The sequence below is a fragment of the Cupressus sempervirens genome, chromosome 3, assembly GCF_028749045.1.
Source record: "Cupressus sempervirens isolate cs-2001-9-10 chromosome 3, ASM2874904v1, whole genome shotgun sequence".
In the NCBI taxonomy this organism is placed as follows: domain Eukaryota; kingdom Viridiplantae; phylum Streptophyta; class Pinopsida; order Cupressales; family Cupressaceae; genus Cupressus; species Cupressus sempervirens.
Window position 1 is genome coordinate 312340255 of NC_143120.1, and position 127252 is coordinate 312467506.

Consider the following 127252-nt stretch of genomic DNA (forward strand, 5'->3'; position numbering starts at 1 on the left):
GCCATCAACCTTTTGTTATTACAGGGGTAAATTGATTTGACTTGTCAAATCAGCACCTATGAGTCTCCTTTGACTTGTTGAATCACCACTTGGGAGTCTCTTGTTACTTGTCTAATCACCACTTGGGAGTCTCCTTTGACTATGAGATCTTTGACGCTCTTTTCCAATGCGAAAAGGAGTCCATGTATCAAGGCCTCATATTTTGTCATATTGTTAATACATATAAATTGTAAATGATATGCAACATAGAAAGGCTTACCTTTGGGATTAACAAGCTCAGTTCTAGCTCTGACTCCTAGTTTACATTTGGAACCATCAAACATGAGTGTCCAAATTGGTTCTTCTTATAGTTTCTTTGACTAGTGCTTATTTGCCCAAATATTTTCCTTTGTTTGGTCTTTGAAAGATCATTTCTTGGGGACCCATTTCATATTTCCCCATATTGGTCTCGATGAGCCACTGGTAGTTGCATTTTACATGAGAAATGCTTGTTCTTTTTGTTTATCCTTGATCTCTTCAATCAAATCCATGATTTTGGAAGTTTGAGGTTTAGGATGGATGATAATCGAGGCCCAACCTTGACCTTTCACCAAACGTCTCCTTCTATGAAATTTGATAATTCCTTTAGGAAATGATAATAAAGCTACCCCATTTGAGGATGTATTACTATAAAAAGTGTTTAGATATTATTTAGTTTCCTCCCTAAAGACATCGTTCATGACTTTAGACTCACCTAAGTGAACATAATTATCTTTGGATATGTTACTTGAAACTTTGTTAGTTGTCACTTGCAACTTTGTTGGTTGTCACTTGCAACTTTGTTGGTTGTAGACTCCATTATCAGAGTCAAAACTTGGGAAATCACATATTAACAATTTAAGCATTCGAACTCTGAATAACTTGTAAGGTGCAACCTACAAAACCTTGGAAGGAGTAAGATATTTGGATCTATGTCTTCTCCTAAACATTGCAAGTTTTTGAACCATATCGTCTATGAATTGAGTAATGATTTCTTCCCATGGGGAGGGCTCTTGTGATCCTATAGTAGCCTTTTCATTAGATTTTTCAATCTGGGGTATATCAAATTCCATTAATCTATAGGATCCTAGGTATGATTGAAGAAATTACACTTCATTGGGAGTATTGTATTCCATGATCATTTTCTTTCATTTTGGCTCAATGTCTATTTTGATTTTCTTGTTCAATTCTTTCCAAGGTAGCCATAATTGAGTGAAATCCGTTGAGAACCATCCTCTTAAACACTTGGTCCATTCTCCACTTAGAATCAAGTCATATGTTTCTGGGATGTCCACCACAAGAATGTCGATGATATTCTAGATCTTGGGATCTATAGTCGGAATTGATGATGCAATTATGAAAATTTTTCCCAAAAATTCTGAGACTTAGCAAAAGAGGGAATACCTCTGCTTTGTCTTTGTATATGGTGGGTATAGCCTAAGATATGTTAATCTATGGAGTAACTATCTTCTGAGTGCTAGTGTTGATTGTTGATTTTGTATGATCTAGCATTTTAAATAATGCTCCCCTTTGGCTAGGAAAACTCTATGGAATATCATACATTGAGATATTGGCCTTAGTTCTTTTTAATTCTTCAATTGTACTATAGTTCTATGTTGACCAAGCAAGATTCTTTAGTATATGATGAGGGCACAACCCAAGAAAAAATGAACACAGTAGTAAAAGGGGAATATTATTATCAGAATTGATATGTTATTACATTCAGTACAATGAAAATAGACTAAAATACTTGCCCTACTGGCTTACAATGTGGTCTGATTCTAGAGAAAATTATCCTCATAGTACCTTCTCCCAGACTCCACCAAAAATTGCCTTACAATGCCAAAAATGTCCTAAAGTACTCGAATTAGTTTTAGGGTTAGGAATACATTTGAAAATAAGCCATTTGGCATCCACCGCCAAAACAAAAGGTTCTAGAAAACATGTCAAAAGTTGGTGTAAAATTAGAAGAATCTAGAAATGATCTCCAAGCACTCTATAGCCCTATGGACCAGCTTTTCTTGTCCTCCATTTTTCAGGCCTGTATGAGACCGTTTAGTTACTCAAATCTGACTTTGAAGCACTCTTAAGAGGTCCCTAGGCAACTTAAAACTACCACAACTTTCAAACCATGAAACCCTTTGAGTTGATTTTTTTTGGAGTGATTTAAATTACAATTATGATCATCCCTCCAACTTATACCCTATAACTCATCATAATTATGGCTTAATTACAAAATTACCTATTTTCTACATTGGTACATATCCCAAGGTGCTCAAAAACTCTAACCTAGAAAACCAATATTGGAACTATGAGAGTTGGAATATTTATTTGACCCAAACGGGTATCTAGAAATGAAAAAACTTTAAATAGAAACTAAAACTAAGCATATTTTTGGGTGATACAAGATTGCCCTTACACCACTAGATGCTCTTGCATCAATATAGTGGGAATGTTCCCTTATGTCTGAGTACTTGAGAAGAGTGCTCTTGCAAGTGTCGGAGTATTACTCATCCTTAGATCGGGTGGTGTTGGCTATAATCCTAGAGGAATTTCATCAATCATGGGTTCCCTTTGGTTACATAGGTTGTAAGTGTTCAGATTATCATTCCAAAAAGTGAACATCTTGGTTGGCTCAGGATCTAACTCTTGGTTGAATGAGAACATGAATTTTGTGTTGGTTGGGTCTCCCATTTTGGTATTCTGTAGAGAATAAGATTCCAACAACATGGTGTTGAAATGAATAGGGAACTTGTTGTTGGCATTGTGTGAATTTTGGTTCATCCCTTGATTTCTCTCAAAGAATATGTCTCCATCATTTGGTACACTCTGGTTTGTATCGCGTTGATTGATATCGATAAATTGGGTGTTATTATTAATGTCTACGGGTTTACTTCCATTGTTCATATGAGCATTCCATTGTCGATTTTGCCTTTGAAAACTATTGTTTTGAATTGGCGTGTTGAAATTATTTCCTACAACATTGTTTCCATTGAAATTCTTGTTGTAATTTTGACCATAGACATTGTTGTTGAAGGTTGCATTAGCTCTTTGGAAATTGTTATTTTGCCCTTGTGATAGCCAAAGATGGGATATCTCATTGGTTATATGATATATGGTTTTTCTTATTTGGTCAAGCTCGGTTGTAACATTGCTCTCCACCTCAACGAATGGTGTAACCTTTTTATTGAAGAAAACAACTTTTGGAGGTTCATACCCTAGGTAGGCTATAGTTGGAGTTGACGTAGCATGTGCCTATTGTATTGAGGTCATATTTAATGGAATGAATTTATTAGGCATCACTTGTGCTCCTGCAAGGTATGGTGGTACCATTGACTTGACATTAGCCTAATCATCATGCCTCCTCCATTAGGGTTATCATGTTTGGTGAAGGTGGTTGCTTCTTCGAAAAACTTTTCTAGAGTATTAATGTCTATAGCAAGTAGTCTCCTTAAGAAGATAGCAGCGAGGTGATCCATAAAGTTCAAATAGATTTGAATTGTAGCCCCCATCGATACAGTGTAAGGAGTTTCTAACTTGTGGTATGCCACGTGAAAATGATGATTAAATTGTGAGATATGATATGTTGAACCCCTCTTGATGGATATGAACTAGTGATGTAAAATAGACACATTGATGAACATTTTTATTTGATCTAAGAACAACTTCTCTAAATTACTTCTTAACTAAATTGATATCAAAGTAACATAGATAAAGCAAATAAATATAGAATAGACTAACTTTTACTTATCTCAAATAACTATATAAAAGAAAGCTTTAAGCTAAATACAAAAAAACACATTTTAAATGTTTGGAGGGGAGATGAAAAAGTAATGTGACCCACCTTCCTTTAATTTACATGCATACCATATGAGGTACGCAAGTAAGAGTTTGTAATTCCCAAATTTTTATATATTTATTTATTTTGAATTTTTAATATTTTTAATACACACACACACACACACACACACACACACACACACACACACACACACACACACACACACACACACACGCGCGCGCGCGCGTATAATTTGTTTCTTTAATTTTCTGATGGATTTTTTACCAAGTTGTTTTCTATACATGTGTGTGTGTGCACGTGCGCACGTGTGTGTGTGTGTGTGCGTGCACGCGCATGTGTGTGTGTGTGCATGTGTACATGTGCATGCGCGTGCGCATGTGCGTGTGTGTGTGCGTGTACGTGCGTGCGGGCGCGCGCGCGTGTGACTTTTAGTAATATGTATATTATATTTACATATATGAATCTAATTTTTACTTCATTATTTTAAATATATATGTAGAAATATCAATTATTCTTCTTTTTTCCATCAATCTGGTGGATCAAATCCATATAGTTTTTCAATTCCTTCAATCAAGATATGGAGAATTCATTTTTTACGCACAGATCCAAACTAGTAAAATAAAGATTATTTCATTTTCATAGATCCAAATTTCTTAAATAAAATGGCAATCAATTTCCAAACACCCAAAAGACACAAAGAATACAGATCTTTTGAAATGAAATATACTATTATGGGTTTCAAACCATACCTTAATATGATGCTAATAACTTGGGCATTTGGTGAAACCGTTGCGAATTAGAACCCTCAAATCTTTTCAATAATCCTTTGTTTCAATTCCAAAAATTTGGTCCCCAAAATCTTGTGTGAAATAATGAACTGAAATCCTCTACTATAGAACCCTAACTTCTCTTTAGGGCTTATGTTCTATAAAAGCTCTAAAATATAATTATTTAATTTAATTATTTTTTCATGCACATTTAAATTAAATATTTTAAATTAGCCATATATTCAAATAATTCCAACGAATTAAATATCATCTTATTTTTATATATTTTTTAATTTTAATTAAATAACATTTAAAATTCAAATATCAATGACTATTCCAAAGATCATAAATAGGCATTCTACCAAGCAACCCACATGAAATGTATAAGGTAAATCAACCAAAGTGAAAATCGAATCATATACGCACAAAAAGACTCACAGGTTTAAGAAGGATATACAGTCATTTATGAGTCCTCCTTGAAGGACAAGTATTTAGGATATGGTTGTGGTTGGACCTGCTCATTATCTTCTCATTCTTACCATTGAGTTATTGTGATAAGGCATGCTCATCCTAGCAATTCAAGGAAGTCAATGCTCAATACCTGCATCCTGCATAAAAGACAAGCATGTACATATGCATATATATCTAAACTAAACAGGCAATGGCAGGGAGTGGTACATCGTGTAGATACCGACTAGCAAGTGACTACAAATCCCTCCCTTAACCACATTAGATATTTCAAATAGAAAAGTAAAACAAACACATACACACCATACGCATGCAAGTATGAGGTAAGTACCATAATAAATCACAAGTCAAATCATCAAATGCTTAGATGTAACATTGCATTACTATGAATATAAAATAATAATCATTTGAAGACCAATCATAAGACATCATCATGAGAGCAATCACATTTACTAACTTGTAATCATTAAAGCATCATAAATATGCAAGTGATGATAATCATCAAATAACATTGAAATATAATCAACTACGCAATCCATCACATATTTGCAATCCAAGTTATGAAGAAATATCATATATTGTAAATCATATATCTCTAAAACTAACAAATACATGAGATAGGCCTAAAAGAGTTTGGTGATCAACACAGAAAAGAAAGCTATAGTTGGGTATTACAACTTCAAAGTGTATCCCTTGTATAATTGGGTTGACCACTAAGTAGATATAATACGACATGATTCCTTCTTCCTTTCATCTCTCTATGGTTTTGTTATTATTTCATTATGACACATTATTGTTGGCATCAGATACTTTGTTTCATGCAAGATCTTAATGTGTCTCTATTTAATAATCCTTTTCATGTCTCAAAATGCATATATTATCTAATAATAATTTGTATCATTATTTTCTTAATTTCCTTTATGGCTTGCTCACTATATACATGGTGTATTTTTTTAGCACAATATGTCTTTGTAACATTATGAGTTCTCTCTATGTTATGACTTATTATTTTTGGAATTGTGTATATATTATGGACCAACTATCATGAAAGGTGTATTATATATTGACTTTACACTTTGGGACAAGGTTATTTGTACATTCTTTTCTCTTTTTTCTAAGGATCTACTTTCCTTAGTACAATGGATTTTCCTAGATTTTTTTTGTTTTTGTTTTGATTGGGAAGAGGTGTGAATCCTTGACCATCACCTCTTCCTTATTTCCAAATCTATGTTCAATGTAAATGATTTTCCTTACTATATTATTCAAAGATTTCCATTTTTCATAAATAATCTATATTTCACCTAACGATAGGTGGCAAAATTGGCTTGTTCTTTTTCTCCTCCCACTATTGTCTTGAATATTTTATTTTGTTGGCGAAATCTTCTTGAAGGTATATGTCTTATCAACAAGATATCTCCTTTCAAGAGTCTCTTCTTATAAGAGAAATATCCTTTCAAAATTATAATCTATTTTCTTAGTCTATAAGAGTTGACAATGTTGGCTAATCTTTTGGCATACATTATTATTTTTAGGGTATCTCCCTTTTGTTGGAAGTAGGTATCCTTGATTATCTTCCTTATAATCTACATAAAGTATCCATAATAAGGAGGGGGTATATATATGACCTTCCTTGTACATTCTCTTGCACATTTGCTTATGCATTTTTACATACAAATCAATCATCGTGATATAAGTTATCTAGATCCATTCATGGGGAACACATATACAAAACAATATTCATTGGTATAAGTGATTTGTATCCATCCATGAAGTGTACATATACAAAAATATCCATGATATGAGAGATCTATATCTATTCATGAATTGTATATGGCTAGAGTAACTAGTAGGCATGATATTTTTTATGGAATTGACTATCATGGCATACAACCTACTAGGACTTTTAATTCTATCCTTTGTGTGGTTCAAAGTGAGACATATAATATTATTAGGAAAGATATTCAACTCTCTCTCTACTATCATAGTTAGTCCAATAAGTTAGATCATGAAGTTGGTATCATCATTGATGATGCTCTTGTTCTTCTTATGTGATTACTTGTGCTCTTGTAATAACTTCTAGACATGACAATAGTGGGTGATGCATTTCTAGTGGAGATCTCTTTCACTAGTTGAATTTTTAGAGTTCTATTTTTAATACTAACCCCTTTTGCATCTTTGTCCTTTGTCTTTCTTTTATTTTGATTTTTGTTTTATTTTAATTCCCCTGTGCATGGATGTAGAGTTAGGATACGCAATTTGGTGGATTGTGTCCTTAGACTCAGTGATGTCTTATCTCTTTGTAATTTTCCACAATTATCTTTTTCTTTATATTTCTCTTTCTCTTCCTTTACTATGAATATGAGCTTGTCTCATACTCTTGCTAAAGTGGGGGATAAATGTAGAGTCTTAAAAGTAAGCACCCACTTTGTGAGAACCACCTTGTGATAAGATCTTACATTGCACCTAATTGCATACATAATTTAAATCAAGGTCCTACCTCTCCTTTAATCTTTCTCAAAACTCTAAGTTTTCTCTATTTTATATGCATAATTTCCCATTTATCCACCCATTCATTTCCCACTTGGGACTCATTTTAGCGTTCATGCTTGATTTCCTACTTATCCTTTTGTTTTTCCCTAAAAAGTTTAGCACTTCTCAAATCTAACGATTTCACCTCAAAATCAACCCTCTTAGGTATAGGTCAAACCATTCTTGAGGTATATTAGTATAGCTTTTAACACCTTCAAATTATATCTTGGGGCTTTAAAATTTATGTGTTTTGGGCCCGATGATAATTATTTTCATTTTCACACTCAGTAAGGCCATACTTCAAGAATTTGGACCTTGAAATCACTATGAAAGGATTCTTCCTCTCTTCATGTTGACATCCATTATTAACACAAGCTCTTAATGCATCAATTGAAATATATCCACTCACAAGTAACCCTATCTAGAAGAAATATATTGTGCATTCAAGGAGTTTAGGAAAGCAAGTATTCATTGAAGGCATTCATCCACCATTTATCAAACATTTATGCATTTCCTTCCATAGATCTAGCTTATTTCTCCATAGGTGGAAAATGAGTTATCCATCAAAGGAGGATATACAATCACGCGTTAAAGCTTTTATCTTCTTCATTTTCAAGTAAACATTAAGGATATTTACATCATCTACTAAATGAAGTTTTGTTTTACATGATTCCCTTTTGGTTTTTGTGTTTAGTCAAAGCTATTGCATCAACCTCTCTAATAAAAAACTAAGCACAAATGCATCTACATGGTATGTTATACTTAATTATTATTTAATATATACTTCATGATAGAATTTACTTTATCTCAGTTTAAAATTTAATTCCTAAATAGGGGCTTGGCCAAGGAAAGCATATCCCCCCAATAATTTCCCTTTCTTTCGTGTGCATGTGTAGATTCACAAAGTTTCATATCTAAATTTGTAGACCTAGAAATCCAATACCAATATACCAATCACAATTCTAGGACCTTTAGATTTATCTCTACCAGGTATAGGTTGAACCAAATTCACCTTATATTGGTATAAGGTGAACTAGGTTCAACCTGTCTATACAACATTCCAATTTTGACAGTAGAAGGTTCCAGCTTTAAGTTTTCCAAATCACAGTTTGTTTCTAGTTTTAGTAAAGTTTGAAAGGGTTTCTTTATATCTAATTTGCTTGCTTTGATAACCCTCAAGACCTTTCATAGAAATTACTTTGTAGATTAAGTATGACAATATGTTGTCTATCCTTATATGGGTGTTTTCTTTTCTTTACTTGCATGTATATTAAACTTCCTTTTATCTAATTTTTTTAATTCATTAAATTAAAAAAAGGACCCTAAAATAAAAATCCCTTTTATGCTAGATCATGCATACACCCCTCTATACAGTTGGGTTATGTTAATTAGATTTAGTCCCAAATGAGTCACATGCTAGGGTCCCTTCCAATGTATTTGTGAAGTGGCGGTCTACCATTGATCACCAAATTACATTATAAAATGTGAAAATTAATATAATTAAATGGTTTTGATAACGAGGGTAGGTATGGTCACTCGTGTGTCCCCTCCCCATGACCCCCTTTTTTACAATTTAGAAATAAGAATTCAATCAAATCAAAACAAATTTTAAATCCACCAATTTATTATGCTACAACCTCATTGGTTGTTTTTCTTCAACATAGAATAACTTTACTTGAGAGTCCATTTTTAGTTCCTGACCATGGCAGGAATATTTATGCATGCATGTCAAATCAAAGAATTTAAAAGATCATATGAAATTTCAAATGTTTATATCTTTTTCTAATTTTTCATTATTCTATAAATCACATTTTTTATTCATTATATTGGTCCATACTATTTTTAGTGGGGGATAAAATTAATTGTCTTCAACAAAAATACAAATATTTCCCAAGAACTTCATCATGCATTAATTACAACTTTATCTTTTTCACATTTGTGACAAGTTGATAAGATTTTTTATTTTTCAATCATTTTATCTTCCACCTCACATAACATGTCTAATCAATATTAATTCTCAATAGCAATATAATTTCAATATGTTATATCCTTGTATTTGAATTTCTAATTTTTTTAAAACTTTGATTTTTTAATAAAAGTAGTTAAATTATTACTATTATTTTACTTTTTATAAAAATGAATTAAACAATATTATTTTTTAATTATATTTTTAGTGTTTGTAATATGTATAAATGATAAGTGTTACAATTTATAAATTATATCATTTATTAATATTATCTTTTATTTGAATAATTTATCATTCAGTTTAAATATATTTAATACTTAAATATATATTTTAATATTAAATTAATAATTATATTTTGCATCAAAAAAAATACTAAAGGAAATAACCACAAAATAGAAATAATTCAATTCTAAAAGATATATAAATTATTATTAAGTTTTTATAAACTATGTATTAAAATTAAACAATTAGTTTTACTTGTAAAATATTTTTATATTTCAATACATTTCATTTTTTCTTATACAAATGTGAGTTTTAATATAAAAATTAAATTTTTAGTTTCATTAATTAAAATATAATATATTTTAATTTTTTATTATAACCATGATTTTATTTTAACTATTTATTTTATTAAGAAAAATAATTATATTTAATTCTCTCTCTCTCTCTCTCTCTCACACACACACACACACACACACACACACACACACACACACACACACACCACTTACGTTGGTATCACTTTATCTTATTATTTTATCTCTCTTCCTCTTCCTTTTCCTCCTTTATATTATCTATCCTTTTTTCCTCTGCATACATATTTATGTTGTTATTGTTTTATACTGTTATTTATCTCTATCTAATGATTAAAAATAGTGTGACTTCCATTTGATAATCAATATGAGAATAATACATAGTTGGGGGAGTTTTTCCAACTACTTATGGTTCTCTAGTAGTATGCATAACATACTTAAACATATAATGTGATACTCCAAATGTTTCATCACCTCTTCAAGTTCTATAATTCAAACATTGGTATGGATATCTTTCCTCATTGCACATATTTTAAGTTGTCAATGTAGAAGGTGCAAATTTTTCTAAAGCATATATATTGATCGTAGTATGATATTAAGTACTTAGTGCCATATTGGGGACTTTGGCCTCTTATTCTTGGGCTTAAATGCCCAAAGATATAATAATATAACACAAGAACTTAACAAGAAAATACGAGCCATCCTATCAGATCACAAGTGCATTTCGAGGACAAGAATTTAACAACAAAATATGAGCCATCCTATCAGATGACAAGTGCATTTCTAGGCAAAAATTAATGCATTCACAATGTTAATTCAGAACTATTTAACCTTATTCTCACTCGTCTACACCTCTACAACCATTATGCGTTAGGCAGGAACTATGACGCATTGCATCTCTTGTTTAAATTCTCAATCATTGGAAATTTGGTTTTCAGCACCACACAATATAGGTTTAGCTCCTTGATTTTTCTATTTTGGCATTTTTTAGGGGCCTAGAAGTCAAATGTTCTCCTTTCCATAATTTTGTCCATAACATTTACATGTGAAATCAATTTTTTGATTTTGAATATAGGTGGGAGAGAATGTTTAGCATAATATAACATGGTACTATTATTTTATCAAATTGATGTGTTTATAGAGTTTTGTACTTGTAGTCATAAGATTTAGGGTATAACTATGTGAGTATTGGGACGATTTAAGCGGGAAAAAAAAAAAGAAAAAAAGAAAAAAAGAAAAAAGAAAAAAGAAAACTTGAGAAACCATATCTTTTATGATATATTTATAATACTTGAATTGATTATCATATTTGATGTTTCTTTATAGAGGATTGTAAGTATCTTTTGGAGCTATAATTTGATGGTGATATGTACATAGGTTGTCATCAATTTGAGGACATATTTGGACTTGGTACGAGACTTTGAGTCTTGTGTGGGTGATAATTGAATGAAATACACTGCTGATATTTATTATGGTGTCATGGGTATACAAATACATGTTTTGCATTCAAAACATAAAACAATGTTTGTGGTGATTTGCTTTGATGTTAGGAGGGTTTTTATTATCTCCTTAATGCTTATCTAGTTCCTCGATTGTGGTACTTGGCAACTAATATGCTTGGAAAATCATATCAGCTATTGAATTGGTGTTTGAGTTATTTAGTATATATTGAATTATTCTCTTTGATATATTAGTTTTTAGTTTACTAATGTGATGATTTGAGATTGCATGTTCCAATTTTTGGATCTCTAAATTTAGTGATTGGTAGATATGTGCAATCTACAATTGATTGCAATACGATGACATGTGAACTATTTATATCCACCAAGTTTCACTCAGTGTTGGTCACATACTTTGTTGGTTGGATTTTTCTATGGTCTTTAGTATAGTGGTATTCTTTCTTTGATATGAGAGGGTGAATGATGATTATATAAAATCTACATAGTTGGTTGATTAAGAATTTTAGCATGTTGTTCATCATGATGTCATGATAAATTGGTTGCTTTTAATGGTTATATATTTTTAGTGGGATCTATTAATGGTTATGTAATGTTGTTATGGGATCAAAACCTAATTGGTGGTTTGGTGGGGGTTATATTTTCTTGGCTTGGAGATCCTAGTGTCACTTGATGTTACTTACATTTTGATTGTATGTATATATACCTACATGATCTTTATTTAGGAGATGGTTATTGATTCTCAATGTTATTTGGTATCATGGTTAAGTGGGAGTTGTTGGAAATTATGTGGTTTTTCCATATGACGGTGGACAATCTTCTTTAATGTTACACATGTTGGATGATCCATTGATGTTGTTGTCGTAAAAGGGTCCTTTACATTTGTAGGTTTACTCACAAGTGATGGTTATCTTCTTGGAGATATTGACATCTTTGAGCCATAAAGGACTCATGGAGACTTTGGTTGAGGTCTTTTGCATGATTTTGTTTGACAAGTTATTCTTGTTTGACATAACGGTTGTTATAATGTCACGATTTACTCTTGATTACCAATTTAAAACTCTGGAAAGATACAATTCCTTGATATGTTCATGTAGATTATCTTATCTTCTAGGAGGAGATGGTTAGACCATGTAGTCATATTTATGTTTCTGACTCCATGGTTAGGGGTTTGAAATTATCTTAGCTCGTTCTCTTTGTATTGAGCACATGATAATTCACTTTAGTGCTTAATGACGGTGTTACATGCATGTGCATTGTTTGGTTATAGGTACTCGTGGATACATGAAGACATGGGTGGACCTGGTGTTCACTTGTAATTAAACAGTTATGTTGAGATGATTAATAGTTTCAGTAGGAAGATCGATGATCTTTTACTAGGTATTAGACTTGAGAGGAGAATATAATCATAGTGATTCATGACTTGGATATATTAATTTCAGCATTTTGATTCCCACTCTTGGTCCACTCGGTTGCTTACTACTTGAGAGGTATTGCCATATGCTCTTTTTAGGTGTTGATCTTGAGCTATGAAGTTTTTTTGGTTTGGAGGATCAATTTGAGAGATGTTTTGTATTAATTGTCCCATTATGCATATTTTTTGATATTGTGATATCACTAGGAATATAGTAGGATATGATTTATTAGAAATGTTTGCTTTGTTGGGAATGATTATTATGAGTTTGATCTTCTTGGTTATGAGAGATGCACATCCATGCTAGTAGTTCATGATATTTATTTGTTTGGTCTACGAGATTGGACAGGTTTGGGTGTTGCTGTGTATTTTTTTTTCAATTTTTACAGAGGAGATCATTCTTGATAAAATAATTTCTTCTTTGACATGCTGGTAGAAGTACAAGTAATATATTATAAGTTTTCTCTCTTTATTCTTTGATTTCTTCTACGAGATTCATGGTTAAATATTTTGGGAGGGTGGCAATATATTGTAGGAGAGAATGCAACTATTTGGATTGCATGTGTGAATTGTTGTGATTGTTCTTGGCACTTCATGTCATGATTTAATTATCACGCCTTGATATGAGCATTCATTTCTAGACTTGATATTCTGAGCTTCATTTTAGAATTAGTAATACTCATTTAGTGGGAATTCCTTGATATCTATTTGCTTCATTGATAGGTTTTGATAAAGTTATTGCAATTTATAGTTTAATTTGATGTTGACATGAGTTTTAAACTTGTATTTATTATAACTAGGAGGTGTGGATGGTGGGATGTATTGATATGTTTTGTGGATGTCATTTCCAAACATGTGGGCTTTTGCTTTATGGCAATAATTTGGAGCCTTTTCTACGAAATTAGATTTGGTGCTTGGGTTCTTGGATTGACACATGTTCAGCTTGGCTTGTTCCTTCTCTACCATAGTTGACATGTTGGAGGGTGTGAGGAGTTCTTGTCTAAGATGGTGGTCACTTGGTTTTATCGTAGGTATCTTGATAAAGCACAAAAACATGTTGAAGATTCATATTGTTATGTATAGCTACATCAATTTGTTTTATTGATTAACCCTCGTACAATGCAAACAACAAGTGAAAAAATCCTAGGATAAGGTATTGTACACTACACATAATATTTAGAATGCATTACTTTATTATTATGTGTGTGGTGCACCTAAGGGAACCTATATGGACGTGCATCATCGATTGTGACATTCTTGGGGCCACTTCACACGTTCTATATAAAATTGGGAAATATATTTCATGTGAGTGTCATATTGGAATATAATATTATATTTATTTAATATTGAAAAAAAATATTTTAATAAAGTGAATAAGTAGTATTCAATATTAAACAAGGGGTCAATTATATATTGATTGTTTTATTTTGTGCTGATCAATTTCTACAATAGATAATACACGTTAGTGGTTTTAATTGGTTGGTTGAGTGAACAATCATTATTTAGTCTTTTGGAGAAGTTCATATGGGAAGCATGACTTGAGATGCACAGGTTCACACTTGCGCACATGGAGAATGCATAAGAGGGCTTGATGTTTCAGAAGTATTAATTGTAACTCTTTAAGTGATTTCTATTTCCTTATGGTTGAATGATATGATGGAGAATGCATACTTTCAGAGGCTAGGCATTTACCTTACAAGATTTTTTCTAGAGTATATCTTGTGTTATCTTGTGACTTGTCTATTTGATATTTGTACAACAACGATTTTGTAAGCTTGTATGCATGCTCGTCTCTCATGGGTTATGTAAGAAAGTGACTAATTTTAACTAATATAAAGCATTATTTCCTAACAAAGTTGAGTTGGATTGAAATTATCATAAATAATTCTTTAATTTCCTAGAATTGACCCTTGTTTGCAAAATTGGTAGGACCAATTCTAGATTTCAATACCAAAAATTAGAGCTCTACCTAGATTAATGGATCCATGATAAAGAGACTAGTAAAGTTGCTAAACAAACTTAAGGACCATGTTAAACAATATTTAATTTCTTCTCAATCAAAACATATGCGTACCAATCTAACTTGCATAAAAGATACATATATTAAAATGACTATGCAATTTACCAACCACACCATTTTAGACATTACTGCCATGTTTCTATAATGACATAGTATGTTATGAAATCTTCTAATTATTAAAGATGTCTTCGTGTATTGAAATGATCTAAACATACCTTTTTATACATCATCTTAGATTACGAGTTGAATTGTTTCCCTCTTGAAATCACATATAAGGAGTTATCTATCTATATCTATGTAATATGCATATAGGTGGAATACACAAGTCCAATAAGGTGGGTAGGCTATAATATGGACATATAGTAAGAATGAATTAATACAAATCATAATGAAAAAAATTAAATAAAAGAACACTACGATACATATTAAATATATTTCATTTTAAAATAATCTAAAAATTAATTATTAGAAAGTATTTTTTGCAACATATCAATTCTGATACTTATGTAAGATTCAAAGACAAAAGTGTCCATCCAATTTCATTGACTTCACTATAGATGGGTGATAATTCTCATGCCCAGATAAAGATAGAGATAAAGGTATAGGGGCGGGGGTGCCCCATCCCATATATTCGGTTCCCCATCCCATATATTCGACAGACCTTGACCTAGGGCCTGAATAAGATTCAAATACACAAGTGTCCATCCAATTTCATTGACCCTAATCTCTCTTTAGAAAAAAATATTTTTAAAACATACCATAAAAAGTATAATCAATATTAAACATTTCCGACTAAAATAAAATATTTTTAAAACATAACATAAAAGTGTAATCAATATTAAACATTTCCGACTGAAAATCCAATATTGACAACTTTATATGTGCTATTAACATCACCAACAAAGAAAATGTAGGCTTTCAAAGCTGTAGCAAGAACTTGGTGGCCAACTCCCTCCAACTCCAATAAATGTGTTGTCCAAAATTTCAACTACTTTTGTCACCTTTCCTGCTAAAAATAATAAAAACTTAAACAGCATCAATTGAATTGATAATCCAATTAACGGAGTCACATTCATTCCCAGATATTTGGAACAAATCTGGACCCCTGATGTAAGGTCTAACGCCACATCGAAGCTGAAGACATTTAATTAATAAAATATTAGTACTTATTTTCCAGTAAATAACACGAAGAAAATACAAACGGGGTGAACTGGGCGGAGTCTTCGATACTCTTGGCCTCGTTAAGACCCATTTTTCTTTTACATTCGTACAGCCAACGTTTTATTATAAGCATTAAATATATTCATATTCCTATATACCCAAGCTACCTCCACTTCTGGATGTACCGGAACTTGCAGGCTGCAGGGTAACCATTTGAAGGTATTAATTTCGCTTATGCTTTTGATCTGCTTGACAATTCTACGTTTCGAAAAGAAGATCCGTGCAGGAATAAAAATTCAGAAATAGCGCGATTTTGCTCTCAAATGAAGATATAATGTCCTATGTCAGATAAATTTCAGAAAATGAATGTATCTGTGCTTATAATCATGGAAACAGCCTCTTTCTACTCACACTTTTACTCTGTGTAGTAGTTTCTAATCTGTGAAAATGAATGGATGTTGCAAAACTATCTTAAAATGAGTGCATTGCAATCGCAATGGCGCAACTTTTGTCCTTCTGGCGTTGGTCTGAGAACCTTCCGATTTGGAAAACTTAACTCATTTCGCTATATGCAAAGATGAGTACAGTTTTACTTCAACTGATATATGGTATCGTCTTGCTTCACGATTTTACCTTTTCCTGGAATTTTCATGATAAAAAAAGATGTACCCCGTCATATAGATCTCAGAAACGAGTTCATTTATACTGCATATAACATAAGGCTTATTTTGTTTTCTTGTGCCTTTGATGTGAAAAAATGATCCATTTCAAGTAAATCTCACAGAATGGTTGCAGTGGTTACGTGAGTTATGTAAAGCTTAAGTTAACAATATTGGTTTTTCAAAAGGTTTTTTTTTGGTCAATATGAGCTTTAGCAGCGGGGTATGTTAATTGTTGAGCAAAATTCATTGTTTGCTTTCTGTTTTTGCTATGCAACTAGAATTTCTAAAGCTAATATCAAGCGCAACTTTTTTTTGTTAATGTTAGGCTATAGTTTCTTTTGGGATTGTTATCAAGCAATTGTTTTATTTCTTATTGGTTGACATCAAGCTAAACGTTTTTTTTCTGGATTGATATCAAGCCCAGGAGATTTTTTTTGAAAACCTAAAAGCTTTGACAATTGTTTTTTGAAATCCAGAAATTTTAACGCTAGGATATCCTAATGCCCAGTGAATTAATTCCTAAACTTTTACTAACAGTTTAAGAAATTTGATTTTTTTCGTTAGTGAAAGTCTGGCAATATGATAGCTAGCTCCATAAATTTGTTTCTATAGACACTGACAAGGTGTATTAAATGCAGGTCTATAGGGCAACCTGCAATCTGTGACATAGAATGGAGGCTTCAATTTTATCCAATACCATATGCTCAGTTTCGGTATGAAATTTTGTTGGTTGTAATTTTTGAAATTAGAACAGTTTTCATTAATAAAGGAATTGGTCAATTTGTGTTTTACTTTTAGGCTGAATCCAGACCAGATTGAGTCTTTAAGATCTGTGTGTAGACACGAGTGATTTAAATAATCCTGAATTGTATCAGACTTTGGAATTAAAAAACTATTCGTTGTAGGAAACCTTGCAAAAAGGTGCTTTATTTGAACTTGAGATGAACTAATCGTCCTAAAAGTTCAAATAATGCTAAAATTTCAATTTATTGCTGCTAAAATGGTTCTGTTAGTACCTTTACTTGACAAGTTGAATTGAGTAAAAAAAGACAAGCATTTTGATCGAGTTATAAACTGGTGTCTTATGTTTATAATAGGCCTTTTGTAACTCCTAGCTAGCTCAGTTTAGTTTAGTCTCGCCAAGTCTACTCGAGTTTAGCCAATCCTTTGGGAAATTGAGGTATAAGCTTGCGCTTTAAGTTTATCATGGGCTTTTTGGATCCCCAGTCTAGCTGAGTTTCAGTTAGTCTTGCTGAGTGTACTTGTGTTTAGACGACCCTTTGGGAGATTTGACAGTTGGGTTTACTTGGAAGTCCGATTCATGGTTTCCGCAAACACTCAGCAAGTACCACTTCAATATTTTTTCCCACTTCCAGTAGAGTACTATAATATGCATTGAAAAACTGTCTGCATAGAGTTGGTTAATTTTGAAAGAATATGCTGAGGAACCTAGCTCTGATGTCAGTGTTATCATGGAATTGGTTAGTTTAATGTACAAGGAAACATTGCCTGCAATGAGTTTATTAATATTTGTTGAATTTTGTCAGTGGCCCTAGCTTGAGTTTCATTCTCAATAAATAATTGGCTAGTGTTTTGTATACAAGGAATGAGTTTATTATGTTTCTTTGACACATTGGCATATTTTTTACCTAGATCTTGCTAAAGTATATGAAAATACCATCCACATAGAGTCGATTAGCTGTCAGTTTTTATCCTGGATGCCATTTTAAGTGAACAAATGTGCTACTTAGATAATACATGTATGGAAACACTGTCTGTTTAGAATTTGATTAGTTTCTTTTGAACCATTGTCAGGTTCCAAGTACTGCGGTCATTTCAAGATGCATTAAGCCAAAATCATGCCAAGTTTCTGGATGGAGCAGTGAATTGAGGTGTTCAACCAAAGGATCGAGGAGTGGAAGTTTCAACTTTTCATACAATAGCAGCAATTCCTTCTCCCAAAATGCTTACTCTTTCACCAAAAAAGGGAAATCTCGCACTGGTGCACTTGTATGCAGATGCCAGGGACAGAAGATCCTGGTTGCAAACAGAGGCGAGATTGCTGTTCGTGTGATTCGCACAGCCCATGAAATGGGCATCCCTTGTGTGGCAGTGCATTCAACCATCGATAGGGATGCACTCCATGTTAAAATGGCAGATCAAGCTGTCTGCATTGGAGAAGCACCAAGCAGTCAATCGTGAGTTAATTCCTTTGCATTTGTGTTAACATTGTTAAAAAAATTTAAACTTGGAAAAGTAGCTATGTGTGATGGCAAATTTTAGTTCAATTGACTTGTTATTCCAATTTTAAATGAAAGTCACTGTTTAGTTGCAAATTTTCTTTTTTTTTCTTTTTTAAAAAAGAGGGGTAAACGCTTTGATTTGGAGCTATGAACCAGTGAGGTCACAAACGGGGGACCTCATCCCCATGAGATTTGAACCTTGATGGCAAGGATAACAACACAACAACTTAACCATCACAACATGCCACTATTGGCATTGCAAATTTTCTTATTAGTTAATAATCACAATTTTTATTTTTTCTTAAATAGTTGCATTTTGGTGATTTTTCCAAATTTCTTGATTTTTTTTCCTTTTCAAATTTAATGAATTGAAACATTTTATCATTATAATTATGTGTTTCACATTTAAAGTTTCTTCTTCTGCTTTCCCCTAATTAACACTTTTGGGATCTTTGAGATACATGTTAACAGTTTTTTGATAGTATTTACATGTAGTCACCCTGGTTTTCTGTCATCGAAGTTATTTACTGAGTGATAGATCAATAAGGTGCATATGTGACTGAAGATTTGGAAATTGATCCTTTAAGTTGCAAAGGTCCATTAAGAAGAGTTATCCATGTTCAAGAGAGCGCTTTAGCTTCAATGTAAAGAAGTTAGCAGTTGATGAAAAAGGCTAATTACTAACATTTCTTAGAAGTTATGAAAAAAGTTCTCATGCCTTCTTACGTTCTCTGCATTGAGAATATCCAATTAGGACAAAGGATCAAGAATGTCTCATCTATAAATAGAAAACATCTAATTGCTCTCTAACTCAAAGGTCACCATTGTTAGTGATGTAAACCAACCTCAGGGAACTATTTTTGGCTTGAATTTGGACCTTCAGGTTATTTTATTCTTTTTAATTAATTCTCACTCATTTATTGTGGTCAGCCCTGATTTTTATTGCCCATAAAAGCAACTCTCTCAATTGGTATTTCACAAGAACTCAAGGAATTGCATTCGTTTGTGTAGCAGTCTAATATATTTACTCTGCATCTCTCTTTGAGCATATCCAATGGGGAAACCAGATCCTATGGTTTTGAGCTTAGGCACATGTGAGCTTGTTAGCTTGATCTTGTGTGAAGGTTTCAAGCAATCCAAGAAGATTTGGGTTCCTTGCTAGGGCTAGGAATGATTTTGTATCTTGTCAATTGGCTTTGCAAGTAGGAGGCTCCTTAGAGCTTATTGGTGAAATATCTGGTTTTTTTTCAAACTATTGGCCTTAACATCTCTTTTCAAACTATTGGCCTTAACATCTCTTTTCAAACTGTCTACAGATCTAGGGTGATTTTATATTTTGCTTTGCAAGTAGGAGGCTCCTTGGAGTTTATTGGCAAAACATCGCTTTTCTAAATTGCTATTGCCCTTAGCATCTTTTTTCAAACTGTCTACAGATCTAGGGTGATTTTCTATTTTTATTAGATTTGTCAATCTAGGGCATTAGCCATCAATCTTAAATTTGTTGTCTTTTGATGATCATAGGACATTTTTGAACTTCTTAATAATTTGATCAAAAAGGTGTCAAAAGATTGTGATAACATGGGCAACTCTCTTTTTCTTGCCCATGAAAGTTTCGGGCCTTACACAATGATGTAGCTAGATTGAGATTGTCAATCAATAATTAGTGAGAAACTTGCAGAGAAATTTGCAAACTTCTTAATTATTATGGAAATCTCAATGGGCAAAACTATTAAACCTTGTCTTTTCAAGTGGAGAGTTTACTTCACTATAAAGATTTGTAGTATGTGGTTGATCCCAAGAGAGAAGAAACCAAGAAAAAATAGAAATTTTTCTTTGAAGGATGCTTGAATCATTGAGTTCATAGGCCACCAACGAAAGTGGGAAAATTGCATTGAATTTTCAATCAACCTTAGGTTTATGCGAGCTGGAAAGGGGGAGTACAATAAGGTAGATGCAGCACTTGTAGCAGGATATAGAAGGAAAATGATGCTCGCACTCTTGATTTCAATAAGATTAATGATTATGTGGTGAACTTGTTGGACTTGTAGGATAAGCTTCATAATTGTAAGAAGAATTTCAGGTTTGAAGATTACCACGACATCATATTTTGCTTCCTGATTTTGGTTAACAAATGTTTCAACTAGGAGCTTATGCAAGGATAATTTATAGATTTCACAACGGTAAAGTTTTAGAACAATTCATCTAGGAGTAGGGATGTCTTTGAAAGAAGGGTGCTTTTGACTGCAAGGATCAGACTCAACATGTTTGTGGCAAAGGGAGAGCTTGAGCATGAAAGCAAAATTATTGTTATGACTTAAAGAACTAGATTTCTAGCTACAGATACAACTCCAAAAGATATTAGGGCAATGAGGTCAACAAAGAGAACCAAAAGAAGTGCAAGAAGAGGCTAGTTTGATCTTTCTGGGGGTAGTTAGGACCCAGCAAGGAAAAATGTGACAAATACAAATGGGGAAGTTTAGAAGAATAAGAAAGAGGAAGTTGGCATGCTTATTTTTCTCTCTCTTGTGATACTTATTATTATGTTCCCCACGACACTTACTTTTTGATTTTTGCTTTACTCATTATATGTCAAATATTAATAATACACTTTCTGCTTTTTCTATGCTAAAACTCAAAATGTCTTTGTAGTTAATGGTTCCTTTGAAGATCACTTGGGAGCATTGATGCTGGTTTTCTGGAGGACATATTTAGGATGTATATTATGCCCTTCAACTTCATTTGAATCTCTTGTTTGTTAGAATTTTTAAGGGATAAAACTTAAACTTTGGCTTGATACATGTGTAGTGAAAGACATAAATCATCTTTTCTTTTGGGAATTTTTTGATCGTGAGGATAAATTGTGCAAGTTTACCAGCTTTGTCTTCTTAGATGATGAACAGAGAGATCTTGTCTTTGTGGTCAAAGGAAATGATGTTAGTAGATTCCGGGATGAGAGTCTATAGTTGGGAACAATTGCTTTCTCACTTTAAGAAGTTAAGGATAATATTTGAGAAATATAAGGAATACGAGGCACTTGTTGAGAACCAATCAGGGCACAAGCTAAATAGTAGTTGCTTGGGAGAATCTACCAGTTGTGATATATCTGTGCTCAGTATGAAATTCATTGAATATAATGAACTTGAATTAAGGGCTGGTCGGCCAGCCCTGGTGGTGCTCCAAAGCACGCTTTAGTTTATTTATTTATTAATATTTAAATATTTAATAAACAAATATGCTTAGGGTTGATTCTAGACGACTTAAATGATCTAAAATGTTCTGTTTGAGCCAACCTGGTCGACTGGGGTTTGGATGCCTATTTGAAGCCAGCGCTGATTGTAATTTTGGCATGCTTGAAACTAAAAACTGCCTCTGAGTGTGCAAGGGTTGTAGAGAGGAAAACGTTGCAGCCAGAATAAGTTCTAAATTTTGAGACAGAAGGAGCATCTACAGGTTGTGAGTCAAGATATCAGGTTGAGCAACATAAGGATAAAGGTGACAAAGGAGCTGATCAATAAGGGGAGCACAAAATAGACTTTTTTTAGTCTTCGACAGGCAAGGTTCATCAAGTAAGATTGGAGCAGCAGTGTAGCCATCTGTTACTGGGAAATCCACCAAAGAGAGGGTATACAAGATTGGGTAAATGAAATGGACTGACTGGGGATGAGAGACATCACTGTTTCTGACATGTAATCCCCTGTAAACCAGCTGTTGATGCATCCAAACATCTCTTAGGAACAGTTTGGGTATTGTATTCTGTCCTAAATGTTAAATTGTATGGGTGATTTGAAAGCAAACTCTTGAATCTGAGAAAAGTTACTGAAGTCATCCATTGTGCTTCCTGGACATTTGTATTGTAGTAATTCTGATATTTGTCCTGTAATAAGTTTAGTATTTTGATCTGAGTTGTTCTACAAGCTGATTGCACTACCAGCAATGTTTAAAAAACAAATTCTACTGCAAATTGGTTAAGGATATTGCATTGAGGTTGTTAGAAATTCCATACCGTATGCAAACTAGACTAGTTAGATTCCCTTGATGGCCCATTTTAGAGTGTTTGGTTGGGTTGCATATCTTTGTATTCTAGATGAGCAAAGGAAGTTGGATGCTAAGAGAGCCAACATTTATGGTAGGGACTATTTGGTTTTTTCTTTATGATAGGCTATTTGGACAATTCTTAGGTTAGTTGCCTTCTCAATACAATTACAAACAGACTTATTATTAATAGAGATAAAAATTTGTGTTTGGGGCAACATTTTTACTAAGAGATGTGTGATGGATCCAACATAAATAAGAAGTACACTGTTGTGCACATCTTGATTATTGTTCTTTATGTTGAGGAGTTAAACTAAGAGGCAGTGGTGTTTCTCTCATCCAAGATACGGGTTGGGAGATTAAGATAGTGTTTGAGATGACAAATGTTGGACTTCTTCATTTCAAATGTTGGACTTCTTTTGAATTACATGTTATGCAGATATAGGATGGATGCCCCTTTGTATTGGAAACTCATAGGAAAACTGATTTACTTGATTCACACTCCTAAACATAACATATTTGTTGTTATATCTGATGAATTAATAATAAAGATGACAATGTGTATTAGATACATGAGAAAAAACTAAAATATCTTTATTCGCTTGTGAAATTATTGCAGAGAAGATCATAGATGGTTGGCCAAGGATTATAGTTCATCTGACTACACCATACTACCTTCCTTGACAATGCACAACATTTTTAAAGGACTTTATAGTTGCCAAGAGGAACGCAACCGTAAACTTATAACTGCTCAATATTGACAATCAACTTAACACATAATTAACACATTGTCATATAACCAATATTATTGAACGTAACAATAATTTTTTTATGTTGATAACATAATCCCCTGAAAAGAAATAGTCTTCTTCCAGATGACAAGTAAACATCACGTAATATTCTAGAATACTAATGGCAAGAGTTGAGCAATGACTTGTATGGTCAAAACTTAAAGTTGTAGTGTACTTTAAAACTCAAATGGGAGTTTGGGGGCAACACCCCAAGCAGGGTCAAGGGGTAGCACCCCTAATAGAGATTTGGGGCATAGTGCCTAATGAACTTTTTAAGATACCAAGAGCGATGTTGATGAAGCTATTAAATATAACTTTCATTTGAAAATTATGACTAGGTTGTTCTCTCCACTTCAAAATTGATGGTTGTTCTTTGTTATCGATTTTTTTGTTTGCCCAAGAAGTCAAGATTGATTGTCATACAAGATGTATGATATGACAGTTAGGAGGTAGTATGGTGCAATGTGTAATATGCCGAGTAAGAAAATTATGCCTACAAGGAGACATGGCAGTTGTTGTACAATGTTAGTACGGGGTCATACAATGAGAAAAGGATGTCACACAATGCTGCTGTAAGCTTGTACTTGGAGGTGGATATAGGGCCACATGATGTAGCCTTGTTGGAGTTGTGTGCTAATTTTCTCTGAAGCTTGTACAACAAATATAGAATGCTAGGCCATACAACTAGTCTCGAACTTGCTTACATGATGAGCATAGAAGTGCCAAGCCATACGATGGGCCTTGAATTAAATCGTATGGTATGAATTAAGTAATGTTGTATGGTGACTATTGAACTTATTCACACCTTTAATTGTGGTGGCCAGATGTCAAAGTCCACAAGCTATTATACTATGAATATTGTATGTCATAGCGGATAAGTGGATGTTGTATAGTACCAAGGAGCCAAAGTTCGTATCAAAGTTGTCATAGCAAGGGTTCTTCTGCTGAGAAAAAAGCTTTTCAAATACAATTAATATAATGTTGAATTGGTAAAATGGATAGTTGAGAGGTTAATGTATGAACTCGCTATAAGTGGAGAGCTATTTTAAATTTTCTCTTTATTTCTCCATCGTACTTTATGATATTGTTTAATTTCGTCCCTTTAATGCTTTCTTTTCTTTGCACTTTGATACTTCATCCTTTGTGCTCTTTGATATTTCTCCTTTCTACTTCCCATTTTTCTCCTTTAAATTGAATTTTTGTCAACCCTAATATTTTAATAACTTCTTGTTGATAATTTGTCACTTGTCAATTTATTTTTGAATATATATATTTTTTGCAACTCCATCATTTTTTGCTTTTTATTTTTCATCCTTCTCAATTCCCTCTTTCTTTTCCTATGAATTTCAATGAAGCTGCCCTTGCCAATTATATATATGCTCCATTTTTCTTTTAATATTATTCGTCGTTTGATGTATCGTCCATAATATCGCATGCTTTCATTGCTCACTCTTTACGAAGGGTTGTCGCTTCAAGGAAATTACATTTTGACGAAAAATACCTCACAACACAATGAAATGATTCATTAAAAAAAATCTTGTCTCATTAATAGAACAATCTTGTAGCTCAAGCACCCCTCCATTGTTTGGTTCTATGCCTTTCCTTCTTTTGTCCATTCTTTACTCTCCATCTTTGAACTTTGATTCAAAGGATACTGACTCACTCACCCTCTAGTTTCTCAGGTCAATGACATACTTCCTTTACTCTTGACCAAGAGTGTGTTCTACTTCCAATTGTGATATGCCTGAGTAGCAATTAACCATTGCCTCTTGAGGAGTGTGTCGTATGCCTTCTTTTGCAATGGAATGAATACAAAGTCCAAGAGAAATGTTGCCTCTTGATTGTTACTTTTTTTTGTCATTAGTCAATTTGATGTTGTGTTGTTTGATCCTACCATGTAGAAGGTTGGTGGTTGGAGCATTGATTTGGTAAGGCATTTACAAATATCTTCTAGTAGCACATTGACTCCCAAGCCTCTATATATGATGGTGTTTTTTAGTTTCTTCCCCATTATTTCCATCTCAATGATAACCAACTTCCTCCGAAAGCTAATCATTAATACATGGGATTGTGGGGTCCTCTTGTGGCTTACATTGGTTTTAGATGACAGTGTTGTCACTTATCATATTGGTAATTGCTACTGTTAGCTCAACATGGTTTGAAGAAGGTTTGTCAGCTTTATGGATATGGTTGTTTGTAGCACTTATCGAACTATGCTCTTCTCTAATTTGATCACAATGACGTGCTTGATATTTTGATGGAGTTTCTTCGTTCCTTTGCTATTACGTGTTCTGCTTTTGCTTTGGCTTCTTAATGTTCCATCTCTGTACAAGGGTTTGTGACGCAGGGAGGGATGAGATAACTAGGGCCAAAGGCACACTTAGCTATTCAAACCACCTGCGAGAGTAAACATAGCGGAAACAAACACCAAAATACAACAAACTCGAGAGATAGAGGAACTAATGCCTTCACATATTCATCAAAATTATCAATTACATGCCCAACTATAAGGCCTTCTGGGATACGGCCACATTACAATCAAATTCGAACTTCAAAGATCATACTTCGCATCTTAGCTTGCTTTTGTTCCCCCTACACTTCTACCTTCTTAAAATTTCTCCCTAAGGCTCTACCAAAGACCTCTTTAAATACATGCGCGGCCACAAGTCAGCTTGTTGCAATACAACCAAAATAACTCTCATATTAAATGCTAGAACAAGCCACAAGTCGGTTCTCAACAAATACCTATCACAAAATTAAATGGAAAGGTCAGCTCCAACAAGAAACCGCACACAGACAACTCGACAAATGAAGACCAAGCAAAATGCTGCAACACGATGAACTTAGCAAACTCGGCAACCAAAGAAACTCGGCATCTAGACAAGCTCAACAGCCAAAGGAACTCGGCACCCAAACGAACTCGGCGACCAAAAACTCACTCGGCAACCAAGGAGAGCTCAACATCCAAAGAATAACTTGGTAGCAACTATGAACTTGGCAACCACAATGAACTTGACACCAACTAAGAAACTCGACAATTCAAGACATTGCAACTTGGCAACAAGAAGAAAGAAGGGAAATATGCAGGATAACAGTGCAACCCAGGATGCTCCTGCATTAGACAATAGAGGATGAAAGAAATGATTCTTTTGAATCATTGAGATGTTACAACCTAAGCTGAAACCAACTCAAATTGGGAAATCGATGTAGCATCTTCCATTGGTTTGTTCTTCCACTGTACTAAATACTCATAGTAATCTTTTCCTCTTATGTTTCTACCAACTTTTTCATCCAATATTTGTTCAATCTGCATCTTAGGATAATCATCTGATACAGTAACTTAATCGTCTAACTCATGATACTTGTATAAATCAGCAACATTGAATATATGAGATATATCCATGTCATCAGGTAACTCAACTTCATAAGCATTACCATTGTCAAACTTGTTCAAGATTTTACACAATCCGAACTTCTTCATCTTCAACTTACTGTATGTTCCAACAGGAAATTTGCCTTTCTTCAAATGCACCATCACCTCGTCACCAACTTCAAAAATATGATGTCTTCTAGACTTATCAACATTCTCCTTATACTTCTGATTACTTTGATCCAACTTCAGCTTCACTTCCTTATGCAAAGACTCCATGAAATCAACAAACTCTTCTCCTGCATCACTTCTCTTTTATTCACCAGCAATATTCTTTAAATTTGATACCCCTCTATGTTGCATTCCAATAACAATCTCAAAAGATTTCTTCCCTATACTCCTATTCACAGAATTATTAAATGCAAACTTAGCTTGTGCTAATACCATTTCCCAATTAAACATCTCAACAAATTACCCAAGCTTCTATTCACAACCTTTGTCGGTCCATCTGTTTGTGGATGGAAAGTAAAACTATACTTCAACTTAGTACCCATCTTCTTCTACAAGGTCTTCCAGAAATAACCAACAAACTTATTGTTTCTATCAGAAATAATACTTTTTGGTAATCCATGCAATCTCACAATCTCTCTAAAGGAAATCTCAGCAACATGCTCAGCATCTGATGTCTTCTTACAAGGTATGAAATGAGCCATCTTAGAAAATCTATCCACAACAACAAATATAAAATCATATCCCTTCATTGTTTTAGGCAATCCAAGAACAAAATCCGTACAAATGTCACTCCAAGGTTTCTTAGGAACAAAAATAGGTGTATACAAACCAATATTCTGACTTACTCCCTTTGCAACTTGACAAACTCCACAACTCTTTACGAACTTCTAAACATCTTTATACATCTGAGGCCAATAATACTTTTCTTGAACAAACTCAATGTCTTATCAATTCCAAAATGGCCAGCCAAACCACCACTATGCTTTTTCTTAATCTTCTAGGAATACACAATTGAATACCCTTAAACAACATACCTTCTTGAATAAAATACTCATCAAAATTACTTGGTTGTTCTGTCAAACTAGGTGCTCTACACTCCCTCCACATCTCGGAAAAATCAGGATCAGTGTCATACAATTCCATCTCATCAAAACCAAGAATTTCAACCTTCATCTCGATCAATAAAGAACGTCTTCTACTCAATGCATCAACAACTCGATTAGTGACTCCACTCTTATGTTTAATCACAAATGTAAAACTCAGCAAATATTCAACCCACTTCATATGTCTCTAATTCAACTTATGTTGACTTCCCAAGTACTGTAAAGCTTTATGATTAGTATACAATACAAACTCCTTAGGAATCAAATAATGTCTTCACTTCTTCAATGCTTGAACAATAGCATAAAACTCTTGATCATACACATAATATTTCCTTTTAGCATCATTCAACTTCTCACTAAAGAGAGGTTTTAACAGGTTTACCTTCTTGACATAATACAATTACTATGGCACTACCACTTGCATCATATTCAACTTGAAATACCTTATTGAAATCAGGCAATGCTAATACAGGCAACTCAACAACCTTTTGTTTCAAAGTCTCAAAAATGCTATCAACTCCATGTGTCCACTTGAATTCCTTTTTATCTCCTCTCATTGTCGTAGTCATAGCACTACAAACAGAACTAAAATTCCTTATAAACTTTCTGTAAAAACTAGCCAAATCATGAAATGATCTTACCTCACCCACATTCTCAGGTGTAGGCCACTCCAAAATTGCTTTAACCTTCTTAGGATCCATCTTCAAACCATCAGCTGAAATCACAAATCCCAAATACACAATCTCTTTTTGCATAAAAGAACATTTCTTCAGATTAATCATCAACTTTTCCTGTTTCAATCTTTGCAAAACTAGTCTAACATGCTCAAGATGTTCTTCCTTAGTCTTACTGAATATCGGAATATCATCTAAGTAGACAATCACAAACTTACCTAGGAATCTTTTCAGAACTTCATTCATCAATCTCATGAAAGTACTAGGTGCATTAGTCAAACCAAAAGGCATTACCAACCATTTATACAAACCATCTTTTGTTTTAAAAGCAGTCTTCCATTCATCACCTTCTCTGATTTTGATGTGATGATAGCCACTCTTAAAATCAATTTTGGTAAAATACTTTGCTCCACTCAAACAATCCATTATGTCATCCATCCTCAGCATAGGAAACTTATATTTCACATTGATCGTGTTAATAGCTTCGGAATCGGTACACATTCTTCATTATCCATTCTTCTTAGGTGCTAATACGATAGGTACAACACATAGACCCAAACTTTCTCTGATCAAATCTTTCTCCAACAACTCATGCACTTGTTTGTTAAGTTCTTCATTTCTAGTAGGTGTCAATCTATATTGTGCTTTATTAGGCAAACTAGTTCCAGGAATCAAATCCATACAACGACTTATGCTTCTCATTGGAGGTATAAACCATCAGGTATATCTGCAACAATATCTTTATCTTTATACTTTGTCAACAATTTTGTAATTTCTACTGGCACTCGATCAATTCTACTAGCATCTACTGTCACTTGGTCCCCACTGATTGGCACTTGGCTAACACTGTTTTCTGATACTCGACTGCTACCAGTACAACTCGGTCTCTTAGGGATTATAACAAAACATATTTGATTCTTCTTCATTTCCTTTTCAAATTGCTTTCCATTAACCATGCAAATTCTCATAGTAGTACATTTAACCTCATCTGGACTTTCAATCAAAGACAACAATATTTGCTTCTTCCCATTCACCCAAAGAGTATATTGATTCAATCTTCCATCATGTACAAAATATTTATCATATTGCCAAGGTCCACCCAACGAAATATGACAACAATCCATAGGCATAATATCACACAACACTTCATCAAAATAATGTCCAATCTTGAACTTCACAATACATTGTTCACTTACCAATATCTTATGCTCATCTTTGATCCATGAAACATAATGGGGTTTAGGATGCTCCAACCTCTGCAACTTTAGCTTTGTAACCAATTCTTCTAATGCCAAATTTGTAGAACTTCCACTATCAATGATCACCTTGCAACATTTTCTATCCATCTTATATCTAGTCTTGAAAAGACCTCTCCTCAGGACAAATTAATCATCACTTCCCTTATTACATAAGGTTCTTCTCACCATCAGATTTTCTCCAGCCTCAGGCCCACTAGGTGAACCCTCAATGTCTTTTTGAATCACAACATTTCTGTTACCTTGCCCACTTTCGGAAGATCTACACTTAAAGGATCTATGTCCTTCTTTACCACATTTGAAACAATTACCACGAAAACCACCTCTAGAATAAGAATTACCTCTTCTTTGGTAAAAACCAGTACCTCCTCGGTAGGAATCACCACCTTTCCACTCGATCTTACCTTTATCATCATTCTTCCATTCAAATTTGCCCTTATCTTGCATAGAATTGTCAGATTTGCCGCCTTCTCCATAAGATCTTCCTCTGATTCTCTAGAATCTACCACCTCTACCTCTTTGTCTTTGTTCATCCTTCTTTGTCAAGATTTCATCAACTTTCAAGGCATACTGATATGCTTCCTCCACACTTTCCAATTTCACAAAACTTATCTCATCTTGAATTCCAGATCTTAATCATTTACGTACCTTGCAATTTTCTCAACATCATCACCCACATGTCCAGATCTGATGTCCAATCTGTAGAATTCCTTAGTATACTCCTTCACAGTCACGTCTCTTTGTCTCAAATTTTGCATCTTTCTCAACAAACTAACTTGGTAATCAGTAGGAAGGAACTTGTTTTTTACCTTGTTCACCATCTTTACCCAAGTCCTAACTTTTTTTCTTTCCTCTCCTTCGTCTATCAGTTTGCAAATGCTCCCACCATAGTGAGACATGTCCTTTCAACCTTGTAATTGCAATCTTCACCATCCTATTATCAGGAGTGTTTTCATACTCAAATAACTTCTCCATTTCAGAGATCCAATCCAACACAACATTGGTATCCAATTTTACATCATAAGGAACAACTTCAACAGCAGGTATTGAATTTGCCCTAGACGATACTCTCAACAACCTTGCTTCATCTTGATCTTCTTCAGGTTCTGGATTAGGGTCTGGTGCTGCTTCATCATCACTCACATCACCAAGATGCACTCCTCTCCTCTCCTCTGGGCTGTCTCTATAGCATCTAATTTGGTTGTAATCTATCTCAATGTATCCAACACGACATTATCAACATTTTCTCTACCTCGAACCATCTTTACAATCAAGTTCCTGCAAGATTGTAACCCTCTGCAAGTTATAGGTCAAATCCGTAGATTTGCAACCCTACAACCCAAATCAACTTAGGGTTCTACATGATCCAATCTCCACAAGGATGAACCTCTGCTCTAATACTAGCTGACGCAAGGAGGGATGAGATAACCGAGGCCAAAGGCATGCCCAGCTATTCAAACCACCTATGAGAGTAAACACAGTGTAAAAAAACACCAAACTACAACAAACTCGGGAGATAGAGGAACAAATGCCTTCATATATTCATCAAAATTATCAATTACATGCCCACTTGTAAGGCCTTCTGGGTTACGGCCGCATTATAATCAAATTCGAACTTTAAAGATCATACTTTGCATCTTAGCTTGCTTCTGTTCCTCCTACACTTCTACCTTCTTAAATTCTCTCCCTAAGACTCTACCAAAGACCTCTTTAAATATATGTACGGCCACAAATCGATCTGTTGCAATACAAATAAAATAATTCTCATATTAAATGCTAGAACAAGCCACAAGTCGGTTCTCAACAATTACCTATCACAAAATTAAATCAAAAGGTCAGCTCCAACAAGAAACCGCACACAGACAACTCAGCAAATGAAGACCAAGTAAAATGCTGCAACATGGTGAACTCAACAACCAAAGAAACTAGGCATCCAAACAAGCTTGACAACCAGAGGAACTCGGCATCCAAATGAACTTGGTGACTAAAAGATAACTCGGCGACCAAGGAGAGCTGGCATCCAAAGAATGACTCGGCAACAACTGTGAACTCAACAACCACAATGAACTCGACACCAACTAAGAAACTCGACAATGCAAGACATTGCAACTTGACAACAACAAGAAAGAAGCGAAATATGTAGGATAGCAGTGCAACCCAGGATGCTCCTGCATCAGTTTGGGTATGCTGCCACCTTTATTTATTCTCTTGTGATTGTAAGATTTGCCTTGCCTTTTTCATCCACATCTTGCATATTAAAATCCTTTTGCACTAGGTAATTGGTGCGTCTTCATAGTCACCTTGTTCACACCATTTGAACAATAATAGTATGTTGTCTTTCTTATATTGGCAGTCTCTCATAATGAGTCCCCATTCGCTACATTGTCAACATTGTAGGACATCCTTTTGTACCGTATTTTCATTTGTGCTCATTGATTTCCATAACTGCCCAATGATTCATTTCACAGCTCCAATAGAGTGAACTCTTCTTGTGTGTACTTGCATACTTCTAGTCATCAAATTGTTTGAGCTCTCCTTTGTTGAATGACCTGTCGCCTGGCAAATATCACAAAACATCTTTCTAGGACAATTGCTATTACCTTTCACGTGCTTTTCAATTTGGCACTCAATACACCATAGTTTATTAGTTTCTTTATTGGTTCCTTTCTTTGCCTTCTATTCTTTCATCTTTTCATCATGTCTCCTCATAGGGCCTATATTGTTTTAAATTCTTTGTCACTACTATTTTGGGGCTCTCATCATCGTCTGTCTTTCTTTTTCTTGGGAAGGATGTTTTATTTTTTACTCTTGATTTCCATTGCTCACTTATATGCTTTGTTTTGACAAGGATGAAGGGATTAATCCCTTGATGAACTACTGCTTCTTTAGTCAATGGTTTGGTTGGTTCTGCAACTTTACCAACAACTCCCAAAGCCTATGATTGTAAGCTTGTACATTCTCATGTTTCCCTTGTTTGGTTTTGTAAATTTTTTCGACAATCTCATTGTTGCCCCGTGGTAATTTAAAGTCGCCTTAAAATGCCTTCTTTAGTGCGTCCCAAGAGATTGTGGATGAAACATCAAGTTTTGTGAACTTGTTGATGGCTATAACTTGTACTGATGCTAGAAATGCTTCCAACCAATAGTCTTTGTCCTCTTGTTCACTTGTTAGCTAGATGGTTTTTTACATCTTCTAGGTTCCTTTGACCCACTCCCCATGAACTTTGGCAGTTTCTATCAATCCTCATTCAGACTTGCTAGAGTTACTATCTTTCTCACATGCTTACTCCCTTGTGTGCTAGAACTAGGTGGATTGTTTTGATTGCTATATTTTGGTGCTTCTCTTTCACTCTTGGCCATACATGTGTCCTCTACACATTAACCTCCAACATCCCCAACACTTTTAGTACTTTCAGGCTTTGACTTGTTCTTATACTCTCTCTGTCTAGGGGTTCTTAGTTTGCTTCATCCAATTCTAGGTTCCCTAATATGGATATATCTCAATGTAATGAAATATTTTTCGCCAATTTAGAGTTTTATTCTTTGTACTCCTCGCCCTATGTTGACTATACAGTTCAGTTGCCCGCAAGGTCATGATATGTTTCATCCAAGAGTGGTAAGTGTCTGGCCATCTCTTGCCATTCATTCCATGTATGATTCTTTCCTTGTTGTATGGTCTCCTTTCCTCTTGACTATTACTTTTGTTGATGTTTTTGCTTTTACTTCATTCTCGAGAAGGGTTCCGACTGGGAATTGGTCTTTTGGATTTTCCTCAAATGTTTCTTGTAATATTCTTCATTCTTATTTTGTTGGATCACTTGATTTGACCACTGTGGCCTCTTCTTGCCTTTAGTGGGGTCTAGGGCATGAAATACTCAAATCTGACCCAATTTATTTTAGGCAATGCCACCAAATGTTTATTGCTATGTTTGGTAAATTAAATACATGAAATAATAATAAGGATGATAGTGTGTACCAAATATAGGAGTAAAATATGTTTGTATTCACTTATGAAATTATTATAGAGAAAAAGATCAGAGATGGTCAGTTAAGGATTATAGTTCATCTGACTACATTGTATTGTCTTCCTTGCCAATACAAAACATATTTAAAGGACCCAATGGTTGCCAAGAGAAACATGACCTTCAACTAGTCAATGATTATAACTACCTAAGAGTGACAAACAACTTAACAAAAACAATTAATACATTGCTAGATAACCAATATTATTGAACATAACAATAGATGTACATTGACTATACATTGCAAAGCTTTTGTGATGGTCATTCTTTTCTTGCATATTTGTTATTTAATTTTGGTTATATATTATAATGTCCTCAAGAAATGATGTATTATTTGATTGTCATACAAGTGTAATTTGTTTCTATAAATATTTTTCTAGATAGCATTTTCCTCTTTTATGTTCATGACTCAATTGCCCAATGGTGTAGACCCCTCTCCACATTGTTGAGTTACTAAAGAATTATCAATAAAACAGTCTTTCTGTCCTTGTTAGTCGTAGAGTAGATTTGGGTTTCATATATGGCTGTTAATGATTTATTACTATATACTGCGAATAATGTCAAGAAAATGCAGTTGACTGAATCATTAGAGAATCATGGCATGCATGTCTACACCTTGCCATTGTGTATGAAATAATATAAAATTGTCCAAGGGAATTATAATGTTGTTGTATCGATAGGTGCATGTCCAAGGTGTTTTATGAGCCAAGATGTATTTTAGATAGGTAATTATTTTTTGACCTAGTGACAATTATAGGGTTCAAGCATACATTTGGTGTCATTGCTTCTTTTATAATCATGTTATAGTTGAATCGATTTAGAAGACTATTAAAAGCACCACTCAGAATGCTATCCTGTGTTTAAGTTGAGTGCAGGAGTGACGACCCACTCTCCTCAATTGGCCTTTAACCCTTCTTTGTCTGTTGAATGATCCTCTGTTTTACCATCTAGACGATAAATCATAAATCCCTGGCCTTGAAGATAAGAAGAGTTCTAGGAGTGTGGAGCAGCAGTTTGAAGCCCCAACACACCCAACAATCTTAAGGTAAGCAAATTATGATCAATCCTGTACTTTTGCATCCCAAGAATCAGTTGTTTGTAGGACAAAAACACTATAAAAAACAGATTAAAGTAACACATGACTGTAACTGAGTGCTTTTCATTAATTTAACAATTTCCATATGTCTAATAATTTCATACATCCTATGTGTATACCAAGCTTGGACAACAGTTTTTCTCAATAGGCCTTGTTATTACAGTCAACATAATACAGAAGTTTTCAGTAATAAACTATCACAACAGCGAGAGGTAGAATCTCACTTCAACCCTGCATAAGTGGTCCAGCTTTTTCACTCTGACCATTCCTTGGATGGTCTTTCATGTGATATGCATCAGTGAAACCACAAGCTGGAAATTGGCTTGTGGCTCCAGTCTCAGCAATGCACACCATACTGTTGTTAGAAAGTAAAGTCCACCAAGATAATTGGGGGGTGGGGCGGTGAATCAATTATGTAATTAAAACAACTCTCGATATCTTTATTGATTTTGACACATGTAAACAGTAGATGCAACAACCATAAAAAGATAACCATGCAGAATAACACCAGATATGTTAACTAGGGAAATCTTTGATCAGAGGGAAAACCCCGGTGGGGATGATACCCAATGATGTACTAATATAAAAGTTCATTGTTAGAGGATAGACCTTGTTTGGAGTCAATGAAAGACAATCAATATATATGAGTCCTTGTTAGGAGACTTTGAATCCGAAGACTTTGAATTGTAAGGAGATTCCAACCCTGTTAGAAGTTGTGCCAACCCTGTTAGGAGTTGAAAGGAAGACCGCTAAACCCACTGTCCAAATAACTTATGTACTATTCCTTCGAAATAATTAAAACAATTCTCAATAATGGGGTGGGGGGTTGAATCAATTACGTAATTAAAACAACTCTCAATATCTTTATTAATTCTGACACATGTAAACAGTAGATGCAACAACCATAGAAAGATAACTATGCACAATAACACCAAACATGTTAACTAGGGAAACCCTTGATCACAGGGAAAACCTCGGTGGGGATGGTACACAGAAATGATATCCTAATATAAAAGTTCCTTGTTAGAGGATAGACCCTGTTAGGAGTTAATGAAATACAATCAATACATATGAGTCCTTGTTAGGAGACTTTGAATCCTTGTAAGAAGATTCCAACCCTGTTAGGAGTTGAAAGGAAAACCGCTGAACCGACTGTCCAAATAGCTTATGTACTATTCTTTCCAAATAATATAGTGTGGAACAACAGTTGTCCAATGAGTAACTTGTGTTGCCAAATATAGTTCCTTGTAAACTACTGTGCCTTAACCGCGCCAAACTCTGTTCTGATCTTCACAAATTCGCATATCAAGCTCGCACAATAGATATATTACAAAGATATGACCACATATCCACACCTTACATCCAAGGAAAACATCTTTCCTTTATACCAAGTCCTAAAACAAGTTATTGAGTTGGCCTTGAGGCTTTCCCAATTTACAATAATAATATAGAACCATCTTAAGATATTACAATACGTGTTACATTACAATTGTACACTTTATACAAAATTACGCACAAACTGTCAGCTCACAGTCTTCATAACTTTTCACTCGATGATCTTCAGATTATGCCTTCTGAACCAAGGAATCTGTAACATGTCTTCAATCTCCGTCTTAGTCCGCTCAAGCCAATTCCATCTTTGTGAGAAGATAGAATAAAAACAACAGTACTGCTTTCTAGAAATGTTGTCTGAAAGCTGCCTTCACTAAAATCTTAATAACTCTGTCCAATCTTTATATTTCCATACATACTTTAGAACATAACCTTATGTACGCATAAGTTGAACTTCAATCCTCAAACCGCACCAAACTCTTCTACCTTTGTAACTCTACCAATCTTCACAGAATAATCAGTATGTTGACATCAATGACAAACACTGTCATGAATGCAACACATAAGCTCTGAATCATGTCTATAACAATGCTAATACACTCTCCCATAGGAATATCATCAACATTCATGCCGACACTTGTGTCTGTCTCTCTATCGTAGAGACACATTTATATAGATAAATAGGAATGATGATTTATCTCAGATTCTGCAGTGATATTCTATATATAGATACATGTATAATTTTATGTATACATACATACATACAAAGATGTAACTAAATATAATACATATATACACCTATTGATCTATATACTACATGTATTGATTTATATAATGCATCTATCTATTATTCTATCTATCTATGGTACAATTATGATATTTTATGATTCATATGCTTACATGTATCTATATGTGAGAGTGAAAATAGCTTGTAAACTAGGAATGCACTAAACTACTATTCTGTTCAACAACACTACCCGAACAAACATCTAGATTAGACAATGAAAAGAGAGCAAATCTCACGAAAGGCCGAAGGGTATGCAAACCTCTTAAGCCAATGAAGAACTCCCTTGTTAAGAGGATTTGTCCAATGAGATGGATGTGTGCTCAAAATGTTTTTGCTCAAGCTTCAATGGTGAGTAAGGACTTTGACATTATAAGGATGCTTTTCTATTACTTTGGATTCAAAATGGTATCATGACATTGCTCTAGATGGTGGATCAGCAAAGTAACGAGAATCAGAATTGTATCGAAATCGGCACGGCCGAATCGAATCATGAATCGGGGGTGAATTGTTGGTGAATCGGCGATGAATTGGCAAATTTGAAAAAATCCTTTAAATGTAGAGATTTTAACAATTTAAGACTTATTTCATGCACCCTTTATTGAATATAACTTAAACACACTATAACATCATCGAATAGAAGTTAAAACTTAACATACATAAACATGAAACATAAAATCCATCACATACGTAACTATGTTATCATTATGTACTAAATTGTAAATTGTAGGCTAGCTGAAGTAAATAGAAATCAAATGATCATAATGATTCAAATCATAGAATGTATGTAAGATGAAATCATGAAGATCTATAAGACATCAAATCATAAATGTATGTATAAATCTGAGATGAAGATCCATGAAAGTTTGAAACGTATGTCTATCACTGATTCAGTATCACCATCAATATCTAGACAGTGTAAACAAAATATAAAAACAAGGCTCCAGCTCAAGCCTCTTCTTCTCTCTCACTTTTCCTCTCTTCTACTCATGCTTAACAAATAGAAGGCCCTTTAGGGTTATAACAAAGAGAATAGGTCAAAAAGAAAGTTAAAAAAAAGTTATTTTTTTTAAATTTACAACTCCATACTTTTCTGGCCGCAGGCGATTTCTTGCCGATTTTTTCATCCAATTCATGCGATTTTTTTGATGAATCGCCGATACCAACGATTCATCCAAAAAAATCGGGTGTGGCGATTCCCGACTCGAAAAAAATCGCCCACCTTGAATCTTATCGTTGAATCGCCGATTCATGTGATTTTTGAGCGATTCTTGTTACTATGGGTGGATGATTTGTAAAGGGAAGAGGTTTCAAAATATAGGCTTGAGGGGATGGGAATGAATTGTCAATATTGGAAGTGTAAGAAGAGCTAGGATGCATTTTGAGGGGAGCACATGGATTGTGCTTTCATAAGCTTTTGTGACAAGTGTCACAAAGAGAGAGGTTGAAAGGACATAAGGGGTTGGGAAGATATTTTATAGAGGCACATATTGTCTCAAGTCCCAAAGGTGAGGCCTTGAGGATTGTGACCATTTTGGGAAGTGGGAATGGGGGACAAATGTGTAGGAGGATGTAAGGGATGTGTAAGAGCATTTAAGGTTGACTTAAATGCATGTGGTTGAAAATTTGAGAGGATGTGATGGGAGATTGACTTAGGCTTGGTTTAGGATATCTTAATCCTTGTATTGAAGTTGTGCAAATGTTTAGGATGGTATTAGGCTTGGGTTATTGGGCAAGTGGGAGGATTAGGAAAAAGGCATGTGGGAGGAGAGAGAATGAGTGGAGGGTTAATTAGTTAATCAAGGGTAATTAACTAATTAAATGAGTTTAGTATGTGTGAATGGGTTGGGTTGAGTTGTGTTAGAACCATGGGTTGTATGGTATAGGGTTTGGTTAGAGGGTTGTTAAAGTTAGGAGCCATGTGCTCAAATTGGATTAAATAGGATTATTCAATTCAAAAATAGAGGAAAAGGCTTAAATGAATTAATTAAATCAAGTAGAGGTATTTGTTTCAACTAATAGAAGAAGGGGGATTATTAAATTACCAATGTTGCATATTTAATTAATTGGACTATAATTAATTAATTAGGGGATTACCTAGTTTAATTAAATAATAATATTTAGTTAAAATGCCTAAGAGAGGTAAATTTGATTTTTGAAATCATTAATCGGATTTAGGTCTCTACACTATCTATATATGATACCACTTAAGAAAATTATCTGTCAAGCTATCCTTCAAACAATCAGTCCTAATCACTGAGTTGCTCACCCATAAGATTAATCACCTAGTTGTTGAAATGCTATGTCATGAAGTAGAAGATGCAATCACCACCTTGTATATATTCAAATATTTTAAAGGGTTATCTAGCAACCCACACAATCCCAATCATCATTCATTTGTAAACCAAAACAGTTTTTTGGCATTAGTTATTTCTACCTATAACTTTGGTCCAGCTATAGAATTACAAGTTACAAACTTACAACTGCTGCATCAATTAAATTGCCTTTTTTTAATGCCATGATTGCATTCGGTCAATGTACTAATAGATTCAAGTTCATGCAACTTATCCTTTAATGCTGATAGTGGGGACTTTATTTTCCCTTCAAGATATGGTAATATTCTCCATTTCATTTTGGATAAGTTTTTCTAAGCTAGTTGGCTGCTAAGAAAACTAAGAACCTTAAGGTCATATACTTGCTACCTCAAATCTTTAACCCAACTCTTGAATTGTCAAGGTTATTAGCCACTCTTTTCTTGCCCATTTCATGTTAGACACTGATTGAGCAACAATGTAGGTCATTCAAGATTAGTTGTATAATTCCTTTAAGATGTTAATTCAGTATATATCCTTTTTCATCTCCATATATAATGATGATTGAGGTCCCTTTGTTTTGAAATTTCATCCATCTATGCTTCTTAGCCAACTTTATGCCTTAATGCATAACTTGGGCTACTGCTAGATTATCTGTAGCTGTTTCAAAACGTTCATGCTACACCATCGTAGCTTCCTAACCAACCTCATTTAACTATCCCCCATGGATTGCTTGTGTTTCATTTAGCTGCTCCATCGAAATTCAATTTTGTTGATTTCTATTGTGTGAAGTTGACTTTGGTGGCTACAATTGTGTACTTTTTCACAGCTCCCTTTATCAGAGAAATTAGATACATTTTCATACACTAAACTTTATAGTAGTTCAACGGATGGTGTCATCAATTATATTCTTACATAGACCTATCTTGTCATAATTGTGTATATTAAGAATAGTTTTATTGGATACATCTGTGAATGTGCTTGTCTGATCATATGTTAGAAACAATCGAATTTAAAAGCCCTATAATAATAGCAACATTGAACTGGCATTAGTAAACAATATGCAGCATATGAACTTTGATATGCTTCATAGATTACAGTACAGAGAGCATCAAATTCCTATAGCAAACTGTCATTCTTTTTTTATGAATTTCAAATCAAGTATGCATTTCCAGTTTCAGCAGTTCTGTAGTAGTTTCTTCTTTCCATATTCCTAATATGGTGTCAAAAATGAAAATATTTTAAGGATTTCTTGTATTTGCAGAACTGGAAATCATTTGCATTGCATTTTACTGTTTGAATCAAACTGATTAATGGATTTTCGTGGATTTAATTTCAGCTATTTAGTTACCTCGAATATTTTATCAGCGGCAGTTACCCATAACTGTACCATGCTGCACCCCGGATATGGTTTTCTATCAGAAAATGCTAATTTTGTGAGCATGTGTAAAGAACATGGAGTCAATTTCATTGGGCCAAATGTAAGTACTTTGTGAGGGATTTTTCTTTTCAAAAATGTAATTACAGCTTATATTTACATAAAAAGATTCTTTAATTCTAAGATAATGTTAGGTTCTCTATACACCATTAAAATTCTATCTATTTGTATCCATCGATCTGTAATTGTTTCATTGAATGTTGTTTCATTCTTAGTTATTAGTGTCCAGTTTATTTGAAAATATTGGCTGCATCCCAGAGTGTCTGGAATTTCTTTCATATCTGCATGCTTATAGGCAGACATATTTGTTAGACGGTAATGTGTTCTGTAAATTTCTTTTATTGGTTTAGTAAAGATCTTCTTTTGAAGATACATTTTTGGATCTGAATCACCAGTGATGTTATTTGCATCCGTATTTTTAGTATTGCTTGGTGGTTACCAAATACTGATAATTAAGGCTGAGTTCTATTTCTCTAGATTTTTGTGATGCACAATTACAAGCTCTGCTATGGTAACATATAAATGCATCAAATGCAAGAAAAATTTAGCTTTAAATGAACTTAGGAGTGAATAGAGGAATTGTTTCTAAGATATATAGTAATGTGCTTAGTTGACCAAAAATGATCAATCAATTTGGAAAATGCATCATTTATAAATTAACATTGATCAACCGAGTGTTTCAAGGTATCTAGAAAAGGAAATGCCAATGGCTGAAGAAAATTCAGTGTAGAGAGAATGATACAACTAGGCTAGTTACACTTACGACTATAGGTAGATACCACTAAGCTAGGCTCTATGGTATATAATTTTGAAAAACAAGTGTCTTAGGATCCACACTAACAATTTTGAATTTTGACTAGATCCTTTCATAGGATGATGGGTCTGGAGTTTGTAAACTTGGGAGACCCACCTTGCAACTTTGAGCGTTCTAATTATACTTATCCCAATTGCAATCAAGTCCAGCACATTTAGATTTTAGATCAACAGGAGGAAATTTTTCAAATAGGTTTGCAAGTGTAGCCAGTTTGAAAACAAATGTCATAGATTTGACGTCTAACAATTGTAGGATTTATGAGTCAGGAGTTTGTAAACATGGGAGACCCACCATGCAACTTTGAGAGATCTAATATAACTTATCCTGATTGCAATCAAGTTCAGGAATTTTTTTGTACACGTTTGTAAATGTAGCTAGTTCGAAAACAACTGTCATATATTTGACAGATACCAGTCAATAATTCTATCCTCAAATTTGTATTTTTGAATTGCTAAGTTCAGAGAGCTTGCTTGTCATGTAAAAATTTGAAGTACTTAGTTTATAACTTATGTATGGCATTTTGACCTAGGACGGTGGTGACAAAATAGCAAGATAATGGAGATCACTACTTAGCATCATAGAATGGATATGTTTGGAGTGCTATCTATTGAGATTAGTAACTTGACAAGAAGGCATTGGAGAGGAATGAATCCTTAAAAAATACTAAGGCTTTGTTACGTAATGCTGCTATAAGTCAATTCCCTCTTAGTAGGGGAGCTGTAAATTTTATTCATTATTTCAAAGGAGGAGATGACAGATTCTCTGAATAGTTTCTGTTGGATGGAGTGGGTGCTACATCAAATTTGAGGTTTTAATTGAGTGACTTGCAGGTATCTCAAGACATTTGTCACTTACAATCTCCAACAGGTAAAATGGATGGTGCGGTGCAGAATGGCGTGGGAAGAAATATTGGAACATGTTGTGAAGATGTGATTGAGGGAATTTAGTGTGTTAATGACAACTAGATGTGGTCATATTGAGAAAACTTCGGAGGGTGTTTAGAAGCTTTGGATATGTGACAGAATACAATGATAAGGCCATATTTTCTGAATTATATACCTCTACACCTTCATAAGTATAAGAAGTAAAAGCATCAAATTCAGGAGAATGGAATAAAACTGTAAAACAATAACTAGATTGTAATAGTTATTGATCTTGACAAGCTAGCGTCTATATAAGCTAAGTTATTGGTTTACACAGAAAAACCCCAGATCTGGGTCTGGTTCTTTCTCAATGAGGGTTCATGGTGTGGTCTGCTCTGGGTGTAGGCAGGGTGTGGATTCTTTGCTCCACATTCGATTAAGGGTGAATTTGCACTCCAAATCCCATGCCCACATTAAACTTGTTTTGAACTGCACCTTTTTTAATTTAATTTAATTAATTTTATTTTTTCCTTTCTCTTCAGATAACTTCTTTTGATAACACATTTTATGAAAAGAACAAAAAAAATGCTTCTGCTCATCACTCCTACAAAAGCTTTTTCTGTTAATGTGAGGGGCTCGTACAAACAGAGCTGGTACAGAAAGGAAACCAAGAAGAGTGTAGTTGGAAAGCCTTTTTTTCCCCTGAGGCCTCTCTCAAGACAGCAGTATTGCTGCATTTTGAAAAAAACATTCGTAGTTAGTGAATAATTATTTGGCCTTGTAATGTTATTTTACTTCCAATCAGTTCCAGGGAGTTGCTGACGGTTGGTACCCTTAAACCACCATTTGACATTGTATAGGTGTAATTACTTCCTATCGGAAGCAGCTTTGTTGTGTTGTATACATTGCACATTGGAAATAAAAAAGATCTCTTTGCCATATTGTTGTGATTCTTGTGATTGTACTTTCTTTCTTTGAATGTGGATCTGGATATATTGCCTTCTTCATCTGCAGCCTCGTGATTACCAGTACTTCGTTTGGCTCCTCCACCGCCAACCTGTTGACTCCTTTCTGCTTATGGTTTTTGTAATAACCCCCACCAGTTATAAATCAAAAAACACCAATTTGCTCACTTAATCAATTGTTTGTCACATTGTCAAACATTGTGCAAGCCAAGGTACCATCCATCCGAATACGCTTTGAACTTTGAATTTCAGAAAACAGTTTATTAACTTTGCAAATAAGATCATCCAATAAAGTTAAGCTGAATATTCAATATATTTCGATTCACAATCTGAAGCTTGAGTTTGAGCAATATTAATCACATTAATTCTCAGAATTCTCATGCAATTTATTTATTAACCAACCCGCTATGATTACAAATTTACAAACTGAATTATGAATAGAACCTGAATATATCGATTTGACTCTACCAATGATAGCCAGCCTGTAGGTGTAATCTGCAATGTGCCAGAGTCTCACATAGAACACAACCTTGATTGGCACCCTCAGTAAATGTAGACGCAGTTCTGCTGTGTATTCGTAGGCCTTCAACATTCAATCGCAGTCCTCTAATTTCATTATTGCAGGCTATTGGAATTGATCACAGGCTTCCCAATTCTGTCTGCAGCCTATCTAGGCTTAATTGCAGCCACAAGGAAAAGATTGCAGTCTCTTTATTTCTCCACGCGGCCTCTCTGTATTCAATCACAGGTATGCAAGAATACTCTTTCCCTGATACAGTCAATCACAATGAGGGAAAGACTTCTCAATCTGTTATAATTCAGCAACAATTTGAGAGACAATACAAGATCTTTTAGAATTCACCACTTCTAATCTTCAGCCAGTTATGTCTCCTAATATAAAACGTACAGTAGGAAGACTCCCATAATTCTTCAAGCTAACAAATCTCAGAGTTTAGATCGCTACAAACTTTTAGCATAAAGCTTCTTCAAAAGCAACAGATCATACAAACATGGAAGATGCAATAAATTCTCTTCTCGGCCAAAGTAGATACAGTAGAGAAGTAATGACAATTTTGCTATACTTTAGCAGCAAACTTACAGTGACACCACTCAGAAATCACACCCTTATACTTCAGCAAGGGCACAAAAATCAGAACTCAGAAAAAGCCACAAAGGCATCAAATGCAAATAAAATATCCAAGCATGGCTTTCTCAACAAATGAACTTGTATTGATAACATCCAAATGCCCTTTTGTTGCCAAAATGTAACTTCACCCAAGAAACTTCACCACACAACATTAATTAGAAGCTTCCATTAGATTCTCTCACTTGAATTGGCTTAACTAATTAATAAATGACACTTTCCACTGATAACTCAACCTTCAACTTAAGTGAAATTATAAAGTTAAATTATAACTTTATAATAAGCCATTTAATTATTTAATAAATAATAATAATTTGGCCACTAAAAATATAATAACTTTTAAAATACTCGTCATTTAAATATGCCGTCTGAAATAGGAGTCACACCTAATAATTCTCCATGTGACCAAATGCACTTTCCAAAAATAGAAAGGGTCCATCTCAATAAACACCAACTTATCACAAATAGTAAGTACACAAAACTAAGCCCAAATGAAGTCCACTCTGAGCCAAACAAAGACCAACTTATAGCTTATTGAATTGTGGAAAAGATAAGATCCTCCCAAGTCAAGCCACTACCTCAGAAGACCTATCCACAATAATTAGCCTTTAATAGGCTAATCCACCAAACTATGATACTGACAAAAATGGGGACATTACAGTTTTCAGGTCCACACCACTTGCATAGCAAACTAGAGCTATTTTGATCAATTTAGCAATCATAGGTAAAATGACCCCATTCACTAAACTTGTGACATTGGATCATTGGTCTTCCTTTTGCACCATATTGAATTTTGTTCCATGTGCCACTATTGTTATTATTGTTGTTGTTGTTGCCTCACCTGTTGTTATAGTATCTAGTAGGTGATACATTTGCATTGGCATGTGGTTCGGGGGTGTGGATGGTAGGGTTGTCTGTTTCCCTTGTGTAAAGAGCACTTGCGTGCTTTTGGTCTTTAAGGTGTACGTGCTTTCCTTCATTGAATGTCCCAGTACTTGACAGATGTCACAAAATAACTTTTTTGGATAGGTGGTTTTTGTGTGACCTACCTTGTAGTCGGTTCATTACATGTTTTTGGTTTTCTGAGTCTTCTTTCTTCAATGTTAAGTTTTAACCTTAGTTGCCAAATTTGTCCTAGATAGACCGGATCTGGATTCAGATCCAATCCAATGTGGATCCGTGGCAATACAAGGCACAAAAACATAAAGCGGTGGGCCCAAGTTTAAATTTTAATGTTTTTTTTGCTTTAAACCCTAAAAACGACCCTTTTATTCATGATGCAAGTTCATTTGCTCTCACATTTGTTCTCTGTTTTGCTCTCTCATTGTTCTCTCATAGTTGCTAGTTTGAAGTGTTTTAGTACACACACACACACACACGAATCATAATTGGGAAAACAAATCTTGAATCCACGGATCCAATTCACATGCCCAAATTGGATTCATTTCACAAATCGGCAACTAAGGTCTTAACTCTCTTCTTCTCTTGGGATGTTTTGACTTCACTTTCAACATCCATCGGTCAATTGTAAGCATCAGTGTACAAGGACGAGGTTATTAACTATATCTTTTTCCTTAGTGGGGAATTCAACCATTCATTGAACTAAGGCTTCTCCGATCTATTAGCCGACTATACCTCCATCTTGCCAAGCAACTTGTTTAGCCTATGATTCTAAGCTCGCACATTCTTTTTCTTTCCTTGCTTTATGTTATAGATTTTTGCGACAATCACATTTTCATCCTTTAGGAGTTTGAATTCCTCCTTGAATCCCTTCTTCAATTTTTTCTGAAATTTTGTTTGTTCTTCATTTAAGCTTGAGAACCAATTAATGGCTATTCCTTGTGTGGTGGGGGATGACCTCAGCCTATAACCTTTGTCTACTTGTCTTCTTGAAAGCCATATGGTTTTACACATTTTGCAATGCTACATTGGATCCCCCGATCCATTCCCATGGAACTTATGGAGTTTCTGCCTACCTAGGCCATGACTTGTAAGTGTGTCACCATTCTGGGGCAGTATGTACCATGTTTGGAAAACTTGACTGGACTGCTTCGCTCTTGCCCATGTTTTAGTGCATCTTTCGCACTGCCAGTCATGCACGAGCCCTCTACACATCCACCATTGAAGTCCCTCATACCTTGGTTACCTTTCTCGAATTTGATCTCCATCCTCCCTGGGGCCTTTGGCTTAGGCTCCCCATTCTCGATTTCTCTATTATGGACAAGTTTTCAATGCTGTGTAGGGTGTTCTTAAATTTTTGGGCAACATCCTTCTCAAGGTTCCTTTCTTCGGTGTCTTCGTTAGGTGTGAATGGAATTGGTATTTGAGCTTCCTCATCCGACGGTGCTTGTTTGGACAGATTGTTTGACTTTGTCATGGAGTAGTAGGTTTGTGACAATCTTCTCTCACTCATGCCACGTACGTCATGTTGTACCTTCCCTGCTGGGTGGCTTGTGCCTCTCTTAACTTTGGTTTCGGCTGACACTTGTTTCGTGGTGAGCTCTGAGATTCCTTGACAGTTCTCTGTAATTGTCATTGCCTTTTACTTTGTTCCCTGATTCAGAGAGATCATTTGATGATACTTTTACTTCTCTCTCTTCCTGAGCATGAACAGTACGTCTTCTTTTGAATTTGATTGGCAGAAAGGGCATTAATTGTTGGAATTGCCAGATGTACGGGATCTGCTTGTGTCACACTCTTCCTCCTCCATCTGATTCCTTTCCTTGTATTGCTGTAGTATTTGTCGCCGACATAGTTCTCGGTCTCTATCTTCTCGAAGTTCTTGAAGGGTTATTAGATTATGTACGAGCAAGTATGGCAAGAGTGCCACGAGACACTCAACATTTTCTTTCGCTCTTTAACTTTCACAGACTTCACCTTTAGGAACCCCTCATTGGAGTGAATGTACAAGTTGACAGAGACTCACCACAAGTGTATAGGGTTTTGTGTCAACTCTTCTTTTTCGGATTTTTTCTTCAGAGTAAGAGAATTCTGGTTGTTCGTAAGGTCAGTTTACACTGCGATATTGTTTGCTGCCATACAAAGTGCAGTTTGGATCTCTAGGCTTCGTATGTCAGTGGTGCCAAATTGTTTACTCCTGCAGGGACTACTCAATTATGTAGAGTGAACAAGATACCAAAACATTACTGCAAACAATAATAGAAAAAAGGTACAACCATGACAATATGGTAAAAAGATAATTTTTTTCAATTTTCCAATGCACAATGTATATAACATGACCAAGCTGCTTCCAATAGGAACTGATTACATCTATATAGTGCCAGATGGTGGTTAATGGCACCAATTGTTGCTTACTACCCTGCACCATTGGAAGTAAAATAACATTACATAGCCAAATAATTATTTACGAAGTACAAATGTCTGTTTCAAAGTGCGGTTATACTGCTGTCTACACCCCTTCAGGAGTAAACACTCTATTTACTTCTCTGTGGATTGATAGCAAATGAGTACACATGTAATTATGGTGTTTTGGTGGTGGTGTTATTATTGTTGGTGATGCTGATGTTTTAAGTTTGTATACTAATTCTTTACTTTTATTTTTATCAATTTGGGCATTTGCACAGCTGTTGGGAGCTTTTATGACTTGTCTTTGACTCTTTGTATTGTGAGTCTTGGAGTCTCACCTGCTTCATTTCTCTGTAAAAGGCAATATTTACTAGCTTCACATTATTAAAAATAATGCATGCTTTACTTTTAGTGCCTCTTAGTGTTCACTGAATTGGTATTATGGGTTTTATTTTTAATGCTCTTGTGGTATGCTACATTTTATCCTAGACATTCCCACCTCAGAGTGACATGTAACAGAGCTTTCGGTGAGATCAACAGGAGGGGCGATAAATTTTTTGTAGTTGTTTTGTTTGTAATATGCATTTTGTGTGCTTACCTGAACTTTTTAGGCTACAAGTATGTATTTATGATAATTATAGATTTTCTTTTTTACAGATATATTCAAAATGTACCCAGGCCTGAGCCTTAACCCAACTGTTAGCTAAGATATAAAATGCTAGAATCAATATATCTGCCATTGATTTCTTTTTCTCAATGATTTTGGATCATCTGGCTGATTTTTTTGTTTTTTTGGCCAATTACTATACGTGTAGTTTTTGAGCCTTAGTTAAGCTATTGTCTTCTGCATCTTGAGTGACAGGTAAAACATCATTGCACTCTGTTGTTATTAGTTCAATTTCGTGATTTAGATCAAGCTATGAATCTTTACTCGTGTGCATGTTTATTCCAAATAACCTGGAGTGAGGCAACAACCTGCAAAAGGAAACTCTTATGAACAGATTTTATATTTACCCTACTCTTGGCAATTGTGCAACAAGAACATCTTTACAGAATGCCAATTTTATTCTTTTATGGTTCTTTAGAAACCAGGCTAGGTACATAGAGGAATTAAAAAAGCTAGTGAATAAAAAGAGGTTTCTATGAAATTGTGAAATTTAAATTTAGATTTAATTATTTTTCATTTACAGCCAGACAGTATTCGTGTAATGGGTGACAAAGCCACAGCTAGGGAAACAATGAAAAAGGCTGGCGTTCCAACTGTACCAGGAAGTGATGGGTTGATAGAGGTAAAAGCATTTGAATATTTTCTGTCAATCTATTCACAGCCCTGTCAACTTATGAACTGTCTTTGCATAAATGATAAATTGAAATGTCCATTGATATGCTAAGGTTTTGCAGCCCTTTCACTTGTAGTCAATCTAAACTGGTTCTCTTTTCTTTACCCTGACTAATCATCTTTCTGTATATGGTATTGTGAATGCAAATCTACAGTCAACAGAAGAGGCTGTGAGACTTGCTGCAGAAATTGGGTTTCCAGTAATGATTAAGGTACGCGTCTTCTTTTCCTGTTCTAGACAATTGGGATCAATTTGATAAAAAATAATTTTAAATTCTAGTGAAGAATGTTGTTACATTGTTAATGCCATTGTCATCTTAGATTGTGTCTTTGTGTTTTTGGGGATATTCAATAACAGAATTCATACCAAGATCTCCAGGTTGTGACCTCATACCTTGTTAGAATCCAGACAATCTGATGTACACATTGGCTTGATGAGAAATATTTAGCAGTAGTGCTGGAATTTTTGTTGACTAAATTCCCATGTCAAACTTTTAAGATTGCCCTTAAGTATGATGGTGATGTTTGCAACAAAACTACTGGTCTGGTTGACAAGGAAAAGTGTTTAAACGCTAAAGTATTATCAGGTGTATCATATAAGTAGGGAGAAGACTAACAGTTGAAATATGCTTAATATGCAGCTATGTGCAGTTGATTATGCTAGCTTTGTGTGCTTAACAACAATGAGCAATAATATTCTTACTCTAAAATCTGTAAATTCCTATAATTTGAAACGTCTTCTCTCATGCAATAGCTGCCTTCTACAATTTTATTTTTTAAGAATTCCCGCCAGTGCTTATTGATATACTGCTGATGTATGAAGTTGATAGTCATTATCTTTTAATGTCTATTCCTGCAATTTTATATGGACATGATTTGTCCTGATTCTTTAGCATGATGCCTCTTTTAGTTGAACTCAATGTCTTGATCTACAGTATATCTGAGTGAAAGTATACTTAGCTAGTTCTCACATATGTAGAATATTCTGTATGGTTTATGGTTTATTTTATGCATTGTTTCATCTCCATGCACTATCAGGTCACTAGCTTCAACTAATTTTGAATTCTCAACCATACTGTAATTGAATAATATTTGCTAGCTAAGGCTGCAATATATATGCTTATTCCATTTTTATTCTTAATTGATCTTTCAATAACTTGACATCGCTGCCTACATGCAATATAGCTATGACTATTAGAGTTAAATCTCTCTATTTTTGTTTCTCTCTCTTCCGTAGATTTACTTCTATTTCTAATGGTCGTTCTTCTTTTGTTTCCATATTCTCTTTCTGTTCAATATGGAAGCTTTCTCTTTTCTCTTCAGAATGTTTCTATTTTTCTCTTTGTTTGTTATACAAACATTCTGGTGTATACTTGTATGTATAGATCATTTATGTTCTCTGTTTAATAACACATTCATTATTTTACCAAAATATGGTATTAGAGCTATTTTTTTCGAAAAATAATAATTTCATTATTGAAATTTTTTGAGTTAGTTTTTGAAATAAGTTTTGAAAATCATAAATTTCTTCATGAAATTTTAGACTTGAGATTTTCAACATCCTCTGTCTGGAAGTGTTCAAAAATTTGATTGCAGTTATATTTTTCTAAAATTGGTTTACGGTTTCTGTATATATTTTTCTTTGGGCGGCTTTTCTCCTGCAACTTATGCGTCATCTGTCTTTACATTGCCTGTGCGACCAGCTTCCTCTGAAAAACAGCTGCCTTTTTGGCATTATTGGGTCTGCATTTGACATGTTTTTCTGAGCCTTTTTTTTGCCAAATCGTGGCCTTTTTTGTGCATTTTTGACATTTTTTTGCATATCTTCTGCAAATGGCAGTGTCTATGGTGTTTTAAACCCTCTGTCTTTGATTTTCATCCAACAGTTTTGTTTCCATCATTTTTTACAGTCAAATCTGCCATTTTTTTAGTTTTTATAATAACAGCTAGGGTTTCTTTTGAAGCTCTTTTTTTTTGTGCCATTAGTAATTCTTTATTGTAGATTCTTGGTGGGTTTTTGTAGATCTCCACTGGGTCATTCTCTCTTTTTTCTGGGTGCATTGTTTTCCATGCTATGTTCAAAAATTTCTTTGCAAGTATATTTTTCTAAAATCCATCTAGGGTTTCCATATATATTTTTCCTTTGGGTGGCTTTTCTCCTGCAACTCGTGTGTCATCTGCCTTTACCTTGCCAGTGTGACCAACTTACTCTGAAAAATTGTTGGCTTTTTGGCGTTTTTAGGCCTGCGTTTGACATTTTTTGTGAGCTTGTTTTTGTGCAAAATCATGGCCTTTTTTGGGCATTTTGAACTTCCTTTTTTTGCACATCTTCTGCAAATGACAGTGTCTAGGGTGTTTTGGGCATTTTGATCTTAAGGATTGTCCATAGTCCTCAAATTTGGATCAAATGCTTGGCTACTTGATATCTTCCTCCTTGTGTCTTATCTCTACAGCTATGTTAACGGTTCATCAGAAAATTTAAAAAGCTAATAAGTTAAAAAGGAGTATGGCTCAATAGAAGTGTAGCAACGTGGTTATATATCTCAGGATGGAGTTGCAAGGAATTTCCTAACCTGCTAAAAGGTTTTTTAGGGAATTTTTCTAGTTGCCCATTTTGGGATTTTGAAGGCATCCTGTGTTTAGCGGATAGGCAAGGGTCCTTTTTTCTCTGAGTTTGATAATGAGGGCAAAACACAAAACTTATGAATTTTGAACAATGTGTAGAGTATGAAGTGAGAAAAGTCCTCTTTTGTACAAAAGGGGGAATATAGATGCCCAGAAACTGTGGCGACTTAGCTGTGACCTAAACAAATGACCTTAATTGTGGTGGTCAATGTGTCTCTTTGGTGCGATTTCTAGTAGAACTGTAGAACGATAATATAACAGGAAATCATCAAAATACTGAACAAAATCTCAGGTAAACATTCATGAAAATGAAGAAATTAAAATATTGGTTTCAATAATACATTTTGGCATGGCCATACTGGGTTTTTCCTTTCTTTGTATGTATTACTAATGGTGGGCTAGACCACTTAAACAATAGACAATACACACACACCCCATTAATATGCTTCTGTAGAAGATTCTAAATATTGAAGACATTACCCTTTTGCTTGGGGTTTGGCTAATATTTATATAAGTTGAAATGTACTGACATGGATTATTCTTATGGCATAAAAATATACCATTTAGACAAAATACTCTTAAATTTTGTAACAGAGTTATGACTATTCAAGCATTATTTGTTTGTTAAATCAATAGAATAGTCAATAAAGCATTACAGTCTTAAGCGTGAGCAATGCCTTTAAGAAATAATTATAGATAGGGAATAGCTGCATAACATATGTCTAGACAATGGGGGAGGTAGCACCAAAAGAAATGAGCACCAGTGCACAAAATAACAGCCGAAGACAGTCTTGCATATCTTATCATGGTTTATTGAGGCATCCAAGATTTGCTTGTTTTGAGTTTTTGTTCCATGCATTATTTTTTTCTTGTTCTGATCTAAATCCATTAAAAGGAAAAAAGCTATTCACATTTTGATGCAGATCTCCTGATCTCTGACTATCTGGGCCATCCTTTAATCTTTCCTTAATGAACAAATTCTGCGAGATTGCAACATTTTAAGGTTTCAGAGAGGCAAACTAACAGTTGATTTATGTTTAGATGGATAATACAAGTCTTTCTGTCTTCTGAAGGCAACTGCAGGTGGTGGAGGCCGTGGAATGCGCTTGGCAAATGAACCAGGAGAATTTGTAAAGCTGTTGCAGGTACCAACTGCTTTTCTTGTTTCTAGTATGACCTTTTATATTTTAAATAACTAAAGAAAAACTATTCTTGATCATATGCTGTTAATTGCTGGAAGTGTCTACACCGTTCCTGCAAATTTCTGAAATACCTAATGGTTGCATTCCTTCTAATGAAATGTTAGATAACCAGAAGTGTATTGAACAACATGAATAAACCAATGCAACTTTGCTTTGTTGTCGAGCAGTCAATTGTGATTAAATACAATGCACATACAGTTAAATATACAGAAAGCATATCTTGGGAAAATATATGCCACCTTAAGACAATATTTTAGCAATAAGAGACGGCATATAGCAATCACTATGGAATTCACGAAAATGATTAATGCTATTATGAAGAAAAATCTTCCTATTAATCTACAACATACTAAGTCCATAGTGCATTCATACAGTTAAATAAGAAGTAACAGGAATATCTGCAATTGGTGAATATGCATTGCACAGAGATTTAGTCCCTAAATATTATTTTTCTGCTATAGTTAATCTTATTGCCCATGCTCAGAGTGGGTTGATTCTTACCATCTTGCCAATGGATACTGATCCTTTGCTTGATTAACTGTTGATGGACTGTGAACAACCTCTGTCCCAGAAGAAGGATCGAGTTTGATATCTTCATGAATCCATTTTATTTAGTTAATTATACACTTTCACATTTGGCAGTGAAACCTGTCCACGGCATAAGTAGGGTCTGGCGCATTATTTTCTTTTTAGTAAATAACAGATGTGGCCACAAAGTCAAGAATCATTGCATTGGGGATTGCTGTTCTTTAAACAAGATTACACTCACTGATTTTCTTTCCAAATAACATATGGTTAGATATGCCAAAAATGAGAACCTATCTATTTTTTATCAGTTAAAAAGTTTCGTAATGTAATTTTTGTATAAGCCATTTCTTCTATGAACGAGAGCTATTTCAACTGGATAACTGAAGTTTATACACTACCTTTTTAATATTTTCAGCAAGCAAGAAGTGAGGCAGGTGCAGCCTTTGGAAATGATGGTGTTTATTTAGAGAGATACATAAAAAATCCTAGACATATTGAATTCCAGGTAAATATCCTTTCTTGATACTTGCAGTTTTTTGTAAAGAATGCTCATTTGACTAGTATATCGTTTTGCAACATTCTGTTTTTGTTGGGGTGGTTAAATGTCCATCCAATCTGATTCAAACGGAAATTGTAAGACTTCAATTTTAAATATCCAAAAATTAACAAGTGACACTTAATTTACATCACTTTGTTCAAGTAGATAATTCTAGTGTTAATTGATTTGTTTGGCAATGATTGATTTACAAGTCAAAACGTCTACTGAGCTTACTTAAATGTTTTAATTGCAGATTCTTGCAGATAAATATGGTAATTGCGTTCATTTTGGTGAGCGTGACTGTAGTATCCAGGTATTAATTTCTTAAGTTCAGTTAATGTCCCTGTTAGTTTTAATAAAAATGATAACTGAATAAACAATCAGCTAGAATTAGAATTGTCTCATATAATTTGACCTTAGTTTCAAAATGTAGCATTTTCTTCTTTATTGTTGGGCACACTTTGATCCATAAAGTAAGATGGATGGTCCATAGCTTAGCTCGCAACAAATGGATAATCACTGCAAAAGAGTTTCTGCAATTTCATGGACAATCAAACAACACAAATGCTTGAATTTTAGATGCTTCTACAATCTCTCCAAAGGCTATCATCTACTCCATTCATACAGAATTCCTTTTCTTCACACACAACAGTACAAGACATGCTGCATACATTGCATACTGCTGTAAATCACAAGCCATGCTACTTATTTCCTGTACTTTGCTTGTTAGGAATCAATTGGATGTTTCTTCTTTCATAATGGAATGGAGGAACCTTGCCTACTTAACCTTTCATTTGTTACCTTTTTCCTCTGTATGAATTGGCTTATGAGCTTGTAAGAGTTGAACATATAATGGAAAATTCAAACACAGAAGTTATAGAGGGAACCAGTTTCTGGGATGGGTGGCAAGGTTTCAGGGGTGGCAAAATTCTTTTGTTGATTTGGGGATGGCTATACACATATAAAGTGTTCAAAATTAAATAACAAATATAGAATTGACAACACACTACACAGCGGATGATTGGTAAGTTATAACAATTAAACAGTGTTAAGTGTCAGATTACAGATGTTATCATATGAATATTGCAGTAGCTGAAAACAAAAATCTGTTACAAAAGAGCAGAAATTATCAACTATAGTTAAATTGACAAACATCAAAAGGTGAAAATGGTACTTTCCAAAAGCGATATTCACAGCCAGTTTTTGTTTGAGCAACAAGCCCAAAATTTGAACCATCATCATTGACTAGCTGTCTTAGAAACTCGTTATTGGAACTGCTAGAAGGAACTGCCCATCTAATATCGTTTGAACCTCATGCTACTTATCAAAATTTTGCTGCTAATCTCTACGTTCAACCTTGTCATTGTGCTTTGCCTATACTTAGGGGTCTCACAATTAATGAGACATAAGGTACAATGCACAACAAGATTTTCTGTTCTTTTAGAGGTATGTGTTTTTTTATTGCATGGATAAAGCTATATGTGGACCAGTTCCTCTAAGCAATAGAGTAATTAGGTACTTGTGAGAGAATAGTGGCAAGTGTGTGTAGTGATCTTGGACGTTCATAGATTTGCCACCAACTAGTGTGGCTTGTGTCATATCCTTCGTAAGGCCATCACTGCAACAGTGGCTTCTTGAACATCAAGAGGTTTAAGCAGACCACCTGCATATCCAGCAATTATCGTGAATGCAATGGAATCAAGAGAAATGGAATGACACACTTTTGTCAACACAAAACCCAATTACAGAATTTTCAATGTGTTGGCTAAGGTGATGCAAATGAGGTCATTGCCAAATTATTTTTGGTAAGAATATTCCTTCAAAAGTTGACTAATCTACTTATGAAAAGGAGCTTATTGTAAGCTAGGCAAAGCTAGTGGTGGTTATGGGGGCCCTAACAAAACTAAATTGAGAGCCACTCACTTGGAGAAATGTTATTTCAAGAGTAGCCTATTAGTGAAGGAGAAGACTAAATGGATAACATATGGTTGTATCATTATCATGGATGTATGGGCAGATAAGAAATCACCCATTCATCAACATAATGATTTCATGTATTGATGGACCACACTTTTTGAGGGCAATTGAATACTCAAGAAATAGAAAGGATGTTGAGTTCTAGTTTCAGTTTCAGATCCAAGAGAAGGCATTGAGGAATTTGGCCATCAAATTGTAGTGTGTGTTTTTACAGATACAACATATTTTTGCAAGCCAGCATGCAAATTGATTCAATCCACATGTAGCCACTTCTATTGGATCCCTCATTGAGTGCATGCCATGAGGAATTCTCTCAAAAAAAATGGAAATATAGGGTAAAACAAATAACTGGTATTGAATGCAGGGGAAGTAAAAGCGTTCATTTGCAACTAACATATTTCACCGCCATTGTTTTGAACCTTTGTGAGTAAGGAATTTCTCAGAGTAATTGAGACCCAATCTGCTTCCTACTTAATTCAATTATAGAGAAATTGAGTTATCAGAGCCTTGCAACTTATGATTATGGTACATGAGTGGAAAAGATAAAGTCAGTGACAAAGGAAGGAAAGGGGGAAGAAGATTATTGTCAGTGATACTTTTTGTTTGAATGTGGGATACATCACATCTTCTATACAAACTTGATTTCACAGTCATCAAATTTGGGTATTCACATAGTATTATTCTTAGAGAGATCTACCAGAAAATCGACAGCATTCATGGCTAGATGAAGGTGAGCATTCATGAGAGATCTAAGACAAAGTTATACACTAAGCATGTTCGTCCCAAGAGCCAGAAAAGGTGGAAAAAACTATATAATTTGAATTTAAAGTTGTATGTGAAACCTAGCAAGTCTTCCTCTTGATGACCACAAGTGACGAATAGCATCATGAATGCCTTAAAGGAAATATACAGACTAAAGGAAACTGCTTTAATTAGAGCAGAGTGGATTAAGTTTACGCAATTATATGGCATCAAGCATCAAGCAATGTTGCAAATCAGGGCAAAGGAGCTTTTTTGGATAAATGGGCCTTTGGCATTTGGTGACAACAACTTGGAAGACAATTTGTTTGCAATGCACCTCTAGCTGAACTGCCATTGCTTTTGGTTAGACTTCTGCTGACCTTTGCTGGTTCCTTAACAACTCTTTCAAATTTATTACTGAATGATCTCATCTTGATTCTGGAAAGATACATAAAAAAATACGAATATAAAAAGTAATCAACTTTTTTTCACATCTAAGCTCAAACAAAAAGGAAAAGAAGATATTGCATGCCAGAAACAATAGCTTTGCAATTTTGAACAAGTTAAAAAAAGCTGAGGTTTGAAGGTTTGACCAAGTTAAAAATTAAATAAGTTTGTAAGAATACACGGAAGCATTTGCAGATATACAAGTTTTTAAAAGTTGTAACAACTGAAAAACGAGGCATTTAAGTCTGTAACAGTAGCTGTGAAGGTTTGGAAATAAAACAAGAACATACTTGGAACTATGGGCTAGTATTTGACATATCAAAACTTAAAGAAGTAAGGACATGCTAGTATAGCTTGCCTTTTTCCTTTAACTTTCTCTCTTGTTTCTTCCTACTTTGTCCTTTCTCGTTTCCTTCACCTCTTTAGTTTTCAGTTTCCAAGCTTTCTTGAATCTGCCTACTTGCAAAACCAAAATTGTGAAAATGCAAATGAAAACAAGAAAATGGCGGGCTAGGAAAAATATGAATAAAACTTTCAGGTTTGATGGCCTAGGCAGTCCCTTTCAATCCTTTAGCGTTTTTGACATTTAAAAAACAGTTGAACATCAATTCTTTTTTTGGCATGGTTCAAGTGGGATCTCATGCAGAACCTCAGGGATGCCATGATGTCTCCTGGGTCCTCTCTATGGGGAACACCTTGGGAGACATCCTTCATATTGAGGGCAGATATGCTGTTTCCATTCCTTCTGTACTTGAAACTGCCTGAAACCTTGGGGATGCATCTCCAAGGGACATGACAGAACTTAAGATTTACCTTCGCATATGATGTTTGCAGTTTAGTGGAGAGGTCATACTTACCAATTAGCATCGCATGCATTCAACTAGTTTGTCCAAAATCAAAGATTGTTCATCTTTAGCTTTAATGGCTAAAGACATCTCCTATCCAATTTTTGGAAACAACACACCCCTTTAGACATGTTTTGGGCTTGGCTTGGAAACCTGACAACCAAAATATGAAGGCTAAATGTTTTCTTGTTGCTTCCTCTACTTTCAAACCAGACGAAATTGCTGGTTCACGCAGATTGACAGTTACCGAACTGCCTCATGACAGAAAGAAAACAGTCGGTGTTCATTCTCTTCACCTTCCAAGAGCCATAATTTTTGCATATTGACTTGAAAGGAGGTGCCTTTTTCCTTTCTAAAAGTGCATACCGTTTCTAGAGCAATATGAATATGTGAAGATATTCAATATCCTTTTTTTTGTAGCTTTCTGACCTTTATTTGTATCTTGGGAGTTTTTAGTCCGGCTTCAGCTACTGAGGCCACAAATGGAGGGTCTTATCCCAACACTTGATCCCTTTGTATTCAGGACCAAGTCAACCAACACCTCCAGTTAATCAACAAATTCAACTTTATTCAACTGAGAAGGCATATAAGTCCACAATGGAAATCCAATTTGAGTTTCACTCAGATGTTACAATGGGGATTTGGACTGGAGTCTGCACAATGAGAATTCAATGCTTTTAGCAATTGATCTTAGTCCCTTTGATAGTAAATGTATTTAATTTTGGATGCCACCAAAGTATTGTTGTTACATCTCCTATCCAATTTTTGGAAACAACACACCCCTTAAGACATGTTTTGGGCTTGGCTTGGAAACCTGACAACCAAAATATGAAGGCTAAATGTTTTCTTGTTGCTTCCTCTACTTTCAAACTAGACGAAATTGCTGGTTCACGCAGATTGACAGTTACCGAACTGCCTCATGACAGGAAGAAAACACTCGGTGCTCATTCTCTTCACCTTCCAAGAGCCATAATTTTTGCATATTGACTTGAAAGGAGGTGCCTTTTTCCTTTCTAAAAGTGCATACCGTTTCTAGAGGAATATGAATATGTGAAGATATTCAATATCCTTTTTTTTGTAGCTTTCTGACCTTTATTTGTATCTTGGGAGTTTTTAGTCCGGCTTCAGCTACTGAGGCCACAAATGGAGGGTCTTATCCCAACACTTGATCCCTTTGTATTCAGGACCAAGTCAACCAACACCTCCAGCTAATCAACAAATTCAACTTTATTCAACTGAGAAGGCATATAAGTCCACAATGGAAATCCAATTTGAGTTTCACTCAGATGTCACAATGGGGATTTGGACTGGAGTCTGCACAATGAGAATTCAATGCTTTTAGCAATTGATCTTAGTCCCTTTGATAGTAAATGTTTTTAACTTTGGATGCCACCAAAGTATTGTTGTTACATCTATCCAATTTTTGGAAACAACACACCCCTTTAGACATGTTTTGGGCTTGGCTTGGAAACCTGACAACCAAAATATGAAGGCTAAATGTTTTCTTGTTGCTTCCTCTACTTTCAAACTAGACGAAATTGCTGGTTCACGCAGATTGACAGTTACCGAATTGCCTCATGACAGAAAGAAAACACTTGGTGCTCATTCTCTTCACCTTCCAAAAGCCATAATTTTTGCATATTGACTTGAAAGGAGGTGCCTTTTTCCTTTCTAAAAGTGCATACCGTTTCTAGAGGAATATGAATATGTGAAGATATTCAATATCCTTTTTTTTGTAGCTTTCTGACCTTTATTTGTATCTTGGGAGTTTTTAGTACGGCTTCAGCTACTGAGGCCACAAATGGAGGGTCTTATCCCAACACTTGATCCCTTTGTATTCAGGACCAAGTCAACCCACACCTCCAGTTAATCAACAAATTCAACTTTATTCAACTGAGAAGGCATATAAGTCCACAATGGAAATCCAATTTGAGTTTCACTCAGATGTCACAATGGGGATTTGGACTGGAGTCTGCACAATGAGAATTCAATGCTTTTAGCAATTGATCTTAGTCCCTTTGATAGTAAATGTATTTAATTTTGGATGCCACCAAAGTATTATTGTTACATCTCCTATCCAATTTTTGGAAACAACACACCCCTTTAGACATGTTTTGGGCTTGGCTTGGAAACCTGACAACCAAAATATGAAGGCTAAATGTTTTCTTGTTGCTTCCTCTACTTTCAAACTAGATGAAATTGCTGGTTCACGCAGATTGACAGTTACTGAACTGCCTCATGACAGAAAGAAAACACTCGGTGCTCATTCTCTTCACCTTCCAAAAGCCATAATTTTTGCATATTGACTTGAAAGGAGGTGCCTTTTTCCTTTCTAAAAGTGCATACCGTTTCTAGAGCAATATGAATATGTGAAGATATTCAATATCCTTTTTTTTGTAGCTTTCTGACCTTTATTTGTATCTTGGGAGTTTTTAGTCTGGCTTCAGCTACTGAGGCCACAAATGGAGGGTCTTATCCCAACACTTGATCCCTTTGTATTCAGGACCAAGTCAACCAACACCTCCAGTTAATCAACAAATTCAACTTTATTCAACTGAGAAGGCATATAAGTCCACAATAGAAATCCAATTTGAGTTTCACTCAGATGTCACAATGGGGATTTGGACTGGAGTCTGCACAATGAGAATTCAATGCTTTTAGCAATTGATCTTAGTCCCTTTGATAGTAAATGTATTTAACTTTGGATGCCACCAGAGTATTGTTGTTACATCTCCTATCCAATTTTTGGAAACAACACACCGCTTTAGACATGTTTTGGGCTTGGCTTGGAAACCTGACAACCAAAATATGAAGGCTAAATGTTTTCTTGTTGCTTCCTCTACTTTCAAACTAGACGAAATTGCTGGTTCACGCAGATTGACAGTTACTGAACTGCCTCATGACAGAAAGAAAACACTCGGTGCTCATTCTCTTCACCTTCCAAAAACCATAATTTTTGCATATTGACTTGAAAGGAGGTGCCTTTTTCCTTTCTAAAAGTGCATACCGTTTCTAGAGCAATATGAATATGTGAAGATATTCAATATCCCTTTTTTTGTAGCTTTCTGACCTTTATTTGTATCTTGGGAGTTTTTAGTCCGGCTTCAGCTACTGAGGCCACAAATGGAGGGTCTTATCCCAACACTTGATCCCTTTGTATTCAGGACCGAGTCAACCGGCACCTCCAGTTAATCAACAAATTCAACTTTATTCAACTGAGAAGGCATATAAGTCCACAATGGAAATTCAATTTGAGTTTCACTCAGATGTCACAATGGGGATTTGGACTGGAGTCTGCACAATGAGAATTCAATGCTTTTAGATAGTAAATGTATTTAACTTTTGATGCCACCAAAGTATTGTTGTTACCTCTGCAAGTTAACTGCATTTATGAGGCCAAAACTGTGTCTAGCCGCTCAAAAATTGGCAGTGGATTCAAGCATCTAATCTTGTTGATGACCCAGATCCAGTTTTGGACCACGTTTCTAGTACTTTAAATACCGAATGAGCACCAATATGGTATGGGTGATTCATAAAACTTTATTTGGTATGGTTTGTTCTTTTTGGAATCAAACAAGGAGAACCTAGTGTCTTAGGTTTACTATTTGCTTTTTGTTTAAGAACCTTGATGTGGTCAAGTGCTTCAGCATATTGTACTTAAACTTCTTGCTTTTCTCATCCTCAATATTTATGATTGTCGTGAAGTTTGGTTTTGTCTATCTAATTTCAAAAGTTCTCACGACATTTAGTTCTCTCAAATGCCTCTTCTCTAGTGTAGGTTGCAGTTGCAGTAAGTTGTGGTACTAAAAGAAGTATTTTTATGACTGTTCTAACTCAAATGCATTTTCTCTAGTGTATGTTGCAGTTGCACTAAGTTGTGGTACTACAAGAAGTATTTTTGATGACTGTTCTAACTTGTATATTCATATCAAAATGTCTATGAGATACTGAAATGTTAGGATTTCAACATCTTTAATTTCTTTTGATATTAATAGTGGTTTTATGTGCTATCTTCTGAATATAGAGGAGGAATCAAAAGCTTTTAGAGGAAGCACCATCACCTGCTTTGAATCCTGACCTGAGAAAGGCAATGGGCGATGCTGCTGTTGCAGCTGCTACATCTATAGGGTATATTGGGGTTGGCACTATTGAATTTCTTCTTGATGAAAGTGGTTCCTTCTACTTCATGGAGATGAACACTAGGATTCAGGTAAGACTACACTGATCCCATTCCTTGACCCTTTCTTGTGAGACAAATTGCACACATCAATCAAATTTGAATGACAAAGGGCTGAGTTGTTTCTAAATGTAGGTGGAGCATCCAATCACTGAAATGATTTCCTCAACAGATTTAATTGAGGAACAAATTCGTGTTGCTATGGGAGAGAAGCTTCGGATGACACAGGTGGCGTTTATGGAGACAATAAATAGAGTTGATTTTGTTGGATTGTGTATTCTCCTCTTTATACTGGGTGTTAGGCCAATCAACTTTTTGAATAATGTTTTAATCACATACAGGAGAATATAGTCCTACGAGGACACTCCATTGAATGCCGTATTAATGCAGAGGATGCTTTTAAAGGATTTCGCCCAGGACCAGGTTGATTCTTAAAATCTTTGTCTAATGCTTTAGATCTGAATCGAAATGTTAAACATGGAACTTTTCTTCTGTCTAATTGCACTGGATGCCTAAATGCACAACAAATCAGTGGCAGTTGAGTGTGAAGCTTAATACTGGATATTAGTAACATTGTCTAATTGCACTGGATACCTAAATGCACAACAAATCAGTGGCAGTTGAGTGTGAAGCTTAATACTGGATATTAGTAACATTTTTGCCCTAAAGCTTGTAAAACTAGTAGACTGATGCTGTGTAATGTTCTCAATCTCAAGTTATTGCTCTTGATAGATCAAATCAAATGGGCTGTGTTTACTGTGCTACAGATTTCTAGCCATACAAAATGTCAGATATCCAGAAAATTGTTTCTAAATATTGGCCTCAGATGAAGAATTGTTATCCCTTTCTAGCTAGCTAAAAGCAACTGTTAATAAACTATTCTACTTGTCCGTGTGATAACCACTGATACTAGATAGTAATCATGGGAAGCTGAGAACACCAGAGTGTTGGTGTTTTTAGCCACTGAATCTGCTTCCCATTTCCCACAATTGAAGGATGGCACTGAAACTTGACTTGTGGAGAAAAGGATGTTTGGGATTTGGAGGTCACAGTCCCGAGTCCTAACAATTAAGCATTGAGAAAAATCATATTTGATTTGTGATTGGAAATTGCCTGATTGAGAATGATCAGGAAGACCATGGTATTGCAAAAACTGTGCAACCTCTATTAAATTAGACTGTTTATCTCAAGCTTACTATCCTATGTTTACTTATGTAGTCTGGGAACAAGGGTCCCAGGGTCATTATATGAGTAATTTATATTTGCCCTTTTTAACCTTTTCTAATGCATTAGCTTCTTTCATGACAGGATTCTGTCCAATTTTTATGTTTTTCGAACATCCATAGATATGCTTCAATTTTTTTTTTCATGACAATTCAAGACTGTGTGATAGCTAATAGTTAATAACTAATAAGAGAATTCATTGGACCCTGCAAATATTAAATTTTAATTCATTATGTGCCCTCATGTGCAGGCCGGATAACAAGTTATTTGCCAGCAGGAGGTCCATTTGTACGCATGGACAGTCATATTTATTCTGATTACGTGGTTCCACCAAGCTATGACTCTCTATTAGGAAAGGTGGTTATCTGAGAAGTTTCATTATGCTCCAAATCATTGTTTTCACAATGTTCACTTAGTAATTTTTTTTCAATTAGTAATGCTTTTTTCATGCTTTGATATTAACAGAAAATTTCTCAATTTCATTGTGTGTAATTTTGTGATATTACAAAATTACGAAACTACACAGTGCAATTCAGAAACTTGCTGTTAAGTGTTAGTATGGACTGTGGAAACTTCACGCGTTTAACTTTTTTAACTTGTTGAATTTATTCATCTTATTTACGATTATTGACATGTTAAAAGTTCCTTTTCAGATTAAGCAACTATATAATTCCATGCCAATTTCTATTTTGATCTCATATAAGACAGTTTAAGTTATAATATATATATTAGGTGTTACAAAGTTGTGTAATGAGCTGGATATTAATTCTTTTAAGTTTTATTTTTCTTTAGCTTATTGTCTGGGCACCTACAAGAGAGAGGGCAATTGCGCGCATGCAAAGAGCCCTTGATGACACTGTTATAACTGGTAGGCTTCAAAATTTATCTATGGTGGCTTTTTATTAGAAAGCTAAGATATTTTGTTCATTCTTGTAAGCCTTTGTTCACTTGTGTAGTTGATTGGAAGGATTTGTTCCTCAGCATTGCTATATACTTGGTATCATTGAATATGTGCTTTTAGGTACAATTGTAGATATAACTTTCCATGGAGATCAAATGAAATTATGAAAGAGCCAAATTAATTATGTAGTAATTTGTTTTCTAAATTTTATCCCAATATTTGCTTTTTAGTAAAATAGGTCCAATTCACAATATTAAACGAAGTCAGTGGTTCCAGTTTGGCTTGGTTCCAGGTTCCAGGTTCAGGTTTGTGTTTGGTATTTTTTTTTTTTGAGTCAGGTTCGTCCATATATATAGCCTAAAATAAAATAAAATATTAGATTTATATACATATTTTTAATATTTATACTTTTAATACTTAATAATATTTCTTAATATTAAAATGTCAATAATTTATAACGTTAGAAGATACTAATAAATTGCTAATTTAAGGATGCAAAACTTTTTGAATAGACACTGGGAATCAATACAGAAAATTTAGGGCAAAGGCGATTCTTAGAAGACAAAGTGGATGCACATTGCAAACCAAAGATTCCCTGACAAGTTCCCACGCTCAGTAAAACATTAAAAAAAAGATCCATTGCACTCTGAAAAAATGTTTCAAAATCTGTTTCAGGTTTGTCTGAGCTCATTCCAGATGAACCCGCAGTGATTTTCCTGTGCCCTGGATGAACTGCAAATGAATCAAGCTTGAATTCAAACCCAGTTCAAATCGAACCAGGACCTGGGGGTCACAGGGAAGGACTCGGTAATGTAAAGTTGTAAACACAATATCTCAAACTTGTCAAGTTTGTTGCAAGAATGTATCGAGGAATGGATTTAAATGGATTCTTCTTGTACATGGGTACTTAAATTCTTAAAAGCTATTTAGTATTAAATTAGAGCAGTACAGGCATAGCCATTGTTGGAATTGACAACTGTTAGGATCTAAACAAACACCCCTAGCCCCTTAGTGACCTCTCCAATATTAAATAGATGACATTGATTTATATTGCTGGCCATTTTCTTGCTAGTTATACATCTCAAAGTAGCATACAGTTGTTGAACAAATCTAGCAGTTGCTAAATAAGGTCTTTTTAATTTTACTTGATGTAAAATGCATAATTGCATTTGATTTTATTACGTTTTCATCTTAATACTATCCATGTTCATTCCTACATCCTGAAAATCTTCAACTACTAATTCATAATAAAGTAGTGCTACTTAATTTACATATAACATAGAAATAGAACCCAGGCTGCTTTGGCACCCCAGAGCCTCTACCATAGGCATGTATGTATACTTCTAATGATCTTTTACTTAGCATCCTTACGTATCTGAATTCACCTTTGATTGCATGATTCCTTGCTGCATTAGCCATTCTGATGAACTGACTGTCATGTCCCCAATTTCTGCCCTTCCTTGGTGACAACATTTCTAGCAGGGTTAGTCTATTATCTGGTTCCCATAGGCCAGCAGAGCGTAGAGGGAACCAACCCAGGGGCTTTGAGAGTCATGCATGAGCTTCCCAAGTAGTTTGGAGCAGTAGACAACAGTTTCCTACAATTTAGGAGGGATTCCTAATTTGTAGGGATTGACTAGGAGTGGTCTAGGAGGCATTTGGAGACCTTGGCGAACGTTTTGGAGACTTAGAGTGCATCTCCTATTTTTTACGAGGAACTCCCAGTTCAGTGATAGTTCTCTCAGAGGTTCACACAGTAGGGGAGAGTCATTGGGACTCAATTTTGGTTGATTGGGGCTGTCTCCTACTTTTTAGGAGCATCCCTAGATTTTAGGGATGGACTACCAGTTGACCCATCTTGTCCGGCATCAGTCACAGATAGGTGACAAGGTCAGATTCATGTTTGATTGGTCATTTTGGGACCATTTGGGAAATATTTTAATATATTTAAATATTTCCTAAGTTGGTGATTAAATAAATTAAAATAAGGTTAATAATATAACCATTTTGGAGTAATAAGGGGATTCTGGCTTCAGTTGATCAGGTACACCTATGTGTTATAGCTCGTTGGAAAGGTCTTGAATTATTATACATGATTTTTACTCTCTATAGACTTTTTGGTGCCTTCAGCTATGAAATTTTAATAAAGTAATGTTTTTCCTATAGCATGGACGACTTTAATTGGGAAAATATTATTTTATTATATTTTATTTAAAGGGCAAAGTGTAATTTCCCTTTAGAGTTCGATTTACAGTTGGAAGGGGATATAAGGAGATGGAGACCTAATTTCTTATTATCTTTTGCATATTGAAAAACTTGTTTTTGTGAATTGGCTCTAAGAGAGCAATTCTTCATCTGGGACGCAAACCCCAGGTTCTGGATTGGCTGGGACATAGCCCTCAGCAATTATTGGCATTGGATTCTTTAGACAGTGTGCGTTGCTATCAGGGATAGAGTACGCCATTTTTTATTGTGGATTCAGGTTGCAGCTTTATGGTTTCAGCATTGCAGATTGATTCTTTCAGCTGGGATGTGATTCTTGCAGTCTTAGGGCCGCCATTTGCAGCAGGTACACCCCACGTGGAATATAGGGAATGCTTGTATTCAGCCACAGATGTATCCTTGATTCATGTTCATTATTCACCATTCAGTTTGGCATCATTGTTGGATGTAAGCTCCTTGGAACTGCATTGGATCAATTATTTGGCTTTATAAATCAGAAATTTGCCTGGTACGATTTATAGCAATTCTGATTTGGCTCTATGTTCTTATTTATTTTCAGTCGCCTTTCATGTTTATTGTTCATTATTCATTACTATTGTGAAAACTATCAAAAAACACAAAACAAAAACAAAACCTTCTGCAACTTCTGTCTATTCTCAAAGACCATCAAAGAAATCACAGGAAAATATAGTTTATTAGTTTAAAAACTACAGCAGATCAGCAAGGGCATCCATCAGGGATCTTTCAGGCAGATCTTCTACTCATTAACCAGTGACTGAAAATTTCCATCTCTGTGTTCTCTGAGTGCTGCTTAGACTTGTGGTGCATGACCATTTTATTCTTAAGTTCTTGTATGCATCTTGCAGACCAGAAGACAAAGGTACATTTTATTAAATAACAAGTTGCTTCCTTTTGTAACTGATGGAGAGTATTTCTCACTATTGGTTGAATGAAGATTCAAATTGCAAACATGTAATGCCATTGTAATATGGCATAACTGTAAACGATATGCTGCCCTAGAATAAATTAAAGAAGAGGAAGTAATATATTTGAAGCAACAGATGAGAGAAATCAGAAATATGCAATGTTTCTTTCAATTGTTAGACAATCTATTTGGATGTTGAGTTGCCTTCTGAGGCAGCTCCAAAATCCAAGAAGCCACAAGGAAGATCCTAACATATGTCCAAATCCATGCAATGAGCCCAATTGACCTTATTGCATTTCTTTACTGCATATGCACCATGAGGCAAAACACACTTTACTGATGTGGTCAATCCTTAATTTGAATACTTGGCACTTGTTCACTTTGATTATAAATCAAAATTAGTAAAGCTATGTAGTAAGAACCTTTCCCCAAATTTGAATGTGTATGAGAGAGGTTTTTGACCAGTGTTCCAGGGAACTTCGGGATAAGGAGACAGGTTTTGGGGATGCAGGACCAAGGGCCTAAGTTCAGAGACAGCCGGGTGTGTGTGTGGTGCTTGTGCTGATATACATATAGTACATGAAAAACTAGTTATAAAAAGATGTATATGAATTACATTGCAAATGAATCTTTGGCAAATCATTCGAAACCATTAAGATGTACCATACTTATTGTTACACTTTATCTGTTCCTGAACGCCTGAGTAAAGAAATCTGGATGGTGCTAATTAAAATTATACACTGATGGGATTTCTGTTCCTAAATGTATTCCAAGAGAAAGGAGGCTGAATTCTAGATAGGGTGGAGAATGTTTTTCTCTTCTGGTTTCTATACAAAAAGTCTACAAATTGCAGATATGCCCCAATATTGAGCTAAATGAAACATCGAAAGGTATTAAAAATAGCTACAAGTCTAGCCAAGTCTCAAAACAACCGAAAAACCGTTGATATTGTCTTTTGCCAAAAATAGTTGGAATTATACCATTAGATCTCAACAGCTATCACATTTGGCAAAGTCCACCCACACAAGAATGTTTGTCTATAAGGTAGACAGTTATGACCAGTCTAAACAGAGGATCTGTTTTATATGCAGAAATGTTTACTAAAATATTTGGACCGGTTTTTATTTAAGTTGAAACCATTGGCCGCTCAAATGATAGAGAGTGAAATTGAGACTCTCAATGTCAAATGGGACTGGAAATTTCATTACACAACCTTAAAAGTCATAGTCATCTTATGATCTTTATCTATATTTTATTCAGAAAATTGATATGGAAGGACAAAAGGAAATGCAAGCACAAAACACCATTTTGCTTCCCTAGAATGGGAGAATTCTTGACTAAAACAGCCTTTAAACAATCTTTGTATGAGATAACATGCAACAGCAAATATCAACAATATGCCAAAAACATAAAACATTCATGCACAAAGATTTTTCCCATAGAAACCATGGTTAGAGGGTGAAAAGTACATATGGGATGATGGTGGCAATCTTCTACTAGTGCACTGATGAATGTTGTCTTGTTAGGAGTTGTGCAACGCCTTCTTCAAGGAATACCCGTTTAAGAGTATCTTTAGCTCAGTTAAAGGCTAGAAACAAAGTTCTGTTAAGAACAACCAATTAAAGGATTGCAAGCTCCTTCTAAGAGTCACTTGGGTAGAGGATTTAAACTTTAGATCCTGTTAGGAATCCTGTCCACCCTGTAAGGAGTGACCTCGTGAGAGGATTTAACTTGCAAGTCTGTTAGGGCTTGCCTTGAGAAAAACCCAAGATGAATACGATCTGATTATGATGCTCTGTTTTACGGATCTGCTCTAGCACATGTCACTAACCAACTCCTGCATCAGCCAAACAATAGCTCGCAATCGTGCCTCAACAACAAAAGAAACTCGATTTCATTCACTTTTATAATACCTCCATTAGGATTTAGGAAACATGTTTTTCCACCACCTTAATCAGGTTGGCCTTCCATTCAAATTCTTCAACCGATCATGCTAAAGGTCAAAATTGGATTTCGTAATGTCGACCCTCATTATACCAATCAAAATTCAAAACAATGTCAGCCATACAGTTGACCAGACAATCAATCAAACAAGACTGTTCCAACTTTCCCTGCTATTGCTAACATTATCTCATAGATTCGAAATATCTTCTGCAAATCATCATTCCAACTTGTGTGATTGTAGACAAATGATTTTAGTCCCCTGTAGATCACAACTTTATGACTGCACACCTCGGATTGATCAACAATTACCTGATTCAATTCTTCACCGGTTGCCTGAACACTTAGGCAATGCACAAACTAGTCCTTTTACCTTATCTGTAAACCTGTTGACAAATCAATAAACAAAATACATTGCCATCAATGACAACATAGTAAACCTTTACATCAAATGCCAACAGGGTGGGGATGCATTTCGTCCCAGAGACATCTCTGTCCTAGAAACCAGGGTTTTTTGTGGGTGGGGACGGATGCTTATGGTACTCTGCTTATGACACTTAAACTAGGCAGATTCCTGCTTGTTCACAAACAAATCTCATCATGGTTGGTGGATATAGAAACTGTAAAACTACAAGTAAGTTGAGTACATGTTAACTTTTATTCATTTTTGTTATCAAGGTTTTGATGAATGAGAAATTTGGTGTCTTAAAGCATAGGCTTTTTTGTAGGAAACATTCTTTGAATATGCCTTAGTACTTATCTCATAGTTTATTCTTTTTTAAAAGATAGTACATGTTTATGATTTTCCATTGCAAGCATGCCGGCATTCAAGTACCAAAAATCATAGTGGTTGAAATGTTCATATTTGCTTGCCTTTTGATTATTTTTGATACTTTATCCCATTTTGCAGGAATACCAACTACGATTGATTATCATAAGCTTATTCTTGATATTCAGGTCTTATCTAATATTCTCAAAGACTTTCTTAATCATTTCGCTTTTCTTATTTATAATTGGGTTGCATTACCAGTTGAATTTCTCTGTGGTCTGATGTGGATGGACTTTGTCGCAGGATTTCAAAGATGGAAAAATTGATACAGCATTCATTCCCAAGCATGAAGAAGAGTTAGCTGCTGTATGTTTTGCCATCCTTTTGGCTTTGTTTACCTTTTGGTTTTTCTTTTCATGTACACAAAAGCCACTTTCTGATCATGTTTTACGTTTTTAGTAATGAAAAGAACCTAAAAGCATTATTAAAGCAAATGATGACTATCACGTGTCCTCTCTTTCTTATTGTCCAATTTATTCTTGGATATCTAAAATTCAATTGCTTTATTCTTGCAGCCCGATCAAATTGTGCAATTACCCACAACAATTAAAGCGTTGCCTTGAATTCAAGTTTAATCATGCGATCATCATTACAGGCAGCATTGATTGCTTTTTCCCTGTGGCAGTCTTGAATTATTTTGCAGGCTACAGTATATGGAGAAAGAAGCTAGTTAATAATTTGACGACCTGTTGTCTTTAATTTCAAAAGTAGAGTTGCCTTTATATTCCCTTCAGTTGTAATTTAATTCTGGAGGTCGCTGAGTTTTCTGCTTGGTCGAAAGTATTGGTTCCTTTGGCCTCGTTCATGGCTGTCTTCTTCTGTAGCCATTCTTATTTTTGAACTTACTGAAACGATCTATATTGTTAGTCTGAAATCTTTTCAAGTTTTGACCCTTCGTCTATCTTTTGACTGGTTGAGATGACTGTTTTTCTACTATGGTACTACATGCGGTTTTGTTTTTACCATTGGAAATATGCATGTTGGGATACAGACTCAGGTAAATATTGCTATGCATACAATTGCCGAGAGAAATGAGGATAATCTAGAATCCAAAGCCTCTCTTTTTGCTTGGTGAAATTCAGTAAAAGATGGTATGATTTTGGTATCAAAATGGCCACTCTATGGTGGTACTGTAGTTGTAGATAATGAAAAAGATGAAAATACTTTGGGCACATGTTATAACAGTAGTTATCACAACCTTATACAAACTTGTTACAAAAAAAGTTGCATGTCTCACAGTCTAGAAGAATTTGTTACCACTAAAATATTTGTCAATTCACAAATCTATAATGAAGGGAGACCGCTTATGATTTGAACCTGTATATTTATCGTGCACTGCAGCCTCCACCTTTAGTGTTTGGTAGACCTCCCACATAGAAACCAAGCACTTACCGTTACTCAGGGTGTACCTGTGATTATCACCTGGACTTCTCGTAAGTACCCAAGCCCCCACAATCACTTATAGTGAACTAGACCCCCCATATGGAATATCCAAGCCTTTACCATTTCTTAGTATGTACATATACATTGTTGAATTTGATGCAACATATATAGCCCAATAATTGTCAACAGAATATAGTATTTGCTAGACCTCTCATATAGAACCCACACAAAAAAACATTACTTCGTGTGTACCTATGATTTGAACATGGACTTACCCTAAGAACCTAAGCTCTTACCATCACTTAGGGTGTGTTAGATCCTTGTATGGAATACACAAGCCTTTATAATTACTTAAAGTGTACATATGCCTTGTTGAATTTTGTTCAACATTTATGTAACATGTATAGCCCAATAGTTATCAATATTGTATTATTTGCTAGACCTCCCTTATAGAGCCAAAATCTTTACATTACTTAGGGTGCTCTTATGTTTGGAAGGTGGAATTTCCTCAAGTATCCAAGCACTAAACATCACTTAGGGGGCATTGGACCCACCTAATGTAATCTCCAATTCTTTGCCATTGTGCTAAGTGTATTCTCTTGAATATCCATGGCATCCTTTTCCTGTAGTCAACTATCATACTTCTTAACATATTTTTCTGTGCTTTGTGTTCCTATATCTTCCTCGTATTCATCATTGATTGTTAGGACTATCTATTTCCCTCTTCTTATTCATTGATGACACATTATTTTCAATAATAAAGTCATCACCGTCAAACTCATATGCCATGCTTCCTTTCTTCCTAAATGCCTCCCCCTTTTTCTATGTTTCTTCCTTATTCTACTTTATGTGAGGTTGTGACTATTCAAATTAGGTTGCAACCTTTGATTCTTTAAATAATGTATTTGTTATAATTGTTTGGTTTATATATATTTGATATATATGTTTTTATAATTATATTAATTGCATTCTAATCATGTGGTATATATATTATATGTTATTAATTTCTTATTATGTTTATAATATATTCTATTATTAATTTATTAATTATAAAATCTTATAAATATAGAGACATGACACTCCCACATAGAAACCAAGTACTTACCATTACTCATGGTGTACCTGTGATTAGAACCTGAACTTCTCGTAAGTACCCAAGCCCCCACAATCACTTATAGTGCATTGGATCCCCCATATGGAATATCCAAGCCTCTTACCATTTCTTAGTATATACATTGTTGAATTTGATGCAACATTTATGTAACATATATAGCCTAATAATTGTCAACAATATATAGTATTTGCTAGACTTCTCATATAGAACCCAAGCCAAAAAAAACATTACTTAGTTGTGTACCTATGATTTGAACATGGACTTCCCTAAGCACCTAAGCTCTTACCATCACTTAGGGTGTGTTAGACCCTTGTATGGAATACACAAGCCTTTATAGTTACTTAGAGTGTACATATCCGTTGTTGAATTTTGTTTAACATCTATGTAACATGTATAGCCCAATAATTATCAATATTGTATTATTTGCTAGATCTCCCTTATACAACCAAAATCTTTACCATTACTTAGTGCGTTCTTATGGTTGGAAGGTGGATCTCCCTTATAGAACCAAAATCTTTACCATTACTTTGTGCGTTCCTATGGTTGGAAGGTGGAATTTCCTCAAATACTAAAGCACTTAAACATCATTTAGGAGGTATTGGACCCTCCTAATGTAATCTCCAATTCTTTCCCATTGCTCTTACTCAAGGGCTACATATCCATTGTTGAATTTAGGGGTATTGGACCCTCCTAATGTAATCTCCAATTCATTCAACAATTGTGTAACGTTTATAGCTCGATGATGAATAATAGTGTCGTATTTGCTAGGCGTCCCTATAGAACTCGAGCATTTACCATTACCCATGGTGTATCTATGATTGGATCCTAGGCTTGTACCTACGCTTGCCATTATTTAGGGTGTATTCAATCCTACACATGGAACAATCAAGTTGTTACCATTACTCAACATGGTATCCATTGTTGAATGAATTCAACATTTACGGAACACATATAACCCATACTCTCTCTATCAATAACATATAAATTTGAACTATGCATTTGCAATTTAATTATTCCTCATGCACCTTGTTTTTCCCTTGTATGCCAATGGCTAGTGTTAGCCACTTTGGTTTAAGCCAAAGCTTAGTCATCATTTTGTTTGATATTAAAAAAGCAATAAAACAAGGGTGTTAGTCTTGACAAAGACAAACCATAAGGGCTATTTATAGGGTAAAAACATATCAGTAACAACACACTAGTAGAACTAGTAATCATCAAGAGTGGGTAGACAAGTCACATACAACATGGGGAGGAGAATGAGAAATTGAAAAATGATTTTTCCTATACCCTTTAACAATCACCCTTGTAATATTATCATTAGTATTTCTATAGGAGAGCAAGTGATGGAACCCTCATCGTGAGATTGTCAGTACATCAGACCAAGTGCTATCAAATTGCCTCATTGTTAGCCAATGGTTGGAGTGTGGGAGCAACAATTGGAGAAGGGTCTATGTAGCTAGAGGGTGTAGCATCAACATGAGGTGGAGGATACATTGAATATGAGGAGTCTAAATTAACAAGAAGAGCATAATCCTAAGGGGAGTCATCATTAGGTTGTGAAGAGTCATTAGAGGAAGAATTAGAAGCTTATATAGTCAAAAGATCATCATTAATGTCCTTCCATCAAGTGGCAGTGCCTTTACAGTGCAAAAGAATAACATGTTCACAATTGATCAATAAAGAAGCACTGATGGCATTAAAAAGTGAGGCCCTTATAATCCAACAACTAAGTCCATGGCTTATCCCCAACCATGAGAATCACATCCCTTGGAAGAGGTGTGGAGGTGTCACAGTGATTCAAAATGTGTGCAAAGGTAAACCTATAGTAATTGTAGTGTCATCCACCTTTAAGAAATGACTAATAGAGTCATCCATGTCATCAAAATAAGAATTCTCCAAAAAATGAAGGGGAAGATTGGAAAGAGGAACTTGCACTGGACATACATTTAGTGATTCAGTAAGAGGGTTGAATAAGATTGTCCTAGGCTTGGCTGAAAGGGAGTGAGTCCCCCTATGGCCCAAGGGTTGGCCAAATCAACTTTTTATAATAAGGTCAAGAAAGACCATTAACAATAGACTAGCAACACAACTTCTAATCAACATCAAGAATGCGTAGACAACTCACCTACCACGTGGGGAGGAGAGAGATTTTGCAAAGTAAATTTTTCTTTGCTTACAAACAATTGTCCAGGTGATACTTTCAGTAGGGTCCCACTACAAGAGGAAGGTGGTAGAGCCTTCTCTGAGAGAGAACTAATGAGAACAAAGTGCTAACAATATTGTATTTCAGTAGCCAAGGCGACATGAACCAAGAGCAACAACAATCAAAGAAGGGTCAATGCAACTAGGGAGGACCGCATCGACAACAAGAGGTAGGGTTGGATCCACTAGCTCAAAGGGTGCCATCTCAGTAGAAACTTTATCTTGTGGGGAGTCATCATTAGCATGTGAAGAGTCATCAGAGGAAGAGTCAAATGCATTGATAATCAAATGATCATCATTTGTCCCCCTATCAAGTGGCAATACTTGTTTGATGCACAAGAGAGAAAATCATAGCCAACTTACCAGTGAAGGAACACTAATGACACTAAAAGAGGAGGATCTCATAATCTAGTGGTTGAGCCCATGGATTGTCCCCCTACCATGCCACCTCCTTGGGGAGGGGAGTGGAGATGTTTGTCAACTAGAATGTGAGGAAAGGTAGAGATGCCTATTAGACATAGACTCATCCATCTTTGAAAAACAATCAATAGAATTGCCAATGACCTCATAACAAGAGTTTTCCCAAAAATGCAAGGGGATATTGGGAAGACGAACTCACACTAAACACACATTGATTGATTCAACAAGAGGGTGGAAGGAGGCAGTCTAGGGTTTGGTTGAGAGAGAGTGAAGCCTCCACACCCACAACTTCACATTCATTAGAAGAAATAAAAACAATGATGAAAAATCTCTTAACACTGAAAAAACCTGTTACCCGAGATGAAAGATCTCCATAATAAGACAACTAGCGATGCATATTAGGAAGTGTTGGCTAGAAGCTAGTGAATTCACAAACCAATCAACAATGCTGGTAAAAATCATATTATCCACCAATTTTGGACCACAACACCATAGGGGATGTTTTGGCATAGGCGAAGGGTTGAGATTGCTCCTTTGAAGGGATATAAACTACAAACTTTGCAACATGGGAAAATTGTGTCCATCAACAAGAGGCTTTGGGGGTACCATAGTGCCATGTCTCTGTGAAGTATGCCTAAAATCTACAACTCCTTTAGAGATCTTGTTGTCTCGCATTTTGTCACCACAAAATGTAGGTAACAGTATGAAACTTTTCAACTTAGTTTCACATTTCTTTGAGTTTAGTTCTTATTTAATTGGCAATATTGATCAATCAATCAACCCTAATTGATGCAATGATTCCTCTTACTGAAGGTTTTCGTCAAGTCTTTATAGTTTTTCTGTTTTTGAGCCTATCCTTGATTTTTGAAACCTGCAACATCGCTTTTCTTGTTTTTGACTGTGTGTTTGCTAGCTTGTGGTCCTTTGTTTTTTCTCAAGTTATTGCTTTTGGTTTTCCCTTCAATTTAGTCGATCTTAGGGCTTAAAAAGAGTTGGTAATCAAAAGATATGACCATTTTAGTGCCCAAAAAATGGACTTTCCGGGTGCAACCACAAATAAAATATCATATTATATTTTGAAGTTGACATTCACTTTTTGAAAAATATAACAGAAATTCACTCTATGTAATGTTTTTAAGTTACTTTGTCATTTTAAATTTTCATTTAAAAGTAACTATAGAGCACTTTATGTTATATTTTTAAGTTGAGTTGTTTTTTTAATTTTTCAATTAAGTGACTATATTAACTATACAGGTTGATTTATTTTTAAATATAATTTAAACACCCTAGTACATATTACTTTGTCAATGATATTTGCACATTATATATTTATCTATATAGTGTAAACATGATTTATGACCCATTTAAGTAATATTTAATCAAAAAATAATTTGACACACTTAATTCATCACTTAAGTTGTGCATAACATGTCTACAAGCACATTTACATTAAAATATGTAATTGCCTCTGGAAACCACGATTTTGAATGAAAAGACAATTTTTAAACACATAAAACATATAAATACACGTGTTTTAAATATGCAATGACTCCCAAAAGGTGAGACACGTATATTCAAGTGTTTTCAAAATATGCAGTGACCCCCAAAAGGTGCGATTTTGCACTAAGGGTCAATTGTGATCAAATTTTAAACTATGCATATGCACCCAAGAGGTGTGATTTGCATTTGCTCTTCTATTACATGTGTTTAAAATATCCAATGCACCCCAAAAGGTGTGATTTTGCTCTTGGACTCCATTACATGTTTTTAAAACATGTATATGCACTCCAAATGTGCGATTTTAATAAGGAGACTCTATTGCACATTTTTTAAATATGTAATGCACCCTAAAAGGTGCAATTTTCCTTTAATAGCATATGAACTTATAGAACCCGAAATTCAAGATCCAAGGGCAAAAAACTTGATGTTTTCCTCTTCCAAGAACACATTTTTCTTAAAAAATGCTTAGATATGCCCATATAATGGCTTGAAATCCATCACAAAGGGGGCGTTTTTGAGTTTTAATGCATATACATGCATTTCGGGGTCATGATTTTACATATCCAAGACAAAATGACTTCGATTTTGGCATTTTTGAGTCACATTTTTTTGGTGAAGCAAACCCAAATTTGGGGCAATTTTTATCACATTTTGGCTCACATGGAAGTCGTTTTGAGGCTTTGATCCATAAATTTGCTATTGAAGAACACATTTTTACCTTTAAAGCTAAAAAATGCTTCATTTCATCCCCTCTATAAATCATGTTTTTGCTAAAAATGTCTAGAAAATTGGGTTTTTTCATTCACATTTTTGCATTTTGGAGCCACAATTTTGCATTTGGATCCATGTATTAGCATTTGGGGAAGTCCATTTTGCATTCACAAATAAAAAATGATCAATTTATATCCATTTATGAATGACCTAGATTTTTGCATGAAAAGGGCACATTTTTGCAAAAACAACCTAGATTTTTGAGTGAAAAGAGCATGTTTTTGTTAAAAAAACTTAAAAAATGACATTTCTAGCGCATATGTTTGGATCAATAGGGGTTGTTTTTTAGTTTTAATCCATGCTATTACCTTTGAAGACCACGTTTTTGGCATTATCATGTCAAATTCGACTTTTCATTGCTCATTAATATTTGTTGAATGCAAGTATGGAAGAAATCAAAATATTGTTTGAAAATTTGGATTTGGAGCAGAATTGGTCTTCAAAGTTTATGATTCTTCCTATTTTGGCTCTCTGATGTCCAAGTAAGTGGACATTTTTAGAATTGCTCATCAATTCATGCTTATATTGCTATTTCCATGCATATTTTAGTTTGAAGTTGCACACATGTCCATATATATGAAATGAAAAGTGCATTTTTCTTTAAAAATGATGAAAATTCTCATTTTTCGTATTTTTGGTTTTTTCTCAAATTCCAAATTTGAATTTGCATTTTGAAGTAACTTGGTTGTTGACATGTTTGGGTCTAAGACCAAACACATGTTTGTTTTGTGTTTGTTTTTGTTGTTTGTTTGCTTGTTTTCTTGTTTTTCTTCTTTTGGAAGACGTTGCAAGTTCTTTCCCAAGAATTTGCAAATGTTTCACTTCACCCCACCTTCCACCATTTCATGCAAGTGTATCGTTTCATTCCACCCTATCATTACATGCCATAACACTTTGCATCTCATTCTCCATATGTGATTACATGTAATCTTACACTCAATTCATATTTACATGCAATCTCATCCTTTGTTCTCATTTACATGCATTTTCATCTTCCGAATCTAAATGCATGTTCATGTTACATGTAATTCACTTTATGTGTAATGCCATCTAGAGAACCCATTTTTGAGTAAAGGTAACACTTTGAGAGTCAAGTGTCATTATTTGCAAATATTCCCACACACTTTATAAGAACTCATCCTTTTCCCATATACATTTACATGCCATCCATCTTTTTAAGTCCCATTTTAGCCCTACACATGTAGTTTTCATATCACATCCAATTCATTGGATATGTTCCATGAGTATCTAATCAATACTTTGAATATACAGTTCCTCAAGGATCCATTTTGCCAATATTCTCATGGAGTCAGAATCCATATCTTCCAATGATGGATTCAATCCCATTGAAACTTTCATATTACAACAAGTCAATATATGTCTGGATTTCTATAAATAATGAAGACATCCAATAAAGAAGGCGCGCTTCAAATCAAAGAAGTGGTAATTCATTTGGTCTCCATTTTCCCAATGGTTGTCTAAGAACTTGAGTTCATGTGAGAATGCACTAAGCACTTTGCTTCAAAAAGAAGAAGTTAAACATGCTAATGGAAAGTTATGAGTTTACATTCGAAAACCATCAACAAGGTTTTCAAAGTGTCAGAGATTCCAGAATGTGCCGATCTACAAAGGAGAACTCATAACAACTCGAGCAAGAAAAGATTGATCACATCAAGTTTTCAAATCACAATTGGAAACTCATCATGGTGAATGTAGTGGCATAGAATACATGAATCCACAATCTCGTGATCATCATCAAGTACAAAGCCTTTTCCAACAATCTACGAAATTGATTCATTTAGAATCAATACCCTCAACTCTTTCTTCTTCTTCTTCTTCTTCTTCTTTTTCTTCTTCTTCTTCTTTCATGTTTGTAGTTAGAGAGGATGTATTGCAAGAAGTTGTGTAATTACATGTAATATGAATGATATGTGTAATGACATGTGATATGATTTAATTTCTCTTGTTAGTTAGACTGGGTCAAAGTTGGTTAAGTTGCTCCCATTTTTTTCTCCACTTTTTTCTCAACTCCTTTGCCTATATAAACAAGTGCCCCCTCATTGTAAAAATCTATCTTTTGTTGTATGCAAAAAATATTTGCTAGACTTGTGCAAGCATAACTTTGACTATGTAATACGAAGTTGGAAGAAAAGTGAATAATATAAGCAATTGGATTCGAAGTTTTGACTGGAAGCAATTGTGATAGAGAAAATTAGAAGCTTTGACTGTAATTTGTGCCTATTGTCTTTGATTCATGTTATTATTTTGTATTCAATAATAGAGTGCAATGAGTTAAGAAGCAATCAGTGCCGAAACTTTGACTTGAGCGATTGTGGTGATACATAGACTAGAAGCTTTGACTGTAGCTTGTATTGCTATCTCAAATTCACGAAAGCTAGTTACAATTTCCCTACTTCTAGAAGTCTTTACGTCAAGTAATGGTAGAGATTTTTTTTATAGAATAGAATAGAAATCATCTACTTTTGGAAGTCTTTGTGCCTCAATGGTAGTGATTTTTCTTATAAATTAAACAAATAAGATTTAGAGCTAAACCAATACGCTTTCAATCAATGTTTGAGTTGGTGTTGGTTTATCAGTATCACTATTTACAACTTTAGATAGAAGTGTAGTTTGAAGTTTCATCTTGCCCATTACTCGCTCCATGGGTAAGCAGATTATTTCTTGAAAAATAAGAGGAAAAAATATTGGTAACACCCCTTACAAAATCTCTCAACTTCTTTCTTATCTTGACTTGATCCAAGGAATGGTGGGAAGGGGGAGCCTTCCCTTTAATGTAGGAGAGACTTTGTCTCACACACTATGGTTTGTCTACCTATTTTATGACTGGATTTTCACAAAAATGCCAGTTGCAAAATATCCACCCAACAGATCCTACCACCATCAAAAGTAAGAATACCCAAATCACTACTTGCCCTCCCCAACCAACCAACATAGTTACCACACACCATAGGTAGACTTCGGTGTACAACAATGAAACTCCTACATTAAACATAAATTGAACAAAAGCAAACCCAAAAGCACTTAGGCTAGAGATGATAGTTAGAGAGGGAGAAAACTTAGAGGTAGGTGCAGACATTTTGAATGCGTTGAAACCTAACATTTTTTAAAACTTTAGTTGTAAGTTCTATAGACAAGAAGCCTAGTTATTTCACCAAGGGTCAAAGTCAACAACATTCCATTGAGAACCATAGAAGCCTAATTATAAGGAAGAAGAACACACCATTTCACCAAAGGGCTAAGCCCAATTTGTTTTCCGAACCTTAGCTATAAGCAAGAAACCCCACTATTTTACTAAGGGTCTAGCCATCAACTCTATTAAGAACCACAATAGAACGACCTTGTGGGGATTTGAAGCTTGGTTGTAGGCCCTACAGTTCCTTGGATGTAGGCACTACATGCAACAACATTCCATTGAGAACCATAGAAGCCTGATTATAAGGAAGAAGAACACACCATTTTACCATAGGGTTAAGCCCAATTTATTTTTCGAACCTTAGCTATAAGCAAGAAACCCCACTATTTTACCAAGGGTCTAGCCATCAACCCTATTAAGAACCACAATAGAGTGACCTTGTGGGGATTTGAAGCTTGGTTGTAGGCACTACAATTCCTTGGATGTAGGCACTACAAGCAAGAAGTTCCACTATTTCACCAAATGTCAAACCCTACTTTTTTGAACTCTTGATGTAAGCTCCACAAGCTAGAAGCCCCACTATCTTACCAAGGGTTAAAGTTAACAACTATTTTCTGAGAGCCACAATAGAGAGTGACCCAATGGGGACTTAAACCTTACTTGTAGGCACTATAGGCAAGAAGCCTCACCATTTTAACTAAGGGTTTAAGCTTTTCAATTTTGTTTGTACCTTGGTCATAAGCTTTAAAGGTAAGAAGCCCCATTATTTTACCAAGAGTCAAAATTAGCAAATGTCCATTGAGTACCATAGTAGAGAGTGACCCCGTGGGGACTTCAACTTTGGTTGTAGGCACTACATGCAAGTTGACTCACCATTTCACCAAAGGGTCCAACCCTTCAAATTTTTCTTGAATCTTGGCTATAAGCTCTATAGGAAAGAAGCCCCACTATTCCACCAAGTATCAAAGCTAGTCACTCTTCATTAAGAACCACAATAGAGAGTGACCTCGTGGGGACTTGAACCTTGGTTGTAGGTAGGGATAACTTTAAGAAACCTCCTCCCAGGAAAATCAATAAAATCGTGGAAAATCCAATATTGTTTATTGGAAAAAAAAATTCTATTGCCGATTTCCTTTTCAACGTAGAAAAAACTTAAATTTTATTGGGAATTTTATTTAGGCTAGTAAATTTTCATAAAATTGAGGCAATTAATTCATCAATTTGGGGGAAAGTATATAATGTACGAGGCCATTTTTTCCCCTTCAAATAGAAAAAACATATAACATATGAGACAATTTTTCTTGTTTGATGGAAAAAATATATAATAAATGAGGCCATTTGATTCCTTTTAATGGAAAATATATATAATGCATTGGAGAATGTGTTGCCTATAAATATGAAAGGAATTAATTATATTGGCGAATAACCACTTTTTAATACTCAATATATGTAATGTTAGTGAATGCCAAATGACAATTGATCATAGATATCACATTGGACGGTGTGCACCTAACATCCATCTATCATTCAATTATTATATATCAACATTTGATATATTATTTTGGGCTGAATATCTCAAATGAAGCCTCGATGTTTTTTAAGTCTCCATAATGGTGACATGTCTCCCTACACTTAGTTGCACTTACAACAAACATTAATAGACGTCTTGTCATTGTTGTGACATTCTCCCATCCTCCTGCCCCACATGCATCACTTCTTTTTTAGTAATGACTAAATTACAATCCTACATTAATGGGAAAGATTTCTTAAGATTTTCATTTAATTCAATTGAAGTGGAAGGAAAAAGGGATAGGGAAGGTTCAAGAAATTGTCAAGGCAGCTAATCTTATTTATAGGTAATCAATCTTTTTTCTTCCTCATTGTTTAATTCTTGTCTTTGGGAGTCACTTGTAGAATTCAATAGTTTGGTAGGTAAATTATGTTAAGGCCATTACTATTATTTTGCAAAAAAATAGTGAGGTTTATCTCTTTTCTCTCTAGTTAATTTTTTTTTCTCTTATTTACACAAATTTAGATGGACACTCCAATTTGTTTGACATGCAAATTGGAGGAGGCCCAAAAGGCATTTTTAGGCCCCTTTCACGATGAAAACCTCTAGTCAATTTTCAATGAGACTGGTCCATTCATCTTTAAGGTTGATAAAATGGTGCTGTGCCATGAGTTTTTGGTGAATGATGATAGGCACTATGTGAACACAAATATTACATCATGTTTTTTGGCCTCTCTCCTCAACCTTAGAGCAAAAAAATCTACATTATGATGCTGCTGAGGAAGACCTTCAAAGAAGAGTACTTGGGAAACACCATTTAGGTTGGCATCTTTGTAGAAATGTGGGCGGGGATCCCTTGGGAAAGTCAAATCCCTAAGCTTCTACAACCTGGTTAGAATGCGGTTGTGCAACTATTTTTGTTGGATCTAAAAGTTGGGCAATTGAAGCGCTATAGGAAATGGGCATGGATTGCCAGAGATTTTCTAGAGAGATTTTTTTTTCTTTGGATGAAGTGGAGGAGGGCCAATATGGCTTTCTTCACGAATTCTTAGAGTTAATCTTGTCTCGATAATTCTACTTAGATTCAAGGGAACATCCCTAGGGTTTCCTAGAGCTTGTCACCCCTAGTTGATATTTTTTTGGTTTCTTTTTTGTTAGTAAAAATTATAATCATTGTACATACCTCTAGCTATAGATTGTGATTTTCGTAAAAGTATTAATAATTCTTTTTCAATTTCATTTCAATTATGGATTTGCGATTTTGCTGACTTAAATGTTTTGGCTATAAAAGTTTAATATTTATATATTTTTTAAATTTTATTATAAATTTGTAAGAAAAATGAGAGTTTGAGACGTAAATTAAAATTTATCATTTAATTACAATGATAAGATTGCAATGAATCATAACACGATTTGCACTTTATAGTTTTAAACATTTTTCAATGTAATGAAAAAACTAGGATGCTTATTTATGGATAGGTTGAATAATTGCTTCATTTATAAAAAAATTGTATTTTTTGTTGATGAAAATTAAAATTTCTCTTTACAAAAATTAGTATTGTCCAATAGAATGAAAGAAAAATTAAATTACCCTATACAGTACTTTACATCCATAATAAATACTTCTAGAATGTTTACATGTGTCTAGTGTTACTAATCACTAATCACATGTCTAGTGTTACTAATCACTAATCACATGTCTAGTCTCAGTAATTACCATTAGATCAACATAGATCACTAACCTGGACTATACTTTGCGCTAATTTGTAGAATGCTCACCCCTTTTTGAAAATGTTCCCTCGGAAGAAGACACCTACCCACTAACATATATTTAACACCCATGACATGTTAGTATCATCACTTTAAAATAATAATAAGGATTTTTGTATGGATGATTACAGAAAAATAAACATAATAAAATTAGCGCAAAATTCACAAAATACTTCCCTAATGTTTACAGTGTCCAGTGTCACTAATCACTAATGAAAATGACATGTAGAAAATAATGTCACAAATGTTAGAGAGACACATGACATCTAAATCAATTGTAGCCTAAAAATGCTTAATGTATCAACCACTGTTCGATCAACATAGATCAATAACTCGATATGTACTTAAAGCCGATTTGGGGAATACTCACCTCATTTTGCAAATGTCCCTAGAAAAATGTGTCCACGTCATATATTAAATGTTGATGGAAAGTTAATATTATCATGTTAAAAATAATAATAAGGATTTTTTTATGGATAATAACATAACAAATTAACATAATAAATTGATCCAAAATTTGCAAAAAAAATCCCCACCGTTTACTCTTGTTAAATAAGTGGCAATCGACTATTACATATATTTATCTGAATATGATTTAGTGGTCCTACAATCTACAGTATAAAATATAGATGTCATCATGTCTAATGTTCTTGTCTGAGGTCTCATCGGTGATCCCTAACCATTAATAGTCTAACTTGAACGTACTAAACAAGAATGAATTGAAAACTGTAGACATATAGGATTCTAAGTTACCCGCCTTTGCATCAATTGTAGTGGCCAATTGTTAATGCTCTTGATAGTTAGAGAAATTGAGATGCCTTGGAATTGAGAGAACCAATTGACCTCAATTGTGTGAATTGACTCTAATCTATGAAAGTAGTTATACCAATAATTTTTGGTGAATTATATCATATATATAATATTTGGCAAATCATGCATAATAAAAAATGTCTTATGTCATTTTTGAGGCGATTGTGATTCATTCAATATATGGTCACTAAAACTATCCTTGGTTGTAGGCATTATAAGTAAGAAGCCTTACTATCTCACTAAAGCATCATTAGGCAAGAAGACCCACCATCAAAATATGAAATTATTGCTATCACAGTTGGCCCTATATGATAAGATAATGGTAATTACACTTTATACACTTGCTGTCATTATAACCAAGTTTTAAATATTGTAATGCTTTTCGAATGGGTTATACTTCTAACATAAATATTTAACCATGTTGAAAATCCTCTCCAATTTATGCATTCCATATCTATAATATGTTTGTAACTATATTTTGGAAATTTGAAGTATGCAAACACACTTTGATCATGACCTCACATATCCTATATTCTCCTTGAATGTTGATTGCTGGCATTAGCTACAACAATTTTAGCCAAAGAAAGTCTATGAATCCCCCTTAAGGTATAATTGAAGTTAGCTGGACTACTAACATATTTGTTACATCCCAATTTTAAATGCTCCTTTATTGTGTTCATTAAAATTTCAAAAATTCATTGAGGATGATGAATCACAAGGAAGAGGGTATGTTATATCCCAGTTTTGGAGCCATTTGAAATGTTCATATACCTGTTGAGGTCTCACATGAAGTTAGTTGATAGGTAAAATTATTTACAATCACATGAAATGGTAAGATAGTTAATCGTTATAATTTCATATAAAGTTGGCATGCTAGTTAACTATTATGATGATATTTTAATGCTATTTTGGAAAGTTTTTTATTCATCACGAATTCATGGGAAGTGAAAAGAAGGTTAACCATTGTGATAGTTTATGACTAATAAATTGTTATGGTAATTGTTATTATATTGAGGAATATGATATAATTGTGGGTGGAAGCATTGTCAGAAAAAAAATTAGGTATAAGGGCACCACCATCATTGGACAAGTAGGTATGATGCTTGAACCACCATGGCTAAGGGTAAACAAATAGGCCAGAAAGAGTGTACGTTGGACAATACCATTAGATACTTGGTCAATTTTTATAACAAGAGAAATATTTAATATTTAATATCATAGGAAGAACTATTACCTCTCTCTTATTTTGAGACAATGGAAGTGATCACCATTATAAACTTCACACACACACATGATGCCACCATGATACTCTGACGATATCTATGAACTGTACTTGTGTGTGTGTGTGTGTGTGTGTGTGTGTGTGTGTGTGTGTGTGTGTGTGTGTGTGTGTGTAAGTGCGTGTGTATGCTTGCTTGTGTCTATAAAGAGGATATAATGATAGAAATATATTATACGTAATCTCAAAATTACACATGCATATAAATATATGTATATATAGGTACAATTATAGGTAGAATTAAATAGCATGATAACATAATATGTATATATATATACACACACATATATTCACACACATCTTTTTTGAACCATGGAGAATAATATAATATTTATCTTTATTTATAAATCCATATATGAGCGGTGACTACCTCCATACCAACATCCATCTTTCAATTTTGAATTTATGAAGGTACTCTTACAACCAATGTCTCCCTTTGTAACTGAGCACAGGATGCCATATATTCCCCCGCAACTATAGAAGGAGGAATGAAAACACCACTCACCTTGAAGATATGCGATAACACAATCACCTTGATAATGAGTGATACCTTTGAAACAAGAGTTTAGTAATTTCCTTTCTATCTTTTTTTTTATCAATGTGTTGTACTAAGTATCAAGCTACATGAGTGAAGACATACCTCAAGGAACTGTTTACACAAGTAGATTGATATTGTCTACAAGTCATGGATCAACCACATTCATTTCTTTTTCCACACCATGTTTCTTTTTAATGCAAATAAGTATGTATTGCTATCAGGTAGAGGATATTCATGTTGTAGTCTACAACCCAAATAAACTACAACCATGGTTCAACATAGTAATGACTCTGATAAGTACCAAGCTTTTTTGCTTTGATTATATCCAGTTCTCCGCTCTCTGCATATTGATTTCATAACCATAGGGATGGACAAACCTCCTCTTAAACATGTTCATTGATGTATTATGCATGAAGTATTCGATGTATAAAAATTGATTCCATTTCTATGATATTTTGACTTGCTCACTGGTAGTTGTTATATACTAGATGTGGTAAGAATGAGTAAGGCATTCAAGGAAACCATATGTTTAAGATCTCATTATTAACAAAAGTCTCTTGGGATGCAGCCAAGGCTAGTGAAGCCATGTGAATGGGTGAAGAGGAGAGGATCCTGCAAGGGAAAAAAAAACTATGAACATATTTTCAATTGCATGAACATCTTTAAAAGAAATTGTTAAAATTCAAGTCAGCTCATGATTGTCCAAGTATACTCAATTGTCAATTTGAGAGGTGGAATTAAGTACCAGAATGCTTAGTGGCTAGACAAGGTGTTTCATGTCTATTCTAGGTAGGGAGGGCCTTTCTCAGATGTGATTATGTGGGGATATTTTAAGGGTCCATAGTTGTGAGGTTAAGAACCTGACAATAATTCCCCTCTCCACAACATGCTAGGACATGCACAAGACAAAGATAAGTTATGCATTCAAACATTTTTTGGTAACAAGAATTTTACTTTTATGATATTTTTAAAAGTAGAAGATGTTGGAAATAAAATAGGGAAAGTAAACTCTAAGAGGGGGGTGGGGGTGAATCAACACTTAAAACTTTAATCTTAAAATCATTCACCACACATCCATCTAACAATCTATGCATGTAAACTGAAATACCAAATTAAGCATATACATCCTTAGTATGAAAGAAAATAAACATTCAACATATTTATGACATAAGATATTTGGTTACCGAGAAACCCTCCAAGGATAAGGTAAAACTAGGGTGAGGATGACACCCACAAATCTCTACTACTGCAGTAATAAAGTATATCCAATGAAGGTTACAATGTTTGATCAAGAAACATGATCAACCTTGTGAAAGGTCTGCCCTATTAAAGGATTATAAGATTGTTAGATCTTACCCTGTTAAAGGATTTCAACAACTTGTTTGAAGTTAGCTTGGTAAAAGGACTTTAAATTACAATGAAGTAAGTACCCTATTAAAGGATTTACAATAGCCTATTAAGACTACTTTGTTAAGAGATTTAATTGATTCACCTGTTAGAATGTCTCTACAATGATCTTGCAGTTAGCACTCTACTGCTAGATAACAAATCACCTCTTTCCTGATGTATACTTGATCCTTACTGATCAAATATATCTCTGTTGTCTTCTAATTCCTTTCCTATAATCTCTTATAACTAATTCTACAATGTATCTCAATTCACAACTCCTTAGTCACCATGAATGATTTGTTTGTGCACACAAACTTCTCTATTTTCTCCTACATTCATAATTTTTTTAGGGTTTTTCCTCCTTAAGAAGACCTAGGTGACTTAGGGTTAGGTATGAATCAATGATTGTGATTCACCCATATTACCACTTAATCCTTCATTTTTATTGATTGGCTGCATATATTGCATAGGGAGTCTCAATAAAGATTATTCCTTTTCATCTAGATCACAAAACAATCCTTAAGTCAACTCCAAAATGGTTTACATAGTAGTTTGTGCCATTACAAATAACTATGTCAAAACTGTATTACTTGGCACTTGAAGTTCATGATGCTCGACATCAACTACAACTTCAATGTTGTAACTCAACCTTTGAATGCCATTGATCACTCGACATTTGAATGACTCGACACTTACTATCTGCTCAACACTTGAGTAACTTGGCACTTACTAGTTACTTGGTACATACTGTATATCTCTCACTCGACATATACTATCTAACAACTTATGCTCGACATGCATTACTTGTTCGACATGAACTAAGTAAATGACTTAAGTATAGTGCCACTCATATGTCAAAACCAATTTGAGATTAACAATATCCTCCTTTGACATGAGTGCAAAAATACTTGGTTATGCATGAATAACCTGAGCCTTTCAAGCATAACTCAGATAATATCCATTTACATATAAAATTTCAAAAGATCAAAATTTTGCAAAACTTATGACTCTTCAATCATATCTCAAAATTTAATAATTTTGTTTGAGTTGATTATTCCATTCTAAACTGAAACTGAATACTCCTTTTGAGTAGATTCTACATATGGTGACTCTGTTTCTGTTTGATCTCCACTTATCATGCATTCTCCCCCTTTCTTCATTCTCTTCCTTCATTTATTTTCTCCAAAAATTATTTATTTTTCCCTTTTTGACACTTATGTCATGGGTTGTACACTAATAGTGTGTTTGTCCAAAAAGGTTTTATGGACCTCAAGTATTATCTTCAGAGCTGCTTCCCAGGTATCACAAGTTACCTCCAATGATTTAATTTGGATGGCTAATACAAAAATAAGATGAACTAAGCCTTCAAGTGTAGAAAGATGGGGATCTTTCTGAATTAATGTCTCTACAAAGGCTAGCTCCTTGTGAAGCATGTCCATGTGAGGGGTCAACATGGATTGGATGTTGATCAATGTAGCTCAAATATTTTAATCTTTAACATGCAGAGCTGCCAACTGACCTTGGGAGTTCATCAAATTCATGAAGTTCTTTTGACTTTGATCTGGAGAATTTGGTAGAGTAGTACCTGTTACCTTCATATCTCCCTCTAGATTTACAATATTCCACTACACTTCTTGTGTGAATAGAGTTGTGTTACACAACTTGGTGTAAAGTGAGAAATTTTGGAGGTAGTTACATACCCCAAACTTCCATTAGACCAAAACCGCTCAAAATGGCTAAAACTATCATAACAATTTGGTAATTGTTTTGATAAACAAACTTTTTCTCTTTCCATACATGTGTTATGCAAAAACCAACAAAGAACTATTTTAGCTAACTCAAAGGCCTTTCCAAAAAGCTATGATAGTTGGGATCTATTTGATAAGAAAGCTTGTCGAATTTCTCATAGACCAAAACTATTTTTTTATAATTATTTTCTAAACCAATGTGAACATTAAGTGTTAGTTGTATAACACTTAAGTGTTTGTCTTGAATATGTTTTGAACAATATTTAAGGACATCAAATAAGATAATTATATGATGTCAACCATATCATATGCTCATTTTAATTACATTATTGACATCAATGACAACGATCAAAGACCAAATACCAAGGGTTCAACATACTCCCCCTTTGGCATTGATGTCAATACCAACTTCCACCTGTATATCTATGTGTACCTACATATCATGTATGTGTACCTATATATCCATATGTACCTGTACATCTTGTATCTATACCTATATATCCTTCATGTAGGGAGGAATTTTTGGACTAACCACCATCCTTCTTCGAAATTCCTGACATGGCTTTATAGCCTCCTGTGTTCTATAAGTCTAGTGGTTTTATCAGGCATTAAAAGGTTGATCTTTTGGTGCAACAAAAACTCTAGCTTGTAAGAAGTGGTAACAAGGCTTGGTCATAGGTTCGAATCTCCTTGGGTAACGTTGAGGGGGGGAATTTTTGGACTAACCACCATCCTTCCCTTTCAAGATTTGTGACATGGATTTATTGCCTCCCATATTCTATAAGTCTAGTGGTTGTATCAGACATTAACAAGTCGATATTTTGGTGCAATGACAACTCTAGCTTGTAATACCTAGTTCTAGCAATCTTGAGTTTGCATTTGAATCCAACTTGTCACTCAAGAAGAAAGTTGCTAAGTCTAAGGGAAAACAATTTGAAAGTGAAGAGGAAGATAATTCTGACAGTGATCTTGAAGCCATTAAAGCCCTTTTAGCAAGAAGATGTCCCAAAGGAAAAGGAAAGTACAAAGGTAAAATTCCTCTAATCTATTTTTCTTGTGAAGAAGTTGGTCACATTATTATAAGGTGTCCAAACAGAGAAGACAAATAAGAAAATAAAAGAAGCAAGTACAAAGGCAAGAATGATTTTTAAAAAATACAAGGGCTACAAGGATAAAGTTAAAAAGTCATGTTTCATGGCTAAAGATTCTAATAGTAGTGATGATGATGAAATGGTTTATATTGCTGTAAAAGATGAATCAGACAATGAAGAAGGTAAGATGGTGCTTATTTCTCATGTTAGCAAAAATGATACATGGATTATTAATAGTGGTTGGACTCATCATATGATTGATGATAAAACAAAGTTTGAACATATGGAACACTATGATGGTGGAAGTGTAAGATTTGGAAACAATGAACCATGTTGCATAGAAGGAAAAGGTTGTATTTCTCTAACCAATGAACTCATATGTGACAATGCTTGTTGGGTTGAAGGATTGAAGCATAATCTACTATGTGTGGAATAGTTGAATAATATTAGATTCAAGATAGAACTTGTGAATGGGAAGGCCAAGTTGCTAGATAGAAACAAAAATCTAATGGGGTCTAATAATCAAACAAAAGGTATAACTTATTTTACCTAGATCTAAGTGAAAGTTCATGTTTCATTGCTCAAGTAGAAGAAAGCCGGTTATGGCATAAAAGATTATGTCATGTGAACTTTGATAACTTGATCAAGATAAGAAAAAACAAAAGAGTAAGAAGTATTCCTAGTCTAAGGAAACTTGTCATAGGCATATGCAATTATTTTCAAATTGGTAGGATGGGCAAGACAAGTTTCAAGAGCAAGAACTATCATTATGAAGAAGTCTTGGAGCTAGTTCATACAGACCTTTGTGGACCTATTGGCATAGAGAGCTATAGTAGAGATAAGTATTTCATTTTATTCATTGATGATTATTCTAGGATGATGAGAGTAATGTATCTAAAAGATAAGTATGAAGCTTTTTAAAAATTCAAGTGGTAGTTGGCTAGAGTTGAGAAGGAAACACGAAAGAAACTGAAATGTTTAAGATTAGATAGAGGAGGAGAATTCATTTCTAATGAATTCAATAAAATTTTCAATGAGAAAGGAATAAAAAGACAAGTATCAACCCCTGGTACACCTCAGTAGAATGGTATAGAAAAAAGAAGGAATAGATCAATCATGGATTGTGCAAGAACCATAATGATAGAAAAGAATGTTGCAATCAAATACTGGAAGGAATCAATGTATACAACAATTCATACCTTAAAAAAAATATAGCTGAAGAAAGACTCAAATTAGACTCCTTGTGAACTATGGTATGGCTATAAACCGAATATAAGTTACTTGAAAGTATTTGGTAGCAAATATTATATTTTGAACGAGACTAGGAAAGATAAATTTGATGTAAAAAATGATGAAGCCATATTCCTAGGTCTAAATCCAAAGTACATGGAATTTCAAGATATGTTAGAAGATATAATGTACCTGAGAAAATCATTAGAGACAAGTCAGAAGGAACAATGACAAGGAATAAATTAAAAGGTACATGTTTTCTTACATAATTTGAACTAGGATAGTTAAAGATGCTTTGGATAATGAAATTTGGATTGAAGCAATGAATGAAGAGATATAATAGATAGAAATGAATAAGACCTGTGCTCTTGTTCCTAGACCCAAGGATAAGAATGTAATTGGCACAAAGTGGGTGTTTAAAAATAAGCTGAATGAAGATGGAGAAGATTCAAGAAACAAAGCAAGGTTAGTATACAAAGGTTATTCTCAAGAGGAATATATTGATTATGGTGAAACTTTTGCTCCTATTGCAAGATTAGAAGGTGTTAGGACTTTACTTGCTTATGCTGCACATGAAGGATTTAAAGTGTATCAGATGGATGTGAAATCTACATTCTTGAATGGAATTCTAGAAGAAGTCTACATAGAGAAGCCTGAAGGTTTTTTAAATCCTAGCAAAAAGGATATGGTTTGCAAACTACACAAAGCATTGTATGGTCTCAAACAATCTCCCAAAGCTTGGTATGAAAAACTTCATAATTATTTGAAAAAGATTGGTTTTCAAAGGAAAAATGATAACATCAACCTATACATCAAAGAAGGACTAGACAAGAAGATTGTGTTGGCATAAATATTTTGTAAATGATACATTGTTTACTGGAAATGATGATTTGTGAAAATTGTTTTCACAGGAAATGAGTAAGCAACTTAAGATGTCAATTTTTGGAGAAATCAAATTCTTTGTTGGCTTGCAAATTCAATAGAAGAAAGATGGCATCGACATTACTCAATCTAAGTATATCAAGGAGATACTGAAGAAGTTTGGAATGAAGGATTCGAGACCAGTTGGAACACCTATGTCTACTAGACATAAGATCTCCAAAAATGATGATTCTAAGGAGGTAGATTAGACCACATATATATCTATGATTGGAAAACTTCAGTATGTAGGACATATTAGGCCTGATATTGCTCTTGTAGTTGGTATGGGGGAAATATTTTTAGCTAATCCTAAAGAAAATCATATGATGGAAATAAAAAGAATCATGAGGTATCTAAAGGGTACTAAATATTATGGACTATGGTGCAAGAAAGGAGGCAACTTAGATTTGAAATCCTTCACTATGCAGATTAGGCAGGAAGTGTTGATGACAGGAAGAGAAATAGTGGTGGAGCATTCTTTCTTGGTAAGAGACTAGTGTCTTGGACAAGTAAGAAGGAAAATTGCATCTTTCAATCTTCAACAGAGGTAGAATATGTTACAACAATAGTTAATTATTCCAATATTGTTTGGTTCAAACAAATGTTGGAAGGTATGCAGGTAGAAATCAAAGATCCAATAGTTATCTTTTGTAATAACACCAATGCAATCAATATATCAAAGAATCCTGTGATGCATACCAAGAGAAAGAATATTGCAATAATCACAAATATCTTATAAAGATTGGATTTGAGAGAACAGATGACAACAGAAACCTATATATCAAGACAGAAAAGGGTAAAAACATTATGATATCTGAAATCTTTGTTAATGATATAATATTTGAAGGAAAGGATTCCCTATGCAAAGATTTTGCTAATCAGATGAAACATGAGTTTGAGATGTCAATATTTGGGAAAATCAAATTCTTTGTTGGATTGCAAGTATATCAACTGAAATATGGCATATTTGTTACCCAATCAAAATATATCAAAGAGATACTCAAAATATTTGGCTTAGAGGATTCAAAACCAGTTAGTACACCAATGATAATAGGACATAAGTTATCCAAAAATGATGAATCAACTGAGTGAATCAGACAATGTATAGATCAATGATTGGAAAGTTACAGTATGTTGTACACAGTAGACCAGACACTGCATTATATGTTGGAATAGTGGAAAGATTTTTTGCAAACCCAAGAGAAAATCATCTTATGGCAGTAAAGAGAATAATGAGGTACCTAAAAGGAATAGATGACTTTGGCTTATACTATAAGAGGACTGAAAAGTTTGAGTTGAATGCCTATACTCATTAAGATTGGGGAGGTAATATAGATAATAGAAAAATCACGAGTGGAGGAGCACTCTTCTTAGGTAGAAGATTAGTCACTTGGACTAGCAAAAAGTAAAATTGTACCTGATAATCCACAGCTGAAGCTAAGTATGTTGCTACTACCATAAATTGTACAAACATTGTTTGGATCAAGCATCTACTCAAAGGTATGAAGGAAGAGATAACTAAACTAGTAATACTTTGTTGTGACAATACCGGTGCCATCAACATATCAAATAATCCTATGATGCATGCCAAAATAAAGCATATTGCAATCAAGTATCATTATGTTAGAGAATTAGTGGAAGAAAAAGAGGTGAAGATGGAATATGTAAGTTCAAAGGAACAAATTCCTAACATCTTAACAAAATCATTACCTAAGGATGCATATGAATATCTTAGAGGTAAACTAGGGGTAATACTCCTATCAAAGGTTGTTTGAGTAATAGTAGAATTGCCTTGCATCAAATAGGCTAATTTTTGAATGAAAAAGTTGATGTAGAGGATCCTACTTTAGGTTTTTCCTGAAGTATGTAAAGTGCTGAAATTCCAAATCAGTCACAAGAATGGTGACAAAGGGAGAAATTGGAAACTACAAAGTCTACATCTGCATAATTAAAGTTGCTAAGCTATTTAGTCTTTGGCATTGTTGTCAAAGAGGGAGAAATAGAAAAGCTGATCAAAATAGATAAAAGAAAGCTACAGGAAGAAATTGATCAAGTTTGAAGATGCAGAAGAAAAGAGGGAGAAGCAAAAGCAAAGAAATTAGTTAGGATAACAGATCTAAGAGGGAGCAGATCAAAGGAAATAGTATGTATCAACAAAGAGGGAGCTATGAAAGCTAATGAAAATAGAAATGACAAAAAATTTCTTTTTGGTATTGTCTTACTATTTTAACTTAGTTATTTTCTTCATTTAAGTAACTTAGTTGATCAGTTTAGTTAGCCATCAATGCCAAAGAGGGAGATTGTTGAAATCTGATTGAAAATATCATTGATGAATTAATTTCAATCATTGTTTTGTCACTAATGTCAAACCTACTATTTTTTGGTAAGACAATTTCTTATAAGATCCAAGCACTATCACTTAGTTGATTGATGAAGAGGATTTAATCAATAAGATGTAACAACAACACCTAGAGGAAAGGTTGAGTTACGATATTGTAATGAAGTGCAAGGATCAATTAAGACAATGATAAAATAATGCATTGGTAATACACTTGAAGATACAAAGGTTGGCTACACTTAAGAACTTAAGAAGAACAAGTTGTAACAAAGACTATTCGCACAGCCTGAACAAAGTCTATAGTAGGTGCTGAGCAAAGTTAGTTCATGCCGAGAAAATTGCCAGTATGTGTCAAGTAAATGGAAAATCTAGTGTGTGTTGAGTAACCTAGTCGGTGCAAAGAAAAATGTAACAGGTGTCATGCATCAGTAAAACACAGTTGATGTCAAGTGAAAATGTAGTTTGTGCTGAGTAACACAGTATGTGTCGAGCATCAAAAAGTCAATAGTGCCAAGCTATTGCATTATTTGAAAAGTCAAAGATTTGCTAGATTTGAGCTAATAAGTTTGTTACCTTGAATTTTGTGAACCAAATGGAAGATAAGGATGTTGATCTGGTGGTACAGAATTCTAGGTTAATTGTTTTTAGGCAAATATAGGTGGATTCCACATAATGTTTCTAGAAGAAACAAGATAAGGGGAAGATACATTGTATCTTACCTAATCCATTCAAACCCAAAAAAAGAGCGAGAAGATTAGAGCAGGAAAAGTATTCCAAACTCCTACTTAAGGAGTTACAGGTCAAAGAGTAGAGAGAGGTTGGAGAGAGTGTGTAGTGTCAAGGTGAAGGCCTTGAGAAGGAAGAATCGAGTACATAGAATCTACTTTGATAAGTGACCTCAGGAGTGACTGTATTGGCACAACGAGAAAGGAGACAAAAGCTTGAAGAGTGGACAAGTTGTCAGAGCTGCAAAGACTGAAAGCCAAGTAGAATTGTGAACTGAATAGAGATCTGAAATATGCAAGTTATGTTGTAAGTTGAATCAGGACAAAAAGCCCTTATTGTTACTCTCTAGCAATTATATCAAGTAGGGAAAATCCTATGGACTTAAGTTGGTCTAACAACCATTGAGAAATCCTTTAACAGTGTGACATTCCAAGTGAGTGTTCTAAAGTCCTTTACCTGGGCTCACTCCTAATAGGGTGGTTGAAATCCCTTAACTAGGTCACATTTAATAGTGCATTTTGTAGCCTTTAACAAGACAGGCCTTTTATAGGGCATCACTTCAGAAGAGTGAGAAACAAGGTAGCATGTTACTTATGGTTTTTCCCAAATTGGGTTTCCACATAAATCATTGTGTCATGTGTTAATATTTTATGTTTTATTGTTGCATTTTGATTTACCAATAACCTACAAGTTTAGATTGATAAGCTTAGATGTATGAATGTTTAATGGGCTCACTAGGATTAGTGAAAATTTTTATTGGACCTTGAGTAACTGATTCACCCCCCCCTCCCCTCCCCCCCACCACTTCTCAATTACTCTAAAGAATTCTAACATTTAGATGTAGAATATTTTTTAAAACTTTGTATGTGATAACTCAATGTGGATTAGAGAAAACAAATTGTAGCTTTCTGGTAAAAAGGTGTTTTGACTCAACACTATATAGTTGAGAAGAAATCTAATAACCAAAGGAGTTCCTCCTAGGTGGTTATACATCATCCTCTATGCATTGCAACATCTTCTCAAGTGGTTCTAGTTTCTATTGAGGGGTTTTTTGAGGATTTTGTACCTTAGTATGTTATTGTAGTCACTTCCCATAATAGTTCAGCTTCTACTGTAAAGTTTGTGGAGGCTACTCCACATTCTTGAGTCTCTAGGATTGTTGGTATTACTGGCTCTACACCTATTGTGTCTTATAATTTTTTCTAATAGTGATAGATATCTTATTGGAGGTTGTGTTTTATCTATTGGTATGATATTAGTGTTTTATTTGGATGATATTGTCCCTATCTATTAGGATTTTTTTGGTTCATCTGTGGGTACTTTTTATCTTCCCTAGGGTGTTGGGATTCAAATATTGCATTCATTGGCTTGGAAATATGTAATTGATATGGTGGAAGATGGATAGATATTGGTGAAAATAAAAAATACAAGATGTTCTCACCCTCTTTTTACATGAACCTCTATTCCTACAAAGGTGGAGCTAAAGGTAAATGTTAATAGTCTTTAGCTGTGGGATTTGGGGTTGGATTTTTCTTTGGCCCTTTATTTAGTTCCTAGATACATGTGCTATTTTTTTCCATGTAACATTTGTCTCAAGTTGTAGAGCTTTTAATAAAACCCTCATCTTGGTCTTGATCCATCTTGTGTTATGGGATTTTTTGGAATATCTTATGTGACCATTTTGTAAAGGATTTTAGGTCATTTCAAAACCTATATGACCATTGATAATTAAAAAATATAAGTTTTTCCTTAATCATGATCTTAACTACAAAAATAATTAAAATAATCAATAGTATCCAAGACATGTCAATTAGGACATATATAGGACTCAAAAAAATAATGTTCAATAGGCCACAATCTATCAGTCATTCTTAAGATCCAATGCAACACACTACATCACCAAGTAAGACAAGAACACTCCAACACATTTTGTGAAATCTTATGAATCTAGTTGCATATCTCAATGTGATTTAACAAAAGGATTAGGAAACTGTTAATAAATAACAAAATACATCTCGAAATACCACATTAGCAACAATCACATATTTGCCTTATAATCCATGAATGACTTTGCAATATTCATCATAAATATAAAATAGTAATATTTGTCATCAAAGAAATATAGCTTGTTAGTCTTCAAAAAATGAACCACTCTAGATGAAGACACATATCCAAGTCCTAAACACACTATTAGGTTAGAAACATAAGATAATACATAATTGATCCATGTAGATCCAAAATCTACAACGTTGTCATTACCAAAATAATCAAAAAAAATTAGTTTATGGTCAGCACGCTATATCTCACTCAAATCATAATATCAACCTTTTTTATCTAAAAATTATCATATAAAAACATCCATGCAACTATTTATAACTAAACATAATTTGATATACAATACAAAAACCATGCCAATCCAATCTCTCCTCTGAATAAACTAAGAATGCTACTATGAAAAAGAAATATGTTGACATTAATGACAAAACATTAATGTCAACACATATAGTGAATTTTCGTAAATAAAACCTATCAATATCCCAATAATATCCCCCTTTGGAATTAATGATAACATATGATGTAAAAAACCAAGTCAGTGCACAAAGGTCAAACTTGTCAACAATGTCGGACATATCTTTCAAAGTTCCTCCAAAAATCATCTCCTTACAATCTCTCCATAGCTATCACTCCCTTATCTTCATGTTTTTTGCATATCTATCTCTCCTTCTTTAAAAAAATGAATAAGGAACAAGTATTCATGAAGTAAAAGAAAAAAAATTAAGTAAAAAAATAAAAAAACTAAAAGTCATGCCTCAAAAGGCTAACTAATCCCATGAGTATAAGACTCCAAAAACTCCAATATAAATAAGAATAATTTGTTAGAATGTTTAGAATAATTGAGAGGGGGGTGAATCAATTACTCAAGGTCCATATGTACCAATTAGAAAAATAAGCATTTAAACACTTTCTGATCTCATTACCTCATTGTCTAGTCTTTATGGTAACAATGTTAACTAGTAGTTCACTATCCTAATATAACATACTTGTAGAATGTAAATATTAAACTATAAAACACCATAATAAAACTCAACACAAGTTTGACACTAGGATTTAATGTGGAAAGCCAATTTGGAAAAACCCACCAGCAACATATCACTAATTGTGACTCTTCTAAATTAAACCCTATTAGGAGCCAACCCTGTTAAAGGTTACAATACATATTGTTAAATGTGACCCAATTAAAAGATTTGATCACCATGTTAGGAGTGGCCTTGTTAGAGGACTTTATAACATTCTATTATAATGTCACTCGATTAAAGGATTTACATAGACCATTAGGTCCTTATGATTATTAGGCTAATCTTGATTAAAGGATTTAAATATATTATTTACAAAGGTTAGAAAGAAACAACGGGATTTGATTTGTATGAATACAACTCACTTTGGAAATTTAGATTATCATTCTGTTCATGTTTTGATTCCCTGATAAGCTCTCATTCTCATCTTTGTCCTTGATTTTCTTGGCATCCCTTTAAGAAATCACCCTTATCTTCTTCACAATTCAATTAAGCCTTTTGCTTAGATTTTCTTATCAACACCATCAGCAGCTTTGTTCCACCTCTCTGGAACTCATTCACATACAAGAACCTTATCTTCACTTGCAGTCTCCACACTTTGATATTCATTTTAGTTTTTCATTTGTTTTCTATTCCACATCCATTCTTAGAATTCACACATTTTCCTCCATAAATAGGTAATTCTGGTAGTTCAAATCATTTTCACAATCATAGAAGATTTTAGGGTTTTTTATTAGATCTATCAGATTCATCATATCGATCCATTATTTTATTTTTCTCTTCTTTTGTAGAAACTTCTCTTGGAATCTGTCGATTGGGTCATTTACCTAATCCTTTAAATGATCCCACACATCAATCCTTATCTTCAACATGATTTCTTTATCCCAAGAAATCAATTAAGTTAGCTAGAAATAAAGATTTCTTATAAATAGTTAAAATGTAATTACTTGACCAACACTGTGTGTTGATGCCTAGTCATCATTGGATCACTTGGTCAATGCCAACTTTCTTTCTTAACACATACACTATTACTTAGTCAATACTAATGTTCATTCAACACTAAGTTTTTCTCAGGTTTTTCTAGCACTCGGTCGATACTAGCATCACTTGGCATGAACTTCAAGTTCCTTAATCTTCTGCAGTATTCCTTAGTCAAATCTATACATTATGTCACTCTCTTCTCATATCTTCAAGTCGTGAATATTATTGTCTTTTCCACTTGTAACATAATGTAAAAAATCAAAATATCTTATCAAAGTCTAGCTAATCAAATGTACATTGTAGCTTCCTTTTCATAACTCAATCTTTCCTCTAGGTGCTTTTATTATGAGCAAATTCGCAAACCCTCTTCATCAATCAAATAGATATGACATTTAGATTGGATAGAAAACTATCTCATCAATAGATGTCATATCAATGACAACATAACAATTATTTCAATAGTATTTTCCAACAATCTCCCTCTTTGGCATTGATGGCAATACTTTAAATACAATATCCCTCTAGTTGCCATGCCCACTAGAAATACTTATAACTCCCTCTAAGTTATGACTCCCTCTTTCATAGATATTTTTTTTAGCTTTCATGTCTTCTTCTTTCATATATTCTCCCTCTCTTTTTTCATGGATAAATTCTCCCTCTTTGACAATAATTCCAAAGATAACATCAGGAAAATATCTCCCTTTGCATCTTGATTATGCAGATATCTTTATGTCATCTCTAAATTATTCATCTATCACCTATATATGACTATTTCATCATTCTAATCTTCTTCTCCATTACTACCTTTGATGAAGGAGCATCCTTGGTTGCATTGCTATCTTGCATGTTTACTGAGTTTCTTAATTGTTGCTGAGTTGCAATGTGTTGCAATGTCGATTTCTCTATCTTTATTGATTTTATGGTTGTTGTTGAGTTATCCTTTTGTTTCTTGAGACAAACTAAATTCCAAATTCCTTTGGTTTTTTAGTTCCTTTGATTCTTGATTTTTTCGAGTTGCATCATTTTGTTTGGTCCTTCGTGTACCGAGTTGTATGTGTGCAGTTTCTAGTTAGAGCCAACCTTTGCATTTAATTTTGTGTTAGGTATCTACTAAGAGACAACTTGTGGCTTATCTTATCATTTAATATATGGGTTTTTTTTTTGTACTTTCAAATAGGCCAACTTGTGGTTGTGCGTGTATGTAAGAAGGTTTTGGGGTAGAGTGTTAAGGCATCCAAGTAGATTAGGAGGTGCAGAAGGAAAGATGAAATGTGAAGATTATCATTATAGATTGAATCTAAATTGTAATGTTGGTTGTAACCCTAAAGGCCTTATTTTTGGGCATGTATTTGATTCTTTGATGAATCTATGAAAGCATTTATTCCTCTATCTCCCTTGTTTGTTGTTATTTGGTGTTTGTTTTCCATTGTGTTTACTCTCATTGGCAGTTTGAATAGTTGGGTGTGCCTTGGCCCTAGTTATCTCATACATCCTTGGGTCAAGTGGTACCAGAGCATGAGGTTTGTCCTTGTGGAGATTGGATCATGTAGAACCCTAAGTGAATTTGATTGTAGGGTTGCAGATCTATGGATTTTACCTATAACTTGCAAAGGGTTACGATCTTGCAGGAATATGATTGTAAATATGGTTTGAGGTAGAGGAAATGTTGGCAATGTCATATTGGCTACATTGAGACAAATTGTAGCTAGATTAGATGTTGTAGAGATCTCCCAGAGGAGAGGAGTGTATCTTGTTGATGTGAGTGATGATGAAGTACAAACACCAAACCCTAATCTAGAACTTGAAGAAGATCAAGATGAGGCGAGGTTGTTAAGAGTATTGTCTAGGAAAAATTCAAATCCTGTTGTAGAAGTTGTTCCTAATGATGGAAAATTGGATACCAATGTTGTATTGGATTGGATCTCTAAAATGAAGAAGTTCTTTGACTATGAAAATACTCCTGATAATAGGATGGTGAAAATTGTAGTTACTAGGTTGAAGGGACATGCCTCACTTTGGTGGGAGCATTTGAAAATTGATAGACAAAGGAGAGGAAAGGATAAAATCTAGACGTGACCGAAGATGGTGAACAAGGTAAAGAAAAAGTGCCTTCTTGGTGATTACCAAGTTATCTAATTGAGAAAGATGCAAAATTTGAGACAATAGGACATGACTATGAAGGAGTATACTAAGGAAATATATAGATTGGGTATCAAATTTGGACATGTGGATGATGATGTTGAGAAAATTGCAAGGTACATAAATGGATATAGATCTGGGATTCAAGATGAGATAAGTTTTGTGAAATTGGAAAGTGTGGAGGAAGCATATCATTATACCTTGAAAGCTAAGAAGATCTTGACAAAGAAGCATGAACAAAGACAAAGAGGTAGAGTGGTAGATTCTAGAGAGGCAGAGGTAGATCTTATGGAGAAGATGGAAAATCAAATAGTTCTATGCAAGATAAAGTAAAATCTAAATGGAAGAATGATGATAAAAGGAAAGACCAAGTGTAAAGGTGGTGATTCCTATCGAGGAGGTACTAGTTCTTATCGAGGAAGAGGTTTTTTTTATTCTAGAGGAGTTTTTGTGGTAATTGTTTCAGATGTGGAAAGGAAGGGCATAGATCCTTTGAATGTAAACCTTCTAAAAGTGGGCAAGGTAATAGAAATGTTGTGGTACAAGGAGACAATGAGGTTTCACCTAGTGGACCTAAGGCTGGAGAAAATCTGATGGTGAGAAGAACCTTATGTAATAAGGGAAGTGATGAGGAACTTGTCCTAAGGAGAAGTCTTTCCAAGACCAGATGTAAGATGGCTGGAAAATGTTGCAAAGTGATCATTGATAGTAGAAGTTTTACAAATTTTGCATCAAAAAAAATTGTTACAAAGTTGCATTTACAGAGGTTGGAGCATCCTAAACCCTATCATGTTTCATGGATCAAAGATGAGCATAAGAAATTGGTAAGTGAGCAATGTATTGTGAAGTTCAAGATTGGATGTTATTTTGATGAAGTTATGTGTAATATTATGCCTATGGATTGTTGTCATATTTTTTTTGGTAGACCTTAGCAATTTGATAGATATATTATACATGACGGAAGATTGAATCAATATACTCTTTGGGTGAATGGGAAAAATAAAATATTGTTGGCTTTGATTGATAATCTAGATGAGGTTAATTATACTACTATGAAAATTTGCATGTTTAATGGAAATAAATTTGAAAATAAAATGAAGAGAAATTAAATCTATTTTTTCATAATTCTTAGAAGACCAAGTTGTGCCACTAGTAGTTGAGTATCGAAAAATAGTGTTAACCAAATTCGTAATGATGGAGTGACAGAAGATAGTGGTAACTAAGTGATAGCACAAAATGGTAGTATTGATCGAGTGCGAGTGGAAATTACAAAATTGATGAAGGAGTATAAATATATTATTGTAGAGGACATACGTAATGGTTTTCCTCCAATGAGAAGTATAATTCATTGCATGGATCTTATTCTTGGAGCTAGTTTTTGAATAAAACACCATATTGGTACCTCCTGAAAATGAAAAAATTAGCAAACAAGTGTATGAGTTATTGTAGAAAGGTTTAATCAGAGAAATTTGAGTCCATGTGTTGTACCTTTCATTTTAGCACCTAAGAAGAATGGAGAATGGAGAATGTGTAATGATTCTAGAGCTATTAACAAGATCATAGTGAAATATAGGTTTCCTATGTCAAGGATGGATGACATAATGGATTGTTTGAGTGGAGAAAAGTATTTTCCTAAGATTGATTTGAAGAGTGGCTATCATCATATCAGAATCAGAGAAGGTGATGAATGGAAGATTTCTTTCAAGACAAAAGATAGTTTGTATGAGTGGTTGGTAATGCCTTTTGGTTTGACTAATGCACCTACTACTTTCATGAGGTTGATGAATGAATTTCTCAAAATATTCTTGGGTAAGTTTGTGATTGTTTATTTGGATGATATTATGATATTCAGTAAGACTAAGGAAGAACATCATGAGCATGTTAGACAAGTATTTCATAAATTGAAAGAGGAAAAATTGATGAGTAATCTAAAGAAATGTTCTTTTATGTAAGAAGAGATTGTATATTTGGGATTTATGATTTTAGCTAATGGTTTAAAAATGGACCCTGAGAAGGTTAAAGAAATTTTGGAATGGCCTACACCTGAGAATGTGGGTGAGGTAAGACCATTTCATGGTTTGGCTAGTTTTTATAGGAAGTTTATAAGGAATTTCAGTTTTGTTTGTAATGTTATGACTAAGACAATGAGAGGAGATAAAAGAAATTCGAGTGGATACATGGAGCTAATAACATTTTTGAGACTTTGAAACAAAAGGTTGTTGACTTACCTATATTGTCTTTTCCTAATTTCAATAATGTATTTCAAGTTGAATGTGATGCAAGTGGTAGTGCAATAGGGGTTATAATAAGTCAAGAAGGTAAACCTATTGCTTTCTTTAGTGATAAATTGAATAATGCTTAAAGGAATTATTTTGTGTATGATCAAGAGTTTTATGCTATTTTTCAAGCATTGAAGACTGATCATAAAGCTTTGTAGTACTTGGGAAGTCCACATAAGTTAAATCAAAGACATATGAAGTGGGTTGAGTACTTGCAAAGTTTCACATTTTTTACTAAGCATAAGAGTGGAGTCACTAACTAATTTGTTGATGCATTGAGTAGAAGACATTCTTTGCTAACTGAGATGAAGGTTGAAGTTCTTGGTTTTGATAAGATGGAGTTGTATGATATTGATCCTGGTTTTTCTGAGATGTGGAGAGAGTGAAAAGCACCTACTTTGGCAGAACAACCAAGTAAGTTTTATGAGTTTTTTATTTAAGAAGGTATGTTTTCTAAGGGTATTCAGTTGTGTATTTCTAATAATTCTATGTGATTGAATTTGATTAAGGAAAATCATAGTGGTGGATTCACTGGACATTTTGGAATTGATAAGACATTGAGTTTGTTGAAATAGAGGTATTGTTGGCCTTAGATGTATAATGATGCTCAAAAGTTTGTAAAGATTTGTGGAGTTTGTCAAGTTACAAAAGGAGTGAGAAACCTTGGAGTGACCTTAGTATGGATTTTGTTATTAGATTTCCCATGACAGTGAGGGAGTATGATTCTAAATTCATTGTTATGGATAGATTTTCTAAGATGGCTCATTTCATACCTTGTAAGAAGACATCAAATGTTGATCATGTTGCTGAGATTTTCTTCAAAGAGATTGTTAGATTGCATGGATTACCAAAAAGTATTATTTCTGACAGAGAGAGTAAGTTTGTTGGTTACTTTTGGAAGACTTCATGGAAGAAGATGGGTACTAAGTTGAAGTTTATCTCTACTTTCCATCCATAGATAGATGGACTAACATAGGTTGTGAATAGAAGCTTGGGAAATTTGTTGAGGTGTTTAGTTAGAGAAAATAACAGAATTAGGAGATGGTATTAGCACAATTTGAGTTTGCATATAAAAGTTTTGTGAATAGGAGTATAGGGAAAATGCCTTTTGAAATTGTCACTAGAATATAGCCTAAAGAGATATCAGATTTAAGAGATGTTGATGGTGAAGAGAAGAGAAGAGTTTTCTGATTTTATGAAGTCTTTACATGAGGAAGAAAAGTTAAGATTGGGACAAAAAATCTAAAGTATAAGGAGAATGCTGATAAGTCTAGAAGACATCATGTTTTTGAAGTTAGTGATGAGGTGATGGTTCATTTGAAGAAAGGAAGATTTCCTATTGGAACATATAGTAAGTTGAAGATGAATAAGTTTGGACCTTGTAAGATCTTGAAGAATTTTGACAGTGGTAATTCTTATGAAGTTGAGTTACCTAATGACATGAATATATCTCTTATATTCAATGTTTCTAATTTGTACAAATATCATGAGTCAAATGTTGAATTTATTGTATCAGATAATTATCCTAAGAAGAAAATTGAAGAGATTGAACAAGTATTGGATCAAAAAGTTAGTAAGAGAACAAGAGGAAAATATTACTATGAGTATTTGGTTAAGTGGAAGAACATACTAGTTGAAGATGCCACATGGATTTCCCAATCTAAGTTTGATTCGGCTTAGGTTGTGACATCTCAATGATTCAGAAGAATCATTTCTTTCAACCCTAGTTTTTTGATGTAGGAGCATCTTGGGTTGCATTTCTATCATGCATGTTTATTGAGTTTCTTAGTTGTTGTCAAGTTGTAATGTCTTGCATTGCCAAGTTCTCTATGTTTGTCAAGTTCTTAATTGCTGCCAAGTTATCCTTTGGTTTTCGAGTCAGAGTGGTTGTCGAGTTTGTTGAATTACAGCATTTTGTTCAGTCCCTTGTGCGCCAAGTTGTCTATGTGTGGTTTCCAGTTGGATCCGACCTTTGCATTTAATTTTTTGTTAGTTATTTGTTGAGAATCGACTTGTGGCTTATCTTAGCATTTAATATATGGGTTTATTTTGTTGTATTTGCAAATAGGTCAGCTTGTGGCTGTGTGTGTATTTAAGAAGGTTTTGGGGTAGAATCTTAGGGTATGGAAGTAAAGTAGGAGGAGAAGAAGGAAACATAAAATGCAAATATTATCATTGTGGATTGAATCTAAATTGTAATGTTAGTCGTAACCTAGAAGGCCTTACAGCTGGGAATGTATTTGATGATTTGACGAATTTATGGAAGCCTTTGTTCCTCTATCTCCCATGTTTTTAGTGTTGGTTTTCCACTGTGTTTACTTTTTTAGGCGGTTTGAATAGCTGGATGTGCCTTTGGCCCTACTTTTTTCATCCCTCCCTGCATCAACCTTAGGCATCTCTTAAAAGTAGAATAATTCGCATCAATGTGTAAGATATTCTGATATGTGCATTTGATGCAGAGGACCATCTTTCCTTAAGTTTCTTTGCTTAGGGGAATCACTCTCATTTTACCTCTAAGATATTCATGGGAATCCTAGGTAAATATTTAGTGAATATGTTAGCAATTTTCTCTTTTGTGTTCACATATTCTAATTTCACTTCTTTATCTTGAACTAGCTCTCTCAAGTAATGGTACTTGATAGCGGTGTGCTTTGTCTTTGTGTGCATTATAGGATTCTTTGATATGTTAATAGCATGTGTGTTATCACAATAGATAACCACTAGATTTGTAATATCCTCTTGCATACCTTTCAACAATTTCTTGATCCACATAATATTTGAATAGTTAATTGTAGCTAGCACATACTTAGCTGCAGCTATTGATTGGGAAATATAGTTTTGTTTCTTGCTTGTCTATGAAACCATTCTCTTCTCCAGAAATAATGCACTACCATTTGTGTTTTTTCTATCATTGATATTTCCTTCCCAATAAGAATTTATGAATACCTGCATTACAAACCTATCACTCTTCTTGTAAAAAATTCTATAGTCTTCTATACCTTTCAGATATCTTAGTATGCTTTTCATTTCCATCATATGATTCTCCTCAGGATTTGCAAAAAATCTTGCAACTATCCCAATAGCTAATGCAATATTGGGTCTACTATGAACAACATATTGTAGTTTACCAATCATTGATATGTATTGTGTTTGGTTCACATTAGCAGATTCATCATTATTGGATAACTTATGTCCAGTGGACATAGGTGTGCTCACTAGTCTTGATTCTTCCATTCCTAAAACAATTAGTATCTCCTTGATATATTTGAACTGAGTAATGAAAATACCAAACCTCATTTGATATACTTGTAAACCAACAAAGAATTTGATCTCACCAAACATTGAGATTTCAAATTCCTTCTTCATTTCATTAGCAAATGCTTTGCAAAATGCTTATTTGCCTCCAAATATGATATCATCAACAAAAAATTCAGATAACAGTATCTCACTATTCTTCTTAGTCTTCGAGTATAGATTATTGTTGTTATTTGTCCTTGCAATATGAATCTTTGCCAAATAGTTATGCAATCTTTCATACCATGCTCTAGGGTCTTTTTTTAATCCATACAAAGCTTTGTACAGTTTGCATACTATATTCTTCTTGTTAGGATCCACAAATCCTTCAAGTTGTTCTATGTATACTTCTTCCTCAAGTATCTCATTTAGGAATGTAGATTTAACATCCATTTGATATACCTTAAAGTCTTTTTAAGTTGAATATGCAAGTAATTTTTTGACTCCTTCTATTCTTGTTACAAGGTCAAATGTTTCTCCATATTCAATTCCTTCCTCTTGTGTATATCCTTTGCATAACAATCTAGTTGTTTGTTACTTTACCTTTTTCATTTAGCTTGTTCTTGAAAACCCATTTTGTTCCAATAACATTCTTGTCTTTTGGTCTAGGTACTAGGGTCCATGTTTTGTTCTTTTCAATCTATTCAATTTCTTCATTCCTTTCTTGAATCCAATCTTCATTATCCAAATCATCTTTCACTGATTTTGGTTCAAACTCACTAATTTTCTCAGGTTTATGATGTCTTGTCACATATTTTTCTAGCACATGTTTTTTCCTTCCAATAAGTTCATCTTGAAAAATAATTTCAAGCCCATTATCTCTTTCTTGTTCAAGTTTTGGTTTAGGTTTTGTATGCTTGGAATTGTCTTCCTAATGGTCAAAATATTCTACTTGTGGCTCAACATCATTTCCCTATTGCTCAACACCCACTATTGGTTGCTTGGAAACTAGTTCTTGCCCCTCGGCATTCCCTAACTATTGCGGATTTGTAGCTTTAATTTCTTGCTCAGGTAGAGTGTTGGGAGAACTTTCATCCACATATATGAATGTGTTGTAATCTTTAGGTTCTTTCTTACATTCAACATCATCTCTCTTTGCAAATTCATCAACTTTTATATTTTCACTTTCCACAACTTTGTTACTGTTTGAGTTTAAACACTTGTAAGTGTTTCTCTTTATGGAGTATCCTAGAAATATGTCTTCATCACTATTAGCATCATATTTTACATTCCTTTTTTCTTTAAGTATGTAAAATTTTCTTCCAAAAATTTGAAATACTTTACATTAGGTGCATATTCATACCAAGGTTCAAAAGGTGTAGCATTTGTACCTTTCTTGACTTACACTCTATTCAAAGTATAAATAGAAGTACTTACAACTTATCTCCAATATTTTTGTGATACATTCTTCTCTATCATCACTATTCTCGCATAGTCCATTATTGATCTATTTCTCCTTTCAACTATTCAATTCTGAGGAGGGGTCCTAGACACTTTCATCTACCTTTTGATTCCTCTATCTATCATTGCAGAATATGTTGAACTCGTTGCAAATGAATTCACCCCCTCTATTAGACATCAAGCACTTTAGACTCTTCCCTATTTCCTTTTCAACTTTGGCCAAATACCACTCAAATAACTGAAAAGCGTCAGATTTATCTTTAAGGAACATCACAGTCATCATTCTAGAGTAATCATCAACAAATAGAATGAAGTATTTATCTCCACAATATCTTTGAACATTAATAGGTCCACATATTGTATGAACCAATTCCAAAATATCACTGAATGAATATATTTTTCTCTTGAAACTCGATTTTGCCATTTTTACCAATTGGCATTGTTTACACATAGCATTGTCGAGTTTATTTAGTTTTGGAAATCCTCTCACTTTCTTTATTTTACTAATGCTAATTAAATTTTCAAAGTTTACATGACATAACATTTTGTGCCATAACCAAATATCTTCATGTTGTGCAATCAGACATGCCTCATCTGATACATCCAGATAGAACAAGTTACCTTTTTAATCACCAATTCCAATCAATTTACTATCAACATCAAAAATATTGGCCTTTTTGTGATGGAATTCAACTCTATATCTTAATTTATTCAATTGTGAAACACTCAATAGATTATAGGTAAATCCTTCGACCCAATAAACATTGTCACATATAATCTTGTCAGTCAATTGAATTGATCATTTACCCTATACAAGACAAGGATCATCATTTTCAAACTTAACACAACTACCCTTCTATGTTCCTATTTCTCCAAATTTATTTCTATCACTAGACATATGATTTGAACAATCATTGTCAATTATCCATCTATCACTTTTTTCACTTAAGAGATTAAAGTATTTTTCTCATCTTCATCAGAGTCTTCTTTCATAGCTACATAGAAAACTTCATCATTATTACTTTCAATTTCAGTGTCAATTTCTTCCTTAGCAATGTAACAAGATTTCTTAACTTTGTCTTTGTAGTCCTTTTTTTTCTTCGTCTTTCTCATCTTTTCTTCCTTTGTACTTTCTCACATCCTTCTTTTCATCCTTATCTTCTCTATCAGGACATCTTTTAGCAATATGACCAACCTTGTTGCATGAAAAATAGACTATAGGTAGTTTACCTTTGTATTTGCCTCTGCCTCTTCCAAATTTGCTTGCAATAAGTGCTTCAAGTCCATAAAATTCATCATCAAAAGTATACCTATTACCTTTTGCAAGTTTTCCTTTGTCTTTTCTAAGAACCAATTGTGACTTCAAAGCAAATTCAATAGTAGCAGGTCGTGTGTAATTATCAAAGTTGGACATCTTAAAAGAAATAAGTCTACCAATTACACCTTCCAAACTCAAAGTATTACCTAGAGTACATCTCATTTCTTGTATTGTAAAAACCCTAATAACATATATGGGAAGTAGAGTTCTCAATACCTTACATATCACTATTTCATCTTTAATCTTTCTTCTTGCACCTCGAATAGCATTGACAACCTCCTTGATTCTTGTAGAATATTGCACTATGTTCTCATATTTTGTCATTCTCATTTCATCAAATTTTCCTCTCAGGCTCTATGATTCTTCTCTTTGGACATTGTCATCTCCTCCATATATGGTCTTTAGTTTGATATATTTTCTATTTTTTCACTTCCTTATGTCATCTAACACAGCATAGGCTATGGCTGAAGCAATCTCTAAAATTTCTTGATTATGTTTTTGTTTTTCTTTCAGTTGTTGAGAAATCAGAGGAATATTTTTTATCTTCGCATATTCATTATCCATAAATTTTATTGCATTATCACCAATACTAGATATATGTAGCCTCATCAACATTTTCCATGTAAGAAAGTTCACCTTGTTCAACTTTGATACCTCCCTTTTGTGAGTCATAATCTTTATCTTTGAGTATCTTCAAACTTCTCTTTATAGGCACCACTACTCTGATACCAATTGTTAGAATGTTTAGAATAACTAAGAGGGGGGAGGTGAATCAGTTACTCAAGGTCCATATGTACTAATTGACAAACAAGCACTTAAACACTTTCTGATCTTATTACCTCATTGCTCGGCCTTTACTGTAACAACATTAACTAGTAGTTCACTGTCCTAATATAACAAACTTGCATAATGTAAACATTAAACTGTAAAACACCATAATAAAATTCAACACAAGTTTGACACTAGGATTTAACATGGAAGCCCAATTTGGTAAAACCCACCAGCAACATGTCACTAATTTTCACTCTTTTGAAGTAAGACCTGATAGGAGCCAACCTTGTTAAAGGTTACAATACACATTGTTAGATGCCACTAGCTTAAAGGACTTAATCATCTTGCTAGAAGTGGCCTTGTTAGAGGACTTTAGAACATTACATTAGAATTTCACCTAGTTAAAGGATTTACATAAGCTATTAGGTCCTTATGATTGTTAGGTCAACCTTGTTTAAACTATTTCAATATATTGTTTACAATGGTTAGAAAGAAACATCGAGATTTTATTGAATACAAGTCACTTTACAAATTTAGATCTCTATTTTGTTCATGTGTTGATTATCTAATAAGATCTCATTCTCATCTCTATCCTTGATTTTCTTGGCATCCCTTTAATCAAGCATCCTTATCTTCTTCACAGCTCAATTAAGCCTTCTGCTTAGATTTTCTTATCAACAACATCAACAGCCTCGTTCTACTTCTTTGGAACTCTTTTACATGAGAACACATTGTTTGCACTCATAGGCTCTAATACGAATTGTTGGTCCTACCATAGGTTAGTATACTAACAATGGGGTGAATCAGTATACTCTCTAGTTTCAACTTTTCACTCTCTATCACACTTCAAACTTGTCTACGAGTTTGTGTTGGTTATAACTCAACTAGTCAAGATTAAGAAAAAATAAAGAACGTGCAAATAGAAATGCAACACAATATTTATCTTGTGGAAACTGAAGAAGGGTAAAATTTGGGGTATGTGAGTTGATGCTCAAAAATCTTGTACTCTTCTGAAGTGCACCTAGGCCATAGCTTATCTTTGTTAAAATATTACGAAGACATTGTTAAGTGTCACCCAGTTAATAGATTTTGGTAACACCTATTATAGTCTTTCCCTATTAGGAGTACCATCATTAAAGGACTTTTGAATACAAGTTAATGTGTTGCCCTATTAGGGAATTTTATACAAAGAACCTATTAGGGTCCACCCTCAATGGATTTATTGTTACATAGATAAGTAAATAATAGGGAATGATCTAACAATGTAGCTACTACACTTCTCTTGAAATAGATCCTTCTTCAACTCTCTTGACATGTTTAGAACTATGTTCTTTCTTCTCTGGGCTCTACAACTTCAGACTGTGTTCACTTGTGTGGTCTCCTTTCTCTAGTACACGATTATACATGTGTATTTCAATCTTATTGGCTTATCCTTAGCACATTAAGTAGTCAGTTGTGACTTGTCTTTGTCACTCTTCTTCACACCTTGAGATTACACTTAGCTCAACTCTTTTGTCTCTCTAGATAATCACTTAGTAATCTAACATTTTCTCTTTTTACTCTGTCTCCTTTTATACTTTATTCTTTCTTTACTTAGAATCCTTACTCTATGAATTCAAAATTTGAATTCTCACCCTGACATCTAGATTGACCTCCCATTGCAATAGAGCTTCGCTCTTGTCAAACGTAGCATGTTCGTACAGGGGTCGTGGTTATCATGTGTCCTCGATGGCTTTTTCTTGTAGGAAAACGTTCAAATTTGAATTCTTTTGAATATTACATGGTATGTTAACCCATCACCATTAAGTGCAATGAGGAGTACACTCATACCCTCTTCATGACATGGCATTCACAACATCTTTCTCTATGCTTTCCTTTCTTACTTGGACAAACCATCGTGTATGGCAGTTGATCAATTTTCTTTCCTTTCCTCTTGGCATCCTTCATCTCAAATGGAATTCACTTAGCATTACCTTTTTCATTGCCTCTATTGGGCCCAAACTTATCTACTTTGGTCACCCTTGTGGACTAGAGTCACACATCAATGTGTCTTGCCAGTCATTTCTCCCTACTAGTCTTAGCCCCTTCTTGTGTCTTAACATCAATGACAACACCTTTGATAATTGAGTCTATTGATCAGTCTTCAAGGTTCAAGATAGTTAAGCCAATACTTACCCCATCTTGAAATTCCCATATATTGAGAGATTCTACTATGCATTTCCTTGATAAAACCTATCTATCTTCTTGATATGAGATAAGATTAGTGGTTTAAAAATTAACTTGCAAATTAATCTTGACTATAGAATTTTCCATATCCATGTATAATTGCATAATTATGATATTTAACCATTGAAATTAAAATTAGGTACATTTATAAATAATTTAATAAAATTATCTAGTTACTAAAATAAAGTAATTAGAATTTAAACTAAAATGAAATAGTGAGAATGTAAGATAGGAGAGAGAAAAATAAAATAGAAGATAGAAGGATCACACATAGGTTGATAATGGAGTTCGTCCAATGTGGCCTATCTTTGGGTCTACTTCTCAATGTTGGGGTCGCTTTATTAATATCCCCAAGCAAAGCACCTTGTTATAGTAATCAAGCTTTAGAAAACTTGCATCAAGCTCCTCACAATGTCCTTCACATTTCCAATTTTTGGTGTATAATAACACCTCAAAAATTTCCTTCTCACAAAGAATTCTCCTTCAAGAAATAATATTTCTCTCCCAGTTCTCATCAATCACTAGATGAATGACCTTAATTATAAGAAATTGTCCCCTTTAAATGCTAAGCTATGTACTATTTGGGGGTTAACAAAAATAATTCATCGTAACCTCTAAAATAAACCATAATCTAATTAAATCCCTTTTTAACAATAAAAAACCCTTTTACACCTTCGGATTTACTATTGTTTAAAAGGTTGGCATTAATTTAATCATTTTTCATGAGGATGGGACTTGGTTCATTATGTGGTACACTCACCACATAAAGGAAAGAAAATGAATCTGTGAGGTCTATTGGTTAGGCACTTTCAATGTGATTTGGAAGGTCAAGTGTTCAAACTGGCTGACTCCCCTATTTTGTAGGGATTTCGTTTTTACATGAGATCTCCCTATTTTATGCATATTCATCTTGAGCAGAGAATGAATTGAAATCAGCACTAAACTAATTTTAGAACTGCTTGGCTAGTGTAGTGGAATGAAGAAATAATAAAAGGTGGGAGGTTAGAAGATCAAACCTCCAAATCACCATCGCTCCTTTCTAGATGGTAAGTGTACCTCTACTCCATTAACCTCCTCTTCCTTACAGTCCTTGATATTTTAACTAACCATTGTTTAGTGAAACGTGTTAAATAAAATTATCTCATCTTGGCCACTTGAGCCACAACACCTTTATGCCAAATGTACTTAATGATTGTACTACCACGTAATGATTACATCATCAACCAACTAGAGTCAAAAAATTTACCAACATTTGAGCAACTATAACTTTCACAGATGAGTAATGCTTTTGAAACAAAATAGTTCCAGAATCAACACTATGAGCTCTACAAATTGGCATCATTTTTTACATTTTCAAAAGCCTAATTTTCTCATTTGACTAAACCTTTGATCACATATAACTTATACATATGAACTCCTTTTAAGCTCATTCGCATTGCACCGGGATAGTGTCAATGGCCTATCTAATGATGTTGATTTGGATTTAAAATGTTTAGGCCTTTTAGATCCACTTGTATCATTCCTCCCAATTAAGAAGCTTTTGGACCTCCAAAAGGTCTATTTTTATATACAATTTGAGTTAGGTCAATGTCACCCCATTTTCCCAATATCATTTGTCCTTCCTTTTTGGAACCTATACATTATCCATATATACATCCGCATTCATTGTTGTTGCTATAAACCATACACCTTTAAAAAGTAGAAGGTTGAATAACAAAACTAAATATGTAGACAAGAAGAAGATGTACCAGCATCATAATTGTTCTTCATAACTAGAAAAAAAATAGAATTGGATATTCCTTTATGCAATGACACTTCTTGTGGTGCAAATGTAAGTACCAAATCTTTCTTACATTAACTACCCTTTTCAATTTCCCCATTGTCACAAAAGATCTATTAGTCTTAATTGGATAAGAATGCAGAATGTATTCAATTCCTTCTTTAAACAACTGATATTGATTATGTTCCCTATAGAAGTTTATTTTTCTATCATACAAGAATAGGATACCCAACACAATTCCACAGATATCAAGTAGAACCACATCAAATTCAACATCATCTATAAACTTAGATGTTATTACAAATATTAGAAAGCATTTCTTAGTTACTCGCAATATGTTATCATTGCACACCCAATCTAATGAATAAGGTTTCTTATGTAGATTTGTTTTCTATCCCAACTTTTCAACTATTCCTTTCGAAATTAGATAAGTTGGGACCCACTATCTATCAATGTATCAATCTTAGTACTCTTTTTAAATCACCCGTAGATAAAAAAAATTCACATCTTTTTTCTATTTTTGGGAACAATGTGACTTTTGGAAGTAGAAGCACATGAAACATTAGTTGCAGAATTATAAATATCAAAAGTTTTGCCTTTCGAATTCAAAATTGTTATTTTCGTTTCATCATCAAAATCTGATCCAAGATCCTAAATGACAATTGTAGTTTTTTCTTTCATTTATTATCCATGTTAAACTACTTTGGTTGTAAATTATCGTGCCCAAATTTTATAAGGCAAAACACAACAAACAATTTTTTTTTTTTTTTAATTTTTTGAAAGGTGAACTACAGGATAGCACATATATATAGACCTATACTTTATTATGAATGTTCTATCGAACTATGGGGTCCTTGGAATATAACAACTTGTGTCCCTCAAGAATATTAGAATGTTACTTTACGCGATCATTGAGTTGGAGCTAATTAATTTTAATTGATGTGGGGGAATTGTTCTTATTCAAAATTTTGGACTTCAAGTTTCCAAAGGAGACCAATTAGTTTTCTAAAATTTGTTGGAAATCTAGGTTATAGCATAAAAGCTAGATAATATTATCATTTTGAATCCACATCCTATCCTTGGAATCAGACATTACATATATGAATGTGAAGTACCAATTTTGTAACAATGTAGTTGCAATAATTCAATAGTTTATATATATATATATATATATATATATATATATATATATATATATATATATATATATATATATATATATATATTATAAACATATTCACATTCGTAAACTATTGAATTATTGCAACTACATTGTTACAAAATTGGTACATATATATATATATATATATATATATATATATATATATATATATATATATATATATATAATAAACATATTCACATTCGTAAACTATTGAATTATTGCAACTACATTGTTACAAAATTGGTACTTCACACACACACACACACACACACATAACCTTAACTCGTTACGTTATATGTCCAATTCTATTCTAGTTCAATTTATTTATATACCTTTTAAATAAATTTATTACATTTTATCTTTTTCCTAACTTCAATCATATTGATAACTTACTAGTTAAGTACTACAAACTAGATCCTTAGATTAATTATTTATTATTTATTTTTTCAAACTACTACAATTGTATTTCCATTTACTAACCCTTTAACATTAACTAATAATTATACCATTATTATTTATTGAAAAATAAATAAAGGAAATATAGAAGTCCAATTAAGAATACAATTCTATTTCCTAATATATTTAATCCTTTAAATATTTGTACCCCTATCCTACACTCCCCTACCTACTATCCTACTTTTCCACTTTCCATGACATAAAAGAAAATAACAAATTAAAATATATATATATATATATATATATATATATATATATATATATATATATATATATATATATATATATATATATATATATATATATATATATATATATATATATATATATATATATATATATATATATATATATATATATATATATATATACTTATAACTCCATACGTATTTCCCACTAACCAACACTACTTATTAACTAACACCACCCCCCCCCCAACCACAATATCCTACTAACTACTAACTCATGACTCTATATAATAATACAATCCAAAATATTATTACTTATCCCATTTAACAAAAATTATATCCCCTACTCAATGATAGCTATGAGACCTACTACACCTTTACCCCCTAAAATGTTACACCATATTCCAAGGCGCCTAATCACCTAGATGGGCGCATTTCTTTCTTTCCAAGGTGGAGGTGCCCAAGGTACATATTTTCTGACTTTATGTCATTGCACAATTGTTTCAAACTACATCCTTCATACTCATATAGGTGGAGTGGGAAAATTTGCAAGTGGGAGAGGGATAATGTGGGAGGGAACATTTTGGAGAAGTGTACACACCTTCTCATCCCCTCCACACGTGTGACACTTTTTGCAAAGTCTCCTTTTCAAATGGTCGCCTACCTTCCTTGGGATGATACTTCCCTCTATTTTATTTGATGCAAGTTGGTGGAGTACTACCTAGGTCTATGGGGGTTGAATTTCTAGGTTCTTCGTCATATTTGAATTGACATGACTTTATTTTATTTTGTGTTCTTTTTTTTTCTTTGTTAAGTATAAAATGGTGACACAAGAGTCGCATGACTTGTATGAGCCTTCACTAGCAAATATTTATGAACTAGATTATTATTATTTGAGTCTTATCCCTTAGCATAAATATTGTTTTATTAATACTCTATGCACAAGATTCCAAAATATATTCTTCCTGAAGAAAATATTAATTTGTAATAGGTATCCACTTATTTTCTCATCCTCATACAAATTCTAGAGAAGTGAAATGTACACCTACATCATACTTTATCTTATAGATTTCAAACTATGTATTATGCTAAAGCCAATTTTCTTCTATTTCTACTATGGAATTTAGGGAATAGGGTTGGTGATATATTGATGTTATCTAATCCAGAGATTTAATGGTTTAAGCTAACTTAAGTTTTAACACACTAATGTACAAGATTAATTATAAATTTTTTCTACTATGACTTGGATTACATATGTAATTGCTTGTTATTGAAGCAAATTGAATCATTTCATATGATCTATTTGCAAAGCAAGAACTCTTATTTCCATTATAGAAATTACATAATAGAGAATCTTAAAATGAAATCACTCTGATTTACATTAAATATTCATTACAATATTTCTCTCACATGAGAATTCCATAGGTTTTATTGATGGAATACAAAATCTAAGCAAGAACAATGAGTTAAGCTACATAACTTCAATATGGTTCTCCACAATATAAGATAACTTTTACATGGAATGATCTTTTTCCTTTCTACACAACTATGATAGTGCCAAAATCTTGCTCTTGCAAGGGCAATTATGTACAAATCCTCAAGCTTCACTTTACACATTTACAACAATATACAGTGGAAAGTAAATCCCTTTCACATTACAATGAAGCAACAGTGGAAACTTAATATCACAACACATTATGAGATGACATGGGAAAGCTTAGTCTCTCCTCAACGCTTGATTCCTCAACATTGCCAAGGGTGAAACCCTAATCTCTTCATAGGATCTACTTTCTCAAAACTTGCAAAACAACACAAAACTTGGGACCATGGAGGCTCACCTCCCATCCTAGGCTTCTATGAAGCCACCACCGAGCAGGGGAAGCAAAGCTCAAACAGGATACACACATACAACATTTTCTAATGCATGAAAACATACAACACAACACATAACAATCCCTTCTGTGGATTGCACATTGATTCACCATTGGAATCATGAACACATTGGGTGAAGGTGGACTCTTCAAAGAGGAGAATGCCATATCCATAACACAAAAATAAATTTTCAATTGCATTTTTGCCTCTCAAGGCTATCATATAATCTCCTCCTCCTTACACATACACTTATACCTCCAAAACAACAAAAGGCATATGGCTTCAATGGAGCCCATACTCCATGAAAGAAAGAACAACTCCTCATCATGAGGTAGATTTTCTCAACTACAATGTTGAGCCCAACTAATCCCTTCACCCAAGGCTTCTCTTCCTTCCCAAGGGTGAGTGAAGCCTTCACACCCATGAACAAATTCAACATTCAAGCAAAACAAGGAGATCAAGTAAGAAAAATAAGAAAATGCATGAAGCACAATGCACAATCACAACACAACACAAAGATTACAATAACAATACATGATCCCATAACAACACTTCATACATGCAAATTCATTATGCAATGCTAAAACAAAATGGTCATGGGTTGAGCACCAACCTTGGTCCAAGCTAAAGGAAATGATAGTTGATGAAGAGCTCATTTAGCCTCCCTCCAAAACCCTAACTACCTCTAAACTTAGAGAGTGGGTGAACACCCCACTAGTTTGTCCAAGACTCTCTAAAAAGGCTTTCCCACTATCTATTTTGGCAAAAACACCAAGCCACTTCCTCTTACAAACTTTTCCCCACCTAAGTTTTATATTCTTGACTAGTGGATACATGTGAAAGAGCTCATGTGATAGCTCCATTTTCTAATTGGTGGAAGAAGGCATTGGTAAAGGGGCCCTCTAGGTTGTCTAGATATTAGGTTGTCTAGACATTAACATGGTCAAAATTAGGTATTTAACATGTTATACTATCATATGGGTAGCCTATTTTCACACAAAAGGCACTTTGGGACCACCTAATGACCCTTCAAAATCCTAGTCAAGCCTAAATTCGAATTTCTTTTTTGATAATGACCCATCCTAGCCCTTGTCAAGTGGGTTTACTTAATCATTAACAAGGTAATTAGATTTAGGGTAAAATGCTACCATGACCAAAACCATAGATGACATGTCATTGACGCACATAAAATCCAAAAGTGTCAAGTGACACATAAAAGCACATTCCACATCATCATGACATGTCCCTAATGCATCTTTGAGATTAAAAATTTCACACACAAGCAAGCTTACATTTATGAAATAAAATGCATCACAACGAGACTTTTGAATCTTCCAAAGATTTTCCTTGGCTAAACCGTGTTCACATAGGTTTGGACCTTATTTCCCCCAATTATTTTCATGGTTCCACTTCCTGCACACTAAACTCGAGCATCAGTAGTCTAAGGAGGTCATATAAAATACATATCATAAATGCATAAAATTCAAATGTTACGTAATCCATATTAACATAATTCACTTAAATTTCTTTTCTTAATCATTTCAAATAAAACATTCAAAATGTTAAAATATCAAAATTTGCATATTACATTAAATCATAAATCATCATAGTCAATTAACATTTTGCATCACATCATAATCTAATTTCTATCTTGCCATGTGTAAAGTTGCATCCATATTTGTTCGATCATCCCATTCACAATATTAGGTTCTTAGTACATATCATAGATGCAAAACACTACTGTAATGTCAAAATCAATAGATAAAACAAGCCACTATCCATCTAAGTCTTGAATAAATGTCAAAATATCAAAGTCTTGAATATCAAAATGCAAGTAAAAATATATATGCTATAATGGGTCGGGGTGAGGCCTCACATAATTTTAGACATAATTTCCAACACTTTGCATCTTCATGCCCTTTCTTCTGAGAATGTGAACAAGTTTATTTTTCACCTTCCTCTTTCTTCATAGTACCTATTTTCCTCTCCTTATACTTCTTATTATCTTCAATTGAAGAAACAAATTCCTTCTTTGAACTTAAACTTATGCTCATTCCACAAGATTCAATATGGGTTTCTTGTACACACACTTCATCAAAGTTAGATGGACTAAACATCAAGATTATGTTCTTCAAATGTGAATGCAATCCACCTATATACTTTAATTAAATATATTGTGTATAAAGAGGGATACCAAGAGTAATGTCTTTCTTCCAAAATACTTTTGTATACTCTTGCATAGATTGTCCTTTACCTTGTCTTGAACTTTTCCAATCCATAACATCTTGTTGCATATAACCTAAAGGATAAAATTGTTTCTTTAAAGAAAAAGTGAATTCATACCAATATGAAATGGTTTTACCATGTATAGCTAGACCATCTTGAATCTTACCCTCCCACCAATCCAATGCATTGCCCCACATTTGATGAGTAGCTAGCTAGATTTTTAAAGAGTCATCCAAGATATATTAAACCCTACAATACACTTTGATCTCCTTAAGCCATTTATCCAATTTCTTTGAATCAAATTCATTATTATATATAGGCAACTCAAATTTGACATCCAATTCTATTAAAATTCTTTCCATAGGCTGTTTCTTTTTAGAAGAAGAGGAGGTTGAAGAAGCTTTAAAAAGATGGGGATGGAGGTCCAGGAGGCTCAAAACCACCTCCTTCTCCTTTATCTTTGCCTTCTTTCAATGAGGATTCAACTTATTCTTTCTTTCTAAATTATCCTTCCTTTTTCCTTTGTCACTCTTGTCTTTCTTGGAAAAGTACTTCTACCATGGGTTTCATGTCAAGGAAGGCTTTCTGAAAATCTCGCTCATTAAAATCTAGAGATTCATGTTCGATTTCAATCTCTAACATTTTTAATGGAAAGGTTCTTCATTTCCCAATCTCTGGATTGAAATTTGTAAGACCCCCTTCTCCTTACTTCAATTTTGACCTAGTTATCATTGACCCTATAATTTTCTACCAAATGAGCTCTAATACCACCTTGGTGTGATTTAAGATTAGCATTTTATAAATTAACTCGTGAATTACTCCTAATTAAAAAAATTTCCCAATCCACGTAGAATTTTGTGATTATGCTTCTTAACTGTTGAAATTATAATTAGGTGCAATTTTAAACAATATAATTAAATTATCTAATTACTAAAATGAAGTAATGAGAATTTACATTGAAATTAAATAGAAAGAATGTAAGGTAGAAGAGAGAGTAATAAAACAGAAGACAAAAGGATCACACACAAGTCAATAACAAAGTTTGTCCAATGTGGACGAAATATCTAAGTCCACTTATCATGGTTGGGACTACTTTATAAATATCACCAAGATGTCTTGTTACAATATTTAAGTTTTAGAAAACTTGAATCAAGATCCTCACAATCTCCTTCACTATTACGTTTTTTTTGTTGTATACTAACACCTTGAACAAATTTTCTTCTCACAAGGAAATTTCCTACAAAAAAATATAATTATCTCTCAATTCTCGTCAATCATTTGTTGAGTGTCCCTCATTACAAGAATATACCCCCTTTAAATATTATTTTACATACTATTTTGGGGTTAACAAAAATTATTCCTCGTATCCTCTAAATCAAACCATAATCTAATTGAATCCCTTTTTAACAAAATCTCTTTAATAACATTACACATTTCGATTTATTATTATTTAAAAGGCTCAAAAAAATTATCCCATTTTATGAGAATGGGCCTTGGGTCGTTATGTGGTCAACTCGCCATAGAAAGGAAGAAAAAATTAACATTTACAAAATTGTGTGCCGAAGAATCCACTTGGTCTATTTTTTTAGGTGATTTCATTGTGATTTGGAAGGTCAGGTGTTCAAACCACCTGACTCCCCTATTTTTAGAGATTGCTTTTATTGCATGAGATATCCTTATTTTGTAGGGATTCACCTTGAGCATAGAATAAATATAAATTAGTGCTAAATTAGTTTCACAATCACTTGGGTAATGTAGTGGCATGGAGAAATAATACTCCTAACCTTCAAATCACCATCATTCCTTTATAGATGGTAATTATACCTCCACTTACTTACCAATGTATCATTAACATTTTAATTCTCCTTTTTTAGAGACATGTCAAAACAAGATTAGTCTAACTTGGCCTCCTGAGCATCTTATCCCAATTAATATTTGGTGAATTTTTATGCAACTATATTCACCAAGATCTAACTAGTTTATCCATGCATTATGTTGGTCGATGATAAACTTCCTCACATTCCCTCAATACACTTATTAACAATCTATGTTTGACTAAGGTTTGGGAATTGTAACGTATACTAGGAGTCAATTTAGCTCCTCCCATATGAAAGAGTTCTTGCCAAAATCAATTATCTCTATTGTTGATTATGTTCTTTAGCAATCCATGTAATCTTAAACTTCTTTGAAAAAGGTATGAACCACTTGAGGTGCCCTATATTCGTAAATATGGTCATAAAATGAGTCTATTTGGTAAATAGATCCACTACTAGATATATACAATCTTTCTCTTCAAATTTAGGAAGAGCTATTAGAAATCCATAGAGATGTTTTCCCTCTTTTGGTCTAGTATAAGAAGATGTTAGAGGAGTCTAGGTCGATGTGTTTGTTTATTTGTATTCTTTGGACATGTCATACACACTTGGACATGTTTACATACATATTTCTCAATTCCTTCCAAGAGTGCCTTTCCCTCGCTTTTTTAAATAGGCTTTAAATATTCTGGGTGTCCAATTAAGGGATTACCGTGATACTTTTTAATTAATATTGTTTTCATCTTTACACCTGTTGTAAGATATATCCCATCTTTGTGTTTGTATATTTCCTTCAAGTATATCACTTTTGTGTGGTCTTTGACATATTCAACAATGATGGAGTTCTTCCAATCTATCATAATACCCATCATGGTGCACAAATGGGATTTGTGAGACAATGCATCTACTTTGATGTTATTCTGCCCCTTCACATATTTTGCATCAAAGTTAAAGTCATGTAGTTTGCTAACCTGCTTTTGTTGGCATCATTTAGATCCTTTTGACGTAGAATTGCAAGTTGTGATTTGATTTAACCGCAAATTTCCCACAAAATAAGTATTGTCTAAATTAGCCAATGCATGCATACCAACATTTATTTATCATAAATAGTGCAAAGGTTTTTCTCAATTGGAGTGAGTTTGTGACTCTCAAAAGCAATTGGATATTAATCTTGCATGAGGACTACTCCAATGTCATCTTTGAATAGCATCACATTCCAATTTAAATGGTACTGTAAAATCAAGAATGGGAAGAATGGGGCAACACCTTGTTATTCTTTTAGGTTCTCAAAGGCTCTTTGAGTTGTATCATTCCAAACAAACGCTCCCTTTTTTGTTAGGTCGGTAAGGGGGGTTGCAAATTTTTTTGTCCTTTCACAAATCTTTTACTACATTAGCCCTTGAATCCCCTTAAATAAGTTAGGGTTCTTGGTTCTGTAATTCTTTGGTAGACTTTATTTTCTCTTTGTCCACACTTACTCTCTATGCATTAATTTTATGATCAAGATAATGAATCTCCTCTAAAGAAAATTCACATTTTGATGTTTTCACATACAATTATTCTTGTTTGAAATTCCCAAAACTTAATCAATGTCTAAGGTGTTCGTTCCCTGTTGTACTATATATTAATATGTCATCAAAGAATACTAATGAATTTCCATAAGTATGGTTCATGCATGATTGAAATCTAGTTGGAGCTTTTTCAATCCAAAGGGGAGAACCAAGAATTCAAAATGCCTATGTAGTGCCATTTGAAAATTATTTTTGAAACACCTTCTTTCATTCTTATCTGATGATATCCAAATCACAAATCAAATGTAGAGAAATATTTGGCCCTGTGAAGCTCGTCAATAAGTTCATCCACTCTAGGGATACAAAAGATATTATTTATAGTTTTCTTGTTCAAATCTCAATAGTCTTTATACATTCTCACTATCGTGTCTTCCTTTTTAACAAGCACTACTAATGATGCATAAGGACTCGAACTTGGTTGGATTGGCCCATCTCTAAAAAAAATTAAAATTGTTTTCCCTATATCTATATATATTGTTTGGTATGTCTGCAAGGGGTAATGATTACTAGTTTTACCTAAATCCCTTCTTGGCAGGTAAACCGGGTGGAATATTGTAAAACATTATTTTGTGTTTCCTAAGGATGGGTTGGATATCAATATGTATAAGTGAGCCTTGTGGAATAGAAGTTCTTTTCAAATTCCCTTTTATAGAAAATATACCCCCAAACCCAAGATTTTTGGTAGTGGAAGATAAACCCTTTTTCTAAGTTCAGTTTTAAACATGAAGGTTAAGTGATACCCATCATTCATGTTGAAAGATGTTTGTAGTTTTGATGTTTGTAGATGATGTTTCTAGTCTCGAAGTTGTTTCAATAGCATTATCTAGGGTTGGTGGTTTAAGGGCACTTACCAATCCCCAATGTCAATCTTTCAATCCTTCAACAAATAGGTAGGTCAACCTATCTTCATTATTTCCTCAAACTCTAAATCTTGTTCTTTGGAATTCAATCATATAATCATCCCTTGCTTTATCTAAGTTAATTCCTTAAAATCTTTCTGTGAATTTATCACAAGAGATTACATTTTTGTCCCTTTGGGTGTGGATTCCATGATTTTGTCATTTGTGGGCCAATCCTTCTAAATGTAGGCTAGAGAATTGCATAGCATCCTCTTTTGTAATTAGACTTGTAAAATAACACCTCTAACTTCGTCATTTATTAATGAGCTGCAGATGGTGGCAAAGACTTGTTTTATTTGATATCTTATCCCATATCTCTCGAGTGCTCCGTACTTTTGTGTAACACCTGTTTCATCCCTTACGTTGTCATTGCGATACTACAGACCATGTCATTTATTATGCGATACAATCGTTGTCTGCAATCAGACAACTATGATTGGTCTTATTTCTGGCGTTGATGTTATATCTGATTCTCTTATGTCAAATCGGTTGGCATGACAACATAAATTGAATTTTCAGAAAATGCAATGAGATTGCACTCTAGAGAAAATACAAGAGATGAGGATAGATTCTCAACATCCTAGAATAGCATTGTTTTTCCAATGCCTGTCTAAAAAGAATAATTAAAAAGAAACAAGTTATCCTATAATTATCTTAATAGATTAGAAATAAAATGGACATATATATATATATATATATATATATATATAAAGCAGGCTAAGCATAACCTAGAAGAAGTGAAAAAATGCACAATTAAGACATCATAAATTCTTATCAAAACAAAAGTCACAATAAGAGCAGTCATCATTCGCTCACAGCTAAACTTCGAAATGCTTGATTATAGCAATCCAATGAACACTGGAATCTAGGGCGTCCACCAATTCCCCGTCTATTGACTTCAGGTCTTTTTTAAGCTGAACTTGAAATTAGTCTGGTAGCTATTTCCGGCTATCTTTATAAAAGTAAGCTCACAAGCCAAACTGAGAATATTTGTTTTGTTAACAAAATATTTGAAAGGTCTTTGGCTGCATCTTCAATTTGGTCTATGAACTTCCCATTGTATATATAAACTAAGTCATACTCATTCTA

At 34.0% G+C, this 127252-nt stretch overlaps 1 protein-coding gene across 2 annotated transcripts; it reads left to right on the top strand.

The window, feature by feature from the left end:
- Positions 1-16245: 16245 nt before the first annotated feature.
- Positions 16246-71716, top strand: CAC2 (acetyl Co-enzyme a carboxylase biotin carboxylase subunit). 2 transcript variants are annotated; one of them, XM_089819646.1, is made up of 17 exons: positions 16246-16743; positions 17436-17510; positions 18613-18995; positions 41163-41304; positions 49544-49642; positions 49848-49904; positions 53391-53462; positions 54463-54552; positions 54839-54898; positions 62620-62805; positions 62908-63000; positions 63114-63195; positions 64247-64353; positions 64789-64864; positions 70897-70943; positions 71059-71121; positions 71331-71716. In XM_089819646.1, exons 2-17 carry the CDS (start codon positions 17469-17471, stop codon positions 71376-71378), a joined length of 1647 nt encoding a protein of 548 aa, XP_089675772.1. In that variant the 5' UTR covers positions 16246-16743; positions 17436-17468; the 3' UTR covers positions 71379-71716. The 2 variants fall into 2 exon arrangements, with proteins under 2 accessions (XP_089675772.1, XP_089675771.1); XM_089819645.1 differs by having other exon boundaries at positions 16246-16354.
- Positions 71717-127252: the final 55536 nt, after the last annotated feature.

Bases quoted from the DNA above. Each gene is read 5' to 3' on its own strand.
- CAC2 (XM_089819646.1), top strand. From the start codon at position 17,469: ATGGAGGCTTCAATTTTATCCAATACCATATGCTCAGTTTCG. The intron at 41,305-49,543 runs GTAAGTACTTTG...TTTCATTTACAG, and splicing joins TCAATTTCATTGGGCCAAAT to CCAGACAGTATTCGTGTAAT. The intron at 64,354-64,788 runs GTGGTTATCTGA...ATTTTTCTTTAG, and splicing joins ATGACTCTCTATTAGGAAAG to CTTATTGTCTGGGCACCTAC.